The sequence below is a fragment of the Gymnodraco acuticeps genome, unplaced genomic scaffold, assembly GCF_902827175.1.
Source record: "Gymnodraco acuticeps unplaced genomic scaffold, fGymAcu1.1, whole genome shotgun sequence".
In the NCBI taxonomy this organism is placed as follows: domain Eukaryota; kingdom Metazoa; phylum Chordata; class Actinopteri; order Perciformes; family Bathydraconidae; genus Gymnodraco; species Gymnodraco acuticeps.
Window position 1 is genome coordinate 2,312,720 of NW_022990502.1, and position 144,179 is coordinate 2,456,898.

General features: G+C 41.9%; 1 protein-coding gene across 1 annotated transcript; it reads left to right on the plus strand.

Annotated features, from left to right (window-relative positions):
* The first annotated feature begins 15,145 nt into the window (after positions 1–15,145).
* Positions 15,146–116,598, plus strand: LOC117553031 (CXADR-like membrane protein). The gene is given in 8 exon segments (XM_034226782.1): positions 15,146–15,474; positions 106,546–106,703; positions 107,433–107,631; positions 110,911–111,082; positions 111,928–112,049; positions 114,035–114,176; positions 114,562–114,608; positions 114,611–116,598. Coding segments are annotated over 8 exon segments (1,218 nt in total). The 5' UTR covers positions 15,146–15,422; the 3' UTR covers positions 114,937–116,598.
* Positions 116,599–144,179: the final 27,581 nt, after the last annotated feature.

A 144,179-nucleotide genomic window follows, 5' to 3' on the forward strand; every position in this document is an offset into this window, starting at 1 on the left:
AGCACATTTATAAACGATTTTTGGTCGAGCCAAAGTGCTGTACATATAATAAAAATAGCCTACAGTAGAGACACTTTACAGCAAATACAACAGCACAGATTGTTCAGAATATCAGTATGAGAAAAACGACACCCTCTATCCTTAGACCCTCACATCGTACAAGGAACAACTTCCAGAGAAAACCCACAGTTTAAGGGGAAAACATGGGAGAAACCTCAGGGAGAGCAACAGAGGAGGGATCCCTCTCCCAGGACGGACAGACGTGCAATAGATGCCGTGTGTAAATCGAAGAGATAATACATTTTACAGCATATAGACCGAATGTTAGGAAATGCATGTGTCTGTAATAAGAAGATGAATCCACGAGGATGTCAGCTACAATCCTGTGGAAGCCATCAGGGAAGCAGCATGGCGAGACCCAAGGCAGGACCGCAGAGACAGGTTCAGCCACGACCCGAAGTCCACGACTTAATCCAGAACTCAGGATAGAGGATCCAAGACACAGGACTACAGCAAGAGCATCAGCCTCGACTCCGAATCCCGGCGTAGATATAGATACAAAACAAGAAAAAAGATTTGGCTGGGTTAATCGGAACAAGAGAATACACAGACACAGACAGAGAGGGAAAAGGTCATTGGATAAAAGTTATTCTTGATAACCCTCTAGACAGATCTCATGAACCTCCCCACTCAATCTATCAAGACCCGAGCAGTTCTATTAGATATAGGATAAGAAACAGAGATAGGGAGCACAACAACCTATCTCTTCGTCAGATGCACTCCCCCGCTTATCTAAGCCACTCTGTACCCCGTTACCCTCTACAAGGCCATAGACCAGCAGAGGGAAAATGGGGGGTGTGTAAGGGTAAGGATTTTTAAGAATAAACCGCAAGGGTCTAAAGGGAAAAAATATGAAATATAAGGTACTATATTTTAAGTTATCCTATCTACTATTCCTATATTTGAATAATGTATAAAGTATTTTAAAAATACTTTATGAAATCCTATGTTATGTTATAAATATTAAAATAAAGAACTAAATGAATAAATAGATAATTAAACAAAAGCCAAAGAGAAAAAGCGAGTTTTAAGTGTTGATTTAAAAAACCCCAGGGTCTGGGCCGACCTCACATGGAGGGGCAAAGTATTCCAGAGCCTATAGGGCCAGCCGCTACAAAAGCTTGATGCCCTCGTGTTTTAAGCCTGGTCTTAGGCACTATCAACAACAGCTGATCAGCCGACCTTAAGGCTTTGCCTGGGGTGTAGCGATGGAGGAGTTCGGCTATATAGGCAGGAGCCAGCCCATTTAGGGCTTTGAAAACAAATAAAAGGAGTTTAAAATATATTCTGGCGGCTAATCAACTCGTGGTACCGCTGGGGTTACTTACTCGCCTGCAGAGGTGGTTTGCTGGCCTTCGTTTAGATCCCAAGAGGCACAAACAATGTCTGGTGACCACCCCCCCCTCCACCCCCTCAGTGGAGGGCAACCTCCGATACTGGGGGTCCCCAAAGCATCTGCAGAGGGGAACTCCACTGGGGCGGGTGACCTCCTACGTCACGGTGTTCAAGATGTATCCGTAACAGGATGGTACGCAGAGGTGACACAGATAATGGTGGGCCGGCCCTGGACGGTTCCTCAGGTCTGGGGGGCGTTGTCTCAGGAAGCAGGTGCAATAGGGGCGTTACCCACTCTGGGCCAACCTCTCCAGGCTTGGCTACTGAGAGGGACTTTATTATTTAGTTATTCAGACTATCCAGGCAGCAGGAGCAGGATCCACCACAGCCTGTTACAGGACGAAGTGGTTGGGATTCCAGCGGTGGTGTGAAGAAAGGAGTCTAGAGCCTCTATCATGTACATTGGGCTCTATTCGGTCATATTTACAGATACTGGTGGACAGGGGGCTTGCTTATTCCACAATTAAAGTGTATGCAGCAGCCATTTTGTCCTGCCATGAGAGTTTTGACGGCAGTTCAGCCTTCAGTCAGTCGCTTATGACGCGGTTTTTGCAGGGGGTCAGGAGGTATCTGATCCCCCCCTGGGCATAATGCACTTGTGTTTTCCCATGCTCCTTAGGGACCTGGGAAACATGGTGCACGGTAAGCCCCATGCAGGGCTGGAGGACTCTAGGCAGGCGGGGGGAGCCTTCCTCACTATTTTCCATGCACACTCTACACAAGGTGAGCTTGTCTGAGTGTGCTCTACCAGCCAAGTCAACTGTGGCCCCGACTTCTCCATGGTCACTGCCGGAGGAGAAGAAGTTGCAGTGCAGTGGCTGTTAACCAAAAGCCGGTCAGGGGCAGTGTGATGGGTCGATGTTGTTGGACGACAGGGCGTTTATGCATCACGGCTCCACCAAATGTACCCATAGAGTCCAGTAGAGGGCGGAGCCTGTGTAAGATACAGGATGCAAACTCATCAGGTATGAAAAAGGTGACAAGGATCCGAGCCCCCCGACCCCACGGAATATCGGCTTTAAAATGAGGAATAACAGATGATTTTAGCAGTCAGAACAACTAAAGCAGCAGTGGTAATAATAACAGAAACGCTAAAGAGTCACATCTAATAGAAATATATAAAAGCATTTATTTTAATTGTGTAGCAGTCAGTATATAATTTTGGCAGCACTGTTGAGCATTTTGAAAATGTATTTTCATGCCTCTGTGCAAGGCTTAGTCTTTCTATCTGTATAGCCACTGGTGTAAAGTAACTAAGTTCATAAACTCAACAAGTACTATACTTGGGTACAATTTTGAGATACTTGTACTTTATTTAAGTATTTAAACATTTTGCTACTTTGTTATTCTATTCCACTACAGTTCAGAGGTACATGATGCACTTCTACTCCACTACACGTATTTAATACCTTTAGTTACTTTACAGATCTGGATGAATGATGTGAAATATAATCAAGTGTTAAATCAGACTTTAGTTCCACCTGGAGTAAATTCACAAGCTACCCTGCAGTATACAAAGTCATTCAAACTAGCTGCAACTTTACCAGCTTTGAGAACACTTTCATGATCAATCATTATAAAACATATCATATATATGACTCTGAAATGGACCAATCTGCACAATGACTACTTTTACTGTCACTACTTTCACTATATTTTGATGAATACTTTTATACTTTTACTTGAGTAACATTTTGAATGCAGTACTTTTACTGTAACATAGTATTCCTACACTCTGGTACTTCTACTTTTACTCTAGTACAAGATCTGAGTGCTTCTACTTTTACTCAAGTACAATATCTATACGTATACCACCTCCGTTTATAGCCTATGAAAAAAAAAAAAAAAACTATTAGAAAACGAAGGCTAAAGCTAACGTTAGCAGATAGTGACAATGTATGCTAGTTAGCTAGCTCAACGATTCCTTAAATAATATTGCGACAGAAACATTTTTCAGTTCACATCACGCTCTGCCGCTCCGACAGGGAGCTCTGCTCTGAACACCTGAACGCCCCGTTCTAACCAACACACTCTCACTCCCTAAGCGTCCAGGAGCGACGTTTGGTCAGTGTCCGTGGCGTCCAGTTGTGACGCTCCGATGCTCCTTCAGCGTCATAAAGGGACGCAAATAGCTTTCAACTGATTGCAATGTATTCCCATCTGCGGCGGGATTTGACGCTCATGGAAGCACGGCATTCGTTTGTGTCGGCTGCCCTTAAAGGCAATGTGAGTGTCCATTCCCATTGGATAACGGAGAATTGTACACCCGGAAGTAAGTATTCCTCTTACTGTCGATTGATTTTACAGTGATATCTGCACTACTCATCGACTAAAAAACACCAGATTATCCTTGTTAATTACACAACATTGATTGGTTTAAATTGTGTGCAATGCTTTTGTATTTTTCCCCTTCGATTCGGAGAAACAAATATTTTTTTTGGAGTAAAGGATGGCAGAAGACACTACACTACCCAGAATCCCCAGCTATCGTTTGGACTACACCATGTGCTCTGTTTGACAAGCTCTGTGATTGGAGAGTGTGCTCCGAGGGTTACGCCGATTCTCGAACAGCACTTGAAATGGGATGGAACCACGGCAGACTGTCCAAAACTGGATTTGAACGGGTCCACCGCGTCCCCCCCTCCCCCACCCCGTCCCCAGAACTACACATGCTGGCTATTCTGTTTCGCAATATGTTCTCTATCTATGGCACGTCTCTAATGGGAGTTGTAGTTTTAAAAGACGTTTTTGTATTTCCCATAATAAGAAGTTGCCAGTATTAAACTGTGTACATCCCTGGAGGTTTAGGGGATAGGAAACACTCAAATGTAAAACATATAATTAATAAATGGGTGAAAATTGCTTGTGCCCATAATGGGCAGCATTAATATATATACACACATAGCAGCTAAGGTCAGAAGAGCTTTATTTAACAGCTGGTCTTATGTTTGTGACCCCTGTTGTTAAATGATAACATTACATCATTTGATAAGCCTGAAACATGCACTTGTCAAGGTTCAGAGACAAATTTTGCAAATATGGCAGTAGCCATCGATCAGCTTAAGATAAGATATACTTTATTGATCCCAAGTTGGAACATTTGCGTTACATCAGCATGTGTAACAGTTGTAAATATGCAGTGGTGTTTATTTGTAAATCATTTAGTATAATCACACAAATTCTGTGTTTTATATTTAACAATTCTGTGTTCTTTATTTATAGATTGTTCAATACCTGACAAGGCCGGAGATGAAATATCTATATACATCTTATAAGAGTATAATACATATGTATAATATCAGTTAAAATAAGTGCTTCAACATAGTTAACATTGCTGGAGGTATGCACAAATATTGATAGATGTCTTGTAATGCACTAGTGAGGAACCTGCGACCCAAGTTTTTCATTCAATGCAGAACTACACCATAGTTGTGTAGGCCTATATGATATGTCAATAAACCTTAGAAAATCTTGAAAGGGATGTACAAAATAGTCATTATATACAGTCTTTAATTAACTATTAGTAGAGAATAACGAGTATTGAATATACTTTATAGGGATCCTATTAATATCTAATAATAAAAATAATGAAATTCAATAACATGCTTTAACCACTAGGTGTCCCTTTATATCAGCTGTGCACCTTTATGGTGTAAATACAGCCTATCTACCAATTGGATCAAATATAAAAGTCAGCCGAATTAGTGTTGATACTGCAAGGAGACGTATTGTGTGAAAAGAAATGTAAGATGTTGTTTAATGGCTGATATATTTATGATCCACGTCACGTTTTCAGTTCCTCATGTTTGTCTAGAAGTCTTCTCATCAGGGCTCTATAAATACAGAACTACGGCAGATATGTAATATTTAATGCAGCCGAACCGTGTATTACAATGCCGTTATGTGATGACTTTCAAAGAGAAAAGCAAGCACACTCGGAATAGAGTATTATTTTATTTTTTTTAAAATGTTTTCGGTCTGTTTCCGGTATTTGTTAATGACGATGTTCTGTGAGATGTGAGACTGGAATTGCACAGGGGAAAATAACGTAGGCTATCTTTAGATGCGGATTTTGTTAAACTAATATGTTTGCGCTGTGGACCAACACTATACATTGACGGGGAAGGGGGTAGCAATAAAGATGACACCATTAAACAGTGACACAACATAACAGAAATAATATCGATAGCAGCGTCCCTAGCAACCACCTTGGTAACAATGAAAACGCCGCGATTTCCTGAAGTAATCTTCTTAATAACTATCAAACTAAAGATCATGTACATCCACTGCACACATAATCTGAAATAACAACTCATATTTCTCGCATCAAATGACATCAAAACGCATTTTAATGGCCAAACTAACTTTAAAATAGGCATTTTCCACCGAGAATAAAACGAAGTTCGGCCATGTTTTCTTTTTCTGCAGGGAGAAATTTGAAGATCACGTGACATAGACGCCAGCCATTGGAATGAATGGTGAAAAAAAACGGGGTTTGTCAAACAGAGCACATGGTGTAGTCCAAACGATAGCTGGGGATTCTGGGTAGTGTAGTGTCTTCTGCCATCCTTTACTCCGAAAAAATATTTGTTTCTCCGAATCGAAGGGGAAAAATACAAAAGCATTGCACACAATTTAAACCAATCAATGTTGTGTAATTAACAAGGATAAGCTGGTGTTTTTTAGTCGATGAGTAGTGCAGATATCACTGTAAAATCAATCGACAGTAAGAGGAATACTTACTTCCGGGTGTACAATTCTCCGTTATCCAATGGGAATGGACGCTCACATTGCTTTTAAGGGCAGCCGACACAAACGAATGCCGTGCTTCCATGAGCGTCAAATCCCGCCGCAGATGGGAATACATTGCAATCAGTTGAAAGCTATTTGCGTCCCTTTATGACGCTGAAGGAGCCTAGGAGCGTCACAACTGGACGCCACGGACACTGACCAAACGTCGCTCCTGGACGCTTAGGGAGTGAGAGTGTGTTGTTCTAACAGCTGTTCACCAGCGGTCCAGTCTGTGCCACAGTGACTCCGGACCACACAGTTAATATTAACGAACGCACCCGTAGGTAATATAGCTGCTGAAGCTAGACCATCTTCGCGGAGCAGCAGAGCCTTATATATATCATGAGCAGAGCCGACAGGCAGGAAGACTCGAGCACACAGCTCGCGCTTCATTATAATATATAAAAAAAGAACACCATGCGTGTCATGATGGCACATAACAGCTCGCGGCCGCAGATTACTCCGGGTCCCAGACCCCCCCCATACCCCAAAAATATTTTTATTGCAGATCTACATGAATCACACGAACGACCTATTTTGGATTAAAAACGGCGAATTACGCCGAAAGGTGACAAGTTTCCATCCCTGAAGATATAACGGGGGTTACGTATTGTAACCCTAGTTATATAAGCACAGGCGGAGCCCTCAACTCTGGGCCCTTTCTGTCCTATGCCGCTCGCTGAAGAGGGTGTAGGATGGCAGTCAGGAGGCGTGGCCACCTTATTTACGGTGGGCTTGCGCACGCATTCAGGTAGACCCGCCCAGAGGGGCTGGCTACGTTTATAGATATCTCAGTAGATGAATGCTTGCATAGTATGGTTGAGGGGTAGTACTACCCATAGAGTCCAGTAGAGGGCTCCGCCTGTGCTTATATAACTAGGGTTACAATACGTAACCCCCCGGTCTGTCATGGGCAGCCAGTGACTGCAGTGTCAGCGGTGTGAATACAAATATTTATTTTATTCATACACATTTTAATTGGCTCAAGGTTCTAAGTTGGACTTCAAATGTGTGACTTCGCAGAGCAAAAGTTGTACTTTTATGAAATGTATTTTTCCTACGTGCAATAGAGAGTATCTCTTTGAGCCTTTTTCTCCACAAAACCTCTGAATTAGCTGATATCAGGGCATGAGAATTTCACACTTTTTTTCAAAATGCTGTGACCACATCGACAGTTTTTTTTCTGGAAGTGTAAGGGCCTTTATTCTTTAGTCTTATTGAGGATTGGACTAAGACCAGGATTTTTTTATATCATGCCTTTTTTAAATATTGGTATTTTGCCATGCAATTCATGAGAAAGGGAGGAGAAGCACAGTTCACCGTTGTCAGTTAGAACTGAAAGTTTCTTGTTACGTGACTAAAATTGTACAAAAGTTGGCAGGTTTGAACATTATGTGACTTGTACATGTCACATTAATAACTTGGAAATTCTTCAACTCTGAAACTTTTTGGCAAGATGACTAAGCCTTATATTGACTACTTAGCGAGAATCAACTCAGTGAATAACAGATACCAAGGATGCTGGCTGATGATGAAGACAAGTAAGCTAAGTAGCCAATATAAGCAGGGGTGCACATAACTTTGTTGCCCTGGTTCTCAAAGGAGCACCTGGAGATGTTGCTTGGTACTCATCCTTAAAATGAAATAAACCGTAACTTTTGAGGGGGTCTTTATTTGCCAGACACACGGCACTGAACACACATGCAGAGGTGAACACAGAACACACATGCAGAGGTGAACACAAGACAACATTAGCACGACCAGTAATCCTACAAGCTGTCATCACTACCCTCCTGACTGTTCTCCTCACTGTCTTCCTCTCTGTCAGATATGGTAGCTGATGATGTAGGCCTACTTCTTCCTCTCTGGTTGAGTCTGCGATTAGCTGCTTGCATCCACAAGTCAACAGCTGGTTTTGGGTCGAAAGTCTCTGTTGTCATCTTAGACAAGTGGATGTAATCAAATAAGTATGTGAACATAACCAATAACCTACCATAGCCAATAACAAATGAATGTAACTTATTTTATTTTTGTTGTTCATATCTTATTTTACCTTAACATTTATTTATGCATTTTTTTTTATCTCTCCAGTTTAAAAGGATATTTTTGGTTTACTGTCCTATAGTATATACATTGGAATGATTTCAAACCTGTTTATCCCAATAATTATAAAGGAGTGCCTTGGAAATATGTGTTTACATAAATTGTAATCAAAACGTTTGAGACCCACTGAGATAACTTAGACTAAAGTGAACTATCTAAACACTCGAGAGTCCTTTACCTCACTGAGCTGTAGTTATCAGCCTCTCAGTCTGACTGGAGAGGACTCTCCTCCACATCATTGTAGAAACATCTTCTTCTTATATCCGTTAGAGCAGCTAGCACGGCACCAGATTCTATTAACAACTGCGCCGGAACCGGTGCACCCTCCCGGAGCCTACACACGGCGGCGTGCGTTGCCGCTTGGCGGTGGGCGTGTCTTGAGCTTGGGGAGTCAACGCGAGCAACAACCAATCACATGAATGTCCCGCCCCGGACATACAAAGCAAAGCATTCACGCTACATCCATGCTGGCTAAATATACTGGCTATGCTTGCTAGCTGTCCATTCAAACGAAGTACACTGGATAAACTCCCCAAACAGGCGAAAACCTACCAGTTTCACCCACTGTCTCTGCCTCCTCCCCCCATGCCTGGCTCCTCCGGTTTGTATCCCTGTATGTAAAGAGGGACTGGTCATATAGTACCGGGTGATTCCCTACCGCCACGATAATTTTCTCCTCCATTTTTTTACATATGGGAAATAACTGCAGTCTGGCTCTCCCAACATACACGCGGTTTGATTGGCTAGCGCTTGTACTGTCAGATTTGCATACACAGGATTTGATTGGCTGATGCCTCCGTCGAGGCGGCAAAAGTAGAACATTGCTCTACTTTTGCAGCGAGCACCGCGAGAGAAGCTACGCTTTGCTCCCACAATGCAGTTCGGCGAATCGTGACGTCACCCCATTCAAAGTGAATGGGCTGAAGCGGCAACGCACGCCGCCGTGTGTAGGGGCCGTCCCTCTCTCCCTCGCTCCCTCACATTTTGGCTGTGAGCTGCGGGTGCCAGATAAGCCAACATCCCCCATTTTCATCACTTACAGCGCCCATTGTACAGGGCAAATGAAACGTGTAACCGGGGTGAAAAGGGTGTTACATTTACTTAATTATGAATGTTGTTACATCAAGACCGAAAATTAGGATGAGCCCCAACGGTCAAAAATGTTTTTTCCCCTTCCAGAACTGCCAGCGCAGCGCCTCCACAGATCTGGCGCCCTAGGCGAACATCTATAACGCCAGCGCTACGGGCCGGCCCTGAGTTCATATGCAACTCGCAAATGTCTTTCTCTCTCTCCTCTCTTCTCTCTTTTCTCTTCTCCCTTCTCTCTCTTCTCCCTCTCTCAATGTTGGTACACAAATGCGCCTTTTTTCAAATGACCCGGTGCTCTTTTTTTGGCGGAGGTGCGCATGCGAGCCGGCAGGCAAGATGCGCCGCTTCTGAAATGCTTCTGAAATGCTTCTGAAACGCGCCCGGTAGGGTATGATGCCGGACCAAAACCACGGCGCAGCCGTAATGCGACGCAGACGGACCCGGTGGAATCTAGGGGTTAGGTTTGCCCGAATGCCAACCAGTTTTTCCACTCTCACATTTGTGAGCCTGTTGCTAACCTTTGTGTGGTCTCAATAGCCATGCAGTAAGCAGTGTGCTATGGCAGTGGTTCCCAAACTGTTTGTGCCCAAGGCACACCAAAGGACAAGTAAAAATCTCAAGGCACACCTAAAATAGCCCTTATAACACGTGTTATCACTCATATCATGTAAAATATCTGTAAATGTGCATAATTATTTACTAATGCCAAATAAAATGTGACAAAGACAACTATATTACTCATGAAATATTTATTAACGAAATATTTCAGAAATGAATTTGAAACTTTATCAAATTAGGCTTCATCAAAGCAGCAACACACTCATTTAAACCGACTTACAAATTAGTGAGATACATGTGCCTGTCGGGGCACGCAGATTTTTTTAATCCTCGGTGGCACTGAGGAGAGGGCCACTCGCAAGTCCTGTTCAACAGAGAGCCGTGACCTCCGGTTGTTCTTCATGTAAATCAGAGTAGACAACGCCAACTCCAGAGATGGGGTCGTTACTAAAAAAATGTAATATATTACATATTACTTTAAAAAAAAGTAATATATTACACTACTTCGTTACTATCTACATAAAGTAACTCGTTACTTTACTCGTTACTTTACTCGCCGAGCATTTACGAACTGCGCGTGAGTGGCAATAACTTTCCTTACCAGCAGGCGGCGGTAGTGTGTATTTGTCATTCAAAACAGGCAACAACCGGAAGACAGAGAAGAAGAACAGACTGCGTGATATAAACAAAGGTGTGGCATATCAAGATGCTGATTAGACAGCATGATTATTGCACAGGTGTGCCTTAGGCTGGCCACAATAAAAGGCCACTCTGAAACGTGCAGTTTTGCTTTATTGGGGGGGTCCGAAAACCAGTCAGTATCTGGTGTGAGGGTTAGGGTTAGGGTAATGTTGTGAATCGAGTGGCCTGTGTTCGTCGTCCATAACATACGCCTGCCCATACCATAACCCCACCACCACCATGGGCCACTCGTCGCCCATGCTTTCATCGGCCCATGGTTGGTGCGCTTCGGGACCCTTTCTGGCCTCTTCCCTCGCCTCTGTAGCGGCTTCGGACGTCGCCCACGCTTTCATCGGCGCCTGGATGGCGCACTACTGGACCCTGCCTGGCCTCTCCTCTAACCGCGGCTCACGGTTCGCCTCGACGGCGGCTTCGGACGTCGCCCACGCTTTCATCGCCGCCTGAGTGGCGCACTTCTGAACCCCGTCTCGCCTCTCCCCTGTCCACGGATCCTTCCTCCCGAGGACTTTGTGCCCGCCGCCGCTGCGTGCTCGCCTGCGGCCGGGCTGCGCTTCTTCCTGCTGGGGACCACCGGGATATTCACGCCCGTCCCCACGTCGCAGCACAGCGACCCAGCTTTCTACGGCTGGCGGATGTTGTCTTCATCCGCCACGGCGCCTACCACGGCCCTCTGCGGCCCCCTTTCGACGGCCCGTTCCATGGCCCGCCCCCAACCCCCCGGTGGGGATGCCCTCGCCTGCGCTTTCATCGCCGCCTGAGTGGCGCACTTCTGAACCCCGTCTCGCCTCTCCCCTGTCCACGGATCCTTCCTCCCGAGGACTTTGTGCCCGCCGCCGCTGCGTGCTCGCCTGCGGCCGGGCTGCGCTTCTTCCTGCTGGGGACCACCGGGATATTCACGCCCGTCCCCACGTCGCAGCACAGCGACCCAGCTTTCTACGGCTGGCGGATGTTGTCTTCATCCGCCACGGCGCCTACCACGGCCCTCTGCGGCCCCCTTTCGACGGCCCGTTCCATGGCCCGCCCCCAACCCCCCGGTGGGGATGCCCTCGCCTGCGGCCCCACCCTGTGGTGCTTCCTCCCAGACGTGAGGATTGTGTCCATGGTTGAATTCTGGGGGGGCTTGTGTAGTGATCACTAATTAACTATACATAATTCACTCATGGAACTACGGGTTGGGGGTATTGTTTCCACACGGACACATATGATGTTGACTACTTACTAACCCTTTCTTCTTTCTCTTTGCTTCCCGGTCTTCAAGCCGACCACATGTGCTTTTCTCAGCCTGTCCTCCTACAAAAAACGACCATATAGGTTGATTGTTCAGCAGCTAAATACGACCCAGAGTCACGTTTTAAAGTGTAGCACCTCTAGTGGTCGTGTAAGAAACAACATGCTCCTGTCGATTGCAAACGCTCCGGAGGGTCGTTTATTCACAAGGGTTAGGGTTAGGGTTAGGGTGATATCTCCATTACTCATCCACTAAAAAACATCAGTTTATCCTTGTTAATTCACAATATTGATTGGTTTAAATTGTGTACAATGCTTTTGTGTTTTTAACCTTCGATTCGGAGAAACAAATTGTTTATTCAGAGTTTAGACACTACAGAGTTTCTGAAGACACTACACTACCCAGAATCCCCAGCTATCGTTTGGGACTACAACATCCGCCTTGCTTTACAAACCCCGTGATTAGCCCTCAAGCTCTGTGATTGGATGTTGGAGTGGCAGTGCGACAAGGTTACGCTGAGTGTCAAACAGCTCTTTGAAATGTAATGGAACCACGCCAGACTATCCAAAACTGGACTTGGACGGGTCCAGCCCAGCCCTCCCCCCCCCAGAATTACACATGCTGGATATTGTGTGTTTTGCAACATGTTCTATGGCACGTCTCTATTGGGAATTGTAGTTTTAAAAGACGTTTTCATATTTCCCACAATTAGAAGTTGCCAGTATTAAACTGTATACATCCCTGGAGGTTTAGGGGATACGAAACACATTGGTGTTATCAAATTTAAAACATATAATTAATACATGGGTGAAAATTGCTTGTGTCCATAATGGGCAGCATTAATATACCCACATGACAGCTAAGGTCAGAAGACTTTTATTTAACAGCTGGTCTTATGTCTGTGACCCCTCCTGTTGTTAATTGATACGCCTGAAACATGCACTTGTCAAGGTTCAGATGCACATTTAGCAAATATGGCAGGAGCCATCGATCATCTTAAGATAAGATACTTTATTGATCCCAAGTTGGGAAATGTTTTTGTTACAGCAGCATGTACTACTTTGTTCTACTCCACTACAATTCAGAGGTTAACCTGTTATTTTTACTCTACTACATTTATTTTTGTTACTTTGCAGATTCTGATTAATGATGTGAAATATAAACAACCCTTAAATCAGACTTTCGTTACACCTGAGTAAAATTCAGCCTTATCAGTTTGTCTGTTTTGCACATCCTCCTGTTAATATCTTTGGACGTCCGGCACTAAACTGTTTTATTGTAGAAATCACTACAGTATCTTCTTGATATTTTCTATTCTATATTTCTATCATTGACCCCTATTTTGTATGTAGGCTACTCTTATATTTAAATGTTTTGATCAAATATAACTTATTCAACAACTAAATTCAATAACGTGCTTTAACCACTAGGCGGTGCGGTTTAAAAAACCAGTGGTCTAGTTAATAAAACATAATAATATCAAACATAATATGACTATTCACTTTATTGTGAAATTAAAACAGAACGGTAAAGGAAAATACAGTTTCAGTCTCTCAATGTGAAGCTTATGCATTGTACCATGAACCTGTATAGACCTGTAACAGTCAACTGCATGAGGAGTTGGAAAGATAGTTCAGAAAATCAGTAATATCTTCTACAAACAAGTCCCTTTCTATCAGCTGTGCACCGTTATGGTGTAAATACAGACTATCTACTAATTGAATCAAATATAAAAGTCAGCCGAATTAGTGTTGATACTGCAAGAAGACGTATTGTGTGAAAATAAATGGAAGATGTTGTTTAATTGTTGATATATTTATGGTCCACGTCATGTATTCAGTTTTGGCGGCATCTCTTCCAGTTTGTCAAAAGGTCTTCTGATCAGGGCTCTATAAATACATATCTACGGCAGATATGTAATATTTAATGCAGCCAAACCGTGTATTACAATGCCGTTATGTGATAACTTTCAAAGAGAAAAGCAAGAACACTCGGAATAAAGTGTTATTTTATATTTAAATGTTTTCCGATTTCATATCACATAAACACCATATCCCAACGTGCATTGCGGCGTGATTTTAGCCTATCAAAACCTCTGAAAAAAGAAATGTGTCTCTCAGAATCGAAAGAGAAAAACCTATGGGAAAAACACAAAAGCATTGTACACAATTTAAACCAATTAATGTCGTATAATTAACTAGGATAAACTGATGTTTTTTAGTGGATGAGTACTGCAGATATCACTGTTAAATCATTTGATCATTGGTTTTATTATGAAAACGTCGAGACCGGAAATACTGTTTTCAACCCGTAACTTTACATGGAGGCTGCCGCATATTCACGTTCTCCTGACGAAACCTCAAATCATCTTCGTAATATCTATCAAACTATAGATCCTACATATCGACTGGAAGTGGATTCTAAAAATACAATATATACTTCTCGCTAGAAATCTAATCAAAAAGCGTTTTAATGGCCAAACTATCCTACAATTTAGGATTTTACAGAGAGGGTTATTTGTGAATAAACGACCATCTGTAACGTTTGCATTCAACGGGAGCACTAGAGGCCGACAACTTTAAAACGTAATTATAGGTCGTATTAAGCGCTTGAACAAACGACATATTTGGTCGTAATAAGGGCTTAAACAATTGACCCATTTGGTCGTATGAGTTGGAGGACTTGTTGGCTTTTCTCCTGCTTAATAAAGCCAACTTTGCACCTTCGATGCATCGCCTCCGACTCCCTTCTCTCGGCACTACAATATCCTTTGTTATGTTGGTCTAGTTTATGCAAACTTATGATGTGTATATTATGTATACTGTATGTCTCTTTCGCCTTTTAATATGACTAAATCAACTGATTATGATTAGTTTATGTTTTTCTGTGCAATGCAAATTAGGATCAATAATCTGATCTAATAATCTTAATGCACTTTTACATTCCACCACTATAGGATACTGTATATTCAAAATATAGCCTACTGGAGGGACTGCCTTTTTATGTAGCCTTGAATGTCACGTATTTGTATATTATTACACACCATGATATATGGATATAATAAAACAGTGGGGCTCGTGTGTGTCCCGTAGCAGGATGCCTGTGTGAGGGTGCAGTATCCTGTACTAACAGAGGGATACGCCCCTGTGGACTGTAGAGGTCCTCCTCGCTGCTGCAGGCACACCTTTGCTGCACCTCCTCTTATCCTCCACGCAGCGTGCCACGGGACAGGACGCACATAGAGGCTCGTGTCCGTTAGGGAGACCCGCGAGCTGTGATCGGAAGGAGAGGAGTTGCTGATCGGTGCACCGGAGCAGGATGCTGCTGTTCTTGGATCAGTGAGAGAGTGACGCTGCGCTGCGTGCCGGAGACATGCGGATCTGTCCACTCCTCCACCAGCTCTCACTGTAGTTATTGTAAAGTCCTGCCTGTCCTCACACACACACACACACACACACTCACACACAGATCCTCTGCTCGCCTCTCCTGCTGGGATATGTCCTCGCTGGATGCCGGGATGCCTGGGACTCTCCTCACACTGTTCTTGGGTAAGTTCAATTCACAGTCCCGCTGCAGTTGTGAAGAAATAATGTGTGTGTGTGTGTGTGTGTGTGTGTGTGTGTGTGTGTGTGTGTGTGTGTGTGTGTGTGTGTGTGTGTGTGTGTGTGTGTACTCTCAGATGTGTTTTCAGAGACCGTTTTTGCTGTGTGCTGTTTTATTGTTGGCTAAGTAACCTTATGAAAATAACTATAATCCGTGTTGGAGCTTATTTAATGCAGTTTCAAAAAGTTATGTACATTTAATATACGACATGCAGTACTGGCATGGATCCATATGTGTTGTTAATGCCACCTAATACAGTAAGGTTATTGTTCACACACTTTGGAGGAAGAGGGGTCCAAATGGCAATGTTGAAGAATTTTGAAAATGAACATAACCTCACCATGAACTACTATAGGTCACTAACCTGAGTAGGATTCCCATGTGTGTGTTATCATAGGAATATTATAGTGATTGTACTTTTGAGTTGTGAGTAGCAGGAGCTTTCTTATTGAGTACCACAGTCCCCACACACATCGATATAGAAATATTATTGTTGTATTATAGTGTGTTTTATAAATCCAAATTAAGTGTTATTATTAAGAGGAATAAGCATCACCTACTGTAACATCGTACTGTGGTTCTGGCACTTTAGGTTGTGGAACGTAACTCCACAATGGGGTTTGAATTTATAATTGTATTATTACAACAAGCAATGGCAGTTCCCTTGTTAACTGGAGTTCGTGCTGACTTTCATTGTGATTATGCCTTCTGAATGAATGACACATTCTGTTCGAGAACGTTCTTTTATTTCTTTACTTCTTCAAGTCAACCCCCTTCCCCATTCTAGAGATGTTTTTTTGTCTAGAAGATTTCAGTTTTCACTCAAAACTAGGGTGAAGGTGAATTATTTACAATGTGCTGGTTGTACAGTAATCTTTCTTGCGTTAGTTGTATTTTCCTCACCAAATGATACAAATACATTGCATAAAGTGTTATATGTCAGTATAAATACACAGTAGGCTACATACTTTTGTTTGGTGTGAAGGAAAAATGTATCTCTTTTTGTTTTACCATACTTTGTTGACAAAGCATATCATGTGTAGTATCATCGTGAAATGCACGTTGTTGCGTCCCAGTGTGTGTGTTTGTACACACGTGTGAGCACACAGCCCGCGCCCGGCCGTAACAACAGCGCAGGGCCGTGACATCACAATTAGTGCAGTTGTCCATGGGGTGATGGGAGCTTTCATTAGTTGCATTATGGGAGCGTGGTTGGACAGGCCATGGCGGAGCAGCAGATTCTTCCTCATGGCACTGCCTCTTCACTCTGGGAAACTTGTCCTCGTTTTCGCCACAAATTAAATGCAGCTGAATAAATCTGATGGAGCCTCAATTAGTTTTTAGTTTTTAACGAACACAGTGTTTTCTCTGGGAGAGTGTAGCCACTAAGCTCTACATAATCATTAACATATTTGAGGGTGGTCTGCGTTTCTGTGCTGACTCTGACTTTGACCTCATCGAAGTACAGCTCACACCCCAGCTATGAAGATTTCAGAGGCATGCTATTATCATCCCACTGCCTATTCCTGTGACCTTGAGAATGAAGGTAGTAATACAGCGTCCCTGCTAGTATGGCACAATTAAAAGCTTTTTTTTACAGGATCATTTTTATCCGTCATTCATGCTGGAAACTAGCCTGATGAAAAGGAATTGTTTTCTTAATTGTCAGAGACTGAATGAATGACTGATGTGCCAGAGGGATGATGAGGCATTTGTGCCGGACATGTTCTCTCCATCTCCTCCCTTGGATTAGTCTCTTTCACACTGTATTTTTAGCACACTTTTAAAGTGACCTTTCGGATACTAATTTTTTGTGGCTGCTGTCCCGCGCAGCACAGAGAAATATCACAGATATCCTCCTAGAGCAGCTGGAGCCAGAACCTCCGTGTCACCTGACATGCTCTGTAGTGAGTCACAAACAGTGCTGAGCCCTATCTGTCCCCTGTCTCTAAATATAGAGGAGATCACCGGCGGCAGGCCGAAGGATCTGTCAAGTGTAGAGAAGTCTCCAGAGCCAGAGGTTAGGATGTGACATCTTGCCAGGCTCTGGCCTCAAATCTCTGGCAGCCGCCCACCCATGTCTCCCCTTCCTCCATCTCTCTCCTCTGTCCGCCTCCCCTGTGTGTCTTAGGTGACTTTGACAGTCCAGAGACTCAAATAGGTAGATGGTCAGATTTGTTGTTGTTCTTTGCGACCAGAGTGTCCATGGACTTCACTCCTCCTCTCTATCTCTCTCTCTGTGATGCACATGCCATCTCTTCTTTGTCTCAGTCCACATTCACCTTGGCTCTGCTCTCTGTGTGTTTGCCAGCCTCTCGCTCTGTGCCAGTCACTTCAGACACTCTAGGTTAGTCAGAGCTGTCGTACGCAACTTACACTCACAAGGCAAAATTAAAGCATACAAGCTGAAGGGTTGTTGCACCCAAATACAACTTTGTCTAACCATGCAGGTTTTTGTTTTATTTGAGATATCACTCTCTGAGATACTATAGGGCAGGGTAAGTTTGGCCAAATGCCTTTATCATGACAACTTCTGGTCTGACCTGGGAGGACAGGGAAGCACTTTCACTTTGGTGAACAGCATGTGAGAACTAGTGAGAAAAGGATATGTTAGAATCAGAAGATCTTTATTGTTGTTATACTCCTGTAACACAACATTTTGCAGGCTTCCATCTATGCAATTTCAAATAGAAACAAATACATCGAAACAGTAATACAAACAGTAATAGCAGCAAAGAGAATACAAAAATAGAAGGCACTAGTTCAATGTACACATTAACAAAGTTTCAAAATGTACGGATTTTCTTCAATTCAAGTTGTGGTTTACGCTGTACCAACATTACCCACATGTACAATGATACATCGAGTTAGGTGCGAAACCATGCCTACATGTTTTTTTTACTCTTTCTTCGATGGAATGCAGACAGCTAAATTAGCAAAATAAGTGTCAATGGCCAGTAGATATTTGTGCAGTCACCCAACCCTAGAGGGCTCTAGACAGGACCAAGTTTATTTACTAAAGCATTAGCTTAGCGTAGCGCACATAAGGTTTCAATATAAAGCCTGTGTTGGTTTCAGTTATTCAGTTATTAGATTGTTTTTATTTTCAAGTGTTTTTTCAACTGTTCATCTTTAACCAGAATGACTGCAGAGCTGTTACTAATAACAGGAAGCCGCTGTGACTTTTAATTTTGGTATTAAGACATTTTCTGTGGATTTACTACAACGAGTGATACTTCATGAGCTGTAACAAAATTACCAGTAAAGATCCCTCTGAAAAGCAGATGCGCATGACATGATCCTGTGGAAGTCACTGGAGCTTCGTGTGTGTGTGTGTGTGTGTGTGTGTGTGTGTGTGTGTGTGTGTGTGTGTGTGTGTGTGTGTGTGTGTGTGTGGTGTGTGTGTGTGTGTGTGTGTGTGTGTGTGCGTGTGTGTGTGTGTGGCCTAGCATTACTATAGTTGTGGGGACCTAAATCTGTTTACACAGTCACGTGTGGGGACTCGCCTCCCTTATGGGGGTCCCCATGAGGGGAATCATTCATTTTAGGGTCAAGACTTGGTAAGGGTTAGGGAAGTGGTGAACCCTCAGGGCCTTCAAGGTATTCAGAGAATACCCTGGAACACTCAGATAAAACAAACTAAAAATCGATTTAATTATATAAATAAAATGTACATAAAATGAATAAATGAGAATGGTATCTCTGTTGTTGATCTGTAATATTACAGTGTTACGTTGATTTGTTTGTCCTTCTCGGACCATGCACTACGCATTTCAGTGGTGTTGTGTTAGAAAAGAAAGCAACCAATCAGATCTTGTTCTGGGTACTGAGTACCTTCAACCAAGGCCGTTGCACTGAATGAGAGCGTATGTTTGGACTGACAGTTTGATCAACCAATCATATATTGATTTGTAGCCAATGGGCGTATTCTTTCAGAGTTTCCCTCGGTTCCAGGTACTCTAGAAGGCCCGCTAGTTAACTGGCTCGAGACAGAGGATAGATGAATGCGACGAAGCAATTCATGCCGTTTTATTGTTTTTAACGTTGAAATGACAAGTGCAACAGGTGAAGATGAAGTTGTTGCGGAATTGTTGTGAGTACGCTTTTCAAGACAACAATTCAGTGAAAAGACGGACATTATAATGCCACGGAGAGGGGGGGGGGCGGCGGCGGGGGGTGTGTGTGTGTGTCTACAGAAGGTCCAGTTGTGATAGACACGGTTCGCCACTGGGTTAGGGTTATGGTTAGGGTAAGGTTAAGGTTAAGGGTTAGGGTTAGGGTTAGGCATGTGTTGGTTATGGTTAAGGTTAGGATAAGTCTCCAGGAAATGCATGTAAGTCAATGTAATGTCCCCTGAAGTGATGTATACATGGTATGTGTGCGCAGGCATGTGTGAAGGGTGAGTTTTAATTAGCTGAGCGCAGCAGCAGGGGGGAACTTCCCCTTACTGCGCGCCTAATTTCAACCAGCTGACAAAAATCACAGTGACAACGTCGTCTCTCTCCCCTCTCACCCCCTTCACATCTCATCCCTTCTCTCCCTCCCTGGCTGCCTTCACTCCGTCCATCAAAACAAACCAAAACATCTCTCTTTATCACTCAAAGCGTGGCACGAGACGATGGGGCGCAGCAATGCAACAAATGAGCCGGTGGCTATTTCTAAAATCAGCTTTCAACTTCAGGCGTTGTATTTATTGCAACAGGATTAAATATTTCTAAGATTTCTGAATGAATTGTCTTCCAAAAAGTCATTCTGTTGCTGACTTCACACCTTGAAATGCTTTTGAGCATTTAAAAGCCTCCCTGGATGGAGGACAGGAAGCATCACCTGAGAGGAGCTTTTGTTTGACTCCTCCTGTAATGGAGACCATATGTTCTCCGTGTTTTCACTGTGAGAATGAGGTTAATACTTATTTACAAATGATTTGTCTTGCGATATTAATTCCACCCACCCCGCAGATTTATGGGCTGTCATGTGGGTGCGTTTTCCTGTGCAGTGATGTAGCGCTGTGCTCATGATGGCTCGTCAATGAGAACAGAGTTGTTTGTGAGAAGTCAACATCCATGAGAGGCAGCGATCAGGCTGGTGGCTCATCTGGAGCCGTCAGGAACATCTGAGGATAGATCGGGGTTTCTCTGGATCAGATGCTGCATTCATGTCAATACCAACAATCTGATCTTTGCTCTTCTGCTTATCTGTATTATTGTCTGCTTATCTGTATTATTGTGTTGCATTGTTGGAGAAGCCTGTGACCTAAGATTTTCAACGACATTATTACTCTGTAGCTACGTTAGTTTGACAATAAAGCACCTTGAACCTTGAATGTAAGGCAGCAGTACTGCAGTAAATAAAATGTGTTCCTGTTTGTGTGTGCAGGCTTCACTGATGCAGAGTGTTTCAATCTGACACTGGGAATCAAACATATCTGATCAATGTGACACTGCTGCTGCAGGGCACGTCTGCTGTCTGACAAGTTTTTCTCAAAGTGGGGTCCACACGAGGACAGGGGGGGCCTGCACTGAAAAAACTGAAACGGAAAGGACAGATATTAAGACACGATACAAGAAGAACAAACATTTAACAGCACATCACGATCACCGAGAGAAATATGCTCAATAACCCTTTAGCATGCATTTTCCCTGTGATTTAGATCCATATCTACTGTTAGAATTAACACATACATTTAACCCTTGTGTTATGTTCACATTTCGCACCCTTTGGTAATGTTCGGGTCAAATTGACCCGGGACATATTTCAGGGTTTAAAAAAAATACAGAACTAAATTCAACATGCACAATTCCTTATATATATTGTCTTTAACTCATTCCCCAACAATAGAAATGAAATATATGATTAGTTTTTGAAAATACTCTTTGCTAGATCAAATGTAACAATGGAAGTGTCCATCGTTTTTTGTGATAAAAATGTAATTTATGTTAAAAAAAATACACTGTAATAAAAACTAGGTTTACATGTTGCTCATGCTTTTCTAGGACTAATGTAAATGAAACATTTTTTCATTAATGTTTATTATTTGTAATCTGTCATATAATAATCAAAGCCCTGAAGGAAATAAAGCAATTTATCAGCAATTGGAACACAAGAACCACATCCAAAAGTATTTGGCTGTGAAATATAGAGAGAATGAAACATCCATATAAATGACATAGAACAGATATAAACACAAAGCAAATAAAAACAATTAACAGTCACTATTCATAAAATACAGTATATCCGAAAACTATATTGATGAAGTGACGCTGCAGAACATCATGTGAGTCAATGGGCAAGTCCGTTTAGGAAACACATGATGTACAGAACTTCTTCCTGTGTAGAGCACAGATGTACTTGTTGCAGTTACTGCATGTAGTCTGTGTCTTGGAGTCCTTTGAGGGTCCACAGACCTCACAGCTGGCTGTGGGGGTCTTCCAGAAGCTGACTGTGGGGGTCTTCTTGCGGCTGGCTGTGGGGGTCTTCCAGCAGCTGGCTCTGAGTCAAGTTCATCTTCCAAATTTGCTGTCAAATTCTGAGTTTACCTCCACATTATCCTCATCTTCAGAAATGTCTTCCTGTCCCACTTCACCGTGTTCTTCTAATGCATTCCACTCACTCTCATCCAGTATTAGCTCCAAGGCTCTGAGCAGAATATCTTTTGGCCATTTTGTTGGTAGATAATTGTAGTTCTGCACTACACTGTTACTACACTGAGGTTATGTCTCTGTTTAGTCCCTCCTCCGGCATGCAGGTGCGAGGGGGGACAGTGCGAGGAAATGTAAAATGTTTATAATGTTTTGGATAGTTGTGTGCACTACAAAGGGTAAAGATCAAGGGAAAACAGGATCAAACAGCTTCTCTATGCATACAATTGTGTGTGTGTCTTTAGTTTGTGTGTTTGTGTGTTTTTCTCTGTCTGTCTGTCCTGGTATTGTATCCGGGTCAGAATGACCCGAACCTCTTATGAAGGACATACATGCGGGTGGGCATTTTTTCATAAGTGGAAAAAAAAAGTTGCAAAATATTTCAAATCACGCAATCAGCTGAAGTCAGGGAACTATGCTTATGAAGCAATATGCTTAGTCTCTGGACCATACTCACACATCCGGACTTTCATTCCTGCAGTCCCTCTTTCTTTTCTCCTTTCATTTTGCTCATAGACATCCTCTGTGAATCAGTAGAATAAAATAAAGCCCTATGAAGCCAGACGTTAAGGATACATCTGTTAGAGTTTTATCTTAATCTGATTTCAATATATCACGCCTCAACGTAAACTGTCTCCGGATGATGGCCTGCCTGCTTTGACATTTTCAGTTTTGCAGTTATGTCAGAACCGGAAGGCTGACATACCTGCAAACATAAGACTCAGAGAAATGCTTCTGTCTCCCCTTAAACTCCTGTATCCTCATCCCTCAGTATCCCATAATGCATGTCGGTCAATGGTTAAATAGTGCTATCAGGCAACAGAATGGTTCAACATGTAAAGTGTGGACATATCATAGATGCCAAGATGCTTATGGCTGCCTCGGTGTTGTGGTGCATTCTCTTTGGTCTTCTTTTGTTTGTAATTCAGTTTATTCTACCTATTTCCTCGTATTATGTTTATATATGCACCATAGATAATTCACTGTATTCTAAACCTACTTTAGAAACAAAACTTTGACTTTAATTAAATGTATTATGTCAACACATTTCATATAAGTCTGCTAGTTGAAAGCAATAATATTAGGTTTAACCTAATATTTTTTTACTTAAACTTAATATTATCGCTTTCAACTCACCTAATATAGTTATATGAAATATTTTGACCTCATACATTTCATTAATGTCAACATTTCAGTTTTTTCACTGCATTAAACCTGATTCTTAGACCCCATTTACACGCAAACGCATACGAAACGCAAACGAACCGAATACGATATCAAAAAAGTATTCCGTTCACGCGAGACCGCTCGAAAGTGCTGGAGACGCTGTAGTACATATGCCGGGCCTGTAAGTGGCACTGTACTTTCGCACGAGACCGCTCGAAAGCGCTGGAGACACTGTAGTACATATGCCTACAAGTTCATGTAATTCTCCATGTCCATTTGTTGCTGATGGTTGTGGTAGAGGAGCTGTAGATGTTGCACTTACATCTGTAGCATGGTCGAGCTGTAGATTTTGCACTAACATCTGTAGCATGGTCAGTAGCACCTGACAGTAGCTACTGACCATGCTACAGCAGTGAGCAGCAGAGGTGGGGAGAGGTGGGGCTATGGCTTCATCGTTATCAGGAAATGATCGTATAGGGCGTACACACTGAGCCGTTTGGCCCCCCAGAACGTTCCGTTTGTAGATCTATCCACCTTGGGACCCGTTATAGTTTGCGGGGTCCATTTCCGCGTTTCCGTTACGGCCTCGTGTGAACAAACGGGCTATACGAAAGACAAAAGTAGCGGATACAACCGTTTGCGTTCTCGTGTAAACAGCACCTTAGTCTCATGGCAGCATCACATTTTCTAGGTGTTGGACATCTTGTAACCATCTAATGTTAGTCATGCAAAGCAGAAAGCAGTGGCTAAGAAAAAGGAATGCCTTTATTTCTTGCTAAACTTTGAGACCACCTGATCCCCATCAGTTCTGTTCTAGGTGGCATGACACGTTTCACCAGAGAGAAGCACTGACGTGTGAGGGTCCGACTTCATGCTTCAGGTAGCAGTGAAAGCTGTCTTAGTGTGTGAACATTCAATGTTTAATTTATGCAAGTCTTTCATTAATTCATAGAGTGATTTGGTCGGTTTCCACTGAAGAACAATATATTTCCGACTATAAATGCAGTAAAAATAAACTGATGTTCATTAGGGTAAGTGAAAAAATAATTATGGGGGATTCAGGGAATTACACTCTTTTAGACTAATTTGCATTGTTAACAAAGAACATGTTGATAGTGAGCATATAAGTAAGAGTTTCACTGATCACAAATGTAGTTTTTCTTCCTTTGATATCTGCCCTGCTTCTGCTTGATAGCAGAAACAGCCACTGAGGTAAGACCAATGTTTTCCATTAGAGTATTCATGCTTCAAAACAGGGCGTGATTTTGGTCGATTTTGGCCAAAAATATACACTAATGCAGGTTCATTTAAATGTAGTAAAAACTTTAACCACAGAATAAAATTGTATGTGAAGATACTGCAGAAGGGTCGTAATGCAGATGTGTTTCCTTCCTGTTGTGTGAAAGTGCTTTGAGGGATGGAAGGCTAAAGTCCCTTCCTTTTGGCTGGTGTTTTTGTCACCAGCTGTCTCTCTTCTGTCTATTCTTGGCCTTTGTACCTTGGTGCTCATGCAGGCTGACAGCCTAACTGCAGTGTGCCAGACTACAATATAAAACACAAAATGCTACCTTATCTGCTCTGATACCTACCTTGGCTTTGTGTGTGGTGTCATGTTATTTGGGAGAAGACAATATAGAAGAGCTGGAGGAAGGACCAAAATAGAATAGGCAAACAACCAAATTACAGGTCTAGGATGCGATATATCGTATGTGTTTTAGAAACTTAGGGTTAGGATTGGAGAGAGTTAAAGCTGTGAGGGGATATTATTTAACACCAACCTTTATGTCATGACAGTTAGTTTGAAGCTTTAAAAAAGACAAAAGTAGGTTAAAAGGCTTGACAGCTACAGAATGGAGAAGCTTGCCAATTACACTTCAGTTGTGCTCAGGCTGTTTTCCTGTACAGTGGCATTTCTCATTTTAATGACATGCTGTGATTTCTGGGTGATTGCGTTTCTTGATCAGTTACCAGTCAAACAGTTCCCGAATCTAAGGTATTAGTTTAATGGGTTTTATCTCTGATTGAAAAAAACTGATTGAAAAATTAGACCTTAATGACCAAAATTGATCTTTTAAAATAATGTACCTTCCTTTCTATTTTGGAGTTTAATTGTTTCTTTGTAATTAGGTCATACATGACTGATATTTCCACTTTGATTGAATCCACATTTTTTCAGAAGATACCAAATGTGTCTCATGAGAATCTTAACATAAACTGTAGTTTTGTCATTTTAACTTCAGAAGTTGTCAACTCCAGCTCTTTCCCGTTTATATCTTCCTAATTAATGGATCAGATAGCGTCAGCAAAGAAAAGCAAGATCAAAGACTCATTATAACTGACATGCTTTGAGGTATTTAGAGCAGAAATCAAAAACTGTGTTTGAGAATAAGCTTTGGTTTCATCAGTTGACATCTTGTATTGCAGCTGACTGTTCCTCTTAGACATTATAATAAACATCTCTTTAGCATGTTCAACCTGTTCCAAAGGACATTTGGAAGATTCTTGTTGCCTTATCTCAAATTGCATTCACACATTTGAATAATTCAGTTCCAGGTAATCTTCCCCCGCCAGATATTTTAAGGTAATTTTCTTCTTCTAAGAAGCTGTAATCTCGTCCAAGGAGAAAATAACTGACAGCCGAGCACAACCTTGAGCATTTATGCTTCCTTTGTGTCGAGAGCGTTATTACAGAGAGGAATGTGTTATGTGTGGATTCCGTGTGCACAGGGCAACACATATGTGGAAAATGGATTTCTGTCCCCCAAAACGCATAGGGCTTATCGTCCGCTGCGCTGGGTGAAGCGTGGTTCCAGAACCACTCTCCAACATGTCAACAGTAATAGGTCTGACATACCAGTGGCTAGAAATTAATTGGGTAGCTGTCCTGAAATTCCACAGCACAGTGGAGTGAAAACAGTCTTTAAAAAAAAAGATTTCACAAAAGCGAGCAGATCAGAGCTTACAAACAGGATTTCATTCTGCCGCGCCCTCGCAGCTCAGCCATTTGATTTCTCTGGTTGTCAATGTGCTGAAGGGGTGACTGATTTGTCCAATAAGCTTCTGCTTTACCAGAGGAGACACGTCTGAATGACCTGGTGTTTGGCATCAGGAAGGGCCTAAGGTCATGCAGGAAGTTGCTGACCTTTTCTGTTAGCATTAAGAAGAGGACAGGCTGTGGAGAAGAACAGAGAAGGTGGTCCGACTGCAGAATTAAGGACCACTAAAAAGCTGAATCCTTTTTGGTTGTGTCATCAAGGAATGATACTAAGCTTATTTGTACGTCATGTTCATAGCCTACTTAATACTTAATTTAGGTTTCCGTACAATGATTGTCGGTGTAACTGCAGCGGCGGGCTGTGCAGCCTCTTTGAAACCGGTAACGCAAAATCACTAGAAATCTAATACGAGAAAAATGAACAACCCCTCCAACTTCTATCAAATCAAAGTTGAATTATATAGCCCAATTTCTGCCTTTTAAAGATGAACAAACCTATATTAAAACTGCGGTCACAGACGTGCAAGCAGTTGTGGGCGGGCCTTCGCGTCCAAGCGCCTGTCGGGGAGGGTCGCCGTTCGTCCCGCCGTCAAGCAGACGCGCGCGAGTCCTCCGAAATGAGCCGTTGTCAGTACCAGATATGTTCGGGCTACCAGATATGTTCGGGTGTATTTCCGTCGCATCCGTCATCCATCATATCCGTCATATACTCACCTCCCTCTGCTCCCAGCGCTCTGCTGCCACACACCGGCCGTCTGCGGAACTGCAGCCGGAGGAACTCGGGACAGCTTGTTATGTGTGGGGTGCTATGGTGGGGTCCCATGTACTTGTGCACATAAATAATGTTTCTAATTATCCATCCATCCATCCATCCATCCATCCATCTTCTTCCGCTTATCCGTGGTCGGGTCGCGGGGGTAGCAGTTCCAGCAGAGAGCCCCAAACTTTCTTTTCCCTGGCGACATCAACCAGCTCTGACTGGGGGATCCCAAGGCGCTCCCAGGCCAGCGAAGAGATATAATCCCTCCACCTGGTCCTAGGTCTACCCCTTGGTCTCTTCCCAGCTGGTTTCTAATTATTTACAATTAAAAAATATATATATTCTGCGTTACTTTAGCCAACACTTTTATAAGGCCACTAGATTAGATAATTACGAAATGTGTAGATAGAATACATATATTTCAGGTTGTTATTTTGTCATTATGTTTAATGTTTTATTTACCTTTTAGTATTTTTATATAGTATCTGAACTTTGGAGAGGAGTTGGGAGACACACGACACATCAAATCACATCTACAGATCAAGGCGAAGCGAATGGATGTACTCCCATACTCCTAGCGTGAAAATGTTTGGGAAAACGTGTGCAAAGTCTCCGAAAATCCTAAAAATAAGCTCATATTTGAATTCCCCATAAAACAACAAATCATTCAGTAAAAACAAGGCCCCACTGATCATCTACTCTCTGAGACGATTCCATGGATGTCTGGCTTGAGTTTCGGCCACCAGGGAAAGTGGACAAAAGTGCCCGAGATCAGCCTCTTCATTTACCCAGGGCCTAGTGCTTGGCTTTGGGCATGAAAATTCAGGAAACTCCCCTGAGTATTTTATTAAATATCTGAACTTTGGAGAGGAGTTGGGGGACACACGACACATCAAATCACATCTACAGATCAAGACGAAGCTATTGGAAGTACTCCTAGCGTGTGAAAATGTTTGTGAAAAACGTGTGCAAAGTCTCCGAAAACGGAGCAGTGGCTGTGATGCTAGCTTTGCGGCTAGCGGTTAGTTGTTATTGTTTGAAGTTGTTGCTATGGAAACAACATGACGGAGAACAAATTAATATCTTCTACATATAATAACGGACAAAGTAAAGAATGAAGTGTAGGCTATGCCTGTTTGAAGTTGTTGCTAAGGAAACAACATGACGGAGAAAAAGTATAATCTTCTACATATAATAACGGACAAAGTAAAGAATGAAGTGTCGGCTATGTTTAAATGTTCGGAATTTGACCGTGTTGGCCCTCTTGAGTTGCCGTAAAATATGACGAATATGACGGATGACGGATGCGACGGAAATACACCCGAACATATCTGGTAGCTCGAACATATCTGGTAGTGACACCGTTCGTAATTTCTCAAATGTTCGCGTCCCAGACTCCTCGGTCCTCCGGCAGCAACCCGGAAACAGATGTGGGCGCTCCGCCTCGAAGGAAAACAAATTTCTGTAAAGGCTCGTCGAGGATCGATTATCGCGGAGGCTGTCTGGAGGAGCAGTAACCGTGTGGTGCAGTGGGTTTTGCAGACTTTCTGCCCTTTACCGTTTGTTTACTCAATAAACCAGGGGTCACCAACCTTTTTTAGGGTGAGGGCTACTTTCAAAAAATAAAACAAGTCGGGGGCTACTTTTACTTTTACTTTTACTCCTCTTTTTGTTTTGTTTTTTGCAGTGTATATATTTAGCACATTTTAATATTATTATATGCTTACCTTTAACCTTTGTGTGCTGTTTGGGTCTGTGGGACCCGTTTTCAGTGTTTACTAAAAGAACATGTATGCAATTTAATTATTTTAACTTGCTTTATGTGGGGGTGGACGGGCCTCACCTCCTATAGGGGGGTACCTCCTCTAGGGGGTTCCGGGGGCATAGCATCAATCTGGTGCACTTTGAGCACAAAATGAATTGATGGATACAGCTCTCAACACTCATATGAAAGGGAGCTGTATACTTTTCAATAATCCAATCATCTTTAGAATATGATCACAACCAATAACAAATCATTTAAACGTGTTTATTCTTATCTTATGTTACCTATAGTTAGTATTATTTCTTTATGCATATTTCTCTCTCTCTCTCTCTCTCTCTCTCTCTCTCTCTCTCTCTCTCTCTCTCTCTCTCGCTCGCTCGCTCGCTCTCTCTCTCTCTCTCTCTCTCTCTCTCTCACACTCACACACAGAGGCTGTGTGCTCCTCCGTGGCGACGACGGCTTGCGTTAAAAAAATAAAATAAACATATTTGTAAAGTGTGGGGCAGGGCCGTTTCTAGCTTTTTGGGGGTCCTATGCAAGATGCTGTTTGGGGGCCCTAGTTTTGACAGTTTTTTTTAACTACAATGGGGGGGATTCCGAAGCCTTTAAGATGATCTGTGGAGATGCATCAATCTGTTACACTTTAATAGGAAAACAGGCTAATTTCACGAAAACCAAGCAATTGAAAATTACAAAAAATGATATTAAAAAGGTAAACAATAAGGCTGTCAGCCCAACGATGATTTGGACTTCATTACTCCAAAAACCCAAGCCACAGCTTTGCTATCATTGCAGTTTAGTCGTGTTTATATCCTACATTGGATTTGTAAGCATTTAATGCTTCACCGAACACACAGTGGCGACTGGTCATTAGGGGCAGGTGGCACAGCCCCACCTAGTGTCAGCAGAAAGTATTACAAATAATGATTACAAAAAAATGCAAAAAATAAATAACAAAATATATTTTAAGATCATGGTTAATCATCTGATTCGTCTGTAAATTGCTGTTTTAGTCTGTGTTCTTCTAATTAGTGTGTGCCTATTGAACTGTTTAGAGCCATGTGGGACAAAACCCGATCATGCCCCTTCCTCTCTCTGTCTAAGTGAACGGTGACTATAAAAACTACACTGCGCATGCTCAGAGTATTGTCCTATTTACTGTGTGTGGCAAAAAAATAATGACCATAGGGGCATTAAGTGTAATACTTCCTCATAAATTGATGTAACAGCATAAATGTTAGCCCCTATTAAACCTACACAGACCTTCCTCTGAGATGTTGCACATGCAGGACTATCAGTATACGTATGCTGTCTGAACAATGTTTGTCAAACCAGTGTGCACAGAGCAGAATAGAAATCAGGTGTAAACAGAGCAGAGATCAGCTCTCTGTTCCCACAGCTACTGGACGGTCTGCTTTAAGGGAATCATCAGCACAGCATCTCCAATCAATCAGAAAATGTGCTTTGTTTAATACATCAATTCCCATGATGCAGGGCAGGAGTTCAACACACACTATACTAGGTTCAACTTCAATTTGTTGACATAATACATTTAGTTTTAAGTGTACATTTAAGTCAACATCAGTTCTCATTCATAACACTCCGTTCGATGTCTCACTATGGGATGCGCCTCAACGCGTATGCAAACAGAAGCATCAATCTCATTACGCCAATCCTGATTGGCTGGTGATCTTGAATTCAACGTCAGGGAATCCACCCACCCTTTAAGTAGCTTGCGCTACGTTGCAGCGTCATTCAAACACCTCTTCTCGCTTCAGAGCACATCTCGAATTATCAGTAACCGGGCTAGCTTAACGGTCCACAGACTGAACCCAAAGCTAAGCTAAGCTTTTTTTTTTTGCTTTGCAAGAAGACTGAACAATATTAACACACCAGTTAATATTGTAATCTGCCTCGCCGTTTCTTTCTGTCGAAATAACGGTAAGGTTTGATTTTTTTCTTCAAGCTACTAGTAACATACCTGTTGCTAGTTTTTTCTACCCTCCACGGTAAAGAGGACGTTCTCTTTTCTCTCTCACACCAGAGGAGACAGAGATAAAAAAGGTATTAACACACCAGTTCATATTCTTTGAAGAATAAAATCTACATCGTCGCCTTTTTTCCTTTCGGACTAACGGCAAGGTCGGATTTTTTTCTCAGTAACGTACCTGTTACTAACGCGTCCATTCCACGCCGACACCCCGGCGAACAAAGATGGACCCTTCTCTCTCACACCAGAGGAGTCAGGGACTCGGAGGCTCAGCTATGCGGCTGCGGGTTTAAGATTTCAGGCACAGACTCACACCGGGTCTGCTCGTCCTGCCTCGGGCTGGAACACGCCCGGGAGGCTATCGATAACCCCGGCTTGTGCGGGCATTGTACCCGCTTCACCATTAAGAGCCTCCGCCGACGGTTAGCACGCCAAGCTAACTTGTCGGGACGGGACCCCCTCATGTCCGCTGATTCGCCGGCCGGCAATCATGACATGGTGGCGTCCGCCGCAGAGATTGAGCCCCGCGCTGTGTCAGACTGGGGCTCAACAACAGCAACAGCCACTGAACCGGAGCCCCACGTCGTGTCAGGCTGGGACCCGGTGGCGGCAAGAGCCGCGAGAGCGGATCCCCGCGCTGTGTCAAGCTGGGGCTCCCAACTGGACCTCACCATGGTTCCACCCGCGGCGGATGTCCTGGAGTTGGACTATATGGAGGACGAAGAGGATACCTCTGAGTTCCTCCTGTCTGACTCGGATGAGGATGACATCTTCGTTTCATCGGCTCAGGCAGCGATGTCCGCTCCCCCGGGCGAGAGCACACCAGCTTCGCCCGTCCTAAGTATGGACTTGCAGGCCGTGTGTCAACGCACTGCGTCCAGGCTGGACATCCCATGGCCTGAAGTGGCCAAGGAGACCTCCAGATCTCGCTACGAGGGGAAGAACTTGCCCCAAGCAGCGAGGACGAAGAGGCAGCTCCTTCCAGTCTTTCCGGAGATGCTGGACGAGGTGTCGGTCTCGTGGAGAGACCGCCCCTTTAGCAACAAGGCCCCAATCCAGGGTGCCTCCTCCCTGGACTGTGACGGTATGGAGAGGCTCGGCCTGCTCCGCATGCCGCCCATGGAACCGCTGGTGGCAGCCCACCTCCAATCAAGGCTGGCTTCGACACCGAGCAGGAACCCCATGCTACCGGCAAAGGCAGACCGGTTCCAGTCAGCGATGACCGAACGGGCCTATAAAGCCGCAGCTTTGTCCGCCAGGGCACTCAACGTCTCCTCGCTGCTGACCGCCTACCAGACGGAGCTCTGCGAAGACATGTCGAGCAAAGCTGAGCCTGCCGTGTGGGACGAGATCGCAGCGATCACGGACATTTGCCTCCGTGTGCAGCGCTGTGCAGTCCAAGCCACGGGCAAAGCACTGGGAATGATGGTGGTACAGGAGAGAGCCAGGTGGCTCAACCTGACGAACCTTCCAGACCGGGAAAAAGAGGATGTTCTGGACATGCCTATTGTTCCCGAGGGCATATTTGGCTCCGGTCTAGCTTCAATGCAGCTGAGATGCGAGTCAAAAAGGAAGGAAGACGAGGCTCTCCAGCTCTGTCTCCCCCGAAGGGTCCAGCCGCCACCTTCAATGGTCCCGCGGCAGGCCTTCACTCAAGCTGCCTCGCGTCCTGCCCGGTTCAAGATACCGAAGCAGCAGAGACCGCAGCCCGTCCCGGGTCCCCAGCCCAGGCACGAGGCAAGGAGGAGCTGGCCAAGAAAATCTCCGGTTCCGGCAGCTGCCGCTCAGGCGCAGTCGACCCAGGTTTTCAGCCACCAGGCGAGGAAGAAGAAGCGGGCGGCCTGACAGCCTCCTCTCCTCTCCTCGATGAAGGAGCTGGAAGTTCCGTGTTCCCCAGCTCCAGAGCACGTTCCAGTGTTAGATGCTCATGTGTTTTCGGGGTGCCACCATGCCCCCATCTTCCCGCCGCCTCGAGTGATGCCATAACGTCATCCTCAAGTTCGCGCCATCAGGGAAATGGACTTAACATCGAAGACAGCAAGTTCTGCTGCCTGTTTAAGTCACACAAACACATCATCATTGTTGTTTCAGAATAAATCATAAATCATTTTCCACTGTCGTTTCCAGGCTTGAAGCCAAGGGCGCAGTCAATAAAAATGAAAAGAAAAACAATAAACAGTCTGTTGTCTACCCCCCTTCTAAGAGTGGCTGCTACCTCTCTCAGAAGGCGGACGATGGACGGGGCTGTGAAGGCATCACCGCCACGCGCATGCGCAGTGTCGGCCGGGGTTGTCAACCTGGGGTACCACCGTGTTCAGACACTAGAGGGCCCCATAACACAACAAATAGAGACACTGAGGGCAGATGACAGAGCTGTGACATCTCCACTCGCTTTGAGAAGCGAAAAGTGGAGGATGCTCACAGATTCTGCTTGGGTTTTCAAGACAGTAACACGGGGCTACAGGCTCCAATTCGCTGTCACCCCCCCTCACTTCTCGGGCATTCTGTATTCACAGGCCCGGGGAGAGTCAGCCCATATTCTAGAGCAAGAGATTTTCTCGCTACTAGAAAAGAAGGCTATATCGATAATACCCGCCGAACAGAGTCAGAGCGGCTTTTATTCCAAGTATTTCCTCGTTCCCAAACGGGGAGGGAACGGAATTCGGCCTATACTAGATTTGAGAGCTCTGAACAAATATCTCAAAAGATACAAATTCAGAATGCTCACTCACACATCTCTGTTGCGTCTCGTGCGCCAAAACGACTGGTTCACATCAGTCGACCTGAAAGATGCGTATTTCCACATCCCAGTATATTACCCACACAGGAAATATCTGAGGTTCGCCTTTCAGGGTGTCTGTTACGAGTACAGAGTACTTCCCTTCGGTCTGTCTCTCAGCCCACAAGTGGTTGTACGGTGTACGGAAGCCGCGATAGCCCCGTTAAGACAACAGGGTATTCGCCTGGCAACTTATCTGGACGATTGGCTCCTTCTCGCACAGTCGGAGCAAGACGCTATTACGCAGACGAATGTCCTCGTAAAACACCTGCTCGACCTGGGTTTCGTAATAAACACAGAAAAGAGCATGTTGTCCCCAGCCCAGACTGTACTCTTCCTGGGCCTACGCCTGAATTCGGTGCCCTTTACAGCCCGCCTGTCAGCAGAGAGAGTGAAAGCCTTCAGGGCTTGCCTCGCTCATTTCCAGCCACGCAAATATGTTCTCTTCAGGTCATGTCTGCGGTTGCTGGGGCTCATGGCGTCAGCCATTCTGGTGGTACGACTGGGACGCTTACACATGAGGGAGTTTCAGCGCTGGGTAGCTGCCCTCAGACTGGACCCCGCGCGTCATGGCGCGCGGAGAGTGATGGTCACTATGAAATGCGTAATGGCACTGCGCCACTGGCTACACCTGACTTTTCTAGTACGGGGCGTGCCTATGGGTGCTGTCCTATCGCGGAAGGTGATCACCACAGACGCATGAGACCTCCAACGGTCACACATAAATTATCTGGAGCTTTTAGCGGTGTTCCTCACCCTGAAACGCTTTCTGCCTTTTCTCAGAGGACATCATGTCCTCGTGAGGACAGACAACACGACCACAATATCGTATATAAAACGTCAAGGGGGGTTTGCGTTCTCTCCAGTTACACATGCTGGCACGCAAACTGATCTTATGGAGCTGCGGACGTCTCCTCTCTCTGAGAGCGACGCACGTACCAGGAGTGATGAACCTCGGGGCAGATCTGCTGTCCAGAGGTGCACCACTATATGCAGACTGGACTCAACATCCAATAATTGTGAGTCAGCTGTGGGTGCGTTACGGCCGAGCCGTGGTAGATCTGTTCGCATCAAAATAAAATGCTCAATGTCAGCTGTTCTTTTCAATGCACGATTTAAACGCACCGTTAGGCGTGGACGCGCTCGCGCACATTTGGCCTCCGGTCCTTCTGTACGCGTTCCCACCCCTGGCTCTGATACCCCCAAATCTAGCCAGAGTGAGAGAACAACGCCACACACTTATCCTGATAGCTCCGCACTGGCCTGCAATGTACTGGCTGGCGGAGTTATATCAGCTGCTGTGCGGGCAGCCGTGGCAGCTCCCGCTACGCAGGGACATACTGTCTCAGGCGGGGGGGACGATCTTTCACCCACACCCAGAGCGCCTGGCACTATGGGCCTGGCCCGTGAGTGGTACAATCTGAATACAGTGGGGCTCCCTCAGAAGGTGATAAACACTATTCAGAGTGCAAGAGCTTCCTCCACCAGGTCTCTCTATGACTGTAAGTGGAGGGTGTTTGAGGAGTGGTGCCTTCAAAAAGGACATCTCTTTTCAATGTCCTGTCGGGGTGATTTTATCATTTCTACAGGACTTAATTGATAAACACAGAGCTTTCTCTACGATCAAAGTGTACCTGGCTGCTATTGCTGCATGCCATGTGGGCTTTGAGGGAAAGACGGCTAGCCAACATCCTTTGGTCTGCCGTTTTATGAAAGGGGCTCGCAGGCTCCTCCCTGTTTCCAGGTCACTGGTGCCCTTATGGGACTTGGCAGTGGTTTTAGATGGGCTCACTCGACCTCCATTTGAACCCCTGGAAGAAGCTGACATGAAACACTTGTCACTGAAGACAGTGCTGTTACTGGCTCTGGCATCTGCCAAGTGAGTCAGTGACATTCATGCGCTCTCTGTACATCCTTCATGCACTCAGTTTGCCCCGGGGCAAACAAGAGTGTTGCTGAAGCCCAACCCTGCCTTTATACCTAAGGTGGTTGGCTCATGTACCCCCATTGACATTGTGGCATTTCCTCCGCCGCTGTGTTCCTTTGCTGTGTCCAGTTCGTGCTTTACGCACCTATATGGACAGGTCAAAAGAGTTTTGTTGTAATGACCAACTCTTTATATCCTGGGCTAACCCTTCGAAGGGCAAGCCCGTTACCAGGCAACAGCTCTCCCACTGGATTGTGGAAGCGATTGCTCTGGCTTATACGAGTCAGGGTTTGCAGGCACCAACGGGCCTGCGTGCTCATTCTACTCGTGGACTGGCTACATCCTGGGCTTTGTTCAAGGGTGTTTCCATCCAAGACATTTGTGCAGCAGCGAGCTGGTCCTCGCCGCTCACTTTTGTCCGCTTTTACAGGCTAGATGTCTCTGCTCCAAGTGTGGCCCGTGCAGTGCTGGGCCCCGTGTTGAGACAGGGTTCTACCTGTTAAGTTCTGGTTGTTTTGGTGATTTCCGAGATAAGCATGTCAAGCAATACGGGAGTTTCAATGTCCCATAGTGAGACATTGAACGGAGTGTTATGAATGAGAACTATAGGTTACTTACGTAACCCCAGTTCTCAGAGTAACATGAAGTGAGATGTCTCACCAGACGGCCCTTCTTGCTAAGGCGAAGCGAGAAGAGGTGCTTATTTTGAATGACGCTGCGTCGTAGCGCAAGCTACTTAAAGGGTGGGTGGATTCCCTGACGTTGACGTCAAGATCACCAGCCAATCAGGATTGGCGTAATGAGATTGATGCTTCTGTTTGCATACGCGTTGAGGCGCATCCCATAGTGAGACATCTCACTTCATGTTACTCTGAGAACTGGGGTTACGTAAGTAACCTATAGTTTTTTCTGTGCATACACACACAAAGATGTATTTCAAAAGATGCATGAGGAATAAGAATAATTTATTGACAGTCAAATTGGAAAGTTAAATAAAAATGATGAGACTTTAGAGATCGGTACTCTAAACTTGGCATTTGCCCCGGATGCGGTTTTTGCAGGATATAGCATTCCACACTACAGTATACATACTTTACACATTCATGATGCATGTCGAGTATGACACTGCTTCAAACAAGAGCAGTTATCAAAATGAAAATAATTTATTTAGTTTAATTTAGTTATCTTACCAAACGTAGTAAAGGAAATGCAACTCACAAAAAAGTATGGAAAATGGCAGACAACATGATTATTCATTAATGAATATATGGATCAACAGCCAAGAGGAAGCACGATGTCTTTTTGCCTTTTGTCATTTCGTTAACTTCACTATTTATTGTTTACTTAAAAAAAATGTGATTAATGTTAGTACATGTGTAGGGGTTGGGTGGGAAGAGAATATGCAGGGGGAATACATTTGAGAAAAGTAGGAGTAAGAATCTAAGAGGAGGGGACCTGAAGGCAGGAGGGAAACAGATAAAGCAACGCTCCAAGAAAGGCAGTAAAGGAGATGACTGCAATTAGGTCTGTAAGAAACATGTAAACAATTAATAAAAAGAACAGCTTTGCAAATGTTTTATGGGGAAGGAAATGCAAGGAGTAGAACATTTAATTTAAACAAATGTGTTGTGTGCAAGAAGACTCAGCAGGGTACCTTCAGGAGAGCACCTGGTTGCAGTTCACTTCAGCTTTTTCACATTAAAAATGATGCAGAATATGTCAGAACAAGAAATGAAACGTGTGTGTTTGTCTTTATCATAATATGGGGCTCACAACATGATAGCATAATCACAGCATGGGGTCCGTGTGTGTTAATTATCCAACATTGTAAGAAATGTTGTCTAAAGATAATTTTAAAATGTAAGCTCAACAACATTGTTGTACTGAGTTCAGGAGTTGACTGATGAATAGGGTTATTGAAATTGTGTGAAAGGGTGTTACAGTGATCCTATGAATTTCTTCAGAGTAAATTCCTTGCTGAACTAATGTATGCCTGTAACACATTTGGGATTCATCATGACTGCACCATGACATCGAAACAATATGACAGTTTACAAATGACAGTCACACAAGTGCTTTCTAAGAGATTCTGTTGTTTCAGAGCTGCATCTCTTCTGCTGAGTCCTCCTGCCACAACAGATCAATACAGACAAAACAAAAGGACTCTACTTAATATTATATAGGCAATGGCGTTTCTAGACCAATTTTACTGGGGGGCCATGATGGGCCAGTTATGAATTGAGAGGGGCACATTTCATGTGGAACAAAGACATGGTTCAACATTTAAACTTTCTCAGTTCAGTATGAAGTCAAAGGACACAAAAAACATAAAATACCGTTATTGGTTTTTATTGACAGGGTTTGTGTCAATGACTTAGTTACAATTGTATTCTAGTTACTTACTTTACCATCAACCTTAATGCAGTTTGGGGTAATAAATACATTATTTATGCAGCTAAACATTGTTTTTATTGTATTTCTTAATTTGTATTGGTATTCGTTTTAGTAACATAATTAGTTTCAGTAACATAGTTTCAATTTATTTAATAACATTACTGAAAAAAACTCCACTCCTGTTACCTCACAGCTCAGTATTGGCTGCAAAAATCATAGATGTATTCTTTTGGAGGGGGGCCACAGGGGTGCCCTAGATCTGTGATACAGGGGCACTGGCCCCTGTTGGCCTCCCTTAGAACCCCCCACGATTACAGGATGAAGCTTACACTGCTCAAAAACTATTTTCACTAATCATATTGTGGGTAACAGGGACCAATAAAAAACTACTATGCCCCCCCCTCACAGTGTCTCGGTGGTGGATCTCTCAGGACCCCCTACGTGCGGTGCATCAATTAAAAGTGGTAGCTGAAAACTTTCCTCATTACTCACTTAGTCTTTTCTAGCATTGCAGTGGGCGCACCAATTGTTAATTGACTTGAGAATGTATTTTTGGAGGTGGAGGGGTGTGTAACAGGGACAGTCCCCGGCCCACCGGGCCCTGCGTGTCCACAGAGCTTCATCACTCTGCCCCCCCCCCCCCCCCCCCCACCTCAGAGAGGAGAGGGGGAGAGTGGCAACATGAAGGGAGAACAATAACACATTACAAGAGGAATTGAAGAACAGATAGAAAGGTGTTTTGCATTCTACCTTAGCGGTGCGGTGCTTCCTGCTCCCTCCTCTCACTGAACCCCCCCCTGCCCCTCTGTCTATGCAGCCTCTGCAGTGCTGGCACACTCCTCTGTAGCACCCACCTGTTCTGCACCGTCAGTAGGGAGGACCTCTCCTACACACACACTCTGAAGAAACTGAAACGGTAACTCTGATTAAATGTAATATGTCTAAAAATTTAACATAACTGTGTCAGGTTAGTTAAAAAGCAATAATATTAAGTTGAACCTATTGTTTTTTATTGAAACTTATTATTATTGCTTGCAACTAACCTGATGTGAAATATGTACACATAATACATTTAGTTGAATTCAATGTTTCAGTTTTTTCAGTGTATACACACATCGTCATAGTTCTTACTTCAAGTCAATAGTGGCACCCAGTGAGCACCTTTCTCTCAGCACATTGAGCAAACCTGTGCACACTACACGACGACTACAATTAGCTATTAGCTCAAATCTGGCATAAATCTTCTCTTTTCTGAAATTAATATATTTGTATGCATGATCCTTAAATGCACTAACTTTGTGTATGTGCGTTGGGTGAAGACTAAATGCATATCTTTTGATTTAAAGGGGAATTATATGTTTGTTTGTAAGAAGATGCACATTAATTAACATGAGCACTTGAGTCCATCATGTAGATGTGCCAGAGTTTGCCATACAGGATCATTTTCATCTGCAGTCCTTGCAGTATAATAATGGGCCTCATTTATCATCAGCATACCAATGAATCTATATTGAAGGCATTTAGATGCATATGCAGTGAAAATGCTTCAGCAGCAAATAAGCCAGCACCTGCCTGTTTTAAAACCAAAGCATATATTTCAGTGACTCTTTTTTAGACTTTCTTTTTTATTTAAGGTGCATTGTAAAACATTTTATGCATTGTGAAAAACCAAAAGAAAGCAGTGCCCACCAGGGTTTCATCCAGCATTAAGACCCTTTTTACTAACTGGTGGAACGTTAATACTTCTTCATGGGCGACATTGGCAGCAGTCCAGAGCCTCCCTTCCTCTCTCTAATAGGAACACACACACACACACACACACACACACACACACACACACACACACACACAGTAAGGTATCATGGCTTTTCAGCAATTTTTGTATTGATCTTCTGCTCCCTGTTTAAAAGGTGTTCCGGGATAACTACATGCACTCTCTTTTAGTAGATGATTTAAATGTAATGACAGTGTGCTATTGTGCTGCCTTCTGGGTGTTACTCGCAAACTGATATTATGTTTAAAATGTAATGTCTAAAAACCATTGCATTTGCAAATACTGAAGTTTGCTACCAAATATGTCCGTGGCCTTTACAGAATGCCGTTAAATCTGAAAACAAATTAAGGTTTATGATGTGACATTGAGGTTTGTTAAGTTTAGGAATATATTAGATTTAGGTCAACGGTCAAGGTTTTGAACCCAGTTCTAACATCTATCCCAAAAATAATGTTTCCTGCAGTCCACCATTTAACAAGACACCTGGAACATTTAAAGTTTTCAATCAATTTTATGTTTGCAAGAGAAGTCTAGCAAAGCCACTTTAATGCATGTGATGTCATCCAAATGTTAAAACTGTGTAAAGAGGAGTGGGGTCCGTCAGAGCCAATGTGCAGCGAGGCGCACAATGCAGGAGCACATGTAGAAGCTCGTTAACTTTTGGGGGTTTATGCGCTTAGTGGGCGATTTTTACTCAAGTGAACACGGCCATCTCAAATGTCAGTATCCAGTTATTATTAATCATGAATATCTTTATCTCAGTCTTAATAAACACAGCAGCGCACATACAGCAGGGGGTCAGAGGTCACATGTTTCCACAGTCATCTACTATCATAGGATCAGTATATTAGACAGGGTCACGTAATTGTGCGACACAGTGTTAGTCCACGTTAGGTGTTCTTTACACTTGATTAATTACTGGAACTTGATCATTAGTTACTCTCCTCCAGCATGTGAGCGCTTCAATTAAAGCAGCATCAAGTGAGTGACAGATGTTCCAAGCAGCCGAGAGCAACGCAGCGGAGTCCCCGCGCTCCTTCGCTTGTTCTGTGCATTCATTTGAAGCGCTGTTGCCTCGCTGTTTGAGCTATTTATAACCTCCATTTGTTTCTCCTCATCCTTATTCATTCATGTTGCCCACCTGTATTGTTTCCCTTGCTGATACAGACTTGAGAGCACCCTCAGCGGTTTGTGATTCAGTTGTTCTGCAGGCTAAATGCAGGAACACACTAACACGGGGCTGATGCATTCAGGGAACATACCCAATTTTGTCTTGCTTTTTCACATTTATTTGATCAGACCATGCATGGCCCAAAGTGACAGCTTCTGAACCCAACTGATCAGAATTAGGTTTATCAATAGGCGCGTTCACACCGGAGTACTTTTCCTGTTTGGTTCCGTTAGTACCCCTTATGTCGCGTTCACACCAAAAAGAGTACTTAGTGCCGGGAACTTTTACCCCCATTTTTAGTGCCTGCTGAGAGGTGGTACTCTCCTGGGGGAAAAAAGTGCCCCAGTTCTGATTGGCTGGGCGAATTGCAAACCACACCCCGTAAAACACTGAAATGTTTTGTAGAGCCGCCATTTTATTATCCTCGCATTAGCATTATTAGCATTAGCCTAGCGCACAAACGCAGAGAGACTAACGTATGGCAACACAAAAGAAAACATGGGAGCGGTGGCGGTGGCGTTCTGGCGATTTACTGGGACTCCCAGCAGCTTCTACTGAAGCCAGTCTCCAACTCCGGGGACTTCGGGTGGCAGTATACGCCGTGAAGTTGTTTGCGGCCTGCCAGTAAACCCAAAGCAGAAGAAGAAGAAGTGATGTCAGCGGCTCATTTGCGTAATCTTCCCTCAGGGAACTTATTCCGATGTGAACGCGATCGGCTCTTAGTTCCATGGGGGTACTAAGTGCTGGGAATTAAGTGCTGGGAACTAAGTACGGCAAAGTACTTGGTGTGAATGCGGCTAATGAATCAATCAATCTCATTGTATTTTTGTATACACATATTACGGGGGTTTGCAGTGTGTACAGTGTACTGCACACCCTGTCTTTAGAAACATGCCGTAACAAGGAAAAGCTCCAAAGAAACACTGTTGTTTTTCAAATAAGTGCAATAAATGTGCTTATTAAAGGAGATAATCAAATAACATTGTGGCATTCCATAAATGATCATGTGAACGCATACGAAAAAGATGGATCCAGGAAGATGTCAGAAATCTAATCTAAGTTTTCACTCACAAGGAATTTGCCATTGTTTTGAGGTACACAATACAAATGGTAAGAGATTAATTTAACTAAACCACTGGCTTTTTTAAATAACAAATACAAGACTAAGTCAATAATCCCATTTCATATGTCTCAGTCTGGCAGGTTGGTTTGTGTTCAGTTCCAACCTCTTGCTTTGGCAGCATTTATATTATATATTGTCAGATATATCTGTGTTACTTCTTTGCTCTTTGTTCATTAATAAAAGGACAACCATGCAGCTCTGGTCTATAGCTCAGCCCTTAACTGTCTGGTCTTCCATTTCCAGAGATCTGATGGTTGAGCTGATTTATTCTTCCCTTATAATGAATTAGCTGCTGGTGGTGTATTTCCCTCACTGTTACACCCTTCCTCTCTTCTTCTGCCTCTAATGTAAGAGTTAGTCCTTGTTTGTATCTGCTGTTCTCCAAACCACTACAGACTGATCCTGGTGAAATGTACACCTTCACCTGTTCCCCACTGCTAGCTGCTTCACTGCTGTTACTGTATACACTTTCTTATTCTTACTGTTATATCCGTTCCTCTATACCAGGGGTCGGCAACCCCTGGCACGCGGCACCGTAACCAGTGGCACACTAGGAATAAGTGGAATAAGTCTGCAAAAATATTTAAATTGTATTTTCGGATCCTGAACGAGACTGCCGCCAGAGCGCGTCTCCCCGTTACCTGCAGAAGGAAGCCATGCACGCAACGCAGCCCCGCTCTCTTTAACTCCAAGTGACTTTCTGCCGCTTTCCTCCGTGGTGCAGTGCAGATCGTTTCACCACGGAGGAAAGCACTTCACAAATTGCAGTACCCATAAGGAGCTGTACACATGCCGCAGTTTTTGCGTGGCTGTGTCTTTAGTTGAAAGCCCAGTGGCGATCTGCTCATCTCTCATCTAAATAATATGCTACAAAGGGGCGGACTGGCCATCTGTGTGTTGAACTTTCCTGTCGGCTCCCAGACCGTAGTCGAGGAGGGCAGAAGCAACAAGTTTCAGGTTCAATAACCCACTCAAGCTTAAGGTGAGACACCCCAGGTGAATAGGGTAATTTTTTTAACTTAAAGGTATCAGCTAGAAATTCCTCCAGTTAATTACTTACAATAAGGCAATTGTCTTTTGTATTACAAGTTTTCTGAAATAGCATGTTTAAATATGCAAATTATCCATTATCTCATTAAATATGCACATATTTTAACACATTTCAGGAATCGAAATCTGAACTTTGGATATAGCCAGATTCAAAATTCTTGTTTCATTTTGTAGTCATATTAGTATCTAAGGCTTTTACAGAAGGGATATTGGATATCTCTTTTTATCACTCTATAAATCAGAAAATACTGTCAACAGCCCTAAAATATCCATTTCCGCCACGTTTTTAGGTATACAATGTTGTATAATTCAGGCTATGAATTATATATGAACAAACCCTTCAGTAAAACCCTTCATAATATTGATAGGAATATAACTGGAAGGTTTGGTGTATGTACGTGCTACTGAAGTTGAAATTTCGAACTCAGAGTAGGAGAAAAAACTCATTTTGAGAAAACGACCTTTAAAGATTGCAGTGAGGCGCTAGCTAAACCCTCTGTTCTCTGGATGACAGCTTGCGCATCGACGCACTCCGTGAAGGTATTTCATGTTCAGGGTCATTTTTTTTTTTATAACCTTGCTTCGTAAAGTGACAATTGTTGTCGTCTTCTCTGTGAACGTTTTTTTCGCCGTTCTTTTGGCATTTTGAGATTTCAATTTCTAGCTGAAAGCTAACCAGGAAGTGTTTTAGCACACCACGTGACGCATCTGAACGAATCACGTTGTCAGAAATTGACACCAGCCAATGAGATTTCGTTTCTTGGTTTAAGACCCCTTTGTGCTTTCACGATTGGTTGCTGATACAAAGGAAATGACCATATTTGGATCCGATGAGATTGTGCAGGAGAGACACAGCTTTCCAGCGATACCTCTGATGACATGGTGCACACAGCGGTCGCGGTACTTTATGTTACGTTAGAAATGTTAACTTTTGGTGAATTTAGGAGAAATCTACAGACGCAAATAGACAAACTATAGTAAAATAAACACTTAAATGTGTATTTTGTACGTTTTCCTTCCAAAAGCCTGAAAGAAAACATGTTATGGAATCAAAATAGCACAAAATCTTAAAATTGACCAGTACTTGAAAAACGATGTTTTTGCCTGCCGTGTCTTGCCTTAAATGACTGAAGAGAGGCGAGCTCTTCTTGGGAGGCCGTTGCATTTATTTAGCTGTTCTTCTGTTTCACAAAATACATCACAGACCTCTGTTTTTCTGCTGTCTCGTTTCACTTCCAGAAACATACACACGTTCCCTCACTGTCGCTCTACCATCCACACACACACATGCACACCCCTCTCTCTCTCTCTCTCTTAAAGGGACAGCGATCTCATCTCACTCTGCATGACCCTAATATCATAACATGTGTGCTCTGGAGAATCACAGAACGGACGATCGTCCTTATTATTATGCCGTTTAAAACCAATTATTTAAATTTGTTTGTTAAATTCGGCATCATGTAAGTTGCGCTGACAGGTCCACACACTGCTTCCCCGCATCGAGGCTCCCCCCGCCCTCCTGCTGATAGTTCACGAGCGTCAAGCTCCTCAACCCCCCCCCCTCCCGTTGATAATTCTCGATCGTTGGCACGCTGATAACAATTTTTTTTTTTAATGGCACTTCATATGAAAAAGGTTGCTGACCCCTGCTCTATACCAGCGGTTTTCAAAGTGTGAGACACCCCTCCCCTGGGGGGCGCCAGAGAGCTTCAGGGGAGGCGCAGCGTGAGAAAAAAAATAACGAGAAAAAGACGAGTAAAGTGACACTTGCACACTTTTGGCTGTCTGTGGAGACCGAGTTCCCCCACCTCGCCAAAAAGGCTGTACAAGTGCTCATTCCCTTCACCTCCACCTACCTGTGAGTGCTCACACAGAAAAAAGCAAGTGCAAATGCCGGTCAAGGCTGCAGCCAGAGGATGATCTGCGTTTATTCCTGTGTGCATCAAAGACGCAGACTCATTGTTCCCACTAAAGTAGGGGTGAGTGTAATAAGGAGGCAAAGTTGATGTTCAGTGTGTTGCCGGGAACATAAGGATGTATCCACGATGTTGAAATGTTAAAAATGTTTAAAAAATATGTGTTAAGAACGGCCGAGGCTATATACAGGACGGTCCTGTACACAACGCCAAATGGCTATATACAGGACCGTCCTGTACACAGCTCTCTGAAATGGCTATATACAGGACGGTCCTGCACAGAAGCCCTGAAATGGCTATATACAGGACGGTCCTGTATATAGCCATTTCAGAGAGCTGTTTACAGGACGGTCCTGTATATAGCCATTTCGGAGCTTGTATACAGGACGGTCCTGTATATAGCCATTTCAGAGACCTTATATACAGGACCGTCCTGTATATAGCCATTTCAGAGACCTTATATACAGGACCGTCCTGTATATAGCCATTTCAGAGGGTTGTGTACAGGACAGTCCTGTATATAGTCATTTGGCGTTGTGTACAGGACGGTCCTGTATATAGCCACTCCCGTTAAGAACACGGCGTGCGAAAATATACGGGTCATGCTGCAGCTAGATTTGTCTGTCCTCTGTAAGAAGGTGTCGGCGACTGACATGCAAGGAAGAACGGCTGTCCACAGGCTGTTCCAACTTTAACAACTTTATTAACTTCCAGGGTAGTGAATTGAACATGCAATTTGTTGTATCTTGTGATCAATAATTGTATGTCCACAACATAGGAGTAGATTATTTTCATTTCCTCGCTCCTCGGTCTCACCGGAAGTTGATTTGTCTGCGCCATCTTGAGTAGCGTCCCATGGCTCTTATTTCTGCCGGAGGACCGAGGATCAAGAAGCGAGGAGCGATAATGGAGGAGCGATAACCGAGGAACCACCAGACCATCCTCCGATGAAATCCGATGATACTCGCCCCGCCCCCTTACTGTGTATCGCTCACTGATTGGACGATGCAGTGCATGCACTGATCTGATGCTTCTTGACATGAGAGCAGTTTCCCAGCGGAGTGAAGAAAATACATGAACCTCACGGGACTCACTCCTCAGTCTATACCGTGTTTTGTTTCAATTAATGTATCATTTAGTGGTCAAAAAAAAAGTGTATTCATTTATTGGAAACATTTTCATGATCGCTTTTTTCGTTTATACATTTTAAGAATGGCGTTTATCTTTTTTGAGAATGAGTTCTTATTTTATTTAATGTATTTGGGTCTACAACAGATGATACAAATGTTTGTGTCAGTAAATGTGTACTAACAGAGTACACATGTGTGTGGAAATAACGGCGACAGAGCTGGCTGCTGGCTCTTTGTGATGACGCCGAACAGCTGTGCGGCGTCATCACAAATGGACATCACTTCACGTGACGCTCCGGAAGAAAGGACGTCCCATTGCTCTTAAAACTAATTGTCTCTCGCTCTCTGATCGTCTCACCACAGGTGTAGCAGGCAAGTCCGGCGGGACCGGAGTACACAGAATCACTGGCTCACTTGCAGGAGGTCCTTCTTGCTCGATTGTCACTGGAACCACAGTGTCTCTGTTGGAGTCCAGCACCGGCTCTAAGGGCACGGTGTCTGACAATCTGGCTCTTACTTGATCCACATGCCGCTTCACGACTTGACCACTTCCAATGATCACTGTTATATGACGTACTGGACCTGATGAGCTCTCGATGACCGCAGGGATCCATTTAGGTCCATAAGAGTATAGTTTCTGATGAACACTTTATCCCCAGGTGAGAAACTTCTCAGTTTCCTGTTTGTGTCATGGGACTGTTTCTGTTTTAGTTGTTTTTGCTGCACTCTTGTTTTCACATCTGGCAGGAGCAGGTCAAGTGCAGATCTGAGTCTCCTTGACATCATCAACTCTGCAGGCGACAGGCCTGTTCACGTGCGGTGTGATGCGGTAACTGAACAGAAACCTTGACAGTCTAGTTTGCAATGTTTCACCTTTCATCTTTTTCATCCCCCCTTTGAAGGTTTGGACCGCCCTCTCTGCCAGCCTATTAGAAGACGGGTGAATCGGTGCTGACGTCACATGGCGGATGCCATTTTGTTTCATGAAAGTCTCAAATTCAGCACTTGTAAAACAGGTTCCGTTGTCTGACACCAACATTTTTGGCAGTCCAAAAACACTGAAACTCTGACGCAGCTTTTCAATGGTCACCTGTGATGTAGCTGACTTCACTGGATAAATATCCATCCATTTTGAGTGAGCATCCACTATCAGTAGAAACATCTCTACCAGGAAAGGGCCTGCATAGTCCACATGCATTCTCGTCCAGGGAGACTCCGGCCACTCCCAGGGATGTAATGGTGCTGATGGTGGTGACTTGTGGTGCTTTTGGCACTCCTCACAAGACTGCACTTCCTTTTCTACATCCTGGTCCATCCCCGGCCACCATACATAAGATCTAGCCAGACCTTTCATCTTTGACATGCCGGAATGTGTTTGGTGCAGTACTTTCAATATCTTTTCCCTTCCTTTGTTTGGTACGATGACTCTGGCTCCCCAGAGCACGCAGCCATCCCTCACACTCAGTTCCTCTCTCCTCTGATGATACGGCTTGAGAGGAGCCTCAGTCACTGAAGGCCATCCCGACAGGACATAACCATGAACTTGAGACAATATTACATCCTTAGCTGTCCAGTGTTTTATATTGGCTGTGTCCACGAGTGTGTCATCCAGAATATCAATCATGAGCACTTGTTCTGCGGTCTCACTCTCTCGCACATCTTCCGACAGCGGCAGTCTGCTTAATGCGTCCGCATTAGCGTTGTTCTTTCCTGGTTTGTACACAATGTGATACTCATAGGCACTCAGGTGCACCGCCCATCTCTGAACTCTAGGGGAACCCATCTGTGGAATGGGTGTCTTTTCGTTGAAGAGAGAGATCAGTGGCGTGTAATCTGTATAGATGGTGAAAGTTCGACCATACAAGTACTAAAAGCCTCATCCTGTTTCTTTTGCCATGTCCATCGCACATCTTGTCGCAGGAGCTCATGCAGTGGTGCCAATAGTGTAGCTAAGTTTGGCAGAAATGTGTTATAGTAATTTAGCAAACCTAAGTACGACTTGAGTTCAGTGACATTTGTGGGGTTGGGAGCCTCCATGATGGCTTTGACTTTCTTTTCCACAGGGTGAAGTCCCTGTGCGTCCACTCGATGTCCCAGATATTCCACTTCCTTTTCCAAGAAAGTGCACTTGCTCCTTCTCAGACGCAATCCTGCCTCCTCCAGCTTTGCCAACACTGTTTTAAGGTTCTGCAGATGGTCTTCCTCATCCACACCGCTCACCAGGATGTCATCTAAATACACTGCCACGAAAGGAATGCCACACAGGAGACCTTCCATTGTCCTCTGAAATATAGCTATGGCTGATGCTACTCCAAAAGGCAGTCTGTTGTATGTGAATAAGCCTCTGTGCGTATTCACTGTTAAGTATTTCTTTGATTCATCATCCATGAGTATTTGCTGGTATGCATGAGTCATGTCCAACTTTGTGAACTGTTTTCCTCCTGTCAGTGCTGCAAACAGATCTTCCATTCGGGGTATGGGGTATTGTTCAAGTGAGGAAACTGTATTTACAGTGAGCTTGTAGTCTCCACATAGCCTTACTGTCCCAACAGGCTTCAGTATTGGAACCACTGGTGCTGCCCATTCTGCATGTTTAACAGGTGAGATTACTCCTTCTTTCAACAATCTGTCTATTTCTTCATCTACTTTGGTGCGCATGGCGTACGGGACAGACCTTGGACGGAAGAAACGAGGGACTGCATTAGCCTTTACATGGATGGTAGCTTTCATACCTTTCAGTGTGCCAAGCTCCTCTTTGAAGACATTTTCATGTTTGCTCAGTACTTGCTGCAGCGATTTGTCCTCTGTCTTCAGGTGTTTCAGGACTCGGGATTTGTGACTGAGCTTGATTTCTTTCCAACTCAGATGTATTTCCTCCAGCCAGCCTCTTCCCAGCAGGCTGGGGCCGTCCCCTTTAACCACAATGAGGGGCAGGTACCGCCTTTGATGTTTGTATTTCACTTTAACAAGGGCAGCTCCGACCACATTAACAGGGTCACCTGTATAAGACTCGATGTGGATTTTGGTTGGTCTCAAACATGGACGTTTTGTGTCTTTCCATAGTCTTTGGAATGTCTGTTCATTCATTATTGTGAGACTACAGCCAGTGTCTATCTCAAAGTTAACAAACTTACTATCCAGCTTCACTTCAACCATGTATGGGTCTACACGTCTCAGGTGCACTTCACTTATGCGTCCCAATCTGAACCTCATCTTATTCAGAAAGAATGTATCTTCTTCTGAGCTATCACTTTGGCTCTGTTGCTCTTGTACTTTATGAGAACGGTGATATGTGGTTTGCCTCCTTTCCCTCTTTTATTTGCAGTCTGACGCCACAGCAATTGACAATGCTTTTTCAAATGTTAAATCCACTTCTGATAAGAGTCGTCTCTGAATCCGATCTTCATTTATTCCACAGACGATCCTGTCTCTCAACCTCTGCTGCAAAGTGTTACCATAGTTGCAATCCTGCGCTAACCGACGCAGCTCAGCCACGTATTCCTTTACTGACTCATTGGGCTCACGGTTGCGGGAGTCAAACTTGTACCTTTGCACACTTTCACTAGGCTTTGGGTCAAAGTGATTTTTTAGCAGCTCCACAAGTTGTGTGTAAGTTTTATCTTTGGGCATATCCGGACTGAGGAGGTTTTTCATAAGGCTGTATGTTGATGATCCCACAACACTTATTAATATGACTCTTTGTCTGTCTCCATTATCAATTTCATTAGCCTCAAAAAACTGTTCCAATACCTCACAGTATTCTTCCCACTTCTGATTTTTTGCATAAAAAGGTGCCAGCGTGCCAATCATTGCTATTGTGTGTCAATGAATCCTCTCCTCCACCCGCAGACTTTACTAACAATTTGAGCTAGCTGCCGCTAACGACCCAAACCTGCATGTAAGGTGCTAACCAGTCCGTTCGGCATGTCCTCTTTGATCCCGTCTTGATCCTTGTCTTAATCCTCTCCTTAATCCTCGTCGCCAATAATATGTTGTATCTTGTGATCAATAATTGTATGTCCACAACATAGGAGTAGATTTAACTGGTTTACTTTTGTAATATGCTTCCGGGACTTCCTCATGGGAACATGTACAACAGTCTCTTTTAATACCAAGAGTTTTTTTTATTTTGCCCCCTGCTGGACAAATGCAATAACATGTAATAATAAGCTAGGGCCGGGACTCGATTAAAAAAATTAATCTAATTAATTAGAGGCTTTGTAATTAATTAATCAAAATTAATCGCATTTTTAATCGCATATACATATTTGACCTAAGAACAGTGAGAAGCAATTTTTTTTCACATGGATTTTAGTATACCATTAGGCACATTCACACCGCAGTACTTTTCCCACAAAGGTTCATGAGAATTATTTCATGAGAACTCTTTGAACCTGGGGGTGGATTAGGCAAATGAAGCCGCTGACGTCACTTCTTCTTCTTCTGCTTTGGGTTTACTGGCAGGCCGCAAACCACTTCACGGCGTATACTGCCGCCCAAAGTCCCCGGCCGGAAGTCCCCGGAGTTGGGGACTGCCTTCAGTAGAAGCTGCTGGGAGTCCCAGCAGCCTTCCGAGTAAATCGCCAGAACGCCGACACCTCCTCATCTCCACCGCTCCCATGTTTTATTTTGTGTTGCCATAAGTTAGTCTCTCTGCATTTCTGCGCTGGGCTAATGCTAATAATGCTAATGCGAGGATAATAAAATGGCGGCTTCACAAAACTTTTTGGGAGTTTTACGGGGCGTGGTTTGCAATCCGCCCAGCCAATCAGAAATATAGCTCTTTTCTCACAAGAGAGCCGTACGAAAGTCCCTGCTCTCTAGCAGCTCTCTGCTCTCTAGCAGGGACTTTCGTGGGGGTAAAAAGGTTCTCATGAACTAATTTTAGTACCGGCTCTTTTTGGTGTGAACGCGATAAAAGAGGCTAACGTCCACGCTAGCTTCCACGCTAGCTGCTATATGTTTTGCATTGAGGTGATACTTGAGGCTTGATGTGCTGCGGTGATATGCGAATTCCTTTTTGCATAATTTGCACACAACCGTGCTCTTATCGACGCTTCCATCCGTCCGTTTTTTAAAACAACATTTCCCACTGTTGTTCACTGTGGTTTGTTGTTGTCTGAAGTCATGAACGTTAGTTGGTGCTCCAGTATAATCGGTACGCCTGAAACTCATCCAGTGAGAAACGTTCCGCGGTGCAAAAATAAGTGCGATTAAAATGCGTTAATTTTTTTAACGCGTTAATTTTTGTGTAATTAATTAATCTTAATTAACGCGTTAAAGTCCCGGCCCTAATAATAACACAAGGTAAGATACCACACAATTGTAATTGGGTGTGCGGTATATTTTTGTGCACGGACACTCATGTTCCACAACACACAAACTGAACAACACTCAATTTTCCGATCGCTACCACTGTCCTTGCGATCTTGTTGTAACAACAAGTGCACACTGCACGTTACTGATGCAATATGGTTGAGACCATTTGGGCTTATTCTAGAGGGGTGCAAGGAATAGTCCAAGTAGTGGGGGAGTTTTATACAATATGTTTAAAACATAAAGATAAAAAGGTTTAAAAAAGTTATTGTTTAATGTTTTAAGGAGGTGACGCGACTCAGCCAATCAAATCGGTGCAGTCAGTGAGTTAGCACGATAGATTCAAACACACACACAGAGAGACGAGACAAGAGGAGAGAAACAGTCTTCACATGCTCTTACTGGACCTCTTTGAAATGCAATTGAATACCCCTGCATTATAGCAACAACAACAATAATAATAATAATAATAACAATAATAGCAATAATAATTGGGAGGGGGGGCGCGGCTGTTCTTATGTTCTCTGAGGGGAGGCTCACCTTCCCACACTTTGAAAACCCCTGCTCTATACGGTATTGTGTGTTTAACGATTGGGCAAATCACTGTGGGAAAATACTTTGAATTTATGATTGGACAAGGCTATGTTTTTTTTTTCTTTGGTTGGCTTTAGGTTAGGCCAAGATTTGGTTGAAATTAACACTTAGTTAAGGTTAGAATCATGTTTCAGGTTAAATTATTTCTGCTTTAAGTTTGGACATCATGGTTACAATAAAAAAACATATGGTTAAGGTTTGGGAAAAAGATGGTCTTGCTTGGAAAGAAATACAAGTGGGATATGAACACTTTTAAAGCTTAATAACAAAATAATAGTATATTATATGAGTACATTGTACTGTTACAAGTACCACGAGCGAACATAAGTATATTTGCAGAAATCTAATATTCTAGATATGGAGATACAGTAACATTTAAAAATAGATATTACACATTCAAAAACATCTATCTCAAAGTTTAATATTTGAATGGTGTATGCATATTTAATAAAATATCCATGTTCTAGTACATTGCACCTATATATATATCACATATTAATGTAGTTTGTGATATAAAGCAATTGTTGAACACATGCTCATAATAATTAAATAATAGGCTACGTATTAACAATGTGTTTGCTTTTCATACTCAGGGAGCAGTGCTCTGCCAAATAGAGTTGGTAACACATCAGCAGCATGAGAAACAGTGACCCTGACCAGGGAACCAGGGCTGGCCCTTGGCACTGGCAAACTATGCGGTCGCCTAGGGCGCCAGATCCGGAGGGGCGCTGCGCTTTTTAAACACCCTTTAAAGAGTATCTCAGTTACAAAATAAAGAGTATCTCAGTTACCTCTAATCATTAACCCATGTTTGTATAATGGAGTTAACTCCGTGTGTTGCTGCTAGCATACATAACACCTGACGTGGAAACGTTACTCGTGGATGGAGCTACAGAGCTACTAGAAAGACAGTCCAACCCGGTGCATTTCTCCGTCTGAATGTGGAGCACTTTTGATAAATGTTTAGAGAAATTGCTCGTGTCATCACCCTTACATGCTAAACACTCTTGGCAAGGAGCATTGTCCACCTCAAGACGGGTAACATTTAACCACACCTTGGAGCGCTTCTCTCCGCCATCCCCGCAGTGTGTTGCTGCATGGAGGAGCTGCGTGTGTGTAAACTGCCCCGCCCCCTCGCACACAGACGGGAGAGAGAGATCTCGTCTGGATTGGAAAGGTCGAAAATACACCGACCATAGACGCATTTGTTTGTCTTTTTGCATGTTAGAAACGAGTTGGCGACACTAAGACGGCAATACAATGTTTGTGTAGCAATAATACATGACCTTTCTCAACTCGCTACTCGGAGGGAAGTCGCTGTCATATGCCTTGTGAACACTCTCCACGTTACCTTTCTTTGGCAGAGCGACGCTTGCTTTACAAATAAGGCAAATAACCTTTGAATGTGACATCACAACAAAATATTCTTCCTCCCATTCTGGGTGGAAGTGGTATGTCTTTAGCTTTTTGCTCGGTCCCGCACTCATTTTGTTGTTTGTCTCTTGTTTGTCTCTTTAACTTAATTTGAGTTTTCCTGGCACTTGACTGAATTAAGTGGCAGGGAGGCCAAGGGAGGAGGGATCAAAACCTGTTTTGTCTATTTTAACGGAGCTGGATTTGTTTTTTATGAATGACTCGCGATCTACCAGCATTGCCCCCGCGGTCGACGTACTGGGCACCTCTGGTTTAGATAGTTCACTTTAGTCTATGTTATCTCAGTGGGTCTCAAACGGTTTGGTCACGATTTATGTAAACACATATTTCCAAGGCACACCTTTATAATTATTAGGATAAATAACAACAGGTTTGAAATCATTGCAATGTATAGGCTACTATAGGACAGTAACCACAAATATAGTTTAAAACTGGAGATATACAAAAAAATGCATGAATAAATAAATGTTAACTAGGTGAAATAAGATATGATTGAACAACAACAATAAAATACGTTACATTTATTTGTTATTGGCTATGGTAGGTTATTGGTTATGTTCACATTATTTGATTATTAAAATGTAAACCGATCTTTTTCATATGGGTGTTTAGAGTTGTACCCCCTAGATCTAGTCTAGTAATTCTGCTCAAAGTGCACCAGATTGAAGCATTTTATTTTTAAAATGTTAAAAACAATCTTTCCGGGGGGGCATACCCCTGGACCCCCTAGAGCAGGGGTGGCCAACCAATCAGAGGTAAAGAGCCAATAATTGTCCTGTGTTACTGCAAAGAGCCACATCATACAGTACACCAGTGGTTCCCAAACTTTTTGTGCCCAAGGCAAACCAAAGGACAAGTAAAAATCTCAAGGCACACCTATTGTGCAAAATAGCCCTTATAACACGTGTTATCACTCATATCATGTAAAATATCTGTAAATGTGCATAATTATTTACTAATGCCAAATAAAATGTGACAAAGACAACTATATTACTCATGAAATATTTATTAACGAAATATTTCAGAAATTAATTTGAAACTTTATCAAATTAGGCTTCATCAAAGCAGCAACACACTCATTTAAACCAGACAGGTCACAAAATAAAAAATGAGGCAAAGGAAACTCAGCAGAAATTCAGCACAGAGAACTGTCAATGCAAGGAAGCTGCATTGTCCATGGTCCTGAACTACAAATTATAAATGTAACATTTCAGCAATCAGCATTGAAACATGTGCTATTGTAAATATTGTTGCCGACTTACAAATTAGTGAGATACATGTGCCTGTCGGGGCGCACATCATTTTGTAATCCTTGGTGGCACTGAGGAGAGGGCCACTCGCAAGTCCTGTTCAACAGAGAGCCGTGACCTCCTGTTGTTCTTCATGTAAATCAGAGTAGAGAACGCCAACTCCAGAGATGGGGTCGTTACTAAAAAAATGTAATATATTACATATTACTTAAAAAAAAGAAAGTAATATATTACACTACTTCATTACTATCTACATAAAGTAACTCGTTACTTTACTCGCCGAGCACGTACGAACTGCACATGCGTGAGTGGCAATAACTTTCCTTACCAGCAGGCGGCGGTAGTGTGTATTTGTCATTCAAAACAGGCAACAACCGGAAGACAGAGAAGAAGAACAGACTGCGTCATATAAACAAACAACAAATAGCGTGTGCATTAGCTTCACCTTAGCATGTGTTCTTTGCAGGTGTGTGTTGAGGTTTGACGTGGTGTTTACAGCAGTGGATAACAGCTTCTGGCCTGGACACAGTTTGCACCTCACTGTCACATTCCTGTCTATTCTTCGGACGAACTCAAAGTAATGGGCATACCTCCACCCCCCGAGAGTTATCGCTGACTCAGCCATGTTTATGCAGCACTGCACGTGGAGATGTGGACGCGCAAGTCGCGCAGATTGCGTACATATAAAGCTACAAAGTACTGATATAGTAAATTTAAAAATAATTATTTTTGTGTAGGCCTAGTTGTATATTGCAATAATAACGTATGGTTGTCACAAAATCCCACGGCACACCCGGACTTGCCTCACGGCACACCGTTTGGGAACCACTGCAGTACACACAGGCACACATGCTGGGTGTATGTCCCCCGACCTCTCTCTCCTTCTCTCTTTTGCTCTCAGCCTTTCTGTGTGCTCCCTCACTCTCTTCCTCTATGTGCCCCTCTCTATCTCTCACACATACAAAATAAAAATCTAAAAATGAACAATAATTGACACACACACACATACAGAAACACATACCTCCGCTCAGCCAGATTTCCTATAAATGTCACAGTCCATGATATTGACAGAAATTGACTTAAACCTCTCCTACCAGTATTAAGACCAGAGGCCAGTTATAGTCAACCATTAATATTGTGTCTCACACACAAACTCTCAGTTCAAAACATTTGAAAAAAGTAGTTATCTTACTATGCATGTTGCTTCTTGAAATGTGCAGAGGATGTGGAAGGGGCTCAAATGCATGAAAGGGCACATTTGCGATCTTTGCGACTTTTTTCTCCCTGTCTGTATCTCACACACAGATTCATGACAGTTATTTAAAAATAAATGAAAATAAATAAAGTGTATTTTTGTTAATTCTCCTCACATGACATCTCAACTTTGACCTAACCCTCTGACTGACAGAAGCTCTGCTGACAGAGATGCACTTTCTCTCTTGTTTATTTCTTTACCGCGAATCACCAAATTCGGGAGCCCTTCTGTGCCAGTAGCCAGCTTTCCGGGAGCAGGCCTTCTCACATACACATATACAACTGCAAATTGTTACCGTTTTGATTTGACAACATTATATTGAGTTATTACGGTTTTATCTGAGTTATATTTCTGCCAATCGGAAGCAGATCTCTCCCTTCACTGTCACATCGCGAGTGCAGTAAAGCCCGCCTCCAGTACTGCATGATCTGCATTTTGATTGGCTAAAGCACTTCTTTGTTGAAAACTCTGTGTAACGATTGGGCTGGAACTTGTGTGTTGTTAACCCTTTGTGAACTGGGATACATATGCGCAAAAAAAAAAAACATAATTAAAATTCGATATGAACTGAGGAGCCGCATGAGACTGGGCAAAGAGCCGCATGCGGCTCGAGAGCCGCGGGTTGGCCACTCCTGCCCTAGAGGATGTGCAGTTGTTGTAGTGCATTGGTCTTTTTTAGAGATTTTTTATTTATTCTTTATATATTCTATTGTGTATTGCTTGAAGTGGGGGGGCACCAAATCATAATCTCGACCAAAATGTCTAGGGCCGGCCCTGCAGGGAACACTCTGCTTCTCCTGCTGTTCTGTCTCTGCTGCCTCTCTCTCTGTTAGCTAATGAGCTAATTTGTTGAATTTGAAATGTTTATCCAGGCCGCTGTACAGCGAAGGATGCAGCTCATTATCAGCAGATCTGCCAACAATCATCAAAGAGAGGCTGAGGCCGTGGCTCACCAAGGGTTTGCATTTTTTAACCTGTTCCAAGGAATTGATCTTTTATTTTTAGTGTAACAATTTAAATAATTACATGTATAGAGAATGCTAGATGTAATGGAGTAGCACTTCTGTCCCTGAGTCCTAAGATATGCAAACCTCGTTGTTTTCTGAGTCGGTCGGAACCGAGGGGATTGTGTTTTCTCTGTCTCTCCAGCGACTCGGCAGGCAGTCCTTTGAAGATCCTCTTGTTTTATGATTCCACTTAACGTGCTGTTGTTTGTTTAGAAATAGGGATGCTAATTTACCGCTCTGCTACGAATAATTATATTACATTTGAAGGAGATGCTGTTTTTAGATAACTTCTGGAAGCCTCGTCTTCGAATACAAATCCAATGTTTATTGTAAGGATTTCTATTTGAGTCTTTTTATATGTATTTCCTTCCGAATCCTACATTTTTTACTTTTACATATATTCTTCACATTTCTCATGCAAATAAAACATGCTAAAAGAAAGCTAAGTATTACTTACATCATCAAACATTATTTTGTATCGCTCCAGCGTAATTGGCGAGTTGTGCATCTCTCACACTCTCTTTGCTCCTTGAGAATGCATGATATGCTTACTGATGCTCTACATTTGTTAAATCCCCTATTCAATTTATATTCAGTGTGATCTTAATGAAAAGCTACAGTTGCATTAATCAGAGGACTTTATGTGCAGGAGCTGCACTGAATGCAATTGCTTGATTATCTATTTGTTTGCAGAATGGTCTAAATCCTATTAGGGAAAATACAGTAAATATGTCGAATGAGATGATGACTGTGATTATTTATTTTGTGTTCATTATGCAATTAGAGGATTAGGATTCGGTTCAAATCCTCTTACACTGCTTTGTTTGCATTATGATGTGGATACCAGAGAGAGATATCTCAATGCTGTTCTTTGGAGTCCTCTAATGCAGTGGTTCCCAAAGGGTGTGCCGCGGCACACTGGTGTGCCGTGAGGCAAGTTCGGGTGTGCCGTGGGATTTTGTGACAACCATACGTTATTATTGCAATATACAACTACACAAAAATAATTACTTTTTAATTGACTATATCAGTACTTCGTAGGTTTATATGTACGTAATCTGCGCGACTTGTGCGTCTACATCTCCACGTGCAGTGCTGCATAAACATGGCTGAGTCAGAGATAACTTTCGAGGGGTGGAGGTATGGCCATTATTTTGAGTTCGTCCGAAGAATAGACAGGAATGTGACGGTGAGGTGCAAACTGTGTCCAGGCCAGAAGCTGTTATCCACTGCTGGAAACACCACGTCAAACCTCAACAAGCACCTGCAAAGAACACATGCTTTTTTGTTTATATCACATAGTCTGTTCTTCTTCTCTGTCTTCCGGTTGTTGCCTGTTTTGAATGACAAATACACACTACCGCCGCCTGCTGGTAAGGAAAGTTATTGCCACTCACGCATGTGCTCGGCGAGTAAAGTAACGAGTTACTTTATGTAGATAGTAACGAAGTAGTGTAATATATCGGCAAAATATTTACAATAGCACATGTTTCAATGCTGATTGCTGAAATGTTACATTTATAATTTGTAGTTCAGGACCATGGACAATGCAGCTTCCTTGCATTGACAGTTCTCTGTGCTGAATTTCTGCTGAGTTTCCTTTGCCTCATTTTTAATGTTGTAACCTGTCTGGTTTAAATGAGTGTGTTGCTGCTTTGATGAAGCCTAATTTGATAAAGTTTCAAATTAATTTCTGAAATATTTCGTTCATAAATATTTCATGAGTAATATAGTTGTCTTTGTCACATTTTATTTGGCATTAGTAAATAATTATGCACATTTACAGATATTTTACATGATATGAGTGATAACACGTGTTATAACGTGGACTACCTATGTTGCAAATGTATTATCTTTTCAATTTACACACGGCATCTATTGCACGTCTGTCCGTCCTGGGAGAGGGATCCCTCCTCTGTTGCTCTCCCTGAGGTTTCTCCCATTTTTCCCTTTAAACTGTGGGTTTTCTTCTGAAGTCTTTCCTTGTACGATGTGAGGGTCTAAGGACAGAGGGTGTCGTATTGTCATACTGATATTTTGTACAAACTGTAAAGTCCACTGAGACAAATGTAACATTTGTGATATTGGGCTATATAAATAAACATTCATTGATTGATTGATTGATTGATATAAGGGCTATTTTGCACAATAGGTGTGCCTTGAGATTTTTACTTGTCCTTTGGTGTGCCTTGGGCACAACAAGTTTGGGAACCACTGCTCTAATGTATAGGGAGGCGTGTGGCGCAGTGGGTTTGTGCGCTGATCTTCGAATCAGAGGATAGCAAGTTGGAGTCCCACTGCAGTCAGCATGTCGTTGTGTCCCTGAGACACTTCACCCCAAATTGCTCCTGTGGGGATTGCCCACAGTATTGAGTATGTAAGTCGCTTTGGATAAAAGCGTCTAACAAGTAACATGTCATGAAAAATGACAGCATCAAAGCAAAAACATACAAACAAAACAAATGTTGACACGGGAAACTGTTCTCTTCCTTTTTGTGTTGTTTGGTTCCCTCAGTTTAACCAAGTCCATTTGGATTCTTTTTTTCCTTCTAATTTGTTATTATTTTCTAAATAACACACTGTTAACACACAATTATCCTTGTTTTTATTTATTTGTTTAATTCTATAATCTCTGGCTTTTTTGCCGTCCGTCAGGAACTGAATTTCAAAATAAAATAACCGGAAACAGACGTAGGCCTATAAGGGACATTTTGAGCATCATTGCGATACACAGCCACTGAACTGATTACCCAAGATCCTCAGCTATGGTTTAAGCTCGGTGATTGGATCTTTTAGCCGCAATGCACGTTGGGATATTGTGTTAATAAGATATGAAATCCGAAAAACATTTAGGAGTTTAGGATGGCCGAAGACACTACACTACCCATAATCCTCAGCTATCGTTTGGGACTACAGTCCCTTTGCTTGAAAAACCCTGTGATGAATCTTCAAACTCTGGGATTGGATGTTGGAGTGGCAGTGCGCCAAGGTTACGCCGAGCGTCAAACAGCTCTTTGAAATGGAACGAAACCACGGCAGACTATCCAAAACTGGACTCGAACAGGATTTATTTTGTTGTTGCAGGCACGAAACACAATACAAATACATTGCTTTTAAAATCGTTTTGTGTGACACGAAAAAAAGGGGAAAATCGTGTTGGTGAACACGAATCTATATTAAATGTCGTGACTATAACACGAAATGCCGTGAGACTGGGTTGGGTGGAGAGACTCGTTGCTGTTGATAATTGGGTCCAGCAGAGTGATGTGGTATAAACAGTCTGAAGCACAGTCTGCTGGAGCTATTGAGTTTTCACTGAGACAGGAACACATTACAAATATTTGACTATGTGAATTTATATTTCAAAATAACTGTGTGACCTCAACACTTTGGTCTTATCCTGAGAACTCAGAACATCTGACGTATTTTATCACAAAACGTGAACATCTCTTAGCTTGTGCTAACCACAGACTTTATTTTAGGTATCTAACCAAAAGCCTGTTCAAAAGTCCATTGACTTTATGACAAACAAACCTGATGTGCTGAAATGCTAATGCTAGCTTATGCTAATCCCAGACCTTATTATATACAACATTTGGCTCTGTGGGACTAATAAAGGTATTCTGGTTCTGATTCTCAATAAGCTTGGTTTTGAAATCAAAACATGTTTGATCTGGTTCATCAAGGTCCTCTAACCCTCCTGTTGTCTTCGGGTCAAATCTGACCGATGTACTACTTTCATCAATCATAACTTTTTTTGTTTTACATTCGATTGCATTAAGGCTTTATGATATCCTTCACAGTAGACATTTGAACATATTCAATTGCTGATCACCCCTTTCATTGAATTTTGGATGATTTAGTCAACTTTGTAACACCATGGTGTTCCTGGCCATAAAGAAAAGGAATTAGTAACCATCCGGATCAGATACAACACACACACTTACTCTAGATGTGTGTGTCCCCTTATGTGCCCAATCCCCCATGTGAATCACACCTGGCACACACACACACACACACACACACACACACACACACACACACACACACACACACACACACACACACACACACACACACACACACACACACACACACACACTCTAGATGTGTGTGTGTGTCATTATGTGCCCAATTCCCCCATATGAATCACACCTGGCACAAACAAACACACAAACACACACACACAGAACAATTTGACACATTTCTCGCTCTTATGTGCCCATGGATCACACCTGGCACACGCAATACATGTTCAGTGTCTATTATTTGTATATTGACTGCAGTGTTTCATGTATACCAGTAGTCTGATACAATATTTACAGTTTGAACGGGTGTTAAATTACATTTGGTGATGATTAATGTTTTTTGTGTTAATGTATTAGCAGTTAAAACAGGACCGGTCAAATTTGACCCCGAACACCAAAGTAAGGGGGGGGGAAACGAAGACAATAGGAGGGTTAGTTAAAGCTTCCTCTAAGTTCCTTCTTTGTTTGATGAAATGAAGGTTTGGTCATTACAATCAGGCTATAATCTCTTATTGTGCTGCTCAGTAAAGTTTGCAAGCAGGTTTGGCAGAGTCTGTTAGAAGCCGAAAGGAGCTTTAAAATGTTTCTGGATAACAGAATCATATGTCTGCTTACTTTTGATAAGTGTCTACAATGAACGCTGACAACTGTGAACGCAAAGCAGGTTCAATCATTGATGAAGCTTAGCAGTATACTCTCAAATACTGAATACGAACAGATGAACTACATTTCAGTGTGTGCGCCTCCATTCTCCGTCAAAAAGAAAGACAGAAAAGCAACAAATGGTAAAAAAAGAAAAGAAAATGCAATTCAAGCAACCCAACAGAGAAAACCAAGAAGGAAATTATGAATAAGAATACAAAAACTAAAATAAATTGTTCTCCTAGTGTTGTCCTGTAACTCAGGGGTTCCCAACCCCCGGTCCGCGGACCGGTACCGGGCCGCGGAGGTGTTACTGCCGGGCCGCGAAATAGCTGTGAGTTTATCGTAATATTTGCAGAATTATAAATATATAAAAATATTTTATCATAATGTTTTTTTCAAAAAGTGTTTAATTTTTGCACCTATACCAGTCATATTATTTCATCAAGTAGCCTAGTTAATCTTTCATCAGAAAACCGTTGAAAATGCCATGGCTTTTATGATGTTCCGAGGGATTCGGCGGATCAGCCTATGGTCTCAGCCTCTCGTACGCACGAGAAAGTTACCGGTGCGCCAAGTAGGAAGAGGAGCGCACAGGAGACAACCGTTTCATTGCAGACTGTTATGTGTATGTGGGGAAATGGCAGTGCATACATTATTTGAGATATATTTCAAACTCGGACTTCATTTTAAGGACATGTCGGCCAGGGGTGTAGAGCTACTTGTTTAAGCACCGGATTGGCAAAACAGGAGAGTCTGTAAACCAGTCTGCCTTGATCTATGAATTCATGTCCGGGACTCTCACGGTATCTGCAGCTGTTTTATAGAAGGAAAACCTCCTTCCCTTCATGAAATGGCTGCGGGACGTGTACTCCGCCTCTGAGAAGTGCAGCACCAGCGGGTAAAGATGTGCCTTTTTACTCACCGCCTTCGCTGTGTTTACCTTAATCAGAATAGCTTAAGAGTGACTGCAGGCTGCGACGTGTTAACCACACACACACACACACACACACACACACACACACACACACACACACACACACACACACACACATCTCTACACACATCGAACTGCCCGATTACTCCCCCTTTTATTCGTTGTATGAAGGAGATGTCCAGTTGCCAAGGCGCATGATGTGTGTGTATGTGCTCTGCTCAGCTCTGTGTGTTCGGTGTGTTTGTGTCTGTTCGACACCGGCATTTGTTTTCAAATGACCATTAACAGTAATTTACATACATCTGGCTAACTCCATAGGTAGCCTACATGTATATGCGGGTGTTCCCAAAATAAATTAGTTTAATCTTAATCTCGATGTAGTGCTAAATGCTGTCGGACGTGCACCGGAACGAACGTCACTATCATAATATCCTCTGAAAACAAATGCCAGTCACACACACACACACACACACACACACACACACACACACACACACACACACACACACACACACACACACACACACACACACACACACACACACACACACACACACACACACACACACACACACACACACACACACACACACGTACGTTTTGGTTTAAAAACTGAATAACGTTGTTTTCTTGTTCAAAAAACGACACCGGTTCTTTCTTAAACGTTGTTAATATATTTTGGATGCATATTCTTCTAGTATTTGTTCAGGCTGTTATATACAATTAGCCTCTGTTGCTACCTGCTGGTGAGTAAATATTCAAATCAGTTAAAATTGACAACCGGTCCGCGATTTTTTTTTTATGTATCTGCCGGTCCTTGGCACAATAAAGATTGGGAACCCCTGCTGTAACTGATCTATTTTTAGTTTTGCTATAAGGCAGGGAAGTCAGACTGACTATTGGACGTAGTATTGGCTACATTGGCATGCAAGATGAAAAAGAAATGTGCATATTCATGTAAATGATGAGGTCTCCCTAATTAACAGAAGAGCTAAAAGGCTAAAGCAAATAGACCTACTCTGCTTGTATAGGATAAACAGCAGCTTCTCAACACGCAATGTTTTCCTTACTACTGGCTTATTACTGACTAAAGCACATGTCAACTTATGTATCCACATTAATAAAGCCATAAGTTACATCTTGCAAACCCCTGATGGGCGCCTCATTATAAATTAGTAACCAACGCACTGCACCATTTCATCTTTGGAGTCGTGTTTTTCTTTTACTCTGCATATTCTGAGAGAGTGAGCGCGCATCTGCGTCATCCTGCCTCTCTTTGTTTGATCGGTTATAAACAAGGATTGTGGTTCAGCTGTGGTTTTTACTTTATTTGGCTTTTTGGAAGAAACAGTCATTACTTTGAATTCTGGGCTTTGCGCCAAAATAGGTTTTTCTCCAGAATATGCATACACTGGTCCTGCCCTTATACTGTTTTTCATTTATCCTTGCGGCGCTGCAGTTCTGAAAAGTGTTGCCTTTTTAAAGACAGGGAAAAAGGAATAAAGAGTTAGTGAATTTGTAGATCAAAAGAAAATAAGTACACAATTGTATGCAAGATTCTAGAGCCTACATGTTTGATAACTAATGCAAATTGCATATCAGGAAATGCTTCGACAAATAGAGTAACAAAATATTGTAAAACTTCATGTAATCTCGCTCCCTGATGGTCAAGTGGTTTTGGCGCTTACCATGAACCTCTTTGTCTCTCTCATCATTTTATGTCATCTCTCGGCACTTATCTAATAAAATCATAAAATGGAAACAACTGATAATGAGGATTAAAATAGATTTACACTTAATTCCATGTCAGGTGCTAAAAATCTAAGAATAAAAATGTCCTTGTCTATGAGCGTATCCCTCTATTGCTATAAATTAGGATTAGGCTAGCATTTTGGATGATTAAGCATTTTGGATGATTAAGCATACAATGATATGGCACCAGTTTGTATCCGAGAACTTTCAAATACATATCATTCCTTTAACATGATTAACCATTAAAGGATAAGTTCACAATATATAAAGTCACTCTTGAATCAATGGTTAGTACAAAAAAGGAAGTCCTATAGCTAAAATAAGTTAGTGGATATCTTCCAATGTAACCTTTTGGAATAAAATTCCCTCTTCATGTATCAACCCACTTTATTTTTCTTACTTACAGTAGATGTGGAAGCCCCATTTTAGCTTCCGATAAATTTAGTAACACTCACAACACATACATAGGGATTATTTAACGCCCAATTTGATCATGATGAATGAATTGATTGAGAATCAAGCAATGCAGGAAGTTTTAATGTTCATAAGGAGTCCGAACTATAGAGCGGTGCAGTGATGTATTTTTGTAGGCCGACTCGGAAGTAACCATTGCATGGGCTCCCTCGACAAAAAGCAATGGGATCTACCCTTTGGATTTCGATATATTGCAGAAAGTTAGCTATGTGGCAAACATAAGTTTATGACACTTAAGACCTTTTGTTCAGCAGGATAATCTCCACATATTCATCCACTTTGTAATTTTTTTAAGCATAAATGCCGTCAGAAACATAAAGGTAACATCATGCTATAAACCAACTACATCACAGTTGCATGGCTTCGCTTCAACACCGCTAAGCTAAAGGCTGCTAATGTTCACTGTGATGAAGTTTTTTCATGACATAGAAAATGTGACATTCACCAGTGTGGTATTTACTGATGTATATATCGTAGAACAAAACGCGTAAACTTGTGTTTACACTGACCTAATTTCAGACTTCAAAATCAAGTTAAAGGTCCCATGTCATGGCCATTTCCACTGATCATAATTCCATTGTTGAGGTCTACTAGAATAGATTTATATTGTTATATTGGTTTCTCAAACAGCATCTCTGTAAACTACGTGTATTCACTGAATTTCACTCTCTGCCTTTAATGGCTCGTTGTAGCTCCAATAGCTCCAGCCCCCACCCTCCCTGTGAGCACAGTGTGCTCTGATTGGTCGGGACGTTGTGAATCGCGCTGAGCTCCGTGGAGGTGTGGTTTCCTTGTTTAGCGATACACAGCGAAACACAGCCAAACTCATCCTGAGCACACACAAAGTCACAGCCGAAGTAAAAACAATAAGTGTGGCTTGATATTGAGTAAGAAAAAGGTTGATAAACGCTGTGAGAATGGGTCTGCAGAGAGAATTTCGCCGCGATCACAACTGTCTGTTATCAGCCTGCAGCCAGGGAGGAGAAATCAGCAGAGCTGCCTGCAGTGTGTGTGTGTGAGGAAGTCCGTGGATTGGTCAATTTGGACCAATCAGTGGGGGCTTAATGTAACGGCTCCGCGGACGTAACCTAACGGCTCCACGGATTGGTCCATTTGGTTCCGGGTAAAGCATAACCGTATCGCGTCATAGCTCTGGGCGCGGCTACTGGCGATTCCTACGTCACAATACCCAGGAAGTAAACAATGGACAATGACGTATCTTCAACGAGGCGTTTTGGGGAGGTATTTTCTGTGTTAGAGTTTTACTCGCTACAGGGTGTACTTTGAGGGTTTTGACTCTGCAGACCGTTTACATGCATAAAAACCTTCATAACACACAAGGGGACGGGTAATAACTGGAAAAGCATGACATGGAACCTTTAAAAAAACCATTGACTTCGAGACAAGGGAACAGGAAGTGCTTCTGGGTTCTGGGTTTTTGGACTCAATCCTACACCACTTTATTGTTTAGAACAGACCTGCAGAATTGCAAACTAATGCTTTAAGATGAAGCGTTCGGACAGTGTAATCAGTTATTGATTTCTGGACTACACAAGGTTATACACTTAACATTTCTGTCCAAATTCTCATTCTTTTGAATTTATGTGTAACCCTAACCCTAACCCTAAAAGACTCTACTCAGCAAATATCACTCATCTGACTATCCACAGACCAGAGGGGGGAGGGGACAGATACATGTGGTACCCCGACAGACCATAATGAGACATGAAGCAAACACTCCTGTGACCACATGCACTTCCTCTCTCATGCATTATTAAAATTAATCACCTTGTGGATATTTGAGAGCATTAGCATTTGACTCCACTGATAACTATTTTACATCCTTGGCACACAAAGATAAGATCAATCTGCATATTCCAACGTTTTAAACCACCACACCTTTTGAGCCCATGCTTAATGGATCAGACGGAAAGCTAAAAGAAGCCTTCATCTCATATTTCACAGGAATAAATACTCTCGTGGGCATTGTTGCTATAATAATAAATCAATGTTTTTATATCAAAACTATAGGAAATGAAGAAGAACAGATACATTGACAGAACAATACATATGAAAAGCTAAACAAAAACATAATGTCAGGTTTATGCCATCCATTGACAAACCTGAGTAAAAATAAGACCAACATATACCTCTACTTCAGCATGGTACTGCAGCTGCTGCTGTGTTTTTATTAAATATTTCATACACCAATGTGACTGGACTCACTCGTGAGTCACTTCCTCAAAATATGATCAACTCTGATCCACCTCCATATCCTTTAGATATCTCTCTCTCTCTCTCTCCTGGGATAGCCTAGCAGGGTGGCTCTGATCTATGGGCATGTCTATCAATGGAGAGTGTGTGAGTGTGTGTGTACCTCAATCCACCGACATCGCATACGTGTGTGAGTGGCCCAGTGCTGACAGGAGCAAAATGCTGTGGCCTTTTTGATGGATGCCCACTGTTAACATGAGGAGCTGCAGGGATCCATCTTCAGCAGCCTGATTAAAATACACAGTGATGGGGAATATGTACACATCCAGGGGACAGAGCACCCTGAAGGAAGCCTCTTCAATAGCACAAAGCCAACAATGATAACTGCATTGTAAATACTTTGATAATCCACATTCCATTTGATGGAGATTCATAGATGTCTGGGTTTAAAACAGTTTCTGCTGGGGACTGTAGGGTTCCAGATATATATGCTTAACTGTATTGGGAATTCAATGTCACCTTATTAAAAATGACTGAAACTGCAGCAAAGCTTCAAATGACACGCTTCAAAGAGAAGTTTACAAGGGTATTTAACAAGAGAGAAATATGGAGAGTGATGGTGCAGGAGCTACGAACTTTCCTTGTAGATATTTCTGCAACTTGAGAGAAAATGATTGTACAATATGACAAGATGCTCTCTCTAGAGTGGTGCACTGATGATGTATTTTTGTGGGAGCAACATAAATGTTAGCATCTCAAGGGCTCCCAGACAAAAAGCAATATTGCGGAATATAGGTTATTTATAAAACACACATTCATAATAATCGCATGTTTAATTCATCAGAATAATCTTTACATATCAACACCACTTTTGTCATTTTTGGAGGATTAATGCAATAGCAAGAAATAAATGAGGTTATGCTCCAAAATAAATACATTACAGTCACGACTTTGTGTCAGCACTGCTAAGCTAAAGTTAATGTTTGGAGTGATGCCGTTTAGTATTCTCATTTAGACCATTTTCGTTTTTAAGACACCTAAAAGATTCAGTTGACTGCGGGGGGTATTTCCTGATGTATTTCATGTTATATATCATCCATCCATCCATCTTCTCCTGCTTATCCGTGGTCGGGTCGCGGAGGTAGCAGCCCCAAACGTTATTTTCCCTGGCCACATCAACCAGCTCTGACTGGGGGATTCCAAGACGCTCCCAGGCCAGCGAAGAGATATAATCCCTCCAACTGGTCCTAGGTCTACCCCTCGGTCTCCTCCCAGCCGGACGTGCCTGGAACACCTCCCTAGGGAGGTGCCCAGGTGGCATCCTAACTAGGTGCCCGAACCACCTCAACTGGCTCCTTTCGACGCGAAGGAGGAGCGGTTCAACTCCGAGTCCCTCCCGGATGACTGAACTTCTCACCTTATCCGTAAGGGAGACGCCAGCCACCCTGCGGAGAAAACCCATCTCGGCCGCTTGTATCCGCGATCTCGTTCTTTCTCTCTGAAGAACCAGCACCTTACTGTGGTGAAGAGGTTTGTGTAACCTGATGAACCTGGGGGCTGTGTTGTCTGGAACCTTGTGTTCCTGGTAGGGTCTCCCATGGCAAATTGGTCTCAGGCAAGGGGCCAGACTAAGATTGGTTCGAAGACCTCATGAAAGACGAACTAAGAAGTGAGGAAGCCCGGGGTCCCCTTCTGGAGGCAGGCCCAGAAGAAGGACTCGTCGGCGAGCGTCTGGTGGCCGGGCTTGGCACGGAGCCCGGCCGGGCACAGCCTGAAAAGGCAAAGTGGGCAACACCTCCGCTTCTCCGTCCCGCTGGCCCACCACCTACGGGAAACAGCGATGGGGTCGGATGCGCTGCCAGAAGGGTGGCAGTGAAAGCAGAGGGTCTCGACGGACCAGACCCGGGCGACAGAAGCTGGCTTTGGGGACGTGGAACGTCACCTCTCTGGGGGGGAAGGAGCCGGAGCTTGTGCGGGAGGTGGAGCGTTACCAGTTGGATCTGGTTGGGCTCACCTCTACGCACAGCGTCGGCTCTGGAACCTTACTTCTGGATAGGGGTTGGACTCTATTCTTCTCCGGAGTTGCCCAAGGTGTGAGGCGCCGGGCGAGTGTGGGGATACTCACAAGGATGCTTCTTTGTTGGAGTTTACCCCAGTGGACCAGAGGGTCGCCTCCCTAGGCCTGTGGTTTATGGGGGGGAAAACTCTGACTGTTGTGTGTGCTTATGCACCAAACAGCAATTCAGATTATTCTGCCTTCTTGGAGACCCTGGAAAGAGTCCTGTATGGGGCTCCTGAAGGGGACTCTTCAATCTTGCTGGGAGAAAAAATTAGGGGAAGCCAATAATACGTACTTTATTTTGGGTCGGGGGTGTGGTGGTCAATGTAATAACGTAACCAGATGAGTGATTACAGCACAAGGTATCATTTTACACACATTTGTATCCTACCAACACGTTCTCACTCCCAACCCGTCACATGTTGACGGTCGGTCAGGGCCCCTCCCCGTCACTCTATTACGGACAGGGTACCCCTTGAAAGTCAGTTTTCAAGAGCAGGGCATCCCATAGACCTTCATAGACCTCCCATAGCGTTGATAATAGACGCCATGAGAACTCTCCCCGGCAAATGCTCTACCCCGACGGTCGGTTGTTATTGTCAATATTAATATAATACTTTTTTTTTTTTTTAATAGTCACACTCGATTTCGTCGATTTTCTTGAAAGGCTACATTTAATGTATTAAATCAATGTTAATGCATGTGTGTGGTTGTGAAATTAATGGACGTGCCGTTGTGCTTCAACTACAACCCTAATTATATTTAAAAACATTTTAGAAGGCCTCACGAAATACCTTAATGTAAATTAAAATGTAAATGTGAAGGGATGTGTGTAATGTGGTGATTGACATTATTCACCCACGGATCTATGGGTTGGGGTATTGTTCCGCACGGACATTTTAGTTAACCGGACTTCCTGTTGATGTGAAATCCGAAAACATTTTGTAAAAATAAAATAATACTTTATTCCGAGTTTGCTTGCTTTTCTCTTTGGAGGTCATCACATAACGGCATTGTAATACACGGTTCGGCTGCATTAAATATTACATATCTGCCGTAGTTCGCTATTTATAGAGCCCTGATGAGAGGACTTCTAGACAAACAGGAAGAACTGCCGCCGAAACTGAATATGTGACGTGTATCATAAATATATCAATTAAACAAAATCTTCAATTTATCTTCACAACTAATAAGGCTTTATTTAAACATTAAAGAATACTTTAGGTTAAGGTCTTATTTTGAATAAGAAAAAAGCTTTGGGGGTAAAAATATTAAGCCTGACAAAGTACTAATATATTGCTTTCCTGCAATGCTAACTACTGTAAGCACTTATTTTAACTGATATTATACATATGTATTATACTCTTATAAGATGTATGTAGATAGTATAAGAAATGTGCAGAATATGACAGTTTAATGGTGGAGGTATACACACATATTGATAGATGTCTTGTAATGCACTGTTGAGGAACCTGTGACCCAAGTTTTTCATCTCCGACCTTGTCAGGTATTGAACATTCAATAAATAAAGAACACAGAATTATTAAATATAAAACACAGAATTTGTGTGATTATACTAAATGATTTACAAATAAACACCACTGCATATTTACAACTGTTACACATGCTGATGTAACGCAAATGTTTCCAACTCGGGATCAATAAAGTATATCTTATCTTAAGACGATCGATGGCTACTGCCATATTTGCAAAATGTGCCTCTGAACCTTGACAAGTGCATGTTTCAGGCTTATCAATGAACAACAGGATGGGTCACAGACATAAGACCAGCTGTTAAATAAAGCTCTTCTGACCTTAGCTGGCATGTGGGTAATGCTGCCCATTATGGGAATAAGTCATTTTCACCCATTTATTAATTATATGTTTTACATTTGAGTGTTTCCTATCCCCTAAACCTCCAGGGATGTACACAGTTTAATACTGGCAACTTCTTATTATGGGAAATATGAAAACATTTTTTGAAACTACAATTCCCAGTAGAGATGTGCCATAGAACATGTTGCGAAACACACAATAGCCAGCATGTGTAGTTCTGGGGACGGGGTGGAAGAGGGGGGGGACGGGGTGGACCCGTTCAAATCCGGTTTTGGACAGTCTGCCGTGGTTCCATCCCATTTCAAAGTGTTGTTCGACGCTCGGCGTAACCCTCAGCGCACACTCAAACATCCAATCACAGAGCTTGAGGACTATCACAGGGTTTGTCAAGCGAAGCGGAGAGAATACTTACTTCCGGGTGTAAAATTCTCTAAAGCAAATGAGCTGCTCCGACCCTCGGTCCTGACGGACTCCAACTTGTGTTTATTAATCAAACAAATAAATAAACACAAGGATAATTGTGTTATTGTTGAGTAAATAACAATGTGCGGTTTAGAAAAGAATACAAAATTAGAAGGAAAAAATGATGAAACCATACAGATTTCAGTTTTCTGAGCCCCTACTCTCCCCATAACTGATGGCAACAAAAGTCCTACATTATTCAATTAAAATAAAGAAGTAAAAACAATAAGTGTGGCTTGATATTGAGTAAGAAAGAGGTTGATAAACGCTGTGAGAATGGATCTGCGGAGAGCATTTCGCTGCGATCCCAACTCCTCTATCACCAACGTTCAGGGAGCTCTATGCAAGTCAATGGGACGCCCTGCCCGTTGAAAACTGACGCTCAAGGGGTACCCTGTCCGTAATAGAGTGACGGGGAGGGGCCCTGATCGTCCGTCAACATGTGACGGGTTGGGAGTGAGAACGTGTTGATCATACAGATGCAGGACTTACACACGCCTGTTATCTAACCGACAGGTCCGCACACTCTCCAGCCCAAACTCTAATAAGCATTCATTCACAAACTAAATCAGGAGACCTTTAACGTTTTACGTCCGACTCGCTCCTTTTTTCCTCGCTGTGTACACAGCTCCAGTTTGGGCATCGGCCTGTCATCAGATTTTATGTATTGTTGCTGCTGTAGCGGAAGTTTAGTACAATTATTTTTGATTGAATACTCCAAATCTCCACCCTCCATAATTGCACTTGCTTCAGTTGCTTGCTACTTTCTAACGGCGGTGAGAGTGGTGCAGAGACACTATCTATCTTCTATCGATTAGAGTTATGATTCAAAAATTATAAAAGTAGGGTAGACATGTGGATATTATCCGACTGAACAAAACGTGCATTTATCTAACAGGTTCGTTTTCCACTGACCTTATTTCGAGCTATTTTCCCAAATCCTATGGAGAAATCCCATTGCTTTTTTGTCGAGGGAAACCGAGCGCAGCTTACTTCCGGGTTTTAGGAGGCGTCACTGCAACACTAAGTTGATGTGATTTGATTGGATTGTGAGGCAAGGGAAGCCAGCCGCCTCTGGCTTCCCTTGGCATGGCCCTGACTAATCACAGGTCGGCAGAGGCATGACGTGAGCCTTGTCTGATTGGTCAATCCCTCAATTTGTTTTCACCAAGGGAAGCCAATTTCGGCTGGCCTCCTCTCGCAACAGAGAGTGCAATTTACTGTTTCACCATAACATCTAGAGGGGCGCTGTTTCACTCTTTGTAAAATACTCAATGAGAATGGGGGAGAGACGGGCCGGCAGCAACACACAACAAAGAATTTCCGAAACTAAACGACGTGTTTTTATTTATTTATTAAAATGATAACTACGCTTCCCTTGGCCTCCAGGAGAAAACGCCACTGCGCATATGTGGGCAATGATGGAGACACTTGGAGGGGTGTGATTGGGAGGAACGGCCCCCCTGATCTGAACCGGAGTGGTGGTTTGAAGGAGTTCAAGTATCTCAGGGCCTTGTTCTCGAGTGAGGGAACAATGGAGCGTGGGATGGGCTGGAGTATCGGAGCAGCAGGAGCGGTACTGCAGTCGCGTTACCGCACCGTTGTGACGAAAAGAGAGCTGAGCCAGAAGGCAAAGCTCTCTGTCTTCCGGGACATTTTCGTTCCTACCCTCACCTATGGTCATGAAGGATGGGTCATGTTGTATATCAAAACGTGTACATCTCTTCAGCTTGTTATGACACTATATCAGGCATCTAACAAAAAAACACATTACAAAATGTATTCACTTGGAGACAAGGGTACCCAGAATTGGTAAAATGCTGACTCATTCCAGGGTTTAAGACTCATTCCTGCCCCCACTCTATAGTTCACTGCTTCCAACAATAATATATTGTTATGCTAGCAGCCCCAGGGTGTATTCCTCTGAGCCATTTGGTGATTGCATTAATGCAGTGGGCCATAAGCATGAACAGTATGTCCTATCATCGACTGTCACAAAGTTAAGATTATATTACACTTTTTAAGAATCATTATTATAACACTGGGAATTTCTCTGGTGGGTACCTTGTGGTTAAAGGCTTCATTTCTGTCTCAATAACATTCTGTCATACATAAAGCCTTGAAATTACTTGACCATACTTCTTGCAGCATGCATACAACAGCATAGCTGACCTGGCGGAGAGCCAGATGTGTTTTAGTGTCGAACACTAATGTCTGTCACTGGGTCACACTTAAGGGGAATCCACACACACACACACACACACACACACACACACACACACACACACACACACACACACACACACACACACACACACACACACACACACACACACACAAAAGCTGTCCACCACCCACTCTTTTTGCAACTTTAATTTGACTCCACTCACATTTGTGTTTTTTTCCTTTTTTCCCCCTCTCCTCTCTATGTCCCCACCTCCCAGACTGCATTGCAGCATTAAGCCGGACTCTTGTTCACTTTAAACTTTGGGCTTGGCAGAAAATATGAAATAGATTAAATGCGTGTGTATGAGAGTAAAAGACAGAGAAAATAATTTGTCGTTTTCAAATATAGATTATTAAATAATTTAGCTTTTTTATCAACATTGATACTGTACACCTTTTTTTTCAAAGAACGTCTCTTTATTAAATTATTGAAAGCCTTTAGATTGATCTTCACTGGGGGTGAGAAATAAATCATCATCGGTCAGGGTGTGGCTGATCAAATTTACTGACGGGGGTTCACGGTAATAAAGAAGGGTCAGCGGGCCAAGCGAGAAATGCTGAGACTTGGAAACAGAGCGATTCATGGGTCTATAACTCAGCAGCGTGCCAGAGCGAAGGAGGAGGGAGGGGAAGAAGGATTGCTTCAGGGACGGCTGGATGGGGGGGAGGAATGATGGGGTCAATGCGGAGTGAGGAGCAGGAGGAGGAGGAGAGAGAGGGAAGGTGCTATTATGCAGCCGCTGGGGAAAAAACAAAGCCTCCAGCTAGCATAAAGCGTCCTGCTGAGTCCAAACAATAAATGAGAAAAGGTCAGACATTTGCTATGGCTACTGACAGAGAATATATATATAAATATAAATATATATTCCTCTGTGTCATAGAGCTCTAATGTTCAACAACTATTACAACACTATTGCACTAGGTGACAATTCCTCCATACAATGAACAAACACTGTGTTTTTTCTACTAAATCCCCAATACACCAGAAATACATGCTTGAGAATTACATTCATATTCATGTGCAGCTAAAAATTGTTCCAAACAAATTAACTTCTACTTTTGTTTGAGTCATTTCTGCTTAACACTAAAGATCAGCTGTGTTCTTTTCAATTTTCAATTTTTTTATATTTACATCTTCAGTAGGACCCAGTGTGTTTGTGAGACAGACTGACACATTGTTGGATTTGGTCTTTTCCTTTGAACAGGACTGCATTTATTGCCCAGATGTAACTGTTGTTTCATGGCTGCTCCTTATGAAGAGTTCACGACAGAGAACTTGCCCCCCTACACATTATTTTCTTGTTAAAAAATGTAAAGTATGCGACTCCCTAAAATGTGGTCACCTTTGAAACAGACTTATCTTTTCCCTAAAGAGAAGCCAAAGCCTATCAGCTCCATGTTGCAGCACACAAGTTCAATCACTGTTCCACTGAGCACTCTCTGGGCATGGACATGGAGATGGGATTCATCCCTCTCTCAGGCTTGTGTCTGTCCTTTTAGTCAATTATATCCGAGTAAAAGAGAGCCATGTCCGTCCAAATCATCTTTGGCTGGATAGCATTTCCCTCTGAAACATTTCTTTCACACGGAAATAGCATCAGCTCTTCAGAACACACTGAAAAAACTGAAATGTTGACTTTAATTAAATTAATTATGTCAACAGATTTCACATAACTGTGTTAGATTAGTTGAAATCAATAATATTACGTTAAATAGGTTCAACGTAATATTATTGCTTTCAACTAACCTAATAGATTGATCTAAAATGTGTCGATATTATACATTTAATTAAGGTCAAAATCAAAGCTTCCGTTTTTCAGGTGCATCTTTGTTACAGAAATGTATTGTGTTGCTTCAAGGAAACTATTTGAAATGTATTCTGTGGAAGATCTTGAATCTGATCCAGTTATATAACTGTGATCTGAGTGAGATCATAAAGAGGAGAGGAAGAGTGGAACATGTCTATCCTTGGGAGCCATTTGCTATTTATCTAATCGTGTCTCATTTTTGCTCAGAAGGTGTAATATGAGTTCTAGCTCATTATGGGAAATGTGTAACAGGGGGGGTTGTCCTGATAGCAGTGAGAGGCAGAAGGCAGGGCAGGCCACCTCGCAGCCACATCATTAAGATGCTTTGAGATGAGAGTCGCTTCACGTTTGTTCCCCTTCATGTCAAACGGCTCATGAACACACCACCCACTGCTCCAATGTCAAATGACTCCCTGAGCACCAGCATGTTCAGCCCACATTAACATTATTCATGCTGACAGAGAGTCTTGACTCCTGTGAGAAACGAGCTCCCTCCTCTTCAGGTGGACAAAATCACATCGAGTGTTTTCTCCATATTGACAATGCAGGGAACACACAACATGAATTCTGATATAATTACAATGTCGGTTTTCTCTCAGAAGTTATAAGGTGAGGTCAATGCCGGTATAGATCAGCTGTTTTACAGGTAATGTACTGCAGAGGATCTTGCTGTGTGTAGGTTAAACTTTGTTATTCTGTTACAGTTTGGCCCATAGGTTAAAAGGTGTTTGACCATCGTGAAGTCCAGTTGGTGAGAGGTCAGTTACAGCTAATGAGGGTTAAGCAGAATAGAAATATACACTGAATAAACTGAAACGTTGACTTTAATTAAATGTATTAAACCTAACACAACGATAACGTTTTGCAGCTGAGTTCAATTTGCCTTTTTTTGTGTCTGATTGCAATGATCTAATTGTCTCAGTGTGAATGCTCTCTTGGTGAGGGGAATGACTCAGTCTCTGGTCTGGAGGCGCTGCCAGAGTGCACTTCCAACTCCTGAAGGCAGTTAACAGATAGGAAAGGCAAACATTTAAGGCTAGGAGGAGGTAAAGGGAAGGTTTTTTATTTGTATTTCTTAAAATACTTTTTATTAATTAATATTTTTGGCTACACATCTTAACGATGAGCGAATACTGACTATAAAGCTCTGTAAAGCTGAGGGGATCTGGAGATTCATCATTTTACATGATTATATTAAAACATGGACGCTTTAATCTGAACCATATATTATTGTGCTTTTAAAATATATTATATAAATGTTTTAACAAATTAAAAATAATTGACAATTGTATAGTATGTAAATGTTATGTTGTATTGAATGTATTTTCGTATTATCAAGATTCTTTCTTGTGATTTTGATCACATTAAAATACATTTTTCTTACAACAGACATCATTTGATTTAGGCTTCAATGATTGGCAATTTTGATCAAAATCAGACATACTGTAAGACATAAACTACATCTGATAGGAAACCATATCGCTCTCAGGGCTATTCCCTCCAACTGTCAGACTTGACATACCTGCTTTTTTAGGAACAACATATTCATCCTAAAATATCCACCCAAAGACGGTTTTAAAATGATTGTTTCCTCTCCAAATAGAACTTTAATTGTTTTGTACAGGTTTATGAATTTTACATTTGTATTGTCGTCTTTCAAAGCAACCTGAATTGATCAGATTGTTTAGTGGATGCTTTCAAGATGTAAGTATTGTAGTAAATGTGTAGTGATGTCATGACAGTCTGGTTTTACAAGGGTTTAGTTGAACTCCCACATTATAATCCCTGAGGAGAGATATCTTATGAGAAAACTGGGGTATACACACATTGTACTTTCACTGTAAAATATCGGACGGACATACAGCTCTGAAAAAAAATTAAGAGACCACTCCAAATGTTCTTAAATCTCAATCTCTACATGTATGGCAGCCATTCCATCCCAGTGTCTGTTAAATTCCAACACAGATAAATGTTGTCAGTAGTTTATAGAATAAAAATGCATCATGCAGGCACCACCATTTTATACTTCAATGAATATGAAAGGGCCATCTCATATACGTACACTGAAAAAACGGAAATGTTTGCTTTAATTAAATGTATTATATCAACAGATTTCACATAACTGTATTACTGTAGGTCAGTTGAAAGCAATAATATTAAGTTGAACCTCATTTTTAAACTTATCATGATATATTTGTACTTATCTAATTTCAGTGTGAGTGCTTGCATCGTTCTATGCAGCCAATCAGCTGCTTACTCAAAGGAAAACTCATCTATACTGTGATCGGTCTTCTAACAAAGCAACAACCTACTTTCTTATTGAGCTGTGGACACAATACCCAGTGATTCAGAACGAATCGCCTCCTCAAAGGATCGATCTCCCTCCATTATTATCACCAAACCTTAGCGTGTGCACATCATGTCAGCCTATCAAGTCATGGAAGGCGCCTCGTCCCACCTTCAGAACCCTGACCGAGGGCCAGTTCCTGTCGGGTCGCGTGACAAGGCTGTGAGTAAGTCTGCTGGGAGAAGGCAGTGGTGATGATTGCAGGGATGATGGGGACGTCAATGAGGGGCTGACATGCCACAGCTGTCCTCATTAAAAGCCTCTGAATCCTAAGCAGACCTTACAGCTGGTTCTGCTGCCAGATCAGATAATTACCAAAGACTTGGATCAATTAAATACAATCAGAGGTCCACAGACTTGAGAAAGGTTCTGTTTGGACATTGATTCAAAAGGACCTGAATGGGAGGATGTTTTTCATACAAATGCGAATGGAGGTCTTATTTTGTTAAATAGTGTGTTCAAGCTGAGTATTTTCAATTTGTGTCACTAGCTTTCTGGTTCTGATTGAATGGTTCATGTCACAGTCATTAAAGGCCATCAAGGCTGTAGAGTTTCTGTAATTCCTCCTCAGTTCTCACCTTCCAATGTGCCTACTACTCTTTAAAAACAGAAATATCTGGAGGATGAGATCTGGCAAAAAAATATGTTTTAACAGGTTAATGCAAAGAAGATTATATGTTCTAACAAATCCTATGAGACCCAATATTAGATTATTCACAGACTGCATGTAACAACAGCTATTTGATGCAAATATGATCCTTTGTGCTCTTCATTATGTGTGAATATATGGAAAAAACTAAATAGGAGTAACATTAGAATTTCCGAGTTTTAGACGTAGTATATACACTGAACAAAAATATAAATGCAACACTTTTGTTTTTGCTCCCATTTTTCATGAGATGAACTCAAAGATCTAAAACATTTTCTATATACACAAAATAACCATTTCTCTCTAATATTGTTCACAAATCTGAAAAAATCTGTGATAGTGAGCACTTCTCCTTTGCCGAGATAATCCATCCCACCTCACAGGTGTGGCATATCAAGATGCTGATTAGACAGCATGGTTATTGCACAGGTGTGCCTTAGGCTGGCCACAATAAAAGGCCACTCTGAAATGTTCAGTTTTATCACACAGCACAATGCCACAGATGTCGCAAGTTTTGAGGGAGCGTGCAATTGGCATGCTGACAGCAGGAATGTCCACCAGAGCTGTTGCCCGTGAATTGAATGTTCATTTCTCTACCATAAGCCGGCTCCAAAGGCGTTTCAGAGAATTTGGCAGTACATCCAACCGGCCTCACAACTGCAGACCACGTGTAACCACACCAGCCCAGGACCTCCACATCCAGCATGTTCACCTCCAAGATCGTCTGAGACCAGCCACTCGGACAGCTGCTGCAACAATCGGTTTGCATAACCAAAGAATTTCTGCACAAACTGTCAGAAACCGTCTCAGGGAAGCTCATCTGCATGCTCGTCGTCCTCATCGGGGTCTCGACCTGACTCCGGTTCGTCGTCTTAACCGACTTGAGTGGGCAAATGCTCACATTCGATGGCGTCTGGCACGTTGGAGAGGTGTTCTCTTCACGGATGAATCCCGGTTTTCACTGTTCAGGGCAGATGGCAGACAGCGTGTGTGGCGTTGTGTGGGTGTGCGGTTTTCTGATGTCAATGTTGTGAATCGAGTGGCCCATGGTGGTGGTGGGGTTATGGTATGGACAGGCGTATGTTATGGACGACGAACACAGGTGCATTTTATTGATGGCATTGTGAATGCACAGAGATACCGTGAGGAGATCCTGAGGCCCATTGTTGTGCCATTCATCCACGACCATCACCTCATGTTGCAGCATGATACTGCACGGCCCCATGTTGCAAGGATCTGTACACAATTCCTGGAGGCTGAAAACATCCCAGTTCTTGCATGGCCAGCATACTCACCGGACATGTCACCCATTGAGCATGTTTGGGATGCTCTGGATCGGCGTATACGACAGCGTGTTCCAGTTCCTGCCAATATCCAGCAACTTGGCACAGCCATTGAAGAGGAGTGGACCAACATTCCACAGGCCACAATCAACAACCTGATCAACTCTATGCCAAGGAGATGTGTTGCACTGCGTGAGGCAAATGGTGGTCACACCAGATACTGACTGGTTTTCGGACCCCCCCAATAAAGCAACACTGCACGTTTCAGAGTGGCCTTTTATTGTGGCCAGCCTAAGGCACACCTGTGCAATAATCATGCTGTCTAATCAGCATCTTGATATGCCACACCTGTGAGGTGGGATGGATTATCTCGGCAAAGGAGAAGTGCTCACTATCACAGATTTTTTCAGATTTGTGAACAATATTTGAGAGAAATAGTTATTTTGTGTATATAGAAAATGTTTTAGATCTTTGAGTTCATCTCATGAAAAATGGGAGCAAAAACAAAAGTGTTGCATTTATATTTTTGTTCAGTGTATAACAGACTTTGTTTATTGACAAATGTGTCCCAGTGTGTGTGTGTTGACAACACAGTCTCACTCCCTGAACGTCCAGGAGCGACGCTTGGTCAGGGTCCATGGCGTCCAATTGGGACGCGCCGAGTCTCCTTCAGCTTCATAAACGGACGCAAAGAGCTTTCAACTGATTGCAATGTATTCCCATCGGCGGCGGTATTTGACGCTCAGGGAAGCACCGCATTGGTCCATGTCGGCGGCATTTAAAGGCAATGTGAGCATCCATTCCCATTGGATAACGGAGAATTTTACACCCGGAAGTAAGTATTCTCTTTACTGTCGATTGATTTGACAGTGATATCTGAACTACTCATCAACTCACAAACACCAGATTATCCTTGTTAATTACACAACATTGATTGGTTTAAATTATGTACAATGCTTTTGCATTTTTCCCCTTCGATTCGGAGAAACTTTTTTTTCCCCGGAGTTTAGGATGGCAGAAGACACTACACTACCCAGAATCCTCAGCTATCGTTTGGGACTACACCATGTGCTTAGCTTGACAAACCCCGTGATTAGTCCTCAAGCTCTGTGATTGGATGTTAGAGTGGCAGTGCGCGAAGTTTACACAGAGCGTCAAACAGCACTTTGAAATGGAATGAATTCCATCGATGGCACACTGTTCAAAACAGGAATTGAACGTGTCCTATCCCCCTCCCCCTTAGGTCACAGGCTCCTCCAACAGTGCAACACAATAAAACAGATACACAGAAAAAATAGTGCAAGCAAATACAAAAAGAAAAATAGTAAAAAGTGAAATAGTGCAATAAGAGTCTATATACAGTACAAGTGATTGGAATATGATATATTTGACAAATCATTTCTAAGTAGCAGCCAGATTAATGTTATGGATGTTGTTTCAAAGTTCAATAGTTTTATGGCCTGTGGGATGAAGCTGTCCCTGAGTCTGGTGGTTTTAGTCCTGATGCTGCAGTAATGCCTGCCAGACGGCAGCAGACAGAACAGTTTGTGGCCGGGGTGATGGGGGTCTTTTATAATCCTGAGGGCTTTCTTTAAAGGCCCTGACACACCTACCCGATTTTGGGAGTCAGAGGTCGTCAGAGGCAGTCGGGTATTCGCGGCACCCTACTCAGGTTGGTGTGTCCCGCACTGTTGTTGCTTTACGGCACATTTTCACACCTCCCGCGATTCAACATCGGCCAAAGAAATCACTCTGATTGGCTGTTACCTCTTTTGAATGACGAATACACACTACCGCTGCCTGCTGGTAAGGACAATTATTGCCACTCGTCGACTGAAGTCTTTGCGGTGTGTTCGTAGGCGGGCGGCATAGCCGACGCAGGCGACGTAGCGGACGTAAAAGTCGGGACACCTTCGGTACGCGTTCTTTTGTCTCAGGTTGGTGTGTAGCGGCCTTAAGGTTAACCTGGTATTTTTACTCCACTACATTTATTTTAGTTACTTTGCAGATTCTGATTAATGATGTGAAATATAAACAACCCTTAAAGCAGACTTTAGTTACACCTGAGTAAAATTCAGGGAAGGTGATTGTCAAGTGCCAACAATCAGGAAAGATATTTGATAGTTGGTGCTTGAGAAGACTAAATATTTACCTGCAAATCCATATAAAGCATATTCATTACTCGTTATTCTCTAATAGTTAATTAAAGACTGTATAATGGCTATTTTGCACATCCATTTCAAGATTTCAAGATTTTCTAAGGTTTATTGACATATCATATACACAACTACGGTGTAGTTATGCAATGATGACAAACTTGGGTCATAGGTTCCTCAACAAGACATCTATCAATATGTGTGTACCTCCACCATTAAACTGTCATACTGCACATTTCTTATTCTATCTACATACATCCTATAAGAGTATAATAAATATATATAATATCGGTTAAAATAAGTGCTTCAACATAGTTAACATTGCAGGAAAGTTGATTGTCAAGTCCCAAAACAAACCATGCAATATATTAAACGTTAAGTACTTTGTCAGGCTTAATATTTATCAGATACCCCCAAATATTTTTGCTTACATGTATTTAAAAGAAGACCTTAACCTAAAGTATTATTTAATGTTTAAATAAAGCCTAATTAGTTTGTCTGTTTTGCACTTCCTCCTATTAATATCTTTGTACATCTGGCACTAACCTGTTTTATTCTAGATATCATTTACAGTATCTTCATGATATTTTCTATTCTATATTTATATCATTGACCTTCTACTTCCTCCTATTTTGTATGTACTCTTAATATTTAAATGTTTTCATAAAATATAACACATTCAAAAGTGCTTTGCAAAAATGAAAGACATTTAGAAAAAGGCATTTTAAACAGTCATTAAAAAGCAACACAATCTACAATCTGCATTGCATTACTCTAAACGTGTAATAACGTGCTTTAACCAGTAGGAGGTGCGGGTTAAAAAGCTGTCAAGTTTACAGTGTTAACAAAATAAAATATACTGCTGTTTCCGGTTTAGTTTACGACGGATATATTTAGTTATTGTTTTGATATTTGTAACACAAAAGCGATGGAAAAAACCCACAGCAACACAGAAAAGATGGTGTTAACATGACCCAGCGATCTAGTAGTTAATAAAAAACAATAATATCAAAACAAAACAAATATTACTACTAACTTTATCATGAAATTAAAACAGAACGGTAAAAGAATAGTTTCCGGTCTATTCTGAGGCCCGATCTCTGTAGATAAATAAAGAACTACGACAGATGTGTAATATTTAATGCAGCCGAACCATTTATTACAATGCATTAATGTGATGACTTTCAAAGAGTAAAGCAAGCACTGCTGAATAAAGTATGATTTGATCTTTTACGAAACGTTTTTTTTCATATGGAATGCAGTTGGAGGTCAACCAATCACAGAGCTTGAGAACTAATTACGGGGTTTGTCAAACAGAGCACATGGTGTAGTCCTAAACGATAGCTGGGGATTCTGGGTGTAATCTGCCATCCTTTACTCCGAAAAAATATTTGTTTCCCCAAATCGAAGGGGAAAAATACAAAAGCATTATACACAATTTAAACCAATCAATGTTGTGTAATTAACAAGGATAATCTGGTGTTTTTGAGTTGATGAGTAGTGCAGATATCACTGTCAAATCAATCGACAGTAAAGAGAATACTTACTTCCGGGTGTACAATTCTCCGTTATCCAATGGGAATGGACGCTCACATTGCCTTTAAGAGCTGCCGACATAAATGGATGCGGTGCTTCCCTGAGCGTCAAATACCACCGCCGATGGGAATATATTGCATCAGTTGAAAGCTCTTTGTGTCCGTTTATGAAGCTGAAGGAGACTCGGCGCGTCACAACTGGACGCCACGGGACCCTGACCAAGCGTCGCTCCTGGACGTTCAGGGAGTGAAGAGTGTGTTGGTGTTGAAGTTCAATTAGCCCAGCTATTGCTAACAGTTCTATGATCAAAGAAAGTGTTTGATATAACATCTACAGTTCTGGCCATACCCCTTCCCTCATTGATTAATTATAATTGGACCATATAGGTCAAACACAAGTTACTATGCCACCCATTAGCTTTGTCTTGTAAAAGGAGTGAACTAGAAATGTCCCACTTTGAAGCCGAGGGGGTGAGCGTTTAATACTCAAATGTTGGATAAATAACCAAAAGGGCAAAGGACAGAAAGGTGTCATGGAGTGGCCCTGATGGAAAGGACTTTCCAGATGGCAGAAGCTCACAGGTTCATCAGGTCAATCTTTTGATCTTTAAGAAAAATAATCCTGTCCCCACATTCCACAGCATTTTTTCCCATGAGCTTAGATGATTGGTAATCAAAGTGAACAGGTAACATGTGTTTAGAACAAATGTTGATCCACGGAAACCTGGAGCATGGATGAGGGGGAGAAGATTGAGTAAGTGGAACTCTGAGAAGGGGGAAATGCCTGGAGGAGAAAAGGATCTGAGGTGGCGGGGAGAAAATAAGAACAGTGTATATAGTGGATGTACGGGTCATTCACAGGGTCACGGCACATTTTAGTGGCAGTCTGAGACATCTCCACCTGTCTCTGGGCTTCATCTGTTTCCCTTTACAGCGTCAGGTGAACACGCTGTCACAAAAATATTTTTGCAAGATTACTAAAAATGATTCAAAGCCTGAAATATGTGTGACCCAACAATCCTTACCAAGAACTGCAGTGAGAGCTACTGTACAGCCAGATTCTTTGCTAAGGCTTTGCGGTAAAACCTAAAAGTCGATGCTCTTATCTCTTGTAAATCCTGCGTTTTTTCACTGCAATGACATATCATCTTACCTTGGCTTGGAAACATTTAACAGGTCAGAGATACAGTATCATGTCAGGGCTGGACATGCTTTACTCATTCCCTGTAAATCCATATGGTGCTTACAACTACTGGTCATCATGTGTTTTTGGATTTCACACACTTTAACAAGCCTAATCTTGTCTCCAAGAGTCTAGAGGTTGGACAATCATTTGAGGTTGGGGAAGCTGTGGCTAAGGTTGTTGCACTGATCCACCAATCACTGACCCACCAATCGGAGGGTCAGTGGATCTATCCAGTCAACATGGCGTATACTTGGGCAGGATACCTAACCCCAAAGTCCCATAATAACGTATACGGCATTGAATCCTATGGAAGTCCCTTTGGATAATAGCGTAATGCAACCCAAACTTACAATGTTACAAACACTATGGAAATGTATATGACTATTTTCTCTGGTATTTAGTTTTTTTTAAATTATAAGTTAGGCAACACCGTAACCCGGGTCAGCGCTTTCTGTATGTGTGTATTAGTCTTGATGAAAGCATTGCAAGTGCAAAGACAAATCAGCTAGTTTTGTTAAAATTGAAAATGACCAATCGACAACCCATTGAAAATGTAGCATGTTGCAAACAACAATAAATATTTGAAAGAAATCACATGGATGAAACCCTTTATTTACCTCCTGGTTGGCAGTAGCTCACAGTTTGAGCAGAAGAAGTCGATACACATGTTATTTTCTGCCTCACTGTCTCTGCTTCAGGCCTTTGTTTAGGCTCTTTTTTATTTGAGGCTGTTGCCAACTATCAGAGGAGCAGTGAATGGACATGCTTGTCAGCTCATTAAGTATCTCTGGTGGATGTTTGACCCTCTCAGGGTGTTTGGCCCCTGGTCTGACCTTAAGAACTTGTTGTAAACACACCAGTGACTGCTGCTTGTCACTGCACACTGCTGGACGCCCTGCAAAGGGATGCTGGGAGCTCCTGAGAATAAATACACTGTCAGCAGACAGATGATATTGTTTCAAAGGGTTTACACTGATATAAAGGAGGCTAACTCATGGTATACTTTATAAGACTTACAGTATATCATCTCGCCTAGGAAACTATGATGTTGACAAGATTCATACTCTGATTGTAATACAACAACCCTCTGTTCTTCAAGGAGAAGTGTAACATCTCATAGGGATACTATGGATATGGACATGGATACTGTCAAAATGTCATCTGCCAACAAATCTCCTACAAGATAAACATTATTAAACATTAAACTGCTTTCTCAATGACGTTTCGAGGGATACATACACTGAAACAACTCAAACAATGGCTTTAATTAAATATATCATGTCAACAAATGACACATCATTGTTTTTTATTGAAACCTAATGGTATTGCTGTCAATTAACCTAGTACAATTATGTGTAATTTGTTGACATAATACATGTAATCAAAGTTAAAGTTTACATTTCGAAACGTTATTGACGATGCAGTTTTGTTGTATGGGAACGTCATTTTTAAAAGACCAAGCTGCACATTTCTAACCCCCAGCTTTGTTTTATGCTTAGCCTGCACTGTGATTTGTTGATACTGATATAAGTTGACACTGCAGGGACTACCAAAAACAGACGGCAACAAACGATTTGGCACAGTCTGCAAGATAGACACTTCCCACATCCCAGGTGAGCCCATGGTAATTGTTGAGGGTGGGTGTGCAGCTGAATGGATAGAATAGAAGCAGGAAGCAGTCTCACAGCCATCGTGTGGCAGATTGTGCGCTCGCTCCAACTTTCTCTTCTGTCTCCCCTCAAGTCCAACTGATGGATCACTACTGATGGGATTCTGTTTCTGGCGCCCCTCGGTTTGTTTTGTACTCCCCTCCCTCTCTCACCCGCCACTGATCTCCTTATTCAGTCTTTAATCTCCCCCACACTCCAATTCATTTAACATTCTTGTCAGGCTCTCATTCTACCCTCTTTGTTCATGAGCAGAACAGTTTGATCATTGCTACCCCTATTGTCTTTAGTTTGTTTTATTTGATTAGTATTAAGTTGATAAGGAACCAGAAATATCTGATGTTTTTGTACCAACATTGTGTAGGAAAGAAGCTGGAAACGTAATCACAATGCAACATTTTTTACAATTGACCAAAGTTTCAACAATTCTTTAGGGAAGCTAAAATGAAATAGATGGACATGAGGCTGTGTTTGGTCGTCTGTCATCTTATATGGTTAACATTTAGGACAGAAATTCCATTGTTTGATTATCTCAACCCGTGTGCCGATCTTACCTCAAATGGCCTCTTCATTTTCATCCATCTTTGTTGGCACTGTACTCGTTCCTCTTCTCTTAAGTGCTACAGAAAGAAAGTCGCCATGAAGCCAAGCGATGAGATTTTACTTCCTGGTGCTGAAGGAAAATCCATTTACTTTGGACTCCAAAGTGTCGTCTCCAGCTAAAAGGGCTGATGTATTGATCACATTCCAAGTGCTATAATACCCTAAGTGCTTGGATGGCACAGGGAAGTCCCTCCCCTCTTCAGAGTTTAATGAAAATAGATTAGGTATGCATTTTAATCACAGGGGGAAGGGACCGAGCCACAGAGGGGGGATTGAGATGAAAATAAATAGGTGGAACTAATTTGGATATTCTAACTGCTCCCATAAACATGGACGTTTAATGAAAGAGTTTGGTTTCCATTGGTACAATCCCTCATTATTCTTTCGCCACACTCCTTCATTTTTTAACAAATGCATCACTGTTTCGTTTTAATGGCGTAGCTTAAGCCCATCTGTTTCTAATCCCATTTGGTACGATATGGGTGGAGAAAGTCCTCTCAGTTTCTCCGTTGTTGATAGATATGTCTAGGTAGGTTTTGACAGGTACTGTATGTCTGCCGTGTGATTTATCTCCAAATCCACACAGAAATTCTTGACGGTGTTTCTTTCTGGCTCTTCTTCGGCCAATTCTGCTCGTGTATAGCTTTTATCAAATTCATGCACGTACACACAAACTGTCAGCCTGTGTCTTTCACCTTTCTCTCTCTCACGCGACCGCCCATTGACGATAAGGTTTTGGTATGGCATCATCTCACACATTGTTTTAATCAGCTGTAGGGGCTTTGAGATGTGAAAGCAAAGGAAGTGACGGGAGAAGAGAGATTTTCGGTGTGTGTAGTGTTGGAAGGCTTCAGTCTAACCATTCATCTGGTTCCAATCACTCCACCTCTCCAGCCTCCTGCTGTCAGACCGCCTGAATGTAGGACAGGAACTGTGATCAGACATTCTATGTTTATGTGTGAATATATGTGTGTGCGTGTGTCGTTTGGGGAGTGAGAAGGATGTCGTCTGCCATGGGGATGTGTGTTCTGGTGTGTGTTCACATGGTAGGAAGTCTTTCGGTGTGCCAACTTGCACAATGTGTTGTGTATGCAAGCATAGCGGCCTCCAAATGTTGGTGCTGTCTGTATGCCAGAGATATCTACAGGGCAGAAGTCAGGCTGTGTAATAAGACAAAGGCAACAGTGAAAATCCATCAGGTTTAGAATGACTTTTGCTAAAATCTTTAACATCAATGAAGCAAACATTTCCAATGTTGTCATGAAAGTAGCCTATTGCCAACAGAGCAATTCTATTAGAAAAAAATCACATTCATCTTTGCACATATCAAATATGGTGATTGCCATACTAATGATGAGTGGGTGGAATTAACACTCCAAATCATATCAGTTATTTATCTGTTAAGGTTGTTAAACTTTAACAGACAGAGTTGCTCCTGAAGGGCTAACACATGTAAATGTGTGAATGCTAAGTCAGCATTCACAACCTGTTCTTCTGCTGCACAAACTTGTTTTTATTGTTGTTATCGGCAGCGTTTTTTGCTTTGATTCCCTTTCTTTATTTCCTATATGATTTTATTTTTAAATCTAGCAATGTACATTGTCAGCTTTTCAAGCTAAAATCTAAAATGTTCAACATCTTTACACATGTAGCCGACATTCATTCATTTGTAACCTATTCCTCATCCGAACATTACTGCTTCTTCATCTTCTTCTTAGACCTTCAAGCCATCATTTCAGTTTAGCATGAGCTCTTCAGCCGACAGCAATCACAGCGCACTTTTCTCAGAAATTACATATTCTGTATTTATAAGTAAAAATGCATGATAGCAGATTCCCAGCAGCATTAGGATGGTATGTTAATAATCAACAGTAACTTCTATATTACATGAGAATGGAATTGGCTGCTTACGGTGGCATGATAACATGCTAACTATTTTACACATAGCATGATAACAGACAGCATGTGCTTGGTAAGTAGTATTGCCTTCAGCTACAGTACCTTAATCTTTAATGCTGCTTCATCATCTGACTTTTAAATGCTAAAAGTGTCATGTAGCAGTGAAGCAGATAATTTACACTGGATGAGAAGAGTGTCCGTTACATTTCTTATTAGTCAACCAACAGTCCTAGCTTCTGAAAACTCAAAAACACATCTACTTTAGCAGCTTCAAACCACTTTGTGTTTCCTGTCCAGTAGTTACAGCTTCACCGTGTCTTGTTTTTGCCTCTTGCATTAACTTGCATTAGCTCATGGCTGGTATATTCCTTATTGTATCCAGCTAGTGAGGGGCCCTGGGTAAGACCTGTTCACACCCCGCTGAGTCTACTTCATGTCCTGCTGTATCTCTCTGTGAAGGGGGAACAAGGTCCAGACCACTGGGGCTTAATCCATCTGCCAAGATAAAGAGGCCAGAAGGAATGTGTGTGTGTGTGTGTGTGTGTGTGTGTGTGTGTGTGTGTGTGTGTGTGTGTGTGTGTGTGTGTGTGTGTGTGTGTGTGTGTGTGTGTGTGTGTGTGTGTGTGTGTGTGTGTGTGTGTGTGTGTGTGTGTGGTGTGTGTGTGTGTGTGTGTGTGTGTGTGTGTGTGTGTGTGTGTGTGTGTGTGTGTGTGTGTGTGTGTGTGTGTGTGTGTGTGTGTGTGTGTGTGTGTGTGTGTGTGTGTGTAAGACAGTGTGTAAAGTAACCCCAAGAATTCACAAAAAACAGAGATTGTGTACATATGCATCCTAGAACAGAAAGCTGTTCTACTCCGGTCAGTGACCTCCACTTTGACTGATTCATAATTTGAGGTGACTCCTCTGTTTTATGTCCACTCCAGGATACTGCCTGATCATTTTTAGTACTATACAACCTTCAGAGGGGTGGTCCCCAAAATGGATGCTCTTGTCTGGTACTCCCACAATGCTACAAAGACAAGGATGTGTGTGTGTGTGTGTTTGAGTGTGTAAATGAGCAGTTATAAAATAGATTTCTTGAATTGAATGAACACATAAACAAAATGTATTAAATGCTACCACTAAATGACTACATGATACTTATTCTCACATTAAAAGAAAACAGTTGTTCAGTATGTGTGGACGGGTCAAAAAAGTAGTTAGGATTTGGATTAGTGAGCCAGAATAGTTTTCTTCCTAGTGGCTGCGTAAGGAACATCTCATCAAAGAGTCACCCCAGGTCCGTTGTGTGTTTCTCTAATTGCTGTGGTCTGTTTTACTGCCATGTATGGTGCACTTCACGGTTGGTTGGGGTGCCATCCAGCGAACTTCTCTAATTGGTTATATTTTTACCCCACACTGTCCTCAGAGTTTCGCTCTATTTTAAAGGCTTTATGCAAATGGTTAAAGAATGTCTTAGTGTCATGCTGCCCCAGGGCTGTTGCACCACATTTAATGAAAACCAAAACTAAATGTGGTTTTTGAGAAACATAAATAACCATATGAAATGCATCATTTATAATACTATATTTGCGATGAAAGTTCATACAATTTAAGTATTACACAGTTAAATATACACATGTGCACCAGTGAGCACATTAGTGAGCACATTTTTAAACCTTTTGGAAAAGCTCTCCTGACAGCAACCTTTTCCTGTAAAAAGTCATCATCAGCACACAAAGACTCCTGACATGTGCAAGTCAAGACCTGTCATTTTGTCACTAAATGTGAAGAGTCGTGTTTCATTTAAAGGCCAAGAAGGAGGAACCTGTCTTTCTTTCAATCTGGTGTATTGAGAATACATCTGAATCATCGCTACATCAAATGTGTTGGTGACGGTCTCATCATTTTTGTCTGCAAAAACTTAGATGAATTCATATATATATTACATTTACTCTATTCACATTATATTTAGGTAACTCAAAGTTGAAGTAAGTGTAAATAAATTCTGTTTATGGTGGGATATTGAAAATGTCAACATTCACTTAGTATAAGACAGTAGCCGCTGATCATAAAAAAAAAAAATCAAAAGTGTTCCCTTTGCCTCTCTGAGGATTTTAGTAAGCTAAACTGAACAATTGATGTTCAGTGATTTGAACCGTAAGCTCAACTTTGTTTGAACCTGTGATGTCACGAACACACAAGACAATCAAATCCCCTCAGCAGTTCTGATGGACTTAGCACTCACAATGTGCCTACACATGACTGAATGAGCACGGCTGCTTGTGATCCCAGGAGTTCCTGCTGCAAACACACGGATATGACTCCAGTCCAGTGCTTGAATTGGAATGAAAAAGGTGCCAGTACTCTAAAATCAGCAACTTTTTCAAGTCAATTTTATATATACAGCCCACAAACAAGAATTTGGCTACTATAATGCTGGTGGGTTTGTCTCTTTACTACTGTATATTTTAGAAAGGTTCACTGTACTTAACATTTTTTATGATAGGCAGCGGATATGGCTAAAGCTCAGTAAGGTCAATATTAACTGAAAATATAGCAATCAAAGTCTAGATCTTCTGCTGAAGACACATGAAGCAGAGACCTTTCAGGTGAGAGCCCCTCTGGTGGTGTTCAACATTAATGACAAGGAAACAAAGCTCTGGTCAGAAGCATTTTTTATAAAAAGCTTTAACAAAATTAAGTATTTCTGTACATTTTGAATGCAATCTAACTTTCCAACTCAGAAAACGAAAAACGAAAAAGTGCCAAAAGTCTTCTCACATGGCTGAGCTGCTTTGCAATATACGTCACCACTGAAGAATACAAATATGTATAAAGTAAACTATGATGCAATCTAACTTTCCAACTCAGAAAAATGATAAAGAGCATGAACAAAGAACATGTAAAAACAAATGCAAAATTTGCACAATCTAAAATGAGAAACTGTAACTGCAAGTAACAAAGTCTGAGCCATGGTAAAGAGTTACATTGAACACCAAGCTGATCAGATAACTCCCTGGTTGGTCTGAAGTCCTTCTATCTCCAGGATCTGTACAAATCGGCACATTATGCCAAAAGTCTTCTCACTGGGTGAGCTGCTTTGCAATATACTTCACATTGTTAGAAAAGGCTCCAGAAGGCCTTGGGGACATCAGTATCAGGGGCTGGAGCTGGACAGGCTCTTTCATCAGCACTTCTCCTTCCCTTTGCCAGCCAGGACCTCACATACTGTTCCGGATTGAACTGTCCTAGTGATGGTCCATTACATTTAATGAAAACCAGGCTGGACAGTCGGCTGACAGAGAGAGCATTCCTTTTTGCAGTAAGGATATCGTTCATGCAGCTGAATGCCCGCTCACACTCACTAGTGGAGACAGCGATGGTTCGGACTGCTTTCAGTAGAGGCTCCATGGCAGCAGGTGTATGGGATGCCCTGGTTTCCTTGTATTCGCGAAAGCCCTGAACAGTCTCTCTTCTGTCCACTTTCAGCACTTCGCACAAACGTAGCACCTCTACGTCCCCATACTGTACGTCTAACTCCTCTTCAGGCCAACTTCCAGGATGGATAACTTTCATGTCCTGGATTAGCTGATTGTCCCGGGCCTCCCGGCCATGTAATGGGATTTCTCTTGTGCTGACATGAGAGGAGGTTGTGGAAGTCATTCTGTGTCTCAGATTCTCTACCATACTGCGGAAAAACTGACCTGCATGAATCTGTACAAGCCTGCCATTCTCACGCAGGGCAACACCCTTGAAGGACTTCTCAGCTAGAGCTGTATGAACTGTAGTCATGTGTGGGCCAGGCATGGTGACCATGGATTCAAAAACTCGTATTTCTCGAGTTAAGAGCCTATCTGCTGTAGGCAGTGTCATCTCTCTTTTTTGGAGTTGCCGAGAGAGGTCGCTGAGCTCTGTGAGCGCATCGTACATCAGTCCCAGATTGCTGACAAACGTTGCAGATGTGAGCACATCATCCAGGCCCTTGTACTTTGCTCTGTCTCTGGAATCCCTGCTCGTGTCGTTTGCAGCATTTGTGAAGTGATCATGAAGCACTCGGTAGTTTTCCCAGACTGCTCTGACGCTCCTTTCACTTGAAGCCACCCAGCGGATGAACAAAACACGCCCTATCACCAGGAGACGCTGTCCGACTGCTTGCGCACACTGCGCTAACTGCCTCTGATTTTTGGGGGAGGCATGGAACAAGGAATAGAGTTTGTCAAAAAAGATCTGGAAATGATTGAGCCCTGAGACCTCCTTGACCACATCCCCAACTGCCAGCTCTAGACGATGATTGGAGCAGTGCCACACAAACAGGCTTGGGAATTTACTACACAACTGGGTAGCAACGCCTGTTCTCTTCCCTAGCATGACTGAAGCCCCATCACATGCAAAAGAAACGAAACACTGACCTAAAAAGTCCTCGTTAAAATCTCTTCCAAGACACTCCATTAACGCCTTTGTGATGTCATCAGCCGTTGTTCCATCCAACTCGATTAGCTCCCAAAAAAACGTTTCGGGCTCAGCATCAGTTAATGCTGAGCGTAGACACACAACAAGCACCGTTTTACCACTAATAGTGGTAGATTCATCGACCAAAACACAGAGTTTTCTTTGGTTTTCTGTAATGTCTTTTGCCATTTTTTTTCTTCAGCTCATGAGCTATGTGGTCGATGATTTCGCCACAGGTTTTATTGGAGTGCAAAACCCTGCCCACGTTCAGCCCATTCAGTTTCTGTACATTCAAATCAATTGGCATGTCTGTGAATGGCCGGCTATGTTTGCCAATTTTATATGCCGTTCGAAAAACTCTGATAGTGGTGTCTAATTCAGATTTATGCATAGACTGCACTTGATGTTGAATAGTTTCACGTGAAGCAGATGTAAGGATGTCAGCAGCTTTTACATGGGCTTGTGATTCTTTATGTTCTTTGATTTTTTTTCTCAGGCTAGCTTGTTGTTTGCCCTTGTCAACACCGAAATGAGACACTGCACACTCACCCCATTCAGTTGACAGTTTCAGTCCTTGTCCAGTGTGTATTCCCAAAGATTTGACATGATCTCTGCATATCCGACATCCTAGCTTCTTATCTTTAAGAAGGAGCCATGCATTGGTCTTGCAAAAATATTGCACCTGGTCCGTTGTCCAGCAGTCAGGTGCATCGCTTTGCCCGGTGTTGGTGGTGGCAGTTGCGCCAGCAGCAGCTAACGTTAGAGGCTCTGGAGGAGGCGGCGGAGCTAGTGCTAATGCTAATGCACTAGAACTTGGAGCAGGAGGATCAACCAAAGAAAGCTCCCCATCAGACACAATTTCCAACACAGGCACAGCATTCTCTGTATTTGAAGTTTCTTCCGGCGACAACCGCTGTCTTTTTGCACTTTTATTAATCCACGCTAACATTTTAGAAATGCTAATTTGTGACGTGATTTGCTTTCCTTCTCTCGGGGGCGTGCCTGCTCTGTTCTATCACTCTACATAGCCACCCACTGGGTGGGAGTTGTACTGCATAAACACAACACACGTGCATCTAGGTATGTAAATTGTAAAGTATTAAAACATGGTTTTACTAACAGTTTTCAGTATGTTGTTACTTCGGCATTATTATTATTTTGAAACATGTATTACTATTAAATCACGGTCAAATAGGTTAATTTTGACATAGTCGTTTCCACCACAGTATTTACATGGAGAAGATAAGCCCCGCCCCCCTCTCCAGCACGTTCTGTTTGAATGACAGGAGTAAACAGCTGACAGCCGCTGTGAAACTCCAGCGGTTAGAGCGATGAGAATGTCCGTTCGGCACCTCATGACGCATCTACTGAGTACCGGGCGGCTGTATATATATATATGGATGTATAATAAGAACGGCGGGAGAGTGTTGAGTACTGGCACGGTGCATGAGTACCGGAGTACCGCCAGCATGCCGGTACTGAGCAAGAAGTGCCGGTACTCCATGGGTCAGAACCAGAAGTGCCGGTACTGCGTACCGGTGAGTACCGGCCCAATTCCAGCACTGCTCCAGTCTGAATTGACTGTGTCTCAAGGTAACAACAGCACTTACTCAAGCCCAACATAAGACAGTTTCATTAACTGGATATCACTCTATATGAACAAAGTTTAAGTAAGTTATAGTATCCCTAAACTGATTGCCTATAGAGGGGTGCAGTGATGACTTATTCTTATATAGGCTGACCCCGGACGATCGCAAAAGCCCCCTCAACAAAATTGGAATTTTTCCATTTGGATTTTGGAATATTGCAGAAAATAAGATTTGATCAGCAGGATAATATTCACAAATGAACTACCCTTTTATCAGTTGAAGTGTAAATGCAAATGTTATAAACGAACCAGATGCATATCACAGGTGCAAGACTTAACGTCACCCCTGATTGCATTTAGTTTTCTAATTTAGTCACATCTGTTGCTTTTAAAATTATCTCAAAATTCACTGCATTATTTTTGTTAAACTGAATCAAACTACCTGCAATCAAATATATCCTTAGTTATAAACACATTCAATCTTGCTCTGACGGTAAAGAACTTTACATGGAATGTGACACCTAAAATAAGAATCTGCAAAATCCAGTAAAATAAGTGTCAGCCACATTCCATTATAGTGCTTTTTGATGTCGTATCTCTTCCAGACTCAAAAGGATGTTCATTGGCAATTTAGAGTTATAGTGTGTGTCAGGATAGCACACACATTTTCATATACACACAGTCAGCGTTTCCAATGAAACTTGTCAGCAAGTTGGAAAGTTACAAATTGCAGAAAAAATTACTTTTCATTCCAAAAGTGTATTAGGCACATTGATTGGAGCGGGTCAATGCTAAGGAACACGCTGCCCTAAAGCAGCTGGGCATCATACTGAGAAGCACTGACAGTACATTTAATAGCATTTTTATTTAGTGTTTAAAATTTGGGGGGAGATTTTATGGAAACCGTGCATCACACAATCAGTGATGCCAAATGGTGTAACTTTTCACAACCAGATCATATTGATCATAACTAAAACTAATTTTCATCGTTTTAGCTGGACAGGCTGCACAGTCAGCAAAACAGATATAAAACATGGTGCAGCATGTTAATGCTTATAAGGACATCTGGTCATACTTTGGCGCAGCTGAAAAATAAAATAAATGATGTAATCAAGACATAGAGTCTAATGATCGTTTGGCACAAGAATCAGAATGGCTCTTAATCTTCTAATGACAACTTCTTATTGACTGTGGATAAGTGTGTCGTGAGGGGCCTATAACCTCACTTTAGCATGGAGAGATGGTAATGGACAGTGTATGTCAGTAAGTGTAATGAATACAATTACATTGAAATGACAGCTAATGTATTTATCAATATCTACATAACTGCAGTCTGTTTTTACCTCCCGATGTCATTGACATGACACAGGAGTAATGCGTAACTTTACCTCTTCTGTTGGTTTGTTAAAGTGGCAACAGACACATTAATGCCTATGCTCTTAATTTATTATTATGAAGTGAACATTTGCACAGTAATAGCTAAAGAATAATTGCACCACCAACTACTTTTAGATGTTTATATTCTTCATGATGATCATTAAATTAAATCAATGTGTCCTATGCAGAGTAACCAACTCTTTCCTATTGAAAGTAGTTAGCACCAGCATTAACATATTGGTGATGAAATGAAAAGCGGTTGACTCTGATTACTCTTAGCATCATTAGAAATAACTTACAATATAATTTATTCAAATATATTTCTTGTTTTTTTCCTGATAGCATGAATAAGTAGGGTCTAAGGAAGGTGGAAGAGATCTGATTGTATTTGCGTGAACTGTCATGTTCTTTGTTTTTGTGTTTCCTGTTTTACTTTGAAAATAATTCTCACCCTTTCGTGTCTGTTTTAACTTCCTGTCTTTGTGTGTTTTCCCGCCTGTTCTGATAGTCTGTCCTGCTATTACAGTATTAGTGGCACCTGTTCCCCACCAGCCCTGCTCTTTAGCTCCTCATTAGTTCAGCTTGTATTTAGGTATTGCTTTTCTGTTTAGTTGTTGTTCTATTCTTGCTTGTTTTCAGTAGCGTGGCGTGGGGACAACAATTAGGGGAAGCCAATAATACGTCCTTTCTTTTGAGTCGGGGGTGTGGTGGTCAATGTAATAACGTAACCAGATGAGTGATTACAGCACCCGGTATCATTTTACACACATTTGTATCAGATGCAGGACTTACACACGCCTGTTATCTAACCGACAGGTCCGCACGCACTCTCCAGCCGAAACTCTAATAAGCATTCATTCACAAACTAAATCAGGAGACCTTTAACGTTTTACGTCCGATTCGCTCCTTTTTTCCTCTCTGTACACAGCTCCAGTTTGGGCATTGGCCTGTCATCAGATTGTATTTGTTGTTGCTGCTGTAGTGGAAGTTTAGTACAATTATTTTTGATTAAATACTCCAAATCTCCCCCCTCCATAATTGCACTTGCTTCAGTTGCTTGCTACTTTCTAACGGCGATGAGAGTGGTGCAGTGACGCTATCTATCTTCTATCAATTAGATTTATGATTAGAAAATTATAAAAGTAGGGTAGACATGTGGATATTATCCGACTGAACAAAACGTGCATTTATCTAACAGGTTCGTTTTCCACTGACCTTATTTTTAGCTATTTTCCAAAATCCTATGGAGAAATCCCATTGCTTTTTTGTCGAGGGAAACATGAGGGAAACCGAGCGCAGCTTACTTCCGGATTTTAGGATGCGTCACTGCAACACTAAGTTGATGCGATTTGATTGGATTGTGAGGCAAGGGAAGCCAGCCGCCTCTGGCTTCCCTGACTAATCACAGGTTGGCAGGGGCATGATGTGAGCCTCATCTGATTGGTCAATCCCTCCATTTTTTTTCACCAAGGGAAGCCAATTTCGGCTGGCCTCCTCTCGCAACAGAGAGTGCAATCTACTGTTTCACCATAACATCTAGAGGGGCGCTGTTTCACTCTTTGTAAAATACTCAATGAGAATGGGGGAGAGACGGGCCGGCGGCAACACACAACAAAGAATTTCCGAAACTAAACGAAGTGTTTTTATTTATTTATTAAAATTATAACTACGATCCGTAAAAACAGGGGAAGCCTGGCTTCCCTTGGCCTCCAGGAGAAAACGCCACTGTTTGTTTTGTAATTTGAAGTTCTGTTCTGTTTTGCCTTGTGTGGAACAAGCCTGAAAATAAAGCATTTTCTCTTAGCATTCCTGTTGCCTTCACTCTCCTGCTCCACTTGCCGAGAAAATAATACTAATTAGAAACATTGTAGCTTTAAACTTCACTTTAAAGCACAATTCCAGTTTGTCAAAACTTGCATCTAATGTTATATTTAGTTGTGAACAAGAGCTTTGAAATTCTGTAGAAACTAGGGCTGTCGACAGCTATAACAATACTCTGTTCACTGGAACAATCATTTGTCACTATTAGTATAACAGTGTGATCCTTTTTTTACCTTGTCCAAATATGAATTGTAATGTCAACATTTCCCCATGTTGAGGCTAGCTATCAGACCATAAGTGTTTAAAAGAAGATGTGAATATATGAATGTTAAAGTGAATGAATGTGAGTGAAAACATTGGTTTGAAAAGTAGAATGTACTTAAGTAGAATGTAAGTAGAATGTATTGAGTGTATTGAATGTATGCATTGCTTGTATGGTTCCTTATATTAAATGTGTTATCGTACAGCTGCAGTGGATTTTATCAATTTAAAACATCATCAGAAACATTAGATTTTGCTGTCAGAATACATTTTTGAGAATAAAACTTTAGCAATGAAATTATCTGATCATTCAGGGAAAAACAAGAGGGACACATATCATACACCTACTTGACATCCAACTCTCCCTCCTCCCTCTATCTTCCATCTACATGACATACACACATACTGAATCAAGTTTCAAACTTCATGTTCTTCTCCGGACTTTTTAAAGACCTGAGTATAAAAGATCTCTGAATGAAGCAAAAAAAGAGATGGTAAAATCCCTCTGACTCTGTGAGTGGATCTGCTACCAGGAGAACATTTGTATGTGTTTAATTCAGTGCAACTCTGTTCAAGGCTATCACGTGTAATCAATTATTTATTCGATTTGCTGGCTTTGTACAAAACGTTTGCTCACAAGCAAAAATCAATGTTCTGTCAGAAATAATTGAATGGAATAATCAAGTCACAGTGGTGACGACAATGCAGGCTCTACTGCAGGTCTCACCACCTAGTACAACAAAGTTAAACAAAGACCTGGTGACAGTCAAAGAAGCTTTCCTTGGATGCAAAAGTCAGAAGCAAATATTGGATCAAATTCACAGTTTATAAAAAATGTATTTTATGGAAGGCCAATTCAAATAGCTTTTTACCAGTCTATGTCTGATTTGATTAGCTTTACTGAACATTGTTTTGGGTCTATGCTCATTTCCAGGTTCATATGTGAATTATGTACAGCATGTGCCTTTAAAGGTGGGGTAGGTAAGAAACCGTTTGAGAAACCGGCTCGAGATACACTTTTTGTTATATTCCATGGAATGCTCTTAACATCCCGATAGCAATGAATATCTGAAGTGCTTTGACAAAAAATCCATTAAAAAATGTCATCTGTGGAAGTCGTGGCACTGTAAAAAGCACGACCAATCATCTGAGCCGGCCCGGCTAAAGTAACTGGATGGCCTACCTGCCTGTCAGCCTTCCATCTGTGCACAAACTTATCTCGTGCCCTCATTGGTCATGTGCGCGTTCGTGTGTGTTGGAGGAGGGGCTCTGTAAGGAAGGGGCAGATTTCTTCCGGCTGTGTATTTTCAAATTCTAGCGCACTCAAGCTGGTTTCTCCAAAATGACCTACCCCACCTTTAATATGACTATGCTGTTAAACATTTTCAACACATGTTCATTGAACAGACATGTCAACTCTATTTTAGAATAAATATTGAAACGTCATTTTTAATGTTTTGCTTACAGGTTATATATGTTTGAATTTTAAAGGATGAGTTTGGTGCAATGGTTGTAGCGGACACACTACAGTAAATATCTTCCAGGCGGTGCAAAGTGAAGCTCACACATTTCCGCAGCGCTGCTGGAGGAACTGCTGGGGAGACACATGGCTGACTGCTTTCTGCTGTTTCTGAGTGTCACATTTCAGATTAATCAGAATATGCAGGTATCAAGTCAGGCTGGTGGAGAGGAAGACATGCACGTCCTATCTTACAGTGGCTAAGAGATATAGCTGACAGTGTAATATCATATTTGATAGGCTTAAGATTTGTCAGGCGCATACTGTGTCACCTTTATGTATGTACGATCGATTATGATTATGATGAGAACCGATAAGAAAATTCCGGGTACCGGGTACCCATACCAAATACACAGTAGACTAACCCTTTAGTATTGCAAAGAAAGCCTACATATCTGCACAGACGTAGGCGTAGGCAGTTACAAGCTTGAAAGAATAAATATATTTTTGCTATCTAAACATTTGACCTCTTTCTTTTACAATTTTGGAATCGAAACGGGGAATCGATAAGAACCGGAATCGATAAGCAGAATCGGAATCGGAATCGATACATTTCAAACGATACCCATCCCTACTGTACACCCACTTATATACTGTATATACACTTACATAATCAAACATAGACACATGTTTACATATACACACTTTAAGAGGCATAAATAAAAAGGCACCACAGTACATTTATAAAAAATAACAGTCACTTATAAACAGAAGAAGATGAATATATTACAACAAAAATAGGCTTTCTATTGTAACACATTGCATTGAATACATTACTGATGAGGAGAAATTGTTCATCTTGAGTTTCGAAAGAGAGAAACAGAAAGCAAGAAAACCCTGAGTCTGGGTTTATGGGCTTTAAGGGATTCTTAGTCGCGGTGAGGTGAAATATGTAGACATCAGCATAGATCAAGCATGATGCAGTTTTAAAAGCAGAGAAAGCGGAAGTACGATTGGAGTGTAAGCATTCGATTTTCCCATAACAACATACAGTACAGGATGGATATCAATTATATTCTCCCTATTCCCATAATGACGTTATACATAAGTGAGTTCACACTCATTTTATTGTTCTGTTAAGCCTCCCACCAATCCTTAAATTACAAAGAAAGCACCAGTTTAGTGTACCATTGTTGCACAGATAATGCACTAAACTGGGGAGTGTTTCATTCTCAGTGGCCAGAGCAATAGCAGTCGTAGCAACAGACATAAAGGATGAATCATTGTGAGTGCCAGTTCTCCTGCTCATCCTCAAGTGTTCAAGGCTGCAGAGGAATGATTGCATGCCTCACAGAGCAGCTAATGTGCAGAGAAACAGGTACAGGAGGGTGGCGGCACGCCACAAAACACAACATATACATACATTACATACTGGGTGTCAGAAAAACTGTGTGGCAAACATTCACACACTGAAACATTGACTTCAATTAAATGTATTATGTCAATACATTTCACATAACTGTATTGGGTAAGTTGAAAGCAATTATATTAAGTTGAACCTAATAGTTTATATTCAAACTTAATATTATTGCTTTCAACTAACCTGATACAGTTATATGAAATCTGTCTAATACATTTAATTAAAGTAAACATGTCAGTTGTTTCAGTGCACTACCCATGTTTGGCATCAGGCTATGCAGGTTGTTGAAGTGAATGAAAAAGTAATTCTATTGTCGTTGTATTCTCACTCTTTCTTGGATTTGTCTGAAATTAAGCACAGATTTATTTAGAAGGTGATGTTAGAAGAGTTTGAGGGATTATTCCAGAGGCTGCAGATGTGTTGGTGTTGGCAGAGGTTTTTTGTTTTGGTTGCGTCTAATCTTTGGTTCATTAAGATGCAACATTTACTTTGTGTCCCTCATGGTCCTGTGCAGTGGTGCAGTGTAGCAAAAGCTCTCTGCACTGTACTGAGGGCAGGCTGCCAGGAACCTGTTGGTTAAAATGCTGCAGGAGAGCCGTGGTGCAGTCCGCTGAACATAAAGACACTATGTGCTGTTTTTGTTGACCCTGTTTAATGAAAACATCCAGGCTGTTCTTGTTAACTAAGCATAGTTGGTATTTCAATGTTTGCGGAGTCTGCTTTACCAAAGTACAGAGATGACATTGCTACTTTATGCACATAGGCTATATGTGCTCTTTCTTTTTCTGAACGTGAAATGTATAGGTTATGTACATACTGTAACAGTGCTAATCAGCTACAGTTCAATCAGGAAATATCAATTATTATGAAAACCAGATTATCATCTTTTCTATTCCCTGCATTTATTATTCCTTGTCAAAACCTTGCGCCTACATTTCCCATAATGCAACTCAAGAGCATTTTCAGCCATGTGTGCGTACTTATAGCAGCTAACGTTGCCTGCAGCATCTAGCCTGTAGCAAAGATGAGCAGTGAGCTAAAGGGGATTGGTAAACGTTATTCTTTTTCACTTTAAACTTTCAAAATATTTTATTCATATTTCAAACGTGTAGTCTAAAGCCCCGGACACACCAAGCCGATTGTGGCCGTCGATGGGCGTCAGGCCGACGATGAGCGTCCTGTCGCCCTACTCAGATTGGTGTGTCCCGCACCATCGTGTCTTTTCAGCCGTGCCGACACCTTTTCGGCCGAAAACCCACCGATTCGACATGTTGATCCGGCGGGCAGTCGGCCAAAGGCTGTCGGCAAAAGAAACCACTCTGATTGGCTGTTCAGCTTAGCGAATCAGTGCATGAGAAGCGAAACGGAAGTGAGGGACCCAAACAAATGATTAAGAAGGCAAATGTGAGATTTCATTTAACTCCAGCTCTCGACACAGGTTCGGGAAAGCCCCATGAGCTTCTTGCTGTAGAGGGAAAATGGAACGCACACGCTATTTGTTGTTTGTTTATATCACGCAGTCTGTCTTCCGGTTGTTGCCTCTTTTGAATGACGAATACACACTACCGCCGCCTGCTGGTAAGGAGAGTTATTGCCACTCACGCATGCGCAGTTCATGCGTGCTTCTTGGCCGCCGGCTTACGTCTTTGCGGTGTGTTCCAGTGCGACACATGGCCAAGACGTAGAGACGTGAGGCGACACAACAGTCAGGGGTCCGTCTGTGTCAGTTCTTTGGTGTCAGCTTGGTGTGTCCGGGCCTTAAAGCCCTACCTGATGCTTAAGTGAAATTACTTGAGGCATTTTCTTAATAAGACTTATATTTGCATCAACTCTGACCTAAATATGTATTTCAGGCTATCAAGAACACATGACTTTGTTTGTATTTCAGTTTTATATAAGAATTTACCCAGCAGAGACTGACAGGAAACATGAACAGAGATAACAGGCAGCAAAGGCCCTCAGCTGTATTTAATACCCTTATGTCATAAACACACTTTAACAGCTGATTGAATAACCATAGTTAATGTGATGGGCCTTAACACTGAAGATTTGAATGAGCATACATCTGAGCAGACAGCAAAGCATAAAGCTAAAGTTCCACATTTCACAAAGAGTCCATTTTCCCACTCTTTCAGCCAGCTGGTCGAATCCTCCCACGCTTGCAAGTTCCTCTTTATCTGATTTGTCTTTACATGTTCTACCCATACACGTCAACTCAGCCATTGCTCAAAAAGCTCCCTTGGCTCACATCTAGTGCGTCAACAAAAGTGGGCTGACCTATCTTTCTTTAAAGTGGGAGGAAGGAATAACTTCAACCGTTAAAGTTGCAATATTTTAAACTGTTGTTTCCTTCACACACGTTCCTTCTGCACGATCACCCACTCTTGGGCGATTGCCTTAACAACCCCACTCAACATGTATTAAGGATATATCTAAGAACTCAAAACGTTGATAAACATAAATGCTCTCATTTCGACCCTACAACTACCAGTTGGTCTGTTTTTTGGCATTGGTAAACTGCTGGCCCAATAACAAGGAAGGCTTAATAATGTCTCAGTTTACTTGTCATATATTCCCGACACAGCACCACTGGCATTGCCACCAGGAAGCTCATCAATCTTACATGTTGTCTCATTTCACTTGCATCTTCAAATTCTGGACAATTCTGATTTCTAGAGATCCTTTGGAATTTTCTTGAAAGGTTCCTAGATTTGTTATGTTTGTCCGACCTAATTATGAAACAGCAACCCTCAAATATGTAACTACCTTTCAAAAGTAATGATCTAGATACTAATGTAAATACTACAAGCCTCATACATATCATTCACCTTCTGGATCACCTTTCTTTCTTTTTTTGGCACTGACACCAATCAACAGTTGTGCGTCGACTCGGCAGGGATCAAGGCACGTATATGCCTCTCCCTGCTTCCACCGTCTACACACATCAACTATAAGCTTTATCAACAAGGAAGCGTACTCTTAAAAACAGATAGGCCAGCAAAGCAAGCATTTCAATTGGCTTTGAGATGGATTCAGACATAACCAGTGTGTTACATAATGTTTTAGCCCTGGCATATGTATCTAAATCCCCATCTTTAGTATAAAACATGTTCCACTTTACACTTAGCATCAGACCATAATTCCAGAGCTGAGCTTCCAGTCTGAACACATATCATAAACACATTTAATCACACCCCATATCATACATACATGACAACCGGATGAAAAAAAGGAACAATTCAAAGAACCAGGAGAAATCTTGGAGGGAGTTTGCCCTCCTTTCTTTTATTATTCTTTCTATTTTAATTGTGTTTCCTAAGATCAGAGCATTGTGTGGTACCAGCCTCAGAGTTCAGTAGATGTGCTGACTTGCATATGAGCAAGCAGGCAGGAAGGCGTTGTGATATGCAACGGTTTGAAGTGGTAACTGGGCCCTCTGCGTCCCGCTGGCTCCCACTGCCACTATAATTGGTCGGCGAGAACTCCACTGGGAGGAGCAGGAGAGAGTTTATTGGAGCACAACTCACCCCAGGGCTTCTTCATGAAAACAAAGCTCTCCATGACATTTTCGCCAACAGGCTCCGGACATTTTGCGGCGATAATCGCAGACAGCAGTGTGCCTGCATGTGAGCCACAATCATGCACACACACTGATATTCAGAAGCACACACTCAGACACGTTGAGCTCATAATCATGCAGACTTCGAGAGATACATGCTTGTTTGTATCTTATCTATGCATTCTTCAGCTAATGGACATATTTTTAGACGTCATGCATTCCGATGTTCAAACACCTCCACGCACGTACACATCAACATACAAAAATGAAAATATTACACTGAAAAAACTGAAATATTGACTTTAATTCAATGTATTATGTCAACAGATTTCATATTAACTAAATTCAACGTTTCAGATTTTTCAGTGTAACTTAATTTTGCACAGATGCTGTAACACACCTTGACATACTGCACACATACATAAGACACATGTAGATCAACTGCTAATAACACACACAGACATGATTTAAAACTGATACACAGAGAAGCAATTGTAACCCAGGCCAATGCAAACACACACACACACACACACACACACACACACACTCACACACACACACACGTTTCCCTGTTCTATTTGTGCTCTCCAACAAATGTGTCCAGCCAGCAGGACATCACAGTCCCTACAGTTGATCAGTGTCCAAGAAAGGATAAATAAATGAAAGAGGAAACAATTGGAAGCTCAGGCTTTCATCCTCAGCTCTTGGTAATTCCATCCCAGCAGCAGTGCCAGTATAACTCTGCTGCTGCGCTCCGTAAGCTGATATCCCCTCTGGATCTTACCCATTGTCCCGTGTATCCTTCTTGTGTTATTATTAGTGTAACTTACTCCATACTGTGGGATTGTGTGTGTGTGTGTGTGTGTGTGCACGTGTGCCTGCATGTGTTAAATAGTTCTCCATTACATATGGTTGAAAGTAGATGTATGATGTGGGTGGGTTTTAAATGCATCTGTGGTGGCACTCTGTCCTGGAAAAGTGTTTGGCTATTAAATATTTACTGTAGTTGAAATGTCCTCCAATCACACGAACACTGGTTTGATCTCCTGAACTGTGCATTTGTTTCCTCCTTTGATGATCATCAGAATATGGCAACTACACCTGATTCTTTTATTTAAAGATTTTAAGTAAACGGATTCCTCATTTTCATCTTCAATCCAGGGCATTCGTTTCTTATCATTCTCCTGATATGTACAAATGAATTGCATGGACATATTGGCAAATATTTGTACTGGTAAATACAATTATTGTGAACATTGATCATCTTTGCCAGGAAACATTTTTCGAAAAAAGTACTTCTGCAAAGAAACATTTTGGCCTTTTTCAAGGGGTTTGGACTCATTTTAAACAGTAGCATCTGCAAGATAATCCTATACCCAATATGTTATGATCCAGTTAGGAGTGATTATTGACTCTGTTTCTGTTATCTTGGCTGCCCTGACTGTACTGGATTCTAAAGAGACAATTGAGTTGGAGTCAACTCTTCTTTGTGTGGGAGAGGGAAGAAGAAACACCGAGTGAGATCTGCACTTGCTCAAACATATTATAGTATTAGATTATATTTACTTTTCAATATCAATAGCACAGCTTAAAACTAAATGTACTTTTACAATAACAAAATGTCTGTTACATGTGTGTTGGTGTGAAAGAGAACAGTGCTGATTTGCTGCAAATTGAAAATTCCTATGATGTGGCCTTCAAGAGCAACTCATGAGCTCAGACATTTCCATTGCTAGTTTCAAAGTGACTGCTTTAGTCAAAAATATTTTTCATTTGAGAATTTAAAAACCCAGAACTGTGTTGTGCTGTTTGTTGTCTGATGAATACTTGATGAATACTGATGAATTGACGTTCTATACTGTATCTGATGCAGTGAACATTAATCTTGTGTTGGTCTCTCTGCAGTTCTGCTGGGTGTGCTGGGGACATGCGCCCAGACGGAGATGAAGAGGGTAGTTGGGGACAACGCCACGCTGCCCTGCCACCATCAGTTCTGGGTGGGGGACGACCCCACGCTGGATATTGAGTGGCTGCTGCTCAAGCCCACCAACAGGCAGAGAGTGGTGAGTGTCTGTCCAAAGTTGAAAGAATGGAATCTGTAGTTTGGAAATCCATATAAAAAATGGTTGTGCCATTGATGTAGGTTTTTTAAATTGTGTATTAAAGTAATTCATTGTTGATATCTACAGTCATGTTACAGTAAAACAAAGTTAGTTGAAGTAGAAGGGCAGAAAGCCTAGCTCCTAAAATGTGTGAGTAATCCAATTACTCAAATCTACTACACCTCTTAAAATAAATATGAAAGAAACATAAGAAAGAAACAAGAACATATTTCTTATTAACTCTCAAAGGGAGAATACATGTGTGTATTCCGTGGGTGTTAAATTCCTAAACATTTATTTTACTTTTATTGAGAATAGTACTTGAGAATTACTTGTCATCAGCAGTTCAAGTGAAAGGTAGCTGCTAAATTGCTAAAGATAGCAACAGCTAGCTTTATACAAATCTAAAACTAGCAGCACCTTCTGATTATTTGTTATCTGTATTTAAAAAATAAACAAACAAAAACAAATATTTTTTCAATTCGAAATTTAAAAAAAGTTATTCTTTTAAACATCACTTTTTTAGAATAACCATGACATTGGTAGAATTCTGAACCATTTCTGTAATTGTTTTGTGTGTTAATTAGTTTTGAGCAAAAAATATACACACATTTGCAGAAAGTCACCATATTTGTCCCATTATTTCCCCCCCTCCCCCCTCCCTCCCTCCCCCCTCCCTCCCCCCACCAGGTGATCACCTTCTTCGCTGGACGGGTGTTCGACCCCAATGAGGTGGAGCGCAGCCGGGTATCCTTCGCTGGAGAGTACTTAAAGGGGGACGCGTCCCTGGTGATCAGCGACCTGTCCCTCATAGACTCAGGAGAGTACAGCTGCAAAGTGAAGACCGGAGCTCAGTACCACTGGAGCACCATCAGCCTCATAGTGCTGGGTACGTGTCAGACAGCTTCCATTAAATGAGAAAAAGGGTGTGAGAACACAGAACAACACTAGGCCACTGGAGAAAGCTCTTAGAATCACAGCGTTAAATGTAGTGTAGCACATGTACATGTAGTACATGAAGTATTCCGATAGACCAAAGTATGTGATTTGGAGTATACAGTAGATGATGATTTGGCCTGTGACACTCTCATCTATCTTTGAAAGAACTAAAGATGGAAGAAGTGCTCAGATTCTTTACTTAAGTGAAAGTTATGACACTCAATTGTAAAAATACTCTGAAACAAGTAAAGCTTTTGCATTCAAAATCTTAATTAAGTAAAAGTTTTGGCATCAAGATATATACTTATGTACCTACAGTATATAGCCCATTTTAGAATCACATATATTAAATCACTGGAATATGAATATTGATGCATAAATGTGTTAATCGCAGTTGGTAAACGTGGAGCTAATTTGTATTACTTTATACAATTCTGCTGGTTATTTTATGATTTTATTTATATTATGTATTAGTTTATAATCTGAACCTGGAAAGTAATGAGTAACTAAAGCTAAGGCTATAGAAATGTAGTGGAGAAAATAATAAAGTAGGATAACGTGGAAATTCGTAAATAAAGTATCAAAATTGTACTCAACTAAGTAAATGTACTTTTTTTACATTCTACCTTTACCTATGTAAAATATACATTCTGTGTATGTGGTGGCACAGAGGGTTGATCGCTAATCTATCAATCAGAGGGGCAGTGGTTTAATCCCACACACTGCATAGGCATGTCAGAGTATTATAATCAGCTTGTTGTTCTGTACACATATGATCTGCTCACGTTGTGTTTCTTTGAGTGCAGCATCCTGTGGGGAGAACCCTTCCTCAATCAGCGGCCTCTCATTGATTGCACAAACTGTTGGTATTAAATCTGAAAAAGATCGCAGTACATCTATAATGCATACAGTTCCATAAGAAGAGAAAACATCTTTACTATCCAATACATCACTGGAATAAACAAACCCCAGCAGATTGTCCTGCTATCCCTTTTTAAATTATTTATTGCATCCCCTTCCAGTCTGCGTTTCCCAGAGGCAGCTTAACCTTCACACATTATACATCAAGTCACTTCTCACAGCAGAGCCATTCCACCCCACAGTACATCCTTTTTTAAATGGAAAAAGTTACTAAAGCACTAAAGGCATTTGTATTAAGTTCAGCCGTGTCTGCAGTGCTTTAATTCAAATCTGCTTCCTATATATTAAACGTGATTCAGACACTCACAGCTGCAGTACATTCTAGCAGTCAGATTAACATTGGAGCAGTGACGCAGGTGACAGCCAATGAAATCGCTTTGCTGATTGAATATTGGAATTGTCAGAGTGGGTTTTCTTGTGTATGAGCAGATGAAGTGTGATGCACTGAAGGCAAAGAAAGCCAACAACACTGTTCTGAGAGGCTGTCGCAGGTCTCGCTCTCATCCTGAATATGTCACAACAGCTCAAGATTCAAATGGTTGACTGCAATCACACAAGGTCAGAAAGTTCCACAATAGAGCCGCCCTCCCTGAAGGGAAATCTCCCCTCTCTCTTTTTTTTATCCACAACCACTTGTTGATGCTAACACCTTCTTTTTGTCCTGCCGGTTAGTTATGATTTCATGTTATAGTCACTTCAAGAAAATCTTGAAAATCATCATTTTTAAGAACTAGATGAAATGTGCTGCTTGGTGCATCGTGAGTTTATATGAACTGTCTGTCTGAAAGATACTTTCTAGAAACAAATAGTTGGTCTTGGTTAGGGCTGCGTAATATGAAATCATACTGTACACATCATATTGTCAAAACCATATAGAAATGTCTATCATACATATCATTTTCATTTTCGTTTCTAGACTAGGGCTACATTTACAAATTATTTGTCTATAAAGTCACTAATAAATGAGTTACCTGAAAAAATGCTATATTGTGATATACTGTAAATTGTTTAATTCCCTATATCGTAAAAGAAGATATATGTCATATGGCCCAGCCACAGTTGTAGTCCTTTTTAAGAGAAAGTAAACAAACACAGTTCAAATAGAGCAGACTTTACTGCATTTACAGGGAATAATCACATGATCCCGAGGGGCAGCAGCAAATCAACTATCCTTTACAATGAATTCAACCTCAATGCTTCACTGGTACATATACAGTTTGTACTGTAAGTCCTCTGAACCACCTGACCTATCTCAAATTCCACTGCTGTAAATGGACTTGTAAAACATCCTTTATTGTTGTCCTTGTCACAAGCAAAGCCCCTCTGATTCTGAATTCCTCACCACTGCAACATTGCTCAGATGTATTCACTTAACTCAACAATAAAACGCTACAAAAAAGAATGATGGTAAGACCTCCAATGCTACCCATGTTGCCTTGACACGTTGGAGAAAACTACCGTAAGTTCCACTTTGAGACCAACATTATTAGGTAACAACCTCTTGATGTCAACACTGAAGATCGTATTAGTGAAGATGAAGAGTACGTTCAGCCACAGACTCATCCCTCCACGACACAGCACCAAGCGCCTCGGACAGTCCTTTGTGCCTGTAGCCATCAGGCTGCACAACAAGGGGTCAATAATGTAAAAAAAAAATAAAAATAAATCACTGGACATAAATATACACTGTTTCCACAACCCATGTTAATATATTAGTAGTAGACCAAATATGTAGATAGATATGTCACTATATGTGTAGATGTCACTTTTCACTTGTCACTTTAACTCATTTCGTACTTCATAATTTATATGACCAAATATGTATATATGCTGACAGTTATTTTAACTCATCTCCTATTTCATAGTCTTTTATTATTATTATCATTATTATTTTAATTTGTTTTCTTGATTTTATTTTTGATTGTATTAATCTGTGTGAATCTTTGCTGTCCTGTTGTTCATGCTTACTTGTTGCTGCTTGTACAACTGAATTCCCCCACGGGGATTAATAAAGGTCCATCTTATCTTATCTTATCGTATTTGGGACTGATCAGCTGAGGGAAGCCCTCTATGGCTAACAGGACTAATTAATTATGTATTTCCCACTATGAACAGAAGTCCAAGTATAAATCGAGCATCAAACATAATAGGATGGAGTGCAACACAAATCTAATAAAACACAAATCTCCATTTACATAGTCTCATTATGCTTCAGCCCCCTGTGGAGAGCACCAATCTTGTTTGGAAAACGAGCTGAGGAGACATTGTGTAAGAATATCTGTGCTTGTATCTGATTGTCTCTCCGCAGTAAAGCCGTCCAAGCCGCGGTGCTGGATGGAGGGGAAACTGTTGGAGGGGGGGGATGTCAAGATGAGCTGCAAGTCTGCGGACGGCTCTGATCCCCTCCACTACAAATGGGAGAGGGTTATGGACAAGGGCAAATATGGTGGGAAGCTGCCTTCAATGGCCCTAGTGGGTAAGTGCTCACACGTCTGTAGGTTCTATTTGACGGTATTTTGATTTGGACAATGTGCAGCAGCTCTGTAATGTCAACCACAGACAGTTTTTATTCTATTTTCAACTCCTGTACCAAGTTGGGCTTTTAAATGTATAATATAGGAATGCACAACATCAAAACACATACATTTTACACACAATAAACTACTGACCACACAATACTACAAAAATTAAATAAACAAACATACATGCCAGAAATGTTGGGGAAATATATTGGTACAGCCCTGGTTTGCTATAAGCCAGCACTTGAACTACCTTAACATTCATATTATTTCTGGAATGTATTTTTTGTAACAGAAATTGTATTTCATTTTGCATTGTTTAAAATCTCAGAGTTCAATCCAAACTAAATGCTTCAGCAAAAAATAAAAAGAAAGAGAGAACACTAGGCAATGTGACAGATTTGTAGTAGTGAAACGGTTGTGATTTATCAGCTGAGTGTGGAGTGTCTCTTTATCAGCTTTGAAGGCAGAAACACTGGTGGACAGGGATTCAGTTTGAGATCGCTAGACTGTGCGGACATATTTCAGCTCTTTGACTTTATTGCTTTTTCTGCTGACTCGGGCAGTCAACTGTTATAGGTTAAATAGAGGTTCTGTCCCCTCATTTTTTTCTTTTTGAATTGATGGTTCTTCTGGCTAGTCATTAACATACAGTATATATCTTCAAAAGGGGACAAAACCAGTCAGAATCAGTCAGACAGCTCTGTTAACTCAATAAGCATTATATTCAAAACACATTCAGTGTTTTAGACCAGGAAATGAATACACGCCATGAATACTTTTTTTTCCCTTTTTGGTACAATCAGATTTGAAAACCCAGAGATTGTGACGTTGAAGAACTTGACGAAGGAGAGCACCGGGGTCTACAAGTGCACGGCCAGCAACGATGTGGGAGAAGACAGCTGCACGGTGGAGGTCAAGCTGCACTGTGAGTGGAAACCCTAGTGAACACTGAAACAACAATACATCCACAAATGTGCATTCAGAAAAGGATGCAGCTTTCACACCCATTGTTCACCCAGCATCTGAAAACCAACAAATGATTTTTACAAATGATGATCACCTGCAATTTCACCAAATCAATGTGTAGCTGACTAAAAGTCAGGTTTTGGAAGCACTGTAAACTTTACGCCCCACCATATTTAGTCGTACTTACAATGACATTTCAAAAATAAGGGCGAGGATATTTTTTTCTTATTGTCAAGAAAGACCAGGGAAAGACATAAATAAATCATTTAAAATACCTCACAAATATTTAGTTTTAGTTTATAGACTGAAATTAATCTGAAACCCCATAGACAATAATAACTTTAACAATGGTAAACTGATCAAAGCTACTGAAATAATCAATGGAATGTAAAATCCAAGATTGTTTTGGATGGATCAAATAGGATTTAATCAGCAAACCTGATTAAATCCTATTTAAGAAAATAGCGGGTTTGTTTTGAACACGCTCTAATCTAACAATATCTTACAAAAGGACTTTTTTTTATCATTTTAGGACCCTCAAGGGTAGTCTTGTAAATATAGTACTGTATACGACTGGCGACCACTCGCCATAAACAACAGCTATATTGCAAACTGCTGCTGTCACCTGCATGACTTACTGCCCTCACTATTGATTAGATCCATCAATCACCAACTCAATCACCAGTTTACCCCAAGTGGCACGACACTAAGCCCAAAGACCTCTAAAGGCGGGATGTCAGGAAGTAAAGCACCAGCAAATAAAGTGTATTTATTGGGACATGAGGTCCAATCTGTTTCTGCTTTTTACAATTCTGGGAAAAAAGGATTATTTAAAAGTTTAGGACCTGAACAACAAAACTGATTTTGATAAAATCTCTCTTACAATAGCGATCTGACGAAGAAGACAGAAAAGTAAAACATTTCACATGCATAGATAATGCATTAAGAAGAGAACAAGAACACTGTGACAAAAACCTCAGCCAACCTTCACTTAAAAGTGTCCAGAGAGATGAGGGTTTCTAGTGTGAGTGTATCCTGGAGGTCATTCTGAGACAAGGGGCTAAGGAAGACCCCTTCTTCGTTGTCAGTCCACACATAGAACTTTCAAGCTCAGCCATTTATTGGATTGAAGATCATAGGTATTTCGTTTGTAATGTGAATTAATAACCTGCCCAAAATAGCCTTTACTAATGATGTGTTGCATCCTGTGCGTAGTAAAAAGACCTGTGCGTAGTAAGTAAAGACCATCCAACCAATGGACAGTGATAAATCCTGTAGAATGAGTTTAACATATATCACAAGCAGCATGAGAAAGAGGGTAAAGTAAAGTCAAAGTAGTGTGACAAGCAATTCTTTAAATGCTATCACTGTAGTCTGATTACAGGTTTATTCCTGTCTTAAATGTAGGGTGCTAATAGAGAGGGAATATTCCTTAGTATTCCTAGGTGTAAAAAATTAACATAGCATTAATTTAGTTTGCATTAAAGCAGTTTCAAATTATTCAAAGCATGCTGCAATGTGGCACTGTATCATCAGAATACATATGCTACATTGAGTGTTTTATGTAGACACAAATATGTATGCATTATGGAAAAACTAGATGCCCCACGATAGATCCTTGGGGAACCCCCTTCTGTATCACAACAGGATCAGAAACCAAACCGATCAAATTTCATGTAATCAGTTAAACAACTCTGAAAACAACTAGCAACTTTACAACTGGTTCCAACCTTATTCAGGAAGTTAGTTAACATGGGCCCATTTAGTGTATCAAATGCCTTGGTTAGATCTGTACTGTAAATATAGCAACACAGAACGATTGCAAGCATTATTTATACAAGGCAGATATATAAATATCAATTTTCCTTCTAGGCCTAATGTCAGTATACTCTTTCTAATCGAACTTTCTGTCTGTGTGTGTTTTGTGTGATGCTATGTGTGTAGATGTAAGGGGAATGGGTGTGGTAGCAGGGGCGGTGGTTGGCGTGTCTTTTGGGGTCCTCCTAATCATCCTCATCATCTGGTTGGTGTTCCGAAAAAAGGATAACAAGAAATATGAAGAAGAAGAGACCCCAAATGAAATCAGGTATACTCTTTTAGCACTATCATCAAAGTACTTCTGGAGTAGTGAAGTGTCCGACTGACCATGTTCCAAAAGTGGGCAACCAGAACTTCATGGAGATGATTCCCTAAATGCTGCATGAAATGTTAGCACCATTTGTTAAAACATAATTAGTTTTCAATTAGTTACTTATTTGTTTGCATACACAACCTTAGCCATCACTGTTAGCAATTTGCAAGTGTCCGGATGAATAATGCAGGCTGCTGTGGGTCTCTCCCCATCTAATGTAGCCAGCCAAAAGAGGGTTGAAAGCAAACAAACTGCTATTGTCTTCATCTGAGTAGTAAATACATAACTTGAGATTGTGCATGTGATAACTGGAAATCATGCAACCATGTGGTCATTTCAGGGAGGATGCAGAGGCTCCCAAAGCCAAACTGGTGAAGCCCAACTCCCTGTCTCATCCCGCTCTGGCAGCTCTCGCTCAGGCACCTCCTCCACTCAGTCCATGGTGCACAACATGGGGCTCCGAGGCCAGCGAGCCTGTGTTCCTGCTGTGGCGGCGCTCAAAGAAAACTGCCATGCCTCAAACTTCCCACAGTCTCCACCTGGCTACACTCAGTCCGTTCTCAAGACTCCCGAACCCCGTTCAACACCAACCTCCATTTCTACCTCCAACAGCAAGCCCAGCCTCCCCCCTAAACTGAGTCCTGCAAACCTGAGCCGCATGGGGGCCACTCCTGTCATGATCCCTGCCCAAAGCAAGGCCTTCCAGACTGTGTAGAAGATGTGACACATAAGAAAAGACCATGGCAGCCTCAGGACACTGCCACTAGCTGAACCCAAGAGTTAGACTCTCATAATTATATTATTTAGATTAATTCTCACCGTTTGCTTTCTGGTGGATACTTTCAGCAATTTAACTCTTGAAGAATCTCTGCTTTACACTAATGACATAGGAACAAGTGGGAACTGTGATGAAGGTACTGTTTTATGGACTGTGGTTTTAAAAGACAAGAAGGTATTGAAACTGAAGCAGCAGTTGGTTTCTTATTAAATTAGAGGATCGAACCACGAACAAATGGGATGAGTTAATGAAATAAGGTGAAGTCAAAACCGTGAGCCAGAGTGACATTTGATGAAATTATTAGATTACTACTTCATTCTTTTTGCAGTCAACTACTCACAGATACACATGACAAGGTTAGTTCCAAAGGGAATAGAAAAAAAGGAACAACCTTGAAGACCTTCTTACATACAATACACCACTTTACACCTGTTGCAAGTGACTGAACTGATGAAAGTAGTTTAACCGTACCTTGTTACAGTATATAAACCGGATGAATGTCTCTGATTGTATAAACAGACTTTATGTGGACATTTCATATATCCATCCATACATGTGACACATATTGTAGTAAGGACATAAATGATTCCCTACTTCACCGCCTCCTCTGATGAATCATGTACTTGTGCACATCTCCCAGTTTCAGTGTAGTTTAAGTGTAGATTAATATGGGACACTATTCATACCATCCATGTCAGAGAGAGTCAGAGAAGTGTGTGAGTTTTTTGGGGGGAAGTCAATGTTCAGGATCATTGAGCACTTATATTTTTGATTGTTACAGGGTTAGGTAAAGGCCTGACTGTGAAAGTGCCACATTGTGATGGTTTATGTTTTATTTGCTCATTTTTGTGTGAAGTATACCTTCTTTTTTAATCCAAGAGTAGAAAACTGTATGAATGTGATGCTATATGATATGTGTTATATACAGTGTTTTTTCTCAGCATTAAGTTAGTCCCATGTTAAAATGTTTGCTTTGAATTCAGTTGAGTATTATATCACTCATTGAATCATTTATATTGAGAGTAAATTACCTTGAGCACTCTAAATACATAACTAAAATAATGATCTCTAAAGAGTGCCTTTGGTCATGTCCATGCTCGTTGTGATGATCAAACAGTTCTTTTGACAGTACATTGCAAATCCTTCACAGGGAGGATAACACTAATCAGTTAATGTACGTTAGCTGGGAGAGCTCCATTTATATCTGACCTCCTTCATACCAGCCACAGCCCGCAGACAGACAGCCGCACATAGAATATATATATCCTGCCCTTGTGCCTCATCTTCCATTCAGCAGAGGGACAATACTGATCCTTCTCCGTTCCTCATTCTTCAATCACATTCCTTCCCTTCAATACGTAATCTGCCTTTATCCCTTTTCCCCTTTCAATAGTCTTGTGATTCTCACCACCTTCTTGCTCTTCTCCCATGACGCTGTTCTTGATTATTTTGCATGGTGGGGGAAGTTATAGATAAGCTTCATCCAAGACAGAGCTTTGTAACTGTAGAGTTCCAAAGCCAAAGTTATTGTCCAATGATTTAGGCCCCGTCCACACGGCTTGTAAATGTTGCCACTAAAAGCGTCCTGGAGCACGAACGCAACCCCTGTGATCCAGCCATTGTTGTTGTGAAACGCATCAGCATGACGTGGGGGTGAAGGCAGGAGAGGTGGGGAGAGGCGGGGCTATGATCGTGTGGTGCGGTACACACGGTGCCGCAAGCGTTACGTTACCAGACCTTCCCACTTTGGGATGCATTATCGTTTGAGGGCTCCGTTTCCGCGGTTCCGTTACGGCCTCGTGTGGACGAACCGTCCATACGATAAAGAACTATAGCGGATAACACCTGTTTCGTCTCTGTGTGGACGGGGCCTTAGACACGTATGATTCCATTTGACCTAATATCAGACTATGCTGGTGTTACCACACCTCTGACTGGAGAGTGATTGTTTAAACGTAGCCCACCTGAAGACTGATGAGCATAGGAATACTGCTTTTAGTAGCGTCTACTGCTTTTTCCAACTTCAGTGCATGTGATCACTGAAAGTATGTATAACATTCCACTGCATTCAGTAAAGTTTAGATTAAACATTAGCTTTTTTTGTGAGAAAGCAATTCAATCAATATTTAGGAACAAAAAAAGCCTTTTTCCATAGCCTAAGGATTGCATTCACTGAAGTTAAACACCTCAAAAGCAGAAAAATATCATTGGATGAAACGGATGTACATCACTTCTATTTCACAGAATATTTTGTAATTGTACTCAACATATTCATACACACATACATCAACAACTGGAAGCCTGAACTGGAGGCTGTGTTAGCTCTTTTAAAGTTTCAAGGATATTCACACAGAAATAATACTTTTTATCTACTTTTCATAGACCTTCAAGGAGGTATTATTTCCATCTTTCCCTATCAACACACATTTAGTGAAGTACTGGGAGTACCACATTTGGATAAAACCTAGCAAGAATAAGATGTGTCATCCTAACTGGATAAACTCCAACTCATCACTCCAGACATCGGCCATTAAAAGGAAGCTAGATAGAGATGCCAATTTGTCTCTGTGGATATTATTTTGCTTATCTACAATTATACTTGTTAAGGGGCCAGTACACTCCATCAGAACGGCTTGTCAGAGGGTTGAATGGCCCCAGAACCCCCCCACACACCTGTTTGATGTTATATTAGGGGGATGTGTATGACTATTTACTGTATATGTCTTTTCACAAACAGACAATCCTACATTTAGCTGTGCAGGGGTCCGGCAGATTAAACTTTTTCAACTTCTCTCTTTTTGTCCTTCAGGTTAGGAATTCGTCACATTTTCAGAGATAGTCTTTTGTTCTGTTGAAAACCTACAGGCTCATGTCCCTTTTAACTGAAAAGAAGCACCATTATCAATGCAATGGGGCCTCCGGGGCCCCTACGATACATACAATGTAAAGTTATTAGAAATCTATGGGGTAAAATCCACCAATAAAAGCTGAGGAATGATGGTTATATGCATGTTACAGATACTAAACTATAGGAAGAATTGTATTATTTTGTTGCCTCAATGCTTATATAGAATATAAATGATACTCCTTTAGATATAAATTATAATGGTCATAGAATTTCATCTGTAAATTCATAAATCTATATTTTTTGGTTTCCATTTCTGGATTTGTTTATTGTATGCATTCACCACACAGTTCTTTGTACCCTCTTGAAACTTATTTATGTAAATATGAAAGTCCTCACTGTACAGTGAACACACCGCAGGAGAGGGGACCCTGTCTCTTATGATATTAATATCATGCTTTTATTTTGATGTGGGCTTGAATAAAAAAGCCATTTATATAGTCCTCTGCTTGGGTGAAAGAGTAATATTTGTACAGAAACTGTTTTTTTGTTTCTTTTGTTCTTTTATAAAAAATAAAACTTTGAATGGGGATACACAGAGAGTTACTGTCTTTATTCCTGGCACAACAACACACTTTTCCTTTTAACAGTCTGCCTAGTTTGTGTTTTTAAGTAGCTACTATTAAATAAGGGAGCTTGCTCTGCTTATCAGACAATAACTGGGCCTAAACAAATGGTTGGATGGAAATAAAATACATTCTGACTGCTCTTCAGCATCCTGGAAATGATTAATGTGGGCTAGTTTGATGTAGCAGCATCTTTTAACAGGAATGGTCTTCTCTGGATGGCAGGATACTCTGACAATAAGCAATTTCCCAATGACTTGTTTTTGAATGGGCATTTCTACTGGACTGGAAGCAACAGTCCTGTGCAGTGAGAGAAACTGTCGTGGTTTTATCAGAAGCAGCCATGCAGCTCTGTGCTGTATTAATGGATGCTTCTACATAAGAGTAGGCCTACATAATACTGCAGGATGGAATACGACAGGAAATTGCCCTGTTGAACTCAGATTACCACATGTAAATCTTGAATATTAAAGTTGGCCATAATTACTCAATCATTTGAGAGTGACATTCAATGTTGAACTTGATGATGAGTGTTGAATAGTGAGACACTTTTAACTGCAGGTCTACTGAGTTTCATCCAGAGATTTCAACTGCATCTTAAAGACTATACTGTACATGGACCTAGTTTTTTTCTTGGTCAAACAATTTAATCTTTGTTAGATTTTTACCCCACCCAGCTATATAAACCATACTGCTCCACTGAGACACAGATTCAAAGGGTAATGCATCTAAGAAGAAGCTGTGAAAGGGCTCTATTCTGCTTATTCTCTAAAGACAAAGGAATTTAACCAATAAAAACCTGTGTGAAACCGGAAGGCAATTTGAATAGCTTGGTCCTACAGTATGCCTTAAAACTTGAGTAATTGCTGATCCTTTTCCTAAATCTAACCAAGTAATTTTGTGGCATAATCAAACATGAAACATTTTGATATAGAAGGCTGATATCGCCAAACTTCATTTATTTGAAGTGGTATTCCTTCATCTAACAGCAGACTTATGTATATTGTTGTTATTATGTTTTTTTCTTTATTTCTTTCTATAACATTTTTAAAAAAAAAAGTATATAGGCCTATTGGAAAATCCCGTCTGAACATTTCCTTAAATTGTATTCTTAAAAACGGATGTATAGAAGTGCATTTATATAAAAGTACATCTCCTTTAAATATATATATATATATATATATATATATATATATATATATATATATATTAGGGATGCACGATAATTATCGGCCCGATAATTATCGGTCCGATATTAGGAATTATGACGTCATCCCGATAAACCCGATACCAGTATTAATAGCCCCGATAATATACAATATATTTTTTGGGTAAAAAAAAGAAAAAAATACTGCGGTGTGGGTGGATTGGGATGAGGGGCGCTTGTTTTTCACTCGGCTCCTCCCATTTTGCCAGTACTGTGGTATTAGTGGTTTAGGAAGAGGGGAGTTTTTCACAAATCCAGCGCTCCCTAACTCATGCCTGGCTGTGACGTAAATGGTGTGCGGCCGTGAAGCCAGGACAGTAAACAAACATGTCGTCGGTGGTATGGGCGTTGGAGCTATGTGCAACTCAAGGCATATGCTCGAACCGGAGCTGCCTGAACGCTGTAATCGTGTTGCGCACTATCCGTGCTGAGTGTGCTGACTTTTCGTACAATGTCCCACTGTCAAGTGCTCGGCGCAGTTGTGGCGAAATGTCGCTCCTCTGTTTTCATTTAAACAGCTCCGTATATCCGTTAGCGCAGCTAGCTAGCACCAGATGCTAACAACAACAATGCACGTAAGGTCTCTCTCTCGCTCGCTCGGGCCACACATACACACACCCTCCCGGTCCTCCAGATGGCCAGTCGGTGCCTGCCGGTGAGCGTGGAAGTGTGGTCTGCCACAAGCGGGCGACAGGAGCGGGGCTGTCAGCATCAGCTTGTAGATGGTATTTTAAACTCGATGCGCTCTGAAACTACGGGGCGGCCCGAAGAAAAAAAATACACATGCGTTAATCGCGTTAAAATAATTAGTGGCGTAAAACATTTTTTATTATCGGTTAGCGGTATCGGTATCGGTCTTGAGAAGCAGGAAGTTATCGGTATCGGTATCGGTTTCAAAAAACCAATATCGTGCATCCCTAATATATATATCCAAAGTAGATTACTTAATTGAATTATGAAAAAATAATAATAAATCTTTCACATACTGTATGACGTTCACTGTAAATCACTGTCGATTAAAAATGATTAAAAATGAAACCATTAACATGACATAAAGCAACAGTAGGACCTGATATATTGAACTCTCAGGTTTAAGGTCAAAGGCGGCCATTATTCAACAGCTGCATGTGTATCCCAAGCCCCCAGGAAGTGCGCCGGACTCTGAGGAAAATATTTGTTGTGGCCAAACGGTGGTACTACACTTCCGTATCAGTCGCTGGGCCCGGAAACACTTTTTCCCATTGACTAACATTGGGAAAGAGACGTCTGTAAATCGTTGGATAATTTGTTTTAATCTAAATAAACTACCCAGTATGAACATTTGTAAAGCCCTTAAAAACATTCGGTCCTCAAGTTGTAAAATGTGCAAATAAGTTAATAACGTTATTCTGAGAGTTTTTTTTCCTCGGCATTATGAACGCGCCGCCCAGAACATTCATGTGACGTGTTCAGTAGCCTACTACATGAGTTTTACCTTTAGGCTACCCATGGATGCACAATAAAAACGGATTATATGAATACTTTTGAGACGTTTCGCTCTCTCAAAAGTTGGGCCATTTTGTCTTCATGCGCCAATGAGCAACTCTCACAGGAATGAACGAGGCCCCGCCTCCCACGCTGTATCCAGTTCTTATTATACATCCATGGTGTATCCAAGGTAATGTTGACAGGTTGATTGTTGACCTAACATTGATGAGTGTTAAAGGGGCGTAATGCAGGAGGCAACAGAAAAACTATCTGCAAAGTTTACTTAAACACCCTCCAACGTGTTGATATTTCAGCCATCTGTTTGACCATGGTTTGTTAAATTGAGTTATATACTCATTGCCCAGAGTTAAAGTTTGAATATCCATTGTTCAGCCAATGTTGGTCTCTAGTGGTGAAGAGCTGCTATTGCACCATGTAATGGACAAGGACAGTTGTGTCTTCAAATTAGAAAGCACAACCTCAAGAATAGTTATACACACAGATAAAACATTATATATATGTGATGATGTTTTGGGTCAATGTAACACATGTGGTAATGTTTCTAAAAGATAAATCAGGTTATATCAAGGGTAAATGTTTTTACATTTATGAATATGGCTGTATAAATGTTCATTATTATAAGGTACTGTGGATGTACATGAGTCACCTTTTGACATTTAGCAATATGGCAGCATGAAGGGCAGATATGTTCTCCTGGGTTCAGCCATTTTCTTCTCATTCAGCCAGTGGAATGAGTTACTTCAGTAACAGGAAGCAGTCATGAATCCCCGCCTGAGGACAGACCCTCAGTGCAGAGCTTCCTAGCTGTTAACAGCTTGATAAAGAAGGAACGTTAAGTTCTTTAATCATTGAGTGTGCGACTATCTTCCCTCACACCTGTGCTTTCATCCTGGTCAGCCTCTCCCTGGTGTGTGTTCCTCCTCTGCAGCGTGATAAAACCATGACTGACTCTTTCTCTGAGCAGGATTATGAGTTCCAGTTCACAGTAGCAATGTTGAAAGGAGAAACCTTCTTTAAGAAGCATCTGAATGATTTCCTGCCAGCATAAACATCATTGTCCCAAAGAGACAGTGCTTCATTAGGTCCCTGTCCTGCCGCAGTTCAAGGCTCCGGACCAATAAACTTTCCTCTGTGTCACAGAGCCTCAGGGCTCTCGGCTCAGGCTGTAAGACGTCATGCAGGTTGGAATTACAGTGTGACATATTTACAGTAAACTGTAAGGGACGGTATTTTATTGATACTTCAACTGGAATAAACACAGCCAGTATAGATATAATTTACTTAGTCAATACGTTGAAGTAATCTTCACATTAAGCCTTTTATTTTTTCAAGTAGCATGTTAGTTGTTTCCAGGTGAAAGGACTCCAACAGCAGGTAGTGATTTCTAAACAGTGTAATTATTTAAACAGAGGAACATGGTCGCTTCATTGGAAGACAAGTCTCTTCTGCCCCAGATGTACAAACTATGCGTGTTAACATTATTTTATCATATTACGAAGCAAACTCATTTTAACATATTGCATGACAACTTTCAAAGAGTAAGACACGCAACTATTTAACCCTCAGCCCTGCCGTCACCTGAATGTGACACTGGATCGATGGATATGGACAGCACAAGGTTTATTTATGGTATAAAACAGGAAGAGGGTGCAGGAAGAGATCTTGTTAACCATCACACAGCAGAGTTGATCAGAAATGTTTGGTCTGCACTGACTTCTATTGTGTAAATATTTGGGGGATTTTTTTAGGAAAAGTGAACTATGAAGAGCTGCATTTTACCGATCCGGATGAGTAATTAGTAATGATTCAGCATAAGTGTGTGGAACACATCGATCAGGTGGATCATGGAACTGAGTGCTGGAGCGTGTATCATTGAACAGATGGAATTACTGAGGACACCGAGGTCATGTCCCCGGTAGTTTTTCTCAGTAAAGGGTAAATGGATTGCATTTATATATCACGTTTCCAGTCTTGTGACCATTTCAAGTGTTTTTTAACAATTCAGCATTCCCACATTTACACAGAGCCATGTAAGGTGCCACCTGCTCAGGGAGACTCACATTCACACACAGTTGGCCGTGCCATCAGTGTGTGGATGTGGAGCCATCTGGAGCAACTCCTGGTTACGTATCTTAAATATCTAAAAGAAGTAGATATAACTACAACAATAAAAATAAGGACTCTGAGGCATATACTACACCCCTGGAGCAAACATTAAAACAGTCTTCATTAAGTTCTAAACCTCTATGCTATGATTGAATGAAACCCAGTATCTCTCAGGCATTAATTCTACCTTTTCAAAGAAATTATGTTATATTTTATACTTTTACTTTGTCCCGTTCTAAAGGTTGGCCATTTATATAAAATATGAATACAACCAAACATTTTAAAGGGGAAGTTAGTGAGTCCATTGATTCTTAGATATTTTTAATGTCGTGCTGCTGAGCTGTGCCAAGTGTGCAGCAGTCACTAAAGCTGATGCATTTATTTATGGGATGGCTGCCCTCAACGTCTCCTCCGGTGGAAATGAAGGTAGGTTAATGATTTATGTTTATGCAAATGTGCTTACTGCTGCTGTTGTGTGCCTCTTGAAGTGTGTTTTGTGCGTCCACACGGTGTGTGTGTGTGTACTACAGCCCTATTTGTTTGCTTGAATATGCATGTGTGTGCGAAGAGGGGTCCTAGAACAGATGATTATAATTTGATATTTAGAAAGTACCTCGCAATTACTTTTTGCAATTTTGTTTTAAACAAACATTTAATGATACTGTATTGCACCATTTGTTCACCTTCTGACATGAAGGTACATTTAATCAGTGAAGTATGGTAAGCATTGCTAAGAAAATAGGTACAATTGTGCAATACCACTGCTCGTGTAAAATTATAATGACACTGCAATGTGCAATATACATGTATTTGTTTACAATTGATTAATGTTGATATTGGCTCATTTAATACTTTTATATTTTTACTATTTTGTAATGCTGCAATCTTTTTTCTTTATTTTTTAAAATAATGTATCTGCACTGTTCCTTTGCTGTAACAATAGAAAGATCCCCACTGTCGGGATACCAAAGTTTTTTATTTGAAAGACAATTCAGATTGAATATGGTAAAAAACTGTAAATTATAGTGTCTGTCCAAAAAATATGTTGTACTTATAGTGAAAACCAGTGCTTGAATTGGAATGAAAAAGGTGCCAGTACTCTAAAATCAGCAACTTTTTCAAGTCAATTTTATATATACAGCCCACAAACAAGAATTTGGCTACTATAATGCTGGTGGGTTTGTCTCTTTACTACTGTATATTTTAGAAAGGTTCACTGTACTTAACATTTTTTATGATAGGCAGCGGATATGGCTAAAGCTCAGTAAGGTCAATATTAACTGAAAATATAGCAATCAAAGTCTAGATCTTCTGCTGAAGACACATGAAGCAGAGACCTTTCAGGTGAGAGCCCCTCTGGTGGTGTTCAACATTAATGACAAGGAAACAAAGCTCTGGTCAGAAGAATTTTTTATAAAAAGCTTTAACAAAATTAAGTATTTCTGTACATTTTGAATGCAATCTAACTTTCCAACTCAGAAAACGAAAAACGAAAAAGTGCCAAAAGTCTTCTCACATGGCTGAGCTGCTTTGCAATATACTTCACCACTGAAGAATACAAATATGTATAAAGTGAACTATGATGCAATCTAACTTTCCAACTCAGAAAAATGATAAAGAGCATGAACAAAGAACATGTAAAAACAAATGCAAAATTTGCACAATCTAAAATGAGAAACTGTAACTGCAAGTAACAAAGTCTGAGCCATGGTAAAGAGTTACATTGAACACCAAGCTGATCAGATAACTCCCTGGTTGGTCTGAAGTCCTTCTATCTCCAGGATCTGTACAAATCGGCACATTATGCCAAAAGTCTTCTCACTGGGTGAGCTGCTTTGCAATATACTTCACATTGTTAGAAAAGGCTCCAGAAGGCCTTGGGGACATCAGTATCAGGGGCTGGAGCTGGACAGGCTCTTTCATCAGCACTTCTCCTTCCCTTTGCCAGCCAGGACCTCACATACTGTTCCGGATTGAACTGTCCTAGTGATGGTCCATTACATTTAATGAAAACCAGGCTGGACAGTCGGCTGACAGAGAGAGCATTCCTTTTTGCAGTAAGGATATCGTTCATGCAGCTGAATGCCCGCTCACACTCACTAGTGGAGACAGCGATGGTTCGGACCGCTTTCAGTAGAGGCTCCATGGCAGCAGGTGTACGGGATGCCCTGGTTTCCTTGTATTCGCGAAAGCCCTGAACAGTCTCTCTTCTGTCCACTTTCAGCACTTCGCACAAACGTAGCACCTCTACGTCCCCATACTGTACGTCTAACTCCTCTTCAGGCCAACTTCCAGGATGGATAACTTTCATGTCCTGGATTAGCTGATTGTCCCGGGCCTCCCGGCCATGTAATGGGATTTCTCTTGTGCTGACATGAGAGGAGGTTGTGGAAGTCATTCTGTGTCTCAGATTCTCTACCATACTGCGGAAAAACTGACCTGCATGAATCTGTACAAGCCTGCCATTCTCACGCAGGGCAACACCCTTGAAGGACTTCTCAGCTAGAGCTGTATGAACTGTAGTCATGTGTGGGCCAGGCATGGTGACCATGGATTCGAAAACTCGTATTTCTCGAGTTAAGAGCCTATCTGCTGTAGGCAGTGTCATCTCTCTTTTTTGGAGTTGCCGAGAGAGGTCGCTGAGCTCTGTGAGCGCATCGTACATCAGTCCCAGATTGCTGACAAACGTTGCAGATGTGAGCACATCATCCAGGCCCTTGTACTTTGCTCTGTCTCTGGAATCCCTGCTCGTGTCGTTTGCAGCATTTGTGAAGTGATCATGAAGCACTCGGTAGTTTTCCCAGACTGCTCTGACGCTCCTTTCACTTGAAGCCACCCAGCGGATGGACAAAACACGCCCTATCACCAGGAGACGCTGTCCGACTGCTTGCGCACACTGCGCTAACTGCCTCTGATTTTTGGGGGAGGCATGGAACATGGAATAGAGTTTGTCAAAAAAGATCTGGAAATGATTGAGCCCTGAGACCTCCTTGACCACATCCCCAACTGCCAGCTCTAGACGATGATTGGAGCAGTGCCACACAAACAGGCTTGGGAATTTACTACACAACTGGGTAGCAACGCCTGTTCTCTTCCCTAGCATGACTGAAGCCCCATCACATGCAAAAGAAACGAAACACTGACCTAAAAAGTCCTCGTTAAAATCTCTTCCAAGACACTCCATTAACGCCTTTGTGATGTCATCAGCCGTTGTTCCATCCAACTCGATCAGCTCCCAAAAAAACGTTTCGGGCTCAGCATCAGCTAATGCTGAGCGTAGACACACAACAAGCACCGTTTTACCACTAATAGTGGTAGATTCATCGACCAAAACACAGAGTTTTCTTTGGTTTTCTGTAATGTCTTTTGCCATTTTTTTCTTCAGCTCATGAGCTATGTGGTCGATGATTTCGCCACAGGTTTTATTGGAGTGCAAAACCCTGCCCACGTTCAGCCCATTCAGTTTCTGTACATTCAAATCAATTGGCATGTCTGTGAATGGCCGGCTATGTTTGCCAATTTTATATGCCGTTCGAAAAACTCTGATAGTGGTGTCTAATTCAGATTTATGCATAGACTGCACTTGATGTTGAATAGTTTCACATGAAGCAGATGTAAGGATGTCAGCAGCTTTTACATGGGCTTGTGATTCTTTATGTTCTTTGATTTTTTTTCTCAGGCTAGCTTGTTGTTTGCCCTTGTCAACACCGAAATGAGACACTGCACACTCACCCCATTCAGTTGACAGTTTCAGTCCTTGTCCAGTGTGTATTCCCAAAGATTTGACATCTCTGCATATCTGACATCCTAGCTTCTTATCTTTAAGAAGGAGCCATGCATTGGTCTTGCAAACATATTGCACCTGGTCCGTTGTCCAGCAGTCAGGTGCATCGCTTTGCCCGGTGTTGGTGGTGGCAGTTGAGCCAGCAGCAGCTAACGTTAGAGGCTCTGGAGGAGGCGGCGGAGCTAGTGCTAATGCTAATGCACTAGAACTTGGAGCAGGAGGATCAACCAAAGAAAGCTCCCCATCAGACACAATTTCCAACACAGGCACAGCATTCTCTGTATTTGAAGTTTCTTCCGGCGACAACCGCTGTCCTTTTGCACTTTTATTAATCCACGCTAACATTTTAGAAATGCTAATTTGTGACGTGACTTGCTTTCCTTCTCTCGGGGGCGTGCCTGCTCTGTTCTATCACTCTACATAGCCACCCACTGGGTGGGAGTTGCACTGCATAAACACAACACACGTGCATCTAGGTATGTAAATTGTAAAGCATTAAAACATGGTTTTACTAACAGTTTTCAGTATGTTGTTACTTCGGCATTATTATTATTATTATTTTAAAACGTGTATTACTATTAAATCACGGTCAAATAGGTTAATTTTGACATAGTCGTTTCCACCACAGTATTTACATGGAGAAGATAAGCCCCGCCCCCTCTCCAGCACGTTCTGTTTGAATGACAGGAGTAAACAGCTGACAGCCGCTGTGAAACTCCAGCGGTTAGAGCGATGAGAATGTCCGTTCGGCACCTCATGACGCATCTACTGAGTACCGGGCGGCTGTATATATATATATGGATGTATAATAAGAACGGCGGGAGAGTGTTGAGTACTGGCACGGTGCATGAGTACCGGAGTACCGCCAGCATGCCGGTACTGAGCAAGAAGTGCCGGTACTCCATGGGTTAGAACCAGAAGTGCCGGTACTGCGTACCGTTGAGTACCGGCCCAATTCCAGCACTGGTGAAAACTAACCTTGGATGATGGGTTAGTAGACTAAAAGCTTTAGTAATCCAAAGTACAACATGTAATAAGTACCCTGTATCAAGATTGATGCAAAACAAGTGATATTTGACATTTTTAGACAGATTTAGCACAAAAAAACCTCTTCTGGGGCCATTTGGTTGGATTTTCCATATATCTGGCCCCCCTTGTTCGATTTTGACATGTGACATCTCTTCCTGACTGTTAGAGCCAATAGAATCGAAGGGAAATTGTCCTGCACACACTCATGTTAAAAAAAAGGTGCGTCTTTGTGCATGCAATCTTGCTTCAGAGCGTAGGAATAGCCCTGCTCTGATATTTGAAAACAGAATTGCAGTTTTTGCTTATAGATTATCAGAACATTTCAAAGGGGACACAGTCACATTGGATATGGATTAACTACAGCATCGTTTTTTATCGATTTAATGCCATTGAAGACCAGTTTTGACCAGACAAAGACCTAGGTAAGCCATGTTAGCGTTTTAGGCTACCTAGCGCCACATGTTTTGATGTACGTTTTTGTTGATAACGTCGCGAGTTTGTATGTTTCAGTGTTGAGGTGGGCACCGTTAGATTCTGTGTCTTCACGATCATAAACGATGTGTTGGATGTGCAGCTAGGCAGTGGCGGTTCTAGACCAATTTGACTGGGGGGCCACTGGGGGGCCAGTTATTTTCTGAGGGGGGCACAATAAATGCAGGACGAAAAAGAGAACTAGACAGTATGAAGTAATTGCACATAAGAAAACAATGCAATACAGTTATTGGTATTTGTTTCAGTATACTTATTTATTTCAGATAGATCTTATAGTTATTACTGTTAGCTTCAGCTTAAGTTGTAGTGCAATGTTTGCACTAACACCATATTTATATAAAAATAAAGGCAATGAACAGTTACATCTCTACTTTACATAAGGGTGTCTGCACAATCTCACATTACAGCAACAAAATCCTGCGGTTTTTGGCAAACCGAGTACCAGAAAATATACATTTAAAAAAAAACAAAAAAAAAACTTTTCATTGTTAGGGGGGCCACAGGGGGGTCAGAGGTCAGTGTTAGGGGGACACTGCCCCCCCTGGACCCTCCCTAGAACCGCCCCTGCAGCTAGGATAAGTAATAAGGGAGCTAGGAGTGATTTTCAGTGTAGTAATAGGTTAGCATTTTTCGCTCTGGGCTAATTCAGAGGGTCACTGTTAGCATTGTGTGTTTTTTTGGGGGAAAAAAATGAAAAAGATCAGTTAAATTCTTTTTTTCCCGTTATATGGATATAAAATATTTATAGTTTATTAAATATTAAGGTTCCTTAGACGCTGCTCAAGCTGTTGATCCGCCCCCACCACTCTTAACAACGTTAACAGACAGCAGAGCAGTGCGAGCCGGTTGGTCAATCCCCGACCCGTATTGCGCATGCGCAGATCTAAGATCCAGTAGAAATGATAAAAAAGTAAAAGTCTGCTGCTTATTGTTCTACTAGGCCAAAATAGAGTCAAAGAGTATATGAGAGTGAGCGTGTGTTAATTAATATATTTTGGCAGTTTGGAGTAAGTCTGTAGATTTTTTTTTGTGTGTGTGTTTCATGTATAGGCCTCTCACGATAATTAATTTTGTTGGATACATTTTCCCGGAAATTATTGCGATAAACGATAATATTGTCGGCACCGTTGTATGACAATTTTAGACCACTGACATAATGATAATATATAATAATAATTCAAGTACATCCTTTCAAACTGCTAGTTACATCCTCATGTAAATGGCAATTTATCGAGTTCATTTTTATTTATCGCACGATAAGTCAATTCATTGCTTATCGCGACAGGCACACAATAAAACAGTGGAAACAAACATGTGTTTGACTTTCATTAGTGAATTAAACTTTGTGCCCTTTATAGTCTGTGTCCAATATTGTGTATTTGTATATATTGTATATATATCCTATATATATGCTAAGGTCCCGCTGCTGACACGATAGCAGTCATTTAGTGCGTATATGTGTAATTAAACCCATGATATCAAAATCTCACTCCAGCCAGGTACCCAAAGTTGGCAACCCTGCTTAGACGTTGTTTCCTGCTAATGACGCGATTTCGGCCCCGGAACCGGGTCCGTGGGGCTTAAGAGGCTAGTCCTATGGTCATGCTCATCTCTTGTGTAAACTATTTGATCATAAAAATACAGTGGTCTTTTGCTAAATTGGACATTTTTTTAGAAAAGTGATAACACAAGATTGCAGATGTTTCTCAACTGGAAGCCATGATAGCTTTCTATGCATAACTCCAATATGAGTGCGCTTCGAACAGTGGAGAGCTAGTCTGGCAGCCTTGTTTTGAGCTATTTGTAATTTGCAAACATAATATGTTTTTGCTGCTGATGACCATATGACCGGACAGTACTCTAGATGTGACAAAACCAGAGACTGAATGACTTGTTTCAAAGTGGTTGGTGTTACATACTTTGTACATTTTCTCATCACAGCTATGCTCCTTCCCATTTTAGTTACGATACTGTCTATTTGCTTTGTCCACCGTAAACCAGAATCAAGAACAATGCCAAGCAACTTAGTCTCGTTTACCTGTTCCACTGGCTGACCAGCCAGTGTCAGGCTTAATTGAGGATTGCTGCTTAACATATGTCTGGATCCGAACACCATTACATTTGCAATGTTGAGTACCAGTTTGTTATTGTTGACCCAGTCTGCTATGGCTTTAATCTCTATTTTAAGTAGATTGTTTAACTCACTGCATGTTGATGCATGTTGATGCATGTTGATCCTGTACATTGTGGAATCATCAGCATATACATTACACCTCATATGGACTATTACAGCTAAAACATGCATGCATTCACACACACACACACACACACACACACACACACACACACACACACACACACACACACACACACACACACACACACACACACACACAACACACACACACACACACACACACACACACACACACACACACACACACACACACACACGTTGAGAGCTCATGATGAATGATGTTCCCTGTGACAGATGCAGTGTCTCCTGTGGGCTGCAGGAGGACAGCAGTGTACCTGCAACTGTGCAGAATGTGAGCAGGTGCGAATCGAAAATAAAATGGACGGCCTCGAAAAATGGGTCACTTGAAAAGGAGGAGGGAGAGGGGAGAGGGTTTGGTATGGTTGGAGGAAAGGGGAAGGAGGGAGGTGCACAACAAAATAAATTAAAGTGTGTGAGGAGTGAGAGGAAGAGGAAACCAGAGATTCCACTTAAAGAAGCAGAGGAAGAGGATGTCTGTCTGTCCTGGCCCATCCAGTGAGCGTTAGAAAGTGAAATTGGGGTTAATGAATGGGTCACGATGGTGCAGAGCGGAGTAGGGGTCAAGCGGGGCTGTCACCCTCAGGTGTCATCTCTGAGGAGGAGGCTGGCCTTCCACAGGGTCAAGTGAGTTCACTCTAACTCTGCCTGGATATGTATGTGATGCCTGAGCTTGCATTATTTTTACCTTTTTTGTTTGTTTTATGTGTTGTATATTTTAAATGTTGCATTGTTGAGGAACCTGTGACCCAAGTGTTTTATTAAGTACTCAGATATTGGACTTGAGTAAAAGTAGAAGTACCAGAGTGTAGGAATACGCTGTTACAGTAAAAGTCCTGCATTCAAAATGTTACTCAAGTAAAAGTACAAAAGTATTCTCATCAAAATATAGTTAAAGTACCAAAAGTAAAAGTAGTCATTGTGCAGATTGGTCCATTTCAGAATAATATATATGATATGTTTTATAATGATTGATCATGAAAGTGTTCTCAAAGCTGGTAAAGGTGCAGCTAGTTTGAATGACGTTGTATACTGCAGGGTAGCTTGTGGATTTACTCCAGGTGGAACTAAAGTCTGATTTAACACTTGGTAATATTTCACATCGTTCATCCACATCTGTAAAGTAACTAAAGGGATTAAATACATGTTGGGGAGTCAAAGTACATAAGTGTAGTGGGACAGAAGCACAAAGTAGCATACAATGGAAATACAAGTATTTTAAAATGGTACTTAAGTACAGTACTTGAGTAAATGTACTTAGTTACTTCCCACCTCTGATAACCGTGTGGTTGTGTATATGATATGACATTAAAAGCTTTTGAGTCTTTTGGATCTCTGTCCTATACATGTGATTTATCTTGTGCATTGACGATAATAACAGAAAAATGGTGTGCTGTCATTGATTGCTGCAGTTGACTTTCAGAACGTTTTACTTGTGTTATGTCATTAGCATTTAAACTAAAGTTGGCATACCTTGTGTTGATTTGCTAAATCCTACAGTTCCTCATGTCAGGGTTGAAGTCATTAAATCTCAAACCTAGAGAAATCTTTAATTGTAGTAATCACAGTCACGGTGCGTATCGATTGGTTGCATGAAATGGCGTTGACACCCTTTGCACAGCGTCAGTGATGGTGGTCTGCCAGAAGCTGTGTGAATATATTTAGATCCAGGTTTGAGGCACATTTGATAGTTTTCAGAGAACATAGGTTATCCTTTAGATCTGCCATCCAGAGAAGCACTACTGTATAAAGATGAAACCTGCCTTATTTATTGTGTTTATCAACTTTATTCCCCTGGTCTGTTTGTTTTTGAGGCATAAGACCTCAACTATGAAAAATGAAGTCATTATATATGGAAGAAGCTCAAAGTAATGACCAACTCCCATCCCTTTTCTGTCTTTTTTTAAATCTGGATTGAGAGTCTCCTAGTGGCAGAAAATCCCATATTGTTCATTCACTAAATTCCTATAGATGCTTAACATGAGTCAACATTGACTCTAATGTATTGTTTTGAGTAATGGCTAAAAGCACTTAAATGAATAACATTCACAATCTGTAGTTTAGCATGTTTGTATGAATAGGCTAGAGACACTGCATGGGTCACAATCAATGTGTCAGGGTAGAGTGAAGCAATCAGGACCCAAATGCAGATTTAAACAGAAAAATCCTTTATTTCAAGGCTAAATAGACACGAACAGAACTCTTCCCTGTGAAACAGTCAAGACAAACAAGGATCTCACAAAGACTAACAGGAAAAAACGAACCTAAATGCACACAGGACTAATCAAAGAACAAGAGACAGGTGAGGAGGGAGGAGAAAACACAGGGGCACCAGGTGAACACAATCAGGAAATCAGACACAGGAGGGCAAACACAGAGACAGGAATCAACAGACAAGACAGGGGGTGAACACTTTTCAAAATAAAACAGGAAACCAGAGACAGACAAAAACACAACACAGACAGACCGTGACACAATGCCTTTCTTAGCAAGGACCATTTCTCAACTAATTATAGATGAGATTAGGAACATTTTATTTCTTTTTTATGTTCTCTCATTAGTGTTAATACCTTCTCCTTTCCCCCATAGGGCTGACAGTGGGACAGTACAGCTGAGGTGAGAAATATTCATCAGCACATTACTGCTGATCACTCACAAAAGTTTCCTAAAGCAGGCTGTTTGTTCTCCTCCGAGGCGCTGAAGCTACTTTAGCTCTTCCAACTGTATGCTCCTACTGAGGAGAGAGCAGCTGTCTGGTTTTGGTGAGATTGTTGTTTTTGGAGATATTCTTCAGTCCAGGTGCAGTCTTACTTATAGCAATAGTGGAAATGATCCAATACAAAAAGTTGTATATAGCTGCATAAAGTACAGATTATTTCAAGATATACTTGAAATAATCTGTACTTTATGCAGCTATATGACTACACCAACTCAAAGGAAGAATTCCAGAGACACAGCTGATGTAAAACCTTCCTTGTTAAGGTGATGAATGTCCCCCCTGTCCTCAGTCTGAACCTGTGTGTCACTGTGTGAGTGTATGATGAGAGGGAAGGAATCTAAAGTCTCTGTGCTGGTAATCTATATTCATCGCATAATACAGTATCTAAATGATCGCATGGAATCATTAAAAAAAAATATATATATATATGTTAATTCAACTGCATTTCGATTAACCAGGTTTTTCCGGGATTTACCTATAAACCGAGTAATCAAAGTGACTAAGTAATCTGTATTCAGTAACGAGTTCAGTTCACCTAATTGTCAGAGTCCATTAAAGAAACATACAACACATAAACATTGTTCATATTTTTGCTTTTGTCTGCAATGCTTGCTTTTTTAATGTTGGCCCACAGGGGGGCAGTATAGAGAGGAGAGCAGTGTGCTGAGAGTTAACATGTTCTGAAGCTTGTGGTCGATGCTGATCGATGCTTCTCCTGCCTAGTGTGTTTTGAAGGCTCATCAGATAGCCTTTGTAATAAACCATCTGGAGCGTCAGGTTAGGATTCTATTGCTTTTCTGTAAAATTAAACAACAACTTGGCACATAAATGTTGCCTTATTAAGTTTAACTTAGAAAAAGGTCTGTTCCAGAGCTTTCTATACATGTATATCAATGGTAGATGACCATGGAAGGTTCCAACAACATTAGCTAAGCTACAACTGCATTTCATGGTACAACCCTATGTTTAATAATGACAATAAATCCTTGGGTAAATGCTATTTGATTGATATGATTGATACATCACCAAATTATATCTTTATTATGTGTATCTGTATTTTTAACTAGCAAATGGCACAAGTTGCATTGGTTGTCAGTCTTGGTTGTTATTCCATACTCGTGGTTTTTATGTACAGTAGTGTGCCGCTCATTTTAGCAGTTGTTGTGTGAGGAGATACAGTGGGGCAAAAACGTATTTAGTCAGCCACCAATTGTGCAAGTTCTCTCACTTAAAAAGATGAGAGAGGCCTGTAATTATCATCCTAGGTATACCTCAACTATGAGAGACAAAATGAAAAAAAAAATAATCCAGAAAATGTATTATATTATATTATAAAGAATTTATTTGCAAATTATGGTGGAAAATAAGTATTTGGTCAATAACAAAAGTTCATCTCAATACTTTGTTATATAGCCTTTGTTGGCAATGACAGAGGTCAAACGTTTTCTGTAAGTCTTCACAAGGTTTTCACACACTGTTGCTGGTATTTTGGCCCATTCCTCCATGCAGATCTCCTCTAGAGCAGTGATGTTTTGGGGCTGTCGCTGGGCAACACAGACTTTCAACTCCCTCCAAATATTTTCTATGGGGTTGAGATCTGGAGACTGGCTAGGCCACTCCAGGACCTTGAAATGCTTCTTACGAAGCCACTCCTTCGTTGCCCGGGCGGTGTGTTTGGGATCATTGTCATGCTGAAAGACCCAGCCACGTTTCATCTTCAATACCCTTGCTGATGGAAGGAGGTTGTCACTCAAAATCTCACGATACATGGCCCCATTCATTCTTTCCTTTACACGGATCAGTCGTCCTGGTCCCTTTGCAGAAAAACAGCCCCAGAGCATGATGTTTCCACCCCCATGTTTCACAGTAGGTATGGTGTTCTTTGGATGCAACTCAGCATTCTTTCTCCTCCAAACACGTCTAGTTGAGTTTTTACCAAAAAGTTCTATTTTGGTTTCATCTGACCATATGACATTCTCCCAATCCTCTTCTGGATCATCTAAATGCTCTCTAGCAAACTTCAGACGGGCCTGGACATGTACTGGCTTAAGCAGGGGGACACATCTGGCACTGCAGGATTTGAGTCCCTGGCGGCGTAGTGTGTTACTGATGGTAGCCTTTGTTACTTTGGTCCCAGCTCTCTGCAGGTCATTGACTAGGTCCCTCCGTGTGGTTCTGGGATTTTTGCTCACCGTTCTTGTGATCATTTTGACCCCACGGGGTGAGATCTTGCGTGGAGCCCCAGATCGAGGGAGATTATCAGTGGTCTTGTATGTCTTCCATTTTCTAATAATTGCTCCCACAGTTGATTTATTCACACCAAGCTGCTTACCTATTGCAGATTCAGTCTTCCCAGCCTGATGCAGGTCTACAATTTTGTTTCTGGTGTCCTTTGACAGCTCTTTGGTCTTGGCCATAGTGGAGTTTGGAGTGTGACTGTTTGAGGTTGTGGACAGGTGTAATTTATACTGATAACAAGTTCAAACAGGTGCCATTAATACAGTTAACAAGTGGAGGACAGAGGAGGCTCTTAAAGAAGAAGTTACAGGTCTGTGAGAGCCAGAAATCTTGTTTGTTTGTAGGTGACCAAATACTTATTTTATCGAGGAATTTACCAATTAATTCATTAAAAATCCTACAATGTGATTTCCTGGATTATTTCCCCCCATTCTGTCTCTCATAGTTGAGGTGTACCTAGGATAAAAATTACAGGCCTCTCTCATCTTTTTAAGTGGGAGAACTTGCACAATTGGTGGTTGACTAAATACTTTTTTGCCCCAGATATATAAAATATTGGATAAATAAAAGCTTGCTCAACTAGTCTTGTTTTAGCCATGAATGTTTGTTTATATCAGTAATTGAGGAGGAGAAATATGTAAAGTCAGAGAAACTCCTAAAATCAGCATAATGAAAGCTGTGTGTTGATACAATATTTTCCACTATACAATGTTGTGTTACTTGATAAACACAAAAGAGCTATCTCAAAAGCTCCATATCCCTTACACCTGTGACCTTCCTGTCACTACCTACTAATTAAGATCATTGATTTTTGTGTCTAAAAATATCAAATGGGGAAGTGGAATGGTGAGAGATCGGTGAGGCCTACAGTACACCATGTGAAACAGGAGAAGGAGAGATAGTGCTAATTAAAGATATGATGTCATCCACTCGTCTCTACAGAAGCTGCCTGCCCAAGAGTATCATGGCTAATCTTGAAACTTTTGGCACCACTTGGTTTGGTTTCAGATTTGCGTTAACATTACTAGGTATCTTATGCTGCTGCTGTAAAGATGGATTACCATTGAAGTTTGTTGAATGCCCAATGCGTCCTACTTAAACATGGCCTTGGTTACAGAAAGTCCATCAAGTGTATTTGTGTCTGCGTGTGTTTGTGTGCACGGAACCGCGGAAACGGACCCCTCAAACGATAACGGGTCCCAAGGTGGGTAGATCTGCAGACGGAACACTCTGGGGCAGGGGTCTGCAACCTTTTTGACCAAAAGAGCCATTTTGCCCCCTTTTCCAACAATTTGTTTTGTCTGGAGCCACACAAAAAAATGTGATAGCTTATAAAGATGTATTTATTGTTATATCGTAGACAAAAACTACAGTTTTTTTGCATTTATTATTTATTACATTATAAAACTGTTAACCTCTAATAAGAAACAAATAACTCTTATAAGGAGAATACAAAAAATACACAGGCCTACTTTAAAATAAATTAAACACAGCACTTGGGGAGTCCTCTGCACATTTGAAGGGAAACAAATATAATTAAAATGGGCCCACTTTGAAATAAATAAAACATATAGCTGCACCCTAAAAAGAGTTTACTGATTGAATTATGACTGAAGATCGTCAGCTGTCTTCCTCTTCCGTTTTTTTCCTCGATACGTAAAGGCTGCAGCACCTTTGACAACTTCTCTCTACATATCAAACATACCGGTAAGCAGAGCAGAGGGCTTAAAGAGCCGCGGGGGGGTCAAACGGCTCCGTGTGTACGCCCTATACGCCATATCCCCGCCTCTCCCCACCTCTCCTGCTCACCCCCGTGTCACCCGCGTCATTGCTGATGTGTTTCGCCAACAACAACAACCGAGTGTTTCGAGCCAGGTCCCGGTATCTCGCAGGACAGTGCACCCAGCAGGAGCCTCCAGCTAGAGTCATCAATCAATGTTTATTTATATAGCCCAATATCACAAATGTTACATTTGTCTCAGTGGATTTCACAGTTTGTACAGAATATCAGTATAACAATACGACACCCTCTGTCCTTAGACCCTTACATCGTACAAGGAAACACTTCCAGAGAAAACCCCACAGTTTAAAGGGGAACATGGGAGAAACCTCAAGGAGAACAACAGAGGAGGGATCCCTCTCCCAGGACGGACAGACGTGCAATAGATGCTGTGTGTAAATTGAAAAGATAATACATTTACAACATAGGTAGTCCAAATGTTTGGAAATGCATGTGTGTATAATAAGAAGATGAATCCACGAGGATGTCAACAATCCTGTGGGAGCCATCAGGGAAGTAGTATGATGAGAGTCAAGCAGGACCACAGTGATAGGTTCAGCCACGACTTGAAGTCCAGGACTCAGATCCAGAACTCAGGATAGAGGATCCAGGACACAGGATCACAGCAACAGGATCAGCCTCGACTCCCGGCGAATATGTAGACACCAAAAAGAGATTTGGGGGAAGCTGGGTTATTCGGAACATGAGAGTAGGTACAGACAGAGAGAAGGAAGACGTAAGGTGTCCCCCGACAGTCTAAGCCTATAGCAGCTAAACTAACATGCACTCCCTTAGGATAGGTTGAGGGAAAAGGGTAGCGAGTGAAGTCTAATCGGACTGGAGAGAGAGATCAGAGATCAGCTGCTGCTGACGGAGACATGCAGAAGAGGGGGAGGAAAAGAGAGTCTCCGTGTATTATTCTTATATTATTATATAGAGTCGTTATTCATTTGTTTTAAAGCTCAATAAATAACAAAGAAGACCTTTGACCGGCACTTTTCTTATTTTGTCCGGAAGATTTCAACTTTAACGGACATGTTGACCGGCGGAAAAAAAAATTAACGGAAACTCTGCCGCACGCAGACCCGGCGCCAGAACAGATCTAAAGGGGAGGCATATGATTTTCATGGGAGGGCACACAACACCGTCACGTGCTGCGGGCCTGCGGCACAATATATATATCAACAGCAAGGCCAACAGCCATTGCGCAAGACGCACACTTATCGCAAATACATACACAAATAAAGGGCACCATAGAAACCACTTTTGAAACATTGTGTGCGTGGCAGCACAAACACTGGTAAATCACGAGCAAGGCACACTGGTCGTTGCACTCTGAGAGAATAGTAGAGACGGAGACGATGAACTGAAAATTGATTGATTGAACTGCTGTTAGCTCTATTATGGCATTGTGCATGTCGTGAGAGGTGTATGTTGCTGTGTGGGGAATGCTTTCCATTATTTTTGGCCAACTCTGCATCTTTGTACTGCAGCGTACTCAAACAGCGATAGGAAGAGCCCACTGCCTGACTCGGACATGCTGCGGAGTGAATCGTGGTCACTCTGAGGTTGACAGCTAAAAAAGCTATAATATCAACGACAGCTGACACGTAATAACGGCTGCCAGCTGAATCTGCACAAAAATACTAATTTCCTATTTGTTTCCTCGCGTATCTATCTCTCTCTCCACAAACTCTCACATGAAATGTGTTCTTTTGAATGTGGCATGTCCTAGCAGTCCTTTATCAGTCTGTAATGCGTGTTTCCAGTCGCAAAAACCTTTGACAGTAAAAGCCGCATCAGATGAAGACGTATTTACTTTAACTGTCTACAGGGGAAACAAAAGGCTGCGTCTGCTTTTTTAACGAATATTCAAGCCATGGTCTGTTGTTGTTCCATGCAGCGGCAAAAGTGCGCTTCTTTCCTGAAAACAATCTCCCTGGATAACGATCCAGTTCACCTGGTTGGGTTTATTAACCCCAAGATCATCTGGGGCTGTTGGTCTTTGAGCGTTTGCTGGCCCAATAGTACCTGTTGATGTGCTGCAAGGTAGCGTCTGTAGTGTAGTAGTAAGTAGTAGTAGTGTAGGCACCGGCACGGAGCAGGAGGAGGATGCTGGCGGGGTGTGGTACAGGTGTTGGTAACGCAGGTGGTGATGGTATGGGGCACCAAGGAGCTGTGCCTCCGAGGACAGCGTTGGTGGCGGTCGCCTTGATGAGTCAAGGCTTACCCCCTAATCCCACCAGGAGCGTCTTGCGCTGCGTTGCGCTGCGGCTGCGGCGTTTGTAGGCGATCGCGGCCACTCTAGTCAATGGGTGCTATTCCACCAGACACGCTGCGCCGCGCTGCGCCGCGGCTCGAAGCGTCCCAGAAGTTCCCTCGCTGCAAGGAATTTCTAAATATAGGATGAATCCTATTTTTGACGCGGCACAGCGCGGCGCAGGCAGGAAGTGGAATGTTCATCCAACAACTGCGAGGCTGCCACACACGACGCTCCGCTTTCCGCAACGTTTTGAAACGCGCCTGGTGGGTTAGGACGCAGGAGGAGGTCGCAGCGCGGCGCAGCCGCAGCGCAGACGCTTCCGGTGGGATCAGGGGGTTAGGCTCGCTAACTCAGCCCCGGGGTTTGCCGAGGTCAAGCTTGTGACATTAAGGCGTGCTGCTGCAACGGCAGGTGCAGGGTCGCCAGCTGCTGCATCGGCTGCAGTTCTTTCATCGCTATTTCGTTTTAATAAATCCTTAGACCTTTTAAGCCAATTTCTAATGTCCATTGTGTAATTCAAACATAAATGGGAGTCTACAGAATGCACAATAAACAATAAACAAATTCAGAATTGGCGGCAGAGTGTGACGCTGTGATTGGTCTTTAAATGTGGACGAATCACAAATCACAACAGACACATGAATTTATTTGACGTAGCCTGCGATTTTTTTGTTTTAGTTACTATCTGACATCACATACATCGTAGCATAAAAGTTCACAGTTTATTTATAATTAAAAAAAATAAAAAAAATGTTTTTACATTTTTATAAATAATTAAAATCGTGTTTATTGTGGGAGGGCAAGAATGTCAAATGGGAGGGCCTGGCCCTCCCACGGCACCGGGCATGGCCGCACGGTTCCCTCGTCCCTTGGAAGAGGCGGAGAGGTGGGTGTTTTTCATCTGCTGGTGGACTACCGGAGAGAATTACAGCAGGAGCAAACGCTTGCCTCGGGGAGGGAGAAAAAGAGAAACAGCCAGAGCCCTGCCTCTCCCCACCTCTGCTGCTAAATCCACCGCGGAGAATAAACAGAAGGGCAACCATGGCAACCATGCTCGGGAAGTCTTCTTCGCTGCTTTTGGTGTATTTTGTGGCGGAAGTACAGCGCCACTTACAGGCCCGGCATATGTACTACAACGTGTCCAGCGGGTCGAGCGGTCTCGTGTGAACAGACACGTTTATTGAGCCGATTGCGTGTGAACGGAATACTTTTTTGATATCAAATTCGGTTCATTTTCGTTTCCATGTAAATGGGGCCTAAACCTGAGACGTCCTGCAGGATATACTTATTAGCATGCACAGCTACAAGTAAAATGATCCCACAGCTATTAGTGGTATCTAATATCAGTCACCTTGCCAGATGTGATGCTCCTTTCATTCTGTTTCCACCTCAAAGAGACTCGTAAGAGATTGATTTGAGTCTGCATGTGCAATATAACACTGTTTCCCTTTCAGAAGCAAAGCTGCAGTTTTATGCTCAGGAAAGAGGAACTGCTCTCTATTGATTCCAGGTGTAGGATTAGCATAATGTAGTCACTACCTGCAGTGACACACAGCATTTGCACTTTGCTTTTGCTCTGGAGCTGAGGTAGTGGCCTCACCTTCCAGTTTAGATAACAAAAAAATAACATTTATGAAATAACTCGAAACATTTTAAAATAACTCAATGTTTGCATAGCTTCCTGGCCACCAAGCACACAGAAAGCAGCAGACAGTTGGCACCTAGCTGGTTGTGAAACAGGACTTGTTGAAGACTAAACCAGAGCTGAAAAGTGAATATTTAACTTTCAATCATGAAGTAACCCAAACACCATACACCAACATATGATAGTTTTGTTCTGTGTTACGGAGCGTCCACACTACAGCTTCAAAAAAGCTTGGAGCTGGGCGTGTCTGAAGCTTGGGGATTTTATTCAAGCAACGCGACCAACAACCAATCAAATGAATCTCCCGCCCCCGACATACAAGCAAAAACCCCCAGGGATTTTATGGGAGCAATATATATATATAAACTCCCCAAACAGGCGAAAACCTACCAGTTTCACCCACTGTCTCTGCCACCTCCCTCCATGCCTGGTTCCTCCGGTTTGTATCCCGGTAGGTGAAGAGGGTCTGGTCATACAAAACCGGGTGATTTGCTACGGCGATAATTAGTTTCTCCTCCATCTTTTTTTGAAATATAGAAATGAACGGCGGGATATCTCTCCCAGCTTAGACGCGGTTTGATTGGCTACGGCTTGAGCTGTCAGATTTTCCGAAACGGGGTTTGATTGGCTGGCGCTGGCTACTCCGGCGTCTCTAGCGTCAGAAGTTGAACATTGTTCAACTTCTGACGCCGGAGACGGCAGAGACGGACCGCTATGCTACCCACAATTCAGTTCGGCGAAAAAGCGAGGCAACGTGACGTCACCCCATTCAAAGTGAATGGGCAGATTGAAGCTGTCGACGCTGTAGTGTGGACGGGCCGTTAAGGCCAACACCCCTGTTATTCATTTAAATGAGTCCAGTCTGGTCATAGCTCTTACAAATAATGCATGGTCATCTCGCAAAAAACGCATACCTGGCTTTGCTCATTGGGATCATTATCATCATAACCAGACAAGACGCGGTGTTGATAGATTACTTACATTTCATTTCGCTGACACTTTTATCCAAAGCGACTTACAATAAGTGCAATAAACCATAAAGATTTATAAAAAAAAATGCTGATGTATTTCTTAAACTGTGCTAAAATGTTTTTGTGTGTTGAATTCAAGCCAAGGTACAACCAGAACCGGTGGGTTTTCAGATTGCGATGGAAGATGTGTAGACTTTCTGCTGTCCTGGGGTACTTCTCAGGTCGATTATTTTCATTTCCTCGCTCCTCTGTATCACCGGAAGTTGATTTGTCTGTGCCATCTTGAGTAGCGTCCCATGGCGCTTATTTCTGCCGGAGGACCGAGGAGCGAGGAGCGATAATGGAGGAGCGATAATGGAGGAATCACCAGACCATCCTCCGATGAAATCCACAGATACTCGCCCCGCCCCCTTACTGTGTATCGCTCACTGATTGGACGATGCAGTGCATGCACTGATCTGATGCTTCTTGACATGAGAGCAGTTTCCCAGCAGAGTGAAGAAAATACATGAAACTCACGAGAGTCACTCCTCAGTCTATACTGTGTTTTGTTTCAATTCATGTCTCATTTAGTTACAAATATGTGATATATCTGAACAACAAAGTGGTCAAAAAAATGTTTATTCATTTATTGGAAACATTTTCATGATCGCTTTTTTCGTTTATACATTTTAAGAATGGCGTTTATCTTTTTTGAGAATGAGTTCTTATTTTATTTAATGTATTTGGGTCTACAACAGATGATACTAATGTTTATGTCAGTAAATGTGTACTAACAGAGGCGGGGGTGTGTGTGGCAATAACGGGGACAGAGCTGGCTGCTGTCAGACGAACAGCTGTGCGGCGTCATCACAAACGGACGTCGCTTCACGTGACGCTCCGGAAGAAAGGACGTCCCATTGCTCTTAAAACTAATTTCCCTGCTTCTCGTGGTTTCCTTGCGTCTCTCCATGCTTCCCTGGTGGGAGGGACTAGTCGCAGGGAAACGACGCAAGTGAGGGACGTAAGGATTCAATTTAATCGACCTGAGAAGGACCCCTGATATCAATGGGAGGCGGCTTCCACCATTTTGGAGCCAGGATAGGAACAAGGCGTGTCTTTGTTGAGAGGGACCTATGTCCACTTCACAGTGGGGGTGTAAAATGTTGTATATCATATGAGAGGCCGTCTAGCTCACAACTCATACTTCGTCTTACAAACAATATCAGAATCTCACATGTAGGCCTACACCACCAGACTATTTCACACACAGCATCATACTATCTTTAACGTACTGTCATTCCTTCCTTCATTTACTATCATACTATCATACATAAATAACTATTCTCTCTCACACACAAAAACAAAATCTCTTAAATGCACCATCATACACACACCACTATCGTCTTTCACAAACAACTATAATCTAATAGAACATTATAATAGTGTATGTGAAAGAGGATAGTAGTATGTGTGTAATCGGTAAACAATGTATGTAAGACAGAATAATAACCTTTGTAAGAGGGAATAGTATTTCATGTTAATAAATAGTCATATATGTAAAACAGAATAGCAGTGAATGAAAGGCCGAATAATAGCTTATATAAGAGGTAATAATAGTTAATGTGAATGACTATAGGTATGTGTATAAAACAGAATGATAGGTGTGTGCATAAGAATAGTTATTGTGTGAGAGAGTATGATTGAAAAGGAAGTGAGTTTGATTGAAAAGG